Source organism: Cheilinus undulatus, linkage group 2 (genome assembly GCF_018320785.1).
Source record: "Cheilinus undulatus linkage group 2, ASM1832078v1, whole genome shotgun sequence".
NCBI classification, from domain to species: domain Eukaryota; kingdom Metazoa; phylum Chordata; class Actinopteri; order Labriformes; family Labridae; genus Cheilinus; species Cheilinus undulatus.
In genome coordinates, this window is record NC_054866.1 from 17,991,707 (window position 1) to 18,135,885 (window position 144,179).

General features: G+C 39.3%; 3 protein-coding genes and 1 pseudogene across 3 annotated transcripts in view; 2 read left to right on the forward strand and 2 right to left on the reverse strand.

Annotated features, from left to right (window-relative positions):
• Nucleotides 1-2,206, forward strand: part of atf5b (activating transcription factor 5b) — a 4,548-nt gene extending 2,342 nt beyond the window's left edge. Inside the window, exons 3-4 of the mRNA XM_041809219.1 lie at nucleotides 1-324; nucleotides 977-2,206. The exon at nucleotides 1-324 is cut by the window's left edge and continues 865 nt beyond it. Coding sequence (XP_041665153.1) covers nucleotides 1-324; nucleotides 977-1,163 — 511 coding nt within the window. The 3' untranslated portion in view covers nucleotides 1,164-2,206. The remainder of the gene's footprint in view (nucleotides 325-976) is intronic.
• Nucleotides 2,207-27,383: 25,177 nt separating this feature from the next.
• Nucleotides 27,384-47,116, reverse strand: zgc:113279 (uncharacterized protein LOC553749 homolog). Its single transcript, XM_041806859.1, has 11 exons — nucleotides 46,951-47,116; nucleotides 46,347-46,468; nucleotides 46,028-46,052; nucleotides 45,506-45,552; nucleotides 45,215-45,362; nucleotides 44,491-44,797; nucleotides 41,912-42,017; nucleotides 41,231-41,377; nucleotides 35,430-35,490; nucleotides 33,684-33,847; nucleotides 27,384-27,458 (listed from the first exon to the last, which is right to left on the reverse strand). Exons 1-11 carry the CDS (start codon nucleotides 47,114-47,116, stop codon nucleotides 27,426-27,428), a joined length of 1,326 nt encoding a protein of 441 aa, XP_041662793.1. The 3' UTR covers nucleotides 27,384-27,425.
• Nucleotides 47,117-54,845: 7,729 nt separating this feature from the next.
• Nucleotides 54,846-60,444, reverse strand: LOC121522460 (annotated as a pseudogene).
• A 29,361-nt stretch (nucleotides 60,445-89,805) lies between these two features.
• Nucleotides 89,806-120,273, forward strand: LOC121525428 (POU domain class 2-associating factor 1). Its single transcript, XM_041811434.1, has 5 exons — nucleotides 89,806-89,940; nucleotides 103,705-103,832; nucleotides 117,945-117,984; nucleotides 118,079-118,383; nucleotides 119,716-120,273. Exons 1-5 carry the CDS (start codon nucleotides 89,916-89,918, stop codon nucleotides 120,130-120,132), a joined length of 915 nt encoding a protein of 304 aa, XP_041667368.1. The 5' UTR covers nucleotides 89,806-89,915; the 3' UTR covers nucleotides 120,133-120,273.
• The last annotated feature ends 23,906 nt before the right edge of the window (nucleotides 120,274-144,179 follow it).

The following is a 144,179-nucleotide window of genomic DNA, read 5'->3' on the forward strand; positions in this document are numbered from 1 at the left end:
CTACTTCCACCAGTCGATGGCCGGCTCGGATCCTTACCATAGCTTTATTGGAGACCTCGATCAGCCGACACAAGCACAGGCTGTAGAGCCCCAACATGGCCACTACCTCTATCCAGAATGCCTTGCAGACCAGAGTTACGAATGTCTGTCCAGAGGGGAGGCAGAGGGGACACTTCTAGGTGCCCCTATCCACCGCCCCACCCAGAGGCTAAAGGACGAGCACTGCTCCGTCAAACCGGCTCTGGTGATGGGTGCCTCTCTAGAAACCGGCTCTGGAGAGAGAAAGCAGAAGAAGAGAGACCAGAACAAAACTGCTGCTCACAGGTAAACAGTGAACTTTTATTATTATTTGACATTATCATTATTATTATTGTTATTTCCTCCTTTTTTAAACATGCATTTTCTTTCATCAACATGCAAAAAAAATCTGTTTTATGGTCAGAAATGTGGCATACAAATCTGGGTTATCACTATAAAAAATATTAAGAATTGCAGCCAAGAAAGGTTGTTTTTTTAAATCTTTAAATTGTAAGGAATAATACTGAATCCTATCCTTGATTTCAGACTTGTCAGTGAGCTCATATTTAGCTTTTTAACATAACCAGTGCTGGAGTGTTACATAAAGCAGCCCCCCCAGTGCTTTAAATGTCCTGCAGAGTGTAGGAGGGAAGTGGAAAGTCCCTCACTGCCTGCCAAATTCAGCCCCACCTAGTCTCTATATGTCAGTGTCTTTTCTGTATTCTCATCCAATGGTGTAAAAACAGCAAAATTGAAGGAAATAAAAAGTCAGAAAAATTTAAAATGAATCAGAGATGCAGGCGTTGAAATAAACATGTAATCTCATGGGAGGGATGTGTGATTCATGTGAGTAATCCACCCAATGTAGCTCATAGGTCACCCTCGCTTTGACTTAATGAAGATGCAAGGCAGTGAAAATCTGCAAACCTGAACCAAACCCGCTCCTTTTTTATCACAGGTACAGGCTGCGTAAGAGGGCGGAGCTGGACTCTCTGGAGGAGGAGCTGCACGGCCTCGAGGGACAGAACCGGGAGCTTCGTGACAAGGCGGAGTCGGTGGAGCGAGAAATCCAGTACGTCAAAGATTTACTGATTGAGGTGTACAAGGCTCGCAGTCAGCGGCTCAAACAGGACGGCAGTGCCTAACAAAAGAAACAAAAAATGCCCACCTCCAAAACTGAGAGCACCAAGAGAAACATCAAGTCAAGAACACCATCTGGTTTTTGTCTTGCGAAAATGAAATGGTAGTTGCATGATTTTGGTAGTTCTTTTCTAAAAAAAAACAGAAAATATATAAATTCCAAGAGGATGACCGAACAAAAACAAACCTTTCCTCCTGATCAAAAACAATGGTGACTAAACTCTAACCAGCCTTAGCGAGGTGGCTTCCAGAGGAGATGCTGAACTTGTCCGTGACCACTGTGATCCGAACTGCACTCACAGCCTTGTGATGACTGCGCTTGCGACGATTGATCGTTTACAAAATGCTCTTTGAATTAGTAGTAGTGATTGAATTTTTGCTTGTGGTTTTTGTGACACACACACTTCGGCAGCATTGAGGCAGATCCATCACTAAATATATATTTTATTTTGTATTTTATTTTTACTTAATATATTCATTTATTATCATTTTGCTTAAAACAATCAAATAAAGGGATTGCTGGAAAAAAGTGTGTAACATGCTCTATGAGATATTCATTATCAGACACATTTAAAGATTTGTATTGCTAAAAATGTTGAGTATTTACACTTCTTTACCCCCACTGAGATACCCAATGCATGTTTGATTTTGGAAAAAGCATGTGCGAGTGTTATTTGAAGGCAATATTCTGTTAAATGCATGGCTTCAAGATTTCCACCGAGTTATTCTTCTCATCAGCCGGCGGCCTTTCTTCCCCCTTGTCGCCGGTGAGACTCATGCTCAGGATTTGGTTTTCTTCTCTGACAAACAGAAACATTGCTTCTTTTCTTCCTCTTCTCTCTCGGCTGTATTTTTGCGATCAAACAATCACCTGTTGACACAACAATAAATCGTTGTTGGGTAACGGTACGACTTCATGGCAATTTTGTTTTCAACTGATCAATTGATGTATCTGAAATTCAGGTTATTTTGGGAATGGATGTCAATGTCAGGAAATTCTACGTCAGGTAAATTACAGCCAAATAAAACACTAATGTAGAATCATTCATCTCTGCCTTTTGGACTGTTTTTCACTGCATGGTTCCCTTTTGAAAAAGCCTTTTGCACCGAATTTCATGAGCTGCCGTCAGAGCAGCACACCCGCAGAATAAGAAGAGGCTGGGATTAAGAGATAAAGAGGGATGAAGAATCTGCCCCTCCTTTCTTTTCTGCGCCCAACCCCGTAACTGCTCCATCGTCCAGCCCAATTTTTTGGCTGCAATGCAGTCAAGAGTCCGGAGTTATTTCCCAGGTTTCACTACAGGACGGCAGGCTTTGATTGACACCTGTGCAATTAAAATATCAACCTTTTTCCCTTTAAGATATGAACCTGAAATTAGCCAACATCCGCCACACAAAAAGGCAAACCGTTTAGAAAAGCTCTAATTGGTACATCTTGTTATTTTTCACATTTTCTTCCTGCTTCATGTCCGATCCTCGGGGGCTCAAAGTGCAGTGATATCAAGCTCCAGCAGTCAACAACACACAACACAAGTTGACTATCTCATCTCTCAGCTTGTGCATGCGCCTGTGTTGGCGTGTGTGGATGTGTGTGTGTGTGTGTGCGTGTGTGAAATCTCTTGGTATCTCTCCTAGCAGTTGTAGGCCTTTCAAGTGCATGAGGCAATATCACACAATACTTGCAGGAGGAGGAGGAGGAGAGAGAGATGCAAGTGAACTATCAGAATAAAAAAGTAGCTGGTTGACATGAGCATGCTGTTAAGTTTATTGATTCAGTTTGTTGTTTGTTTTGATACAAATGTGATGAAAAACTGGATTGTAATGCCATAATATGATTTATAACCTGATTTTGCAGTGTGTTCAATAAAATGCTCGCTTGTAGCATAATTTATCAGATATTTTCATATGATAGGAATGTAATTCATCAGTGTTTGTGGCTTATATTGACCAGTAACTGATAAAAGAATAACACACACTAAAAAAGGTTTAAGTGACAATTAAAACGGCAAATGAATACACAAAGCACAACAACACAAATTAAACTAGATATAATTAAACAAATATGTAATGTTTTTTTTTCCAAAAGCATACATATTATGTGAAAACAACTTTATAAGACCTGATAATGACATTTTTATTAGTGTAGCACAAACTGCAATATGAGTACAAATTAATTTAAAAACCCAAATAATGTGAAAAGTATGATTATTATGTCACAGATGTCCAGGCTAATAAATGGATAACAGTATACAATATAGCTATACGGCTTAAAATACATGTACTTAATCTTCAGTATGTTTACTATGGGCATACTAGCAAATTGCAAATTAGCATTATCCTCACATTAAAGGCTCTGCAGAGGATCATAAAACCAATATCTTCATTGGGAGGTTAATCCATGTCTTATACTAGTGCAGGTCAATTCATCCTGATTTACTGTGCATGGAGCTGCTTCACCACCAGGTGTCTCTCTAAGCCCAGGAACAGACAGCAGGGACACACGCTTGTCTTTTTTAATCTGCCTGTGAGTGACAGTACAGCATAGATGCACTACGCTACACTACTCTACAGGTCAGATGGTGGGCAGGGCAAACACTGTGTGCTCTCTGAGGGATCAGACAAATAAAGCTGCTCAGCATAAGAGGAGATCAATTTCAATAATCCTAGGGGACTGAAATTGTACATGAGAAAAACATGATGTGATTCAAAATGATAGTGGTGGATTCACAGGAGGGCAGGGGGTGACCTGATGTTAAAAAAATGTAGCTAAAGTGCCACTATGGTATAATAAAGCATGATGACATGCTCTCCAGAGGGGCCCTTTCAATGGACAATATGGTCAAGCAACCATATTCCATAGACCCCCCCAACACACACACACCTCTATCCAGGAAAGCTAAGCCCCTACAGGACCCACCTGGAAAAAAAAATTATATTTTTTTTATTGACAATATCACAATATAATAGGTCTACATACACGTGTTTTTGACAAAATATCAATTATATAAAAAAAATTGGTTATTACAGCATTCTATCAGGACCACTCTCAAAAGTATAATTATAAGAAGCTGTTTATTTTCAAGAAAAAAAACAGTTTTTTTTTTATTTTAAAAGTCATAAATGTACATGAGCCAAAACTTTGAATTTTTGCACATATAAACTTAAAATCCAACTTCAGTTTTGAGTTTGGTTTCTTCAGCATTTTTGACATAACACTGTTGTAAGCCAGTCAGAATCTTATATATTTATATTTTTTTTATATTTTTTCCCCCAAATTTAGACTTTTTGCGAATAACTTGGCAGATTCTCTCTTTTTCATCTTTAATTGGCCCTAATTCAACCAAAACCATTTCTCCCAGAAATTGTTGCAATTACACCATCATCATTTTTTTTTCTAATCAAGATTTTTAAAAAATATATACATATAATTTTAAAACCTGACAGCAGATGGGGTCCCACACAGTGCCCCCTAGGTGGTCTTACCAGTGGACAAAACTAAAAAGTGCCCTTAGTGGTTCCAAAAGTGGGGGTCGGGACTCCTTGGGTTGTCTTGAGACACTAATGGGGGTTCACTTACAAAAAAACATTGAAATTCAAAATGATTCAGCGTAGTATATTTTATCCATTATTGTTAAAAATATCTTTAAATAAGTTCAATTTTAAATGAAACCATAGCTAGTAATGGAGATTTGTACTTTAATGTAAGTAATGTGTAAAAAACCCTTTAAATGTAAATTTGTACATGAAGCTATATGCATCATATGCCTTCACTGCTTCTGGGAGAGGTGGGGGTTGCTGGCCCTTTTAGGGGTCACAGGCTGAAAAGTTTTGGCACCCCTGCTCTAAGGTGCCCTGCTAGAAGACAATAAGTCATAAAGTGCCCCCTACAGGATGCCTTTTCAGTGAAGGAAACATGACAAAGTTTAGACGTGTTTTACTGGGGACAAATTTGATAAAGTGCCCTTTAGGCAGGGGTAATTATTTGCCCAAGTTACTGTAATTAAGTAAGATTTCATGGTGGTACTTGTACTTTCTTGTTCTTTTTCCACCTCTGTTGACTACACAGTAGTGCATGGAGAGAGAATGATTCCACATCACATCCCAAAACAGCAAAACTTAAGTGTTGTTATCTTAAGGTTAATCATTTTTAGTTGATCTGAACTTCCAAAATGTGATTCTAACTCCATTCTGAGTGAAATGGTTTTCATTGTTGGAGTTAGTTGACAGTGCTGATCCCCCGGTGTTAGTTCAACTCTGTAAATATTCAGTTAATCCAAGTTCTGCCCACTGTGATTTCAAAGCTGGTGGATGTGTGGTCAGAATTCACCATCATGCCTTATTTTCCTAGACAACTCCTCAGTAGCTACTCAATACTTGAAGTAAACTTTAAATATATATTGCTTTTACTTGAGTAGACTTTTCAATCAGTACTTTTACTCTCCTTAATAAAATTTAATGTAACTGTACTTCTACATGCGTACAATAGTCTTGTACTTTTTTCCACTTCTGCCTTTAAGGCATCCTAAAAATGATGACAAAACTTGAAAAAAAAAATGCCATCAGGGACACCCCCTCACTGGACAATGTGATGAAGGACCTTCCATACCCTTAGTAAGCTGCTCAAAATTCTGTATATGCTACAATACCAGTGACAGCTGTTTTAGTAGAGTGTTCATGCCTTAAGCTGAAGTCGAGCCCTGGATCAATAGTCTATTTGGATAGGAGTCAGTCAGCACAGCCTCTCTCTCTTGCCCACTCTTCCTTGTTAATGAGCTCAGAATCTGTTAGACTTCCTGTGCAAAGTCTTTTTGAGGTCAGCCCACAGATTTTTCTGCAGGATTTAGGTCTAGGTCCAGGCTGGGCCTGTCTAAAACTTTTATCATCTTGCAGTGAGGCAATTCTTGTAGATCTGGATATATGCTGTGGGTCACTGTTATGCCGAAAGGTAAACTAAATCTGTATCTTTCTAGCAGATGCCTGAAGGTTTTTACCTTTTCAACTCTTCATAAGTCCCTTCACAAACCAAAGCCCCAGTTCTAGTTGAGGAAAAACAGCCCCAAACCATGATGCTGCCCCCTCCATGCCTTACCGTGGGCTGGCTGCTCTCCTGGTGATGTGCATGGTTGTTTTTGTGTTAAACAAACCTTTTAGAATGTTGGTGAAAAGGTTCAACTTTGGGCCATAACACACTTTCCCAAATGCTTTAGGGAGATAATGTTTTTGCAAAATTTAGCCAGGCATAGGTGTTGTTCCAAGCTCTTGCCGCCCTATATAAAAGTCAGGTGAAAACAAGGTGGAAAAAAGTCCCCATACCCACAGTCAAGGTTTGTAGACTTTTCATATCCACTGTCGAGGTAAAATAGAAAACACAATGACAAAAGCACAACCCACACAGCCTGAAGAATCTGTTTAAATAAAGGAGTAGATGACTAAGGGCTTAGGAAATGCCTTTTTCAAATTCTGGAGGTCAACTAATTATGGGCATTCATTCTCATAAGTACTAAGCAAATTAGATTCTGCCACAGCCTCAGTTGCCCATTTATCATGCACCTGTTATATTTGAAATCTGTCATCCTTCTTTCAGCTAGTGTGGATGCTGCAACCCTCCTCCACCCCAGCTACCACCATTAAGTTCATCAGCATCTTGTCCAGATCCTCACAGGTCTTCTGCTCATCTCATCCTGTATACCTCAGTCTCCTCCTTCAAGCCGCCTCATTTGTGTCCTGGTCCAGATTCTCAGAAGTCTACTCCTAAACTGATTCTGCGTCCCTCATCAACACAAGCACCAGTGTCTAGACTGCATAAGGGGATATCCTATTCCTGCCATCGGCCTAAAGTACCCCTTCAAGTACATGACGTCATGATGGAGTCTAAGTGCAAAAGACATTTCACATTTCTCTTTCATCAAAATTTGTTAAATAAATGTTGTCAAACTCATAGTAAGTCTCTCCTGAATGACACATTTTTATTGCATCATGGTACATGAGACTTAGATCACATGAATACAGCATCATAAGTATTGATTTTTTGCCAAGCCAGTAGCCAGCCTGATTGAGGGGGCTCTTTTTTGGTTTTTAGTTTCTTTGCTCTTTAAAAAAAGAAGAAGAAGAATGTCAAGTGCCATGCAGCTGCACCATTTATTTGTTGTGACTCATAAAAATTCCCAACACCATCATTAAGAGAGGAAGCATGGCAGTAGTGGTGCTTTAAACAAGATTAGGGCTTCTGACATTATTTGAAAGGGGACACATTTATTTATCAAGAAATTTCTTGAACTTCAGTCTTTGGCTGTGGCTAGCACTGTCACCTCACAGGAAGTGAGATTCTAGTTTTCAGCCAGCATAGACAAGGCATGCATCAGATCTCCAGGTACTCTGGCTTCTTCCACAATCCAAAAAAATATGCTCTTTAGGATAATTGTTGGCTCTAAATATACTGTAGGTGTGGGTGAGATAGGTTGTTTGTCTCTACTTGTGATTGGAAGTACTCTGCCTTTTGTGTAAATGGCAGCAGTGATTGGCTCCAGCCCCATGTGACCCAAAGGAAGACAAGCAGCATAGATAAAGGATGGCTGAGTAGAGGATTTCATTGAGCAGATCTTTGAGGGCTGCTGCTGCTTTAATTAAGCTATTTTGACTTAATAAAAAGAAATAGAACCCGAATTTCAAAAAAGTTGGGGCACTGTGTAAAATTTGAATAAAAGCAGAATGCAATGATTGTCAAATCTCCTAAATGAATATTTCATTCACAGTAAAACATATCAGACGCTGGAACTGAGACTTTTTACCATTTCACAAAAAACATTAGCTCATTTTGAATTTCATAGCAGCAACAGATCTAAAAAAGTAGAGACAGGGCCATGTTTACCAACATCCCCTCGTCTTTTGACAACAGTCTGTAAATTTCAGCGAAGTGAAGATGCTAGTTGCTTTAGGTTTGTGAGAGGAATGCTGACCCATTTGTGTCTGATGTACAGTCATGGACAAAAGTATTGGCACCCCTGGAATTTTTCCAGAAAATACAAAAAACTTTTCTCCCAGAAATTGTTGCAATCACAAATGGTTTTGGTATACATGTCTATTGCCTTTATGTGCATTGGAACAACAAAAAATCTGAAGAAAAAAGACAAAATTGACATAATTTTACATAAAACTCAAAAAATGGGCCGGACAAAATGATTGGCACCCTTTTAAAACTGTGGGTAAATCATTTTATTTTAAGAATGTGATGCTCATTTAAACTCACCTGTGGCAGTAACAGGTGCTGGCAATCTAGAAATCACACCTGAAGCCAGTTAGAATGTATAAAAGTGGACTGAACCTTTGTGTTGTGTGCCTGTGTGTGTCACACCAAGCATGGAAAAGAAAAAGATGAGCTGAGAATTGTCTGAGGACTTAAGAAGCTAAATTGTAGAAAAATATGAACAATCTCAAGGTTACAAGACCATCTCCAGAGATCTTGAAATTCCTTTGTCCACTGTGTATAATATAATCAAGAAGTTTATAACCCATGGAACTGTGGCTAATCTCCCTGGATGTGGACAGAAGAGAAAAATAGACAAAAGAATGCAACACAGGATAGTTAGAATGGTGGATAAACATCCTCAGTCAACTTCCACACAAATTCAGGCTGTCCTGCAGACTCAGGGTGCAAAAGTGTCAGCTCGGACCATACATGGTAATCTGAATGAGATGAAGCGCTATGGCAGGAGACCGAGAAGAACCCCACTGCTGACAAAGAGACATAAAAAAACCAGACTGGAGTTTGCAAAAATGTACCTGAGTAAGCCTCAATTCGTCTGGGAGAACATTTTGAGGACAGATGAGACTAAGGTAGAGCTTTTTGGAAAAGCACGTCATTCTACTGTTTACAGAAAATGGAATGAGGCCTACAAAGAAAGGAACACATTACCTACAGTCAAATATGGTGGAGGTCCAAAGATGTCTTGGGGTTATTTTGCTGCCTCTGGCACTGGGTGCCTTGACTGTGTGCAAGGAATCGTAAATCTGGAGACTATCAAAAGATTTTTGGTCCACAATGTAGGGGCTAGTGTCAGAAAGCTGGGTCTGTGTCAGAGGTCATGGGTGTTCCAGCAGGACAATGACCTGAAAGAAACCTCAAAAAACACCAAGAAATGGTTGGAGACAAAGTGCTGGAGAGTTCTGAAGTGCCCAGCAATGGGTCCAGATCAAAATCCCAAATCCCAACACTTAGGGAGAAATCTCAAAATTTGTAGGATTCTAACTGTTCAAGAGTTATGGTCCTCTTTGATGGATTTTTCATTTTATGATGCCGCAAATGTTTTATATTGGTGAAATGTATGGACTGCAGGCAGGCCAGTTCAGTGTCCAAACTCTCCTACTGTGAAGCCATGCTTTTGTGATGGATGATGTATGCATTTTAGCATTTTCTTACTGAAATAGTCGACCTACCCTGAAAGTGGCATTTGCTGGATGGGAGCATATGTTGCTTTAAAACCTCTATCTACCTTTTAGCATTGATAGTGCCTTGCCAGATGTGTTAGCTGCCCACGCCATAGGCACTTATCCAACTGAAATTTTGATTTGACCATAGAACAGTTTTCCATTTTGCCTCAGTCCATTGTATGTGAGCTTTGGCCCTGAGAAGACAAGGGCATTTCTAGATCCTGTTTATATTTGGCTTCTTTTGTGCATGATACATTTTTAAATTGCATTTGTGGATGTATGGCCAACTGTGTGGCCAGACAGTGATCCTGAGCCCATGTAGTGATTTACAGTTACAATCATGTTTTGCACCTGAGAGCCTGTATATCACAAATATCCAATACTGACCTTCATCCTTGCACCTTTTTCACAGAGATTTCTTGAAACATTTCGATGATATACTGTAGCTGGTAGGTAGTCCTTGCAATTTTATTATCTATAAGACAAAATTAAAGAATAAAGTCATGAAAGAATTTAAAAGAAGCTAAACATGTGGCCTGTCTCATTGGGATTTTAGACTTCAAAACAAACAGATTTGAGTTTGCAATTCTGCTTTCATACGCACCAGTTTTGTTGGCTAGAACCAGTACTGTTTCAAAAAGATATCCTGCAATAAAAAACATTCATGCACACACTGTTTATCAATTATAAACCAATAAAGATAATAGTCTTTTATTCAAAAGCATAGTGTTTCAGTAGAGACTTGTGTAAATGTTTTGTCTCTGTGCTTGTGTACCCATCTGAGCCTCTTTTGGAGATGCTCCTGTTGTCCTAAGACGACTCTGGGTGTTCATACAGCATCCGTTACGGAATGAATGAGGTGTGTCCCACATTGTTAAATATCATGAGAGGTAATGTATAAGTTGTCAACAGTTGCATCGAGTTCAGCCTGCGTGATGCTACACATAGGGAAGGCAGGGACTATCATAGTTCTATGAGAGTAGAATGAGCTAGTTAAGGGATGAATGCTAATTTCTGAAGCTAACTGAAGCACCCAAATCTTTTTTTGGGTTCAATGACTGGGTGGATTTAACCATCACACCTTCTAAGGAGTGGGTGGGGGGTTAAGTAGAGCTCTGGACTATGCTCAACATAGACAACCAAATCATTAGTGTTTATTTAACTCCAGTGGTATTAAATTTAACACATTTTCTGAGTGTATATGATTTACCAGGATACTGAGTTAATTTTACATATTTGGAAGCGTTAATTTCTTAACTATAATAGAATTTAATCTAAACAGTCACAGTGTTATTTTATTACACATAGAAGCCTTTTTACAAAAAAATTAGGTCCTTTTGCTCTCCACGATACTTTGAGGTATTTACAGCATGTATTATGAACACATTGCAGTGCACTTTCCATACATTATTGACTTTGCTACCTTATTTAAAACACCTGTTATAAAGGGGATGTCCTCAGGAAAGGACAAGGACGTTCAAGACCAGACTAAAGTCAGGTACTGATTATCTTTAAAGAGGCTACATTCAACAGGTTAAGTCAGTGAACAACTTCGTTCATGTTGCAAAAGCATCAAACATCAAAATCAACAATGGAAAGAATCCCAACAGTGATCACTGTACAACAGGCGACATTTAAACACTTTTAAATGCATGTAAAAATATCCAAACACTCTGCCCAAGGGCATGGTGGGTAAACTCTGCCCATATCTCTATCAGATTTGAAATGGCAAAAATTACTAAAATATTTTACACTGAGATTTCAATATTCTAGTTTTTTGCTGTGCAGAGCTGAACTGTGAGCCGTGTATGCCATGTTTGAACGAAACATGTACCAAAAAAATATATAATTGTTTTAAATTTTCATTTTTAGAAGCTCCCTGTTCAGAAGACAGTGCTGATTAAAAAAAAAAAAAAAAAACACTGAGCACATGGATCAGCAAAAACAACTAAAACCACTATAGTGTTCATGCAAGGCTACTAATTAACAGTATGACTTTGTACCGAAACAACACTTGCATGTGCACATACTCTGCCTTCTACAGAGCACTGAGGTTTAAACATACAAAAATGGGTAACACAGTAATGTTTGTGTTAATAGACGCTGAGGAGGGGATGGTACTCTAGGTGGCCAATGCCATAAAGCAAGTACATTTCAAGAAAATGTTGACTAGGAGTGAGCAGCACAAACAGAACTTACCAGTAGCCCTTTCTTACTGTAGTCCAAATACCAAACATGTACACCATATAGAAAAAAATATTTGGCCACACACCTTTTAATCAGACCCGTTGCCACAGGTGTACAAATTCAAGCACCTAGCCATACTCTACAGAATGAATGGGCTCAAATTCCAACAGAAACACTCCAAATTCTTGTGGAAAGCCTTCCATGAAGAGTGGCGGAAAATTTGGTTGTCAAGGATCTTCTTTAACACAGTACAGCTATTAAATATACAGAATAGCAAAAAACAAACTGTATGATAAAAATATGAAATTTAAATAAGTAAATCCATACATCTAAAAGAGCAGTGGGGAAAGGAAAAAGAAATGTGCAAAGTGTGTGAAACACAAGCCTTTTACAACTAAAGAGCAGGCTGTACAAATTAAGTTAGCTATATTGAGCAGTAGAGATTTTTCTTGGAGTATTGCATGGGCATACAGTGTGACTAATTCCAGGGCCAGACAGAATGTGTAATATTCTACTTCATACCACAAAAACAGGTCTGATCCATAATGTCACAGAGAACTATTTTTAAAGCAATAGAATTAATATACTGTTTTGGACTAAATTAAAATGATGCAATTTCCGCACAGATGCATGTAAATGTAAAAGTAACCTTCAAATAAGGCTTTTTAAATGGTGAGAGGAGAAGTGTAAATACAGCCAGACAGTTCTTTGCTGACCTTGTAAACAGCAGGTGGTTAAACAGTCTCCACTCAAGGTCTAGGCAACTCTCTTGATAGAGCACAACTCCGTGGAGCGCTGCCTTCATCGGTGGAGGAGGAGACTGATACGATTCTAAGGAACTGTAGCTGTTTAAAATTTACATTGTTTGCAGGATAAAATTCCCTAAAAGTCTGGAGACTGAGTGTTTAATGACCTGTGACAGCACTTAACAAAAGAGTCACATCTACCAGCCCCAATCTTTGTTTCTTTTCTAGGTCCCCATTATGTCAGCTGACAACAGTCATGTCATGGTAGAAAATTGATTTATTACAGAAAGTCTGTATAATACGTACACTGCAATTCAATTTATAGTGGTTGTGCACTCACTCTTGAAGTGTAATGAACCAGGCATAGACTTTTAGCATCAACATGAAACTTATTTTGATAACAACAGAAGCATATCAGGTCTGTCACAGCCACTCTTATGGTAATGAGCTCCAAGAATGTACAGGGGCAGTATATTAGACTGGCAACCAGTGACAGACTGGCCATCTGGAATTTGGGCAAATGCCAGAAGGGTTGCCCAACCAGGGGCTGCTTGGGCCAATCAGAATGGGTCATCATTCCACTGATTAATGCTTCATTAATACTAATTTACACAAATTCGAATTGCTTTGATTTTAAAAAAGGCTACTGATGAAGCCAAAGAAGTACTGTATGTGTATCTCTAGGTCGTCGCATATTCATTTCTGAAATGGAAAATAGATAATAAAAGACAAATAACTATTTGTTTTTTGTTCTGAAATACAATAATAAATTTTGAAATACAAGATGAGTTAGAATAGAAAAATTTAGAATAGATGAAAAAAGATCCCTGTTGAGCTTGGATGTTGTCATTAGGGCAGGAGCTCTGAATGAAATGCAGCATTACAAGCTCTGATCTTTGAGATAGGAAGGGAGAAGCTACTTGGTAAGAGGAATCTGCTTTTGGTTGTTTCAGTTGGAAACAGGTTGTTGGCAGTTTTGCTTAGGCTGAACGTGTTAGTTTCACTCTCTCTGCAACAATAGGTGAGGCAGTTGACGCGTGTGGCTCCCTCTATTGATTGCTAAAGTGTAAACTGCCGGGGCGGAGTTTCACTGTAGTCCAAGCTTTAAGAGAGTTTGAATCTAAATTTGTCAGCTGGGGCGGTTAGCGGCTGTGCACAATCAACTCAATTGTGCACATCTGTGGCATATCTCTCTATATAAGTACACAGACTGCGCTGAAGCGTCAGCCCTTGTGGAAGCCCAATTGTGTGAAGACCACATTGGGTAAAGACCAGCGAGTCTACCTGTGCGAGTCCACCGAGCAAGGCCACCGACAGGCAGCACTGCCTCATAACAGTCTAACGCACCCCAGCAGACTAACGCAACATGTGCAACCAAAAAATACAAGTCATATATGGGAACAGAAAGAAGCACAATAGTTACAGAAAACGAAACCTGCATAATCTATCCACTTTGCAGAATGCCTCTTTTCCACAACCTTTTATCACAGTTGGCCTCTGGAACTGCCAGTCTGCAGTTAACAAAGCAGAATTCATCAATTCCCTCACTAAACTGTCTAACATTCAGGTCCTAGCCCTGACAGAAACTTGTCCGTCCTGAGAACACTGTAACACCAACTGCTCTATCAGTTGATGCAGTGTTCTCTCATACACCTCGCTCTTCTGGCCGAGGAGGTGGCACAGGCATTATTCTTTCTCATAGCTGGAACTTCAGCCAGTTCAAACCTTTGGACAATAACACCTCATTTGAATATCATGCAGTACAGGTCACTGCCCCAATAAAGGCTTACATGGTTGTGGTATACCGCCCACCTGGGGGTCACCTGGACAACTTTATTGTGGAACTGGACATGTTACTCTCAGACATCCCTGATGATGGCACACCATTGGTTGTCATGGGTGACATGAACATCCACTTGGATAGAGCCCAGGCTACTGATTTTATTTCACTACTGTCCTCCTTTGACTTGAAACTGGTTCAAACGCCTCCTACACACAAGGCTGGTAATACACTGGATTTGATTCTAACTCGCAATTGCTCCACGGCTAATTTGAGTGTAACACCACTTCACCTCTCTGACCACTACTTCATTCAGTTCTCACTTGGCTTACCTGAACTTCAACAATCTACTACTCAATTAAGATCATACTGCAGAAACCTTCAGTCACTTGACCCAACACAGCTGTCTGACGAGGTCTCAGCTGCACTAGCCTCATGTAACGAGTCCTTCACACTCACTGTTAACGAGGCCACAGACACATTCTGCTCCTCACTGACCTCCTCTCTGGACAAACTCTGCCCTCTGGTGTCTAAGCCTATTCGAAATACTCCACCTTGTCCCTGGCTCACTGAGGTCATCAGAACCCAAAGGGCAGGGCTCAGAGCGGCAGAGAGAAAATGGCGTAAATCCAAACAAACCACTGACTTGAGTGCCTATCAGCAAAAACTGTCCTGTTTTACCTCTGCTCTAAAATCTGCTAAGAAGGTGTTCTATCAATCAAAGATCTGTGCTGCCACTGATGCACGCAAACTCTTCTCTGCTTTTAACTCGCTCCTCTCTCCTTCAAACCCACAACCCTCCAGTATGTTGACTCCAGACATGTTCGCCTCCTACTTCACTGACAAGGTTTCTACCATCAGCAACCAATTCTCTGAGCCTGTCCAACTCAGTTTTCTGCCACCAGCTAGTGATGCATCACTTAGCTCATTCTCTCCACTAAGTGAGAGCGAGGTCACCAGGCTTCTGCTTGACTCTAAGCCCACAACCTGTCCCCTCGATCCGATACCATCACATCTCTTGCAGGCGATTGAGCCCACAATCAGCCCTGCTGTGAGTTGTATCATTAACTCCTCTCTGTCCACAGGTGTTTTCCCAGCTGCTTTCAAGCAAGCGGGTTACACCACTGCTCAAAACCCACTCTCAACCCAGCCCTGGTTGAAAATTACAGGCCGGTCTCACTTCTCCCATTCCTATCAAAAATACTGGAGCGCACAGTCTTCAACCAGCTCTCAGAACACTTGCAGAACAATGATCTACTTGATCAGAATCAGTCTGGCTTTAGGCAGGGCCACTCTACTGAAACTGCACTTTGTCGGTAACGGAATCACTTCGCTTGGCCAGAGCAGCTGGTCAGTCCTCAGTTCTCTTACTGCTGGATCTGTCTGCTGCCTTTGACACAGTAAACCACCAAATCCTCCTCTCCACACTCTCTTCACTTGGTATCTCAGGATCTGCCCTACAGTGGTTTAAGTCCTACCTCACAGGGAGATCTTTTAGAGTATCATGGAAGGGAGGAGTGTCTAAACTGCATGGCTTATCAACAGGGGTGCCTCAAGGGTCTGTGCTTGGTCCCCTACTTTTCTCAATATACACCACCTCACTTGGTGCAATCATCCGCTCCCATGGCTTTTCTTATCACTGCTATGCAGACGACACAGCTATTCCTGTCCTTTCCACCAGATGACACAACTGTCTCAGCTCGGATCTCATCCTGCCTTGCTGATATTTCTAAATGGATGAGGGAACGTCACCTTCAGCTCAACCTGCCCAAAACGGAGCTCATTATCATCCCAGCCAGTCCCACTATGGAACCGCAGATCAATATCCAGCTTGGATCAAATAATCTCTTGCCCACTAAGTCAGCCCGGAATCTGGGTGTCATGATTGATGACCAGCTAACCTTCAAGCTCCATGTGGCCTCGATTGCTCGATCCTGCCGTTCGCCTCTACAACATCAAGAGGATCAGACCCTACTTGACAGAGCATGCTACACAACTCCTGGTACAGGCTCTTATAATATCACGTATTGACTACTGTAACTCATTACTGGCAGGCCTACCTGCATGCACAGTTATACCTCTGCAGTTGATCCAGAACGCAGCAGCACGTCTGGTCTTCAACCAACCCAAGAGAGCTCATGTCACGCCTCTTTTAATCTCTCTACACTGGCTTCCAGTTGCAGCTCGCATTAAATTCAAAACTCTAATCATTGCTTACAAAGCAGTAACTAAAACTGCTCCTGTTTACCTGGAGTCCCTCATCCAGGTCTACACCCCTTCTCGCCCACTACGCTCAGCCAGCGAAAGGCGCCTGGTACTTCCAGCACATCATGCTCCTAAGTCACTAGCTCGACTCTTCTCCTCTGTTGTCCCTAAATGGTGGAATGAATTACCCAACTCCATTCGATCTACAGACTCCCTGTCTACTTTCAAGAGAAGGCTAAAGACCCAGCTCTTCAGAGAACACTTTGCACTTAGCTAGGCAATTCTCTACTGTTGTCCCCAGTAGTAGAGTCAGTCTCAGCCAGACTATTCTCCACTGCTGCCCCCAGTGGTTGAATGAGTTTCCCAACTATAGTTAGCTCGCACTGTCCTGCTCTACTTCTGGGATTTCTTTGCCCAGCTCTTTGGGAATGATCCAGCACTTGGTACTTGGTAAATAGTTGTTGTGAAGTCTAATGAATGGTGATTAGTGATCCCACATTTTCCTTGATTCATTGTTGCTGTCTAATAACAAAAAAAAAAAACATAAAAACAACAACAACAAAAAAAAAAAAACAAAACTACATAAACAACGTATATTTTAGGTACTCTGCCTTAAACTCTACACGGCAGCACTTGCGTCCAATTGGACCTGAAGCACTTGATGGCACTTACTGATGTTGTTTCTTCTTGTCTAGATCATTGCTTGTGTTGTTCTTGCTCTCAAATGTACGTCGCTTTGGAGAAAAGCGTCTGCTAAATGACATTGTAACATTGTAACTTTTCAAAGTAAAGGGTCAAAGAGGCTTTGAACATAAATATAACTATTTAAAAATGTTATTTTTAATCAAATAATGATTCTTTTTTCATTTTTAAAATGAATCAGAGCACAATATCTGTTAAACAATTAATTCATTTAACAAACAGGAGCTAGTGTGTGGAAGAACCATACACAGCCTGTGAGGGAGCTGGAAAGCACCCCCCTCACTGAGGGGAAAAAGGTCACACTAAACTGGGGAGACTGTCAAGTTCAGTTAATTAATGCAGAATGTTATTTTATTTTGTAAACCCTCCTTTGAGGTTCATTTCCTGTTGGCTGTGTCTTCATGGAGTGCACACATGGGAATGCAGTAAACAAGCCACAGCAGCTGCCAATCACCTTGTTAAGCCAGGTTTGATCAGGGAAGAGAGAAAGAGGAGGAGGGAGGGGGAAGTTTTTATTTGCCTTTAGTTTACAATGTTTGGGGTTATTTAGTTATTTAGACTACTCTGTATTTACTGAGGTTGAGTGCAGAGCAGATAAAAAACAACATACTAGAATAAACATCTTGAAAACTGTGTAACAGCACAAGCTAATGTCTAATTATGTTCCATTCAAAGATGAAGACATGACAAATAACCCACTATCAATGGCAACATCAGCTTTGTACTGACATTTTCAATTAGACACTGGCTATAGAAATAAGAGAAAAGAGGGAAGCAACACAGGAGCATATCGGAGCCAGAAAGAGAGGACGATGTGGGAGAGGTATGATGCAAGAAGGGGGGAGGTGAAGGGGGAGGTAGGAGGGTGGTTGAGGGACCGCAGTGAGACTCCACTGATGTTGGAGAGCAGATGAAGAGCTGGAGCTGAGTGTTGCAGAATGGCCTGCAGCTCCGTTTCAGGCTGTGTGTACAAACCAGCGAGAAGCTTTTAAATTCATTATGAGCAGTTGTTAGGTGAGTCGGGAGGAGAAATGGGAGGAGGAATGGGGGTCTCAGAAGGCTAGGCTGGATGGAGATGCAGAAGACCCCACAAAAAACATTGATCTATGATTTCCAGGATTATTTTAATCTTTTATTGTTTATTAATGCGCAGACCGGGGGTCGTTTAAATCAAAAGAGTTTATTTCTCATTTCTAATGTAATACTTTGATATCTTGTGGATAAAGGTGGTATTTTGTCCTGAGGGCAGCAAGCAGGAAGAGGTGGTGAAAACATGTAGCATCGGGGTAAATACATTCAGTGGTTCAAAAGTATGCACAGATTTTTGTGGAAGTCATTGCCAAGTAGTTTTGAGTATGTTCACTTTTTGGGTTCTTTGATACATTTTAGGTTTTAATTGATCTTGGAAATTAGTTTTCATACATGTACACAATCAATTAGAATCTCAGGATCATTATAGGTGTGGTTTTTATAAAATGTTCATTACTGACAGTGAGGAAGACTTCATGCACATAGGTGCACTCCGCTCTCTTGTCCTAATGTGACTAATCAGCCCAGTCCATACCTTTGACTAGTTCTCGTATAGTCAGTCTTAAAGAATGTGAAATGTTTTTGCCTTGTAAATCAAAGCTTCTTCCCCTGAGAGGGCCACAAAGAGCTGCTGTCCAGATAACAAGCAACTCTCATCCTTCATGTGCAAAGGACTGTCTGCCAAATACGCAGACAAGGTATGTGTGTACCAGGGTTAATCCCAACAGATTTAACCTTTCTTATTGTAACATTATGATGCCAAAGTAACATTAACAGAATTTATGTATATATGATTTATTTTCATGTCAGCAAAGAAGTGAAATTGCCCTTGACCACCAATGGGATGAGCAGTGTGGAAAATGAATTGAAGGGTGGAGAAGTGAAATTGATTTATATGTTTGAACCGGACATTGTTTATAGATCCTGTGACGTATTTTCCTTCAACTCTCATCAAGTGATAAAAATTGCTCTTGTTATGATAAAAATGTCTTTTTAACAGAACATTTAACCCTGATCTTGACTCAGGCTGTCCTATGACATTAGAGGTCTGCTTGTTTGGTTGAGGAGCAGTGGTTAAAGGCTCCAAAATTAAGTACGGAGGTGGCCCAGTTTATTGCGCAGGCAGAGATGTCAGTGGGATTCAGAGAGAAAAGACACAAAGAAAAAAATTGACTGTCAGGGCTTATTCTAGTTCAAAAGTTGAGGTTTTACTCAGCAGGAGAAGAGCGGGAACTCTACAAGCTGATTGGGCAGCAGAGTAGCATAAGGGTGAGGGATAGACCCTATAGTGAAACTCTCCTCACTAGATTCTGTCCTGTTAATGCCTGAACCAAGGTCAGGTGAAACAACCTGGTGTCAAATCTGACATTGTACATATTGTGGTTGTTGTTACAGCCTTAAATAGAAATAAAATAACAAATAATTGTGATGTATCGATTCATAATCAATGGATGCTAAAAATGTTAAAATCTGTAAAAAACAAAACAACAACAACAAAAAAAAGTTCTTTGTGACATGATACCAGGGAAGCAGAGTATTATTATTTGAATTGCACCCATTGACTGGTAGATGTGTTAAACACTGAATAATAATTTAAAGTCATAAATAATTCAGCAGCCTATGTATCTATGCTCCTCAACATAGAGTTGCGAGGAATTTTGAGATTTTACCAACTACCGTCCTTAATATCATCAAAAGATTCAGAGAATCTGGGGAAATCTCTCTAAAGATTGTCAGTTTTGACTTTAAATGTCTTGTCTTTGTGCTGTATCCAGTTAAATTCAGGTTGAAAATGATTTTCAAATCACTACATTCTGTTTTAATCATGATACACAACGTCCCAACTTTTTTGGAATTGAGGTATGTGCATTTTACAGTGGTAGGTCTGACAGTCATAAAGATGTAACATAGAAATGATCAGTTTCCAATATTTTATTATTCTTAGTTCAGCTGGATTTGGTTTTAGTATCATCTCAGCTTGAACTTGTTTTTTTTTCTGCCTTATGCTTATATCATGAGAGCTCTACTTCTCATGCAGCGGCACCTTTCATCAAAGTGAAATATAGAACCAGTCTGATGAGACTAAAACTATTTTCCCCTCAGGTGAACACTAGCGATACTTTCTGGCCCTTCTGCTGTCTCTGTCTTTCATTGAACATGCGGTAAAACATGTAAGGACACGTGCAAACTCCTTCAACCTGAGTGAGATGTACTGGAGGGATTTGTTTGTATAGGTCACTCCTTGGTCTTTGTTATGCAATGTTATCCACCTTCTTTGTTTGCTAACATCCTAGTGTGCATCCCAGTAAATCCTACTTCAGTTTTATCCATATGCATGATGGGAGAGTTGGTTTCACTGCACTTTATCCTTTTTTCAGGGTAAACTGTATTTCCCATCAAAACCTGAGCATCAAGAAAAAAAAACTGCCCACAGCTCTAAGTTTTAGGGCCCACTCTGGTCCTGCAAGTCCCAACAAATCCAGCAGATCCTTTCAAAAACATGAAAGAGGCTTCAGGAGAGTGCTGTTAAACTGCTGTAGAGGCAGTTATTTAGGTTGAAAAGATTAGCACTTTAAACCACCACTTACATTCCCATGTCCTGTCAGTGTTAAACATCCACAAATTCTGGTTACATATTTGTATTATTTTATAGTATTTATATTGTACTTTAACAAATGTAAGGAATTTACAATAACATTATAATTGTAGACTGCATTCAGTCAGTAATATTATAGCTGACTGAAAGCAGTCTCTGTACATCTGCATGAAGTATGCAGAAAATCTCAGGAAATTTGTCCCAGAAGGGTTAAAAAATTGTCAAAAAAATCTTAAAGCAAAATGCATTAAGATCCTTGTTCTGATCATGAAATTATTAAATCATAGCTGTGAGTCATAATGAAGAGAAGTGATTCTGATAGCCAGTTAAATGTGTTTATTTACTTCTCTGATATGAACAAAGAGTGAATATTTGTGTAAAAAAGTGGATAAAGTGTACATGGAATAAAAAAGGAGTAACTTGCAGTATGCTTTTTTGTGTCAGGGACACTGGAAGTCTGTTTCAGTTTAAGATACTGACAGGATTCCTTCATGTTGAAATAATGATTAGTGAAAGGGGCCAAATTGGTTAAAAGTGGATTGAAAGTGGCAAAATGGAGGGAAATGGTGGTGAAAAGGGGTTCAAATGGTAAGAAAGGGGTTAACTGTTAAAACTGTTTAACAGTGGCAAAAAAATGTGCTGTAAGTGGCAACAATGTTCAGGAAAAGTGGTGAAAATGGGTTGAACAGTTGCAAAATTGGTTAAATGTGGGTTGAAATGACAAAAATGGATGGAAATGCATGCTAGCACTAATGCTAGTGATCAAATATACAGTACACAGGTATTGATATCATCAATAAATCCCACTTGGGGAGGGCCCAGTCACTGAGTTTTTCAGTGGCTCAGATAATTCTGTTGGCAGGGCTGTCTATTAATTAATGAACAGAAATAAGATTATCTAAGAAAATTAAAAGCAGCTCATCACACTTCAATAGATCTCACAAAGACAACACAAGTAAATATAAAATACAGTTCTAAATGATGATTTTTTTTTTATTTTTATTTTTTCAATTTAACAACTGAAATCAAGCTTTTGTGGTAACTGGTGATGTGATCGCATTACTGTGGAGGAATTTTGGCCCACTCTTATTCACAGACTTGTTTTAACTCAGCCATATTGGAGGGTTTTCCAGCATGAACTGCCTGTTTAAGGTCACACCACGGCATCTCAATTAGAAGTTAGTCTGGACTTTGACTTGGCTACTCCAAAACCTTCATTTTGTGTTTTTTTCTTAGTCATTCAGAGGTGGACTTGCTGGTATGTTTCGGGTCGTTGTCCTGCTGCATAACCCAAGAGTGCTTAAGCTTGAGGGCACAAACTGATGGCTGGACGTTCACCTTCAGGATTTTCTGGTAGACAGCAGAATTCATTGTTCCATCAATCACAGAAAGTGGTCCAGGTAATGAAGAAGCAAAACAGCCTCTGACCATCACACTGCCACCACCATGTTTGACTGTTTGTCATGATCTCTGTTCTGATCTCTAGTGTTTTTCCTGTGTTTATTCTGTGTAGTTCAGTTTATTTAGTGTTTAGTTACTCCCTGTGCTTCATGTTTAGTTGATTCCCTGTGTTTCATGTTTAGTGTTACTCCCTGTGTTTGTATTTGCTTCCTTGCTCCCTCCTAGTGTCTCATATTTGATTCTCCTCCTGGTCCAGTGTTCTTGTGTATTGTGAAGTGTTCCATGTTTCCTGTTTTATTTTGTAGTTGCCTTCCCCTGTGTTTGATTCCAGTTTTGCTTCCTGCTCCTGTTTCCCTCCTCTGTGATTACCCTCACTAGTATCACCTGAGTCTCGTTATCCACACCTGTCTCTCCTTGTCTAATCACTCCCTTTGTTTTTAGGTTCTGTGTTTCTCCCAGTCCTTTGTCAGTTCGTCAGATGTCAGTCCCCGTGTTTCTCCTCATGCTGCTCCCGTGTCTTTTGCTTTGTTTCATGGACTTTGATTTTTGGTTTCCAGTCTTTTTACTTTTCAGTAAGTTCTTTTGTTTAATTAAATCAGTCATTTGAGTTATCTGCAATTTGGGTCCTTCGCCTTTTTATTGGGGGGATTTTTGCCACTGTGACACTGTTTGCATGATGTTCTTTTTATCAAATGCTGTGTTATTTTTACACCAGTTGTACCAGGCCACTCACCTTCCAAAAAGTTCAACTTTTGTCTCGTCAGTCCACAGAATATTTCTCCAAAACTCTTGGGGATCATCAAGATGTTTCTTGGCAAATGTGAAACAAGCCTTTGTGCTCTTTTTTTTTTGTGTGTCAACAGTGGTTCTGGCCTTAGAACTCTCCCATGGATGCCATTTTTGCTCAGTGTCTTTCTGATGGTTGAATCATGAACTCTGACCTTAATTGAGGCCATTGAGTTCTTTGGATATTGTTCTGGGTTCTTTTGTAACCTCCTGGATGAGTCTTTGTTACACTCTTGGGAGTATTTTGGTTGGCCAACGACCCCTGGGAACGTTCACCACTGTTCCCAGTTTTCTCCATTTGTGGATAATGGCTCTGACTGTGGTTCGCTGGAGTCCCAAAGCCTTGGAAATGGCTTTGTAATCTTTTCCAGGCTGATAGATTCCAATCATGTTGTTCTTCATTTGTTCTTGAATTTCTTTGGATAGTGGCAAGATGTGTTTGTTTTTTAGATCTTGTAGCCTACTTCCCTTTGTCTGACAAGTTCTATTTAAATGATTTCATGATTCAACAAATCTGGTGGTAATCAGGCCTGGGTGTGGCCAGTGAAAAGGAACTCAGCTTTCCAAGAACTGTGCATCACAGTTAACTCAAAATTTAACAAAGGGGGGCAATTACTTTTTCCCCATAAGGCTAGATAGGTTTGGATTTTGGAATTCGTTTGATGATCCAGAACATGTAGGTGCGATAAATATGCAAAAATATCAGGAATAAGAAAGGAGGCAAATACTTTTTCGCAGCACTGTAATCAACTGAGCAGTGAGGGTGACGAGCAGATATGTAGATATCAATGTGCACTCATTGCACACTAGAGCTGTTTGGGTTCCCAAACTTTGCAGCCATGACCCCCAAATTAACCTTGCAAAGCAGATGGATTGTCCAGATTCCACATCTGTCATCAGGCTAATCCGTTTTCTAAGCTCCAATCTGAAATGACTGTGCCAGGTCTGAAAACAGACCTCATACAATTGAGTATAGTACAATGAGCAGTTTTATCAGAACTGGACCACATTTCTTTATGAAATAAAGAGCATGGAACAGCACTAAAAACATACTTCCTCTCTTCTCCCAACTGGCCTCTGCATGATTTTTATTCACCAACAAGCTCCCATGATTATAAACTACAACAGCGCACATCTGTTGAGCTCAGGTTGCTACCAGAGCTGTGCATGTCCACCCACTGTCTGAGAATTTTTCTGTAAAATCACTACCCTTCCCAAACACGTTGTATGGGAGGTGCAGCAGTCCTAGACCTCCTCTTCCAGTTTCAATACTTTGTTTTGAAAAAGTCTGACGTTATTCAAGTTCACTTTATTAACTTTTTATTGTTTTTTTTAACCTGTATATCAAAACCAAGTTCAAAGAATGTCACTGTTTTACTTACTCATATCACTGTTTGGTGAGCACACATTTATATTAATTCCCTGATAAGTTAAATGACACGGATACAGAAGGATCACACATGATACTGATAACCAGCAGCCACCACCAATGTACATAGATTATCATGCGTTATAAATACTACAGTTGAGCCAAACCTGCTAGATGAAAATTAATGATAACACTGCAATAAGCTTGTGGAATCATTGTCATCATCTATATTAGCATCATATCATTTTAATGTAATGCAGCACAGTGAGTTAACTTTGAATACTTAAGAGTAAAGCAGAAAAATCAGAATTATGAGTATGACCAAAGAATGCAAACCCAGGGATATTTTGACAAGCAAAAGTAAAGTAATTATGAGTTTCAAGCCTACATCTATGTTATTAACAATTTTGCTGTTAACCAAATAATTGAAAAAGACAAAACGGTCTTGTATCTAAACATGCATCACATTTCTGTTATTTTCCTACTTCAGCAAGGAAAATAAAAAAAGGTACTGTTCACCTCCTTTGCAAATCCACAAACTTTTCCAGAACATGTGAAAAGAACAGCATTCACAGACCCCACTGCATTGCATTGCTTGGCAGAGTAAAATTACAGTTGTAGATTAGTCCAAAACTTGTCAATACACTGAGAAGCACAGCATAACACAATTCAATAATGCACATTATAAGCTAAAACTTTGTCTTTACTTCCCATTACCATACAATGCTGAATAAACATTTTTATGTCCACATGTTTCAAAGTCCTTAAAGAGATCTTTATATGAAAATCCTTTGACTCTAAATCCACCGAAGGGAGGAAAAGATCTTGTTCTTTCTGGGAAATAATTATTTACAGATCTTGATAGACACAGCATTTTGAAATTAGATTCAGGGCTTCTCCAGACATAGGCAGGTATTTCTAAAAAAATCAGTTTTTCCTCCACTGTTTTAAAAAAACGTCATGCTTTATTGCCATACATCTCCATCCGAATGAAAAATGCTAAAGTTGTTTCTCTGCAATGACCATTTGATTTTTTCAGGGTTGTACCATCAACCCAAACTGGATCCAAAACTGCGGACATGTTTGTGCCTTCAGTTCTGTACAAAGCAGCAGTAAGCACTATAGTCTACTCAGGCATCTCTGTTCATCAACATAGTGGAAGAATAACTGTTTGTGGGAAAAGTCCAGTTCAGTCAGTCAACTCACATGCAAATTTTGATTCAAAGTGCAGAAATGAGGAGGTGATGAGATAAAATCTTCAACCCCCTGTTAGAGCATACAGGTGGATGCTGGGGTGGAGGTGGGTTGAAAGCAAGAGTTCAGTACTGATTCAGGATTGAGTTGATAACTACAGAGCAGAGAAAGAGGCCGGAAATATTGCGGCTGCAATAGACAGCTGAATTTGGAGGATGTGAGTCATGTGATTTGATTATGATGCATGTCAGGTGTGACATTGTCATGCTCTAATTGATTACCTGAACTAGCTTGCAGGAGTAGTTTCGGGGACCAAAGAATTCCGTCTCTGCTGTTTGATGATGTGGTTCTGTTGGTTTTCACAGCTGGAGACCCCCAGCAAGGACAGGGTGCAAAGTGATCGGGATGAGAGTCGGCATCTCTAAGTCCGAGGCCACGTTTCTCTGCCAGAAAATGGATTCCTCCCTTCGGGTGGCGAGTGAGTCTCTTCCTCAGGTGAAGGAGTTCAAGTATCTCCAGTTCTTGTTCACTAGTGACTGTAAAAGGGAGCGTGAGATTGACAGGCAGATTGATGCAGCGTCAGCAGTACTGCTGGTGTTGTGCTGAACTGTTGTGGTGAATAGGGAGCTGAGCCCAAAGGCAAAGCTTTCAATTTGTCGATCTACCTCCCAACCTTCAATTATGGTTATGAACTCTGGGTGATGACCGAAAGAATGAGATCACAGATACAAGCAGCTGAAATGAGTTTTTGCCGGAGTTGTGCCTGGGCTCAGCCTTAGAGATAAGGGGAGGATTTCAAGACTTCCAGAAGGAACTTGGAGACGCTGCTCCGTTGCATTGAAAGGAGCCAGTTGATATGATCATCTGATCATGATGCCATGTGGGCGCCACCCTTTGGAAGTCTTCCAGGCAAGTCCAGCTGAGAGGAGACCTCGTAGAAGACCCAAAATGCACTGGAGAGATTATATATCCTGTCTTGTCTGGGAATCCCTCAGGATCCTTCGAAAGGAGATGGAAAGTGTCGCTGGAGAGAAAGATTTCTGAGTTGACTTGCCCAGCCTGCTGCCCCTGTGACCCAGCCCCAGATAAAAGGAAGATGGATGGATGGATGGATGAATGGATTTTGGCTTGACGGATGGATCACATTGATCCATCAAGCCAAAATTGCTGCTTTACTTATCTACATATAAACACTGTAAATATGTTTATAAATTGCTTCACCCTAGAAAGAATTTTCCAAAAGGTATGTTTTCAGTAACCTAAAATGCTGACTATATGAAAGACCAAAGCGCACAGAAAAACCTCTGATTTCAAAAATACCTGCCTAAACGTGGACTTGGCCTGATTCACTAGTGTTTTTGTTCACTGTTGGCTTCATGTTACAATCGCTTTGCTTATTACTTTCCTCCAAGTTGGATAGACTCTTTTGAGGTTCAGGCTTTTAAAATCCAAACTGGACTCTTCAAGTCTGTCATTAATGAACCAACAGTGTCTTTAAACATGTCAAGACTAACATCACAGGACTACATATCAAGATCTCCACAGACACACTGACTGAGGACAACTTGTTACAGTTATGTAACAAACAATTGAAGTTTCACAGAAACCAAAGAAAAAGCACCTGATGTTTCTGTGCAGGATACAAAAGTGGTCTGATTGAAAGTCAGACCACTTTCACCACACACAGAGCTTCAGATGCATTACGTAACAGGCCTTGAGTCATTTTAAGAGAAACAGATACTTTGCTAATGATGGTCTCTGCCTCTGACAAGCTCCAGCCTGAACAAACTCAGAACATTACTGTCGGGTTCCAGAAAGCCCTGCCGGGCCAACACGCCACAAGTGTCAGGCGGACCTGGGCTGCATAGTGCCACTCCCCTGAGAAAGAGAACAGAACAGTGAGTTAGTCATCAAAGGTCTGTTGGAAAAGTAGGATTATATTTTTATGTTCTATTAAAAGACATCATTATTTCATTAGAAATTCAGAGTATACATGTAGAATTGAGTAGATAAGATATTCATATTCAGACAGACAAAGATAACAAAATGATAGCCTTGCTGAAACAGTTTGATGCTGGTGACACTCTTTGTGGAGCAACAACTGACAGACATACAACGTCAGCCTCAAGGAGTGACAGAGGAGAGACTTTGACCGATAGAGTCTTGTTTGGTTTTCAAAACTTTCAAGAAATACTCAAAGCAGGTCTGCGCAGCATGAGAAAAACAAGTTCAACATGAGGTGTGACAAACAAACAAATATTAAAGAGAGCATATTAGCTATAACTCAATCTCTGTCTTAAAGACAGCAAACGCCTCTGGGATCTGACATGAATTTCTACATAATTCAAGTGAATCTGAAGATTAGCACTGAACAACTTCATGGCTAAAACTTCAATTCCTTTCAATGTTGTGTTTACATCTTCAACATAAATGCTGCCTATTTTTGATCCATAACTTCACAAAGGAACGCCAATTCATCTGCCTCAATTCAGCAGCAGAATGTAAGTTACAGTATATGGTGGTTTTACTCAGGCTCATTTCAGTGGTATGAGCCTGAAAAAAGAAACAAATGTTTATGTGATTTATTCACCACTAACTGACATTAAATTTACTGAAATAACATCATGATGCAGATATGATGAAGAAAAGAAAACTTCTGAACTGTGTGTTTATTGGAGGTCTGTCTGATCTGTTTCAGATAGTGAATCTAAAAGTTGACTATTTTTATACACAGCGTTAAGCAGATTTGTTGCTCATGTTAAAATATTGATCTATAATGGATAATCAGCTGCACTTGCTTGCAACTATCTGTAACAGAGACAAATAAATCCTAATAACAATACAGTAAATGTCCACATGAACCTTGTAATTAATTACACCAAAGCCTACTGATACAGGATAGCTAAATACAGCTTGGACCTGAGTATGGATTCTATATAGAGCATAAGCTATTAAACATGGTTTGAAAGCATGGAAAAAGCCCTTGCATGCACTTTTTGTGCAAATAATTTGCATGTAATTATTATTTTGAGTATGGAGTGGGTCAATGCAAGGTTTCACACCAGCCTCAGTTTTTTTTTTGACCAAAGTCGATTTCTCCAAAGTTTTGTTCGAAACGATCACACATCTGACCAAGCCTAGACCCTCTTAGACAGAAGGGTAGACATATTCTCCTCTCCATAACATTGCATGTTGTCTGTACCATTTTCATGTGCATATTTGTCTTGTGCTAAGTTGTTTAAGTCTTTAATCTGACATTATGTAACATAGTGAGAGAATGGGACAGACAGCAACCAGTGTGACACAAAATATGGCATTTTTGCCCATAATATCTTGATTTTTGTCAACACCATCTGACACAATAAAATGTATTTAATTCTTATTTTTTTTTATTTGAAGGTGGATGTCAAGTTTCTGGAAATTTAATACTGGTATTCAGCTATGATTTTGTAACTTTTTCTCCAACATTAACCATATAAACTAATCTTTTAAAATAAATCAGGTATCATTGCATATAGATTAGCTGGTATTTTAACAAATAGAATAAAATGAGCAGACAATAATGCATTTTTTTTTAAAGGAACCAAACCATCATCTGACAGAGTTGACAAACATTCAACAAAGTTGAAAGTGATGGCTCAAACTAACTTTTCAACCCAAACAATTATCTCAATTTTCTATAGATTAAAAAACAATGTAATTTAAAGACCCTGCAAAGTGAAACCCAAAGTTTTTGTTTCAACATGCTGGATATGTTGAACAGGGGTGCAACAATACATGTATCTGTATTGAACTGTTCAATACAGTTTGGACCAAACCGAGACCACTGAATCAAACAATACGCAATTTTATATCTATTTTATCAACTTCTGACGAGGTGCTCTGTGCTGAAAGCGCTCAGTTCTGCACAGCAGAACATGTATCAGGTATAGCTGCACCAGATACATTTAATTTTTCATTTAATGTTTTTTTTAAATATTCTTATAGAATTGTACACCATAGTACAGTGGTTCTAAAATTGTTTTCATGTCAGGGATTGGGTGTGTTTGTTTTATATTCTGCCAAAAATAGAAAATACACCATTAGGGACCCCCAAATGATACAGTACTGTATTTGGTTGATACTGTGTTGTTAGAATGTTTCAAATGTTTCAACAAATATTTAGGGAGCAATTTATTTGTAATATATAATCTGCTGCTAAGAATGCACCACATAAGGTGGGTGATTTCTCCATCAGATAAATATTTTTTTTTATTATTATTCTTCTTTTTACATGGTGCTGTTTTTGTTTTACATGGTGCTGAGTATGCACAGCAGAACATGTGTCAGGTATAGCATCACCAGATACATTTAATTTTCAATAAACAAGTAAAAAAAGGCATGGAAATTTCTCTCTTTTTGTATTGAAAAAGTATCGAATAGTGACAAAAACGTATCGAACCAAACCATGAATTTTGTTGTACCCCTAATGTTGAAATATAGTTGCTGTAAACATGTGAAAACACTGAGATCTACATGTGACTGAATTCTAGATTTGGACCGTTAGAAAGTTTTTTACCTCTTTCCTGGCTGGGTTTCATGTGGGCGGGGCAAATATGTGGGCTCATGATGTCACGAGCCCACAGTGGGGAATGACCCGCCCCTCTAACACTGATATAAAATAACAGAGCAGTTCATCTCAGTACAGTCTGCTGTTAGCTGATGTCACTGCCTTTATTTAAAGCCTGTGTTTTTCTGTTCATTGTGAGGTAAATTTACCAAATCCATCGGCTGCAGTGGTCTATGGATCATTTAAAGCATCATAACTGAGATTTGAGCCAGAAAACTGACTTTGTCTCTTCTCTGGCAAAGAACCAGGCAGCTGTGCTCTGATCATAAGGTCAACATTCAGATTGTAACATTTCTTTTCAGTCTGAGAGGATCGTATTTCTCCTGAGTGGGCGTGGCTTCAAACCATTCAACAGACACGCCCACACCACCCTGGAGCAGATTTCACTGCCTCATTTTTCAAGATTTTTAAGCTTCATTTCATAAACCTTGAGATGTTTTATTGGACTGAAATTTGATTTAGGGGTTCATAACACAATGACCTGTCATAGAACAAACCTAAATACAGATTCATTTTCACTTAACAGGGTCTTTAAAGTTGAAACCAAGCCCTCTGAATGCTCTGATTAATATATATTTTTGTAACTACTGGATTCACACCCTCAGGTGTGGATTGAGGCTTATTCAAAAGTTTTTTTCAACAATTTGGCTCTTTGGTTGAGCAAAGTTAAGTAACACTGATCTAATACATAGGATGAATGAAAAGTTGGTCCCTCCTTCCACACAGTTTTGCTGAAGAAGGAGCACTGCTGATCATGAGACAGTGAAATAAAACTTCCTAACCTCCTGTCTGTGGGTGACGGTGCAGTTATGCACGGATCAGGAGGAGAGAGAGTCAAAAATCTAATTTTATTGTCTGACCTACTGTATGATACTTTTTTTTTTTTTTTTAATTTTTATATTTTAATCAAAAAATCACATCACTCCTGCTGTGAACAGAACGGTGCGCCAAAATTTACCTTAAAATTTTTCCCATTTCATGCTGTTTATTCATGTTGCCTTTGGTGTGCACATATCAGCTCTGGCCTTTATTCTGTCGCTAAACCATACAAATACTGGGTCAAAATTAGACCTGAAGCTAAGCTTGTGAGTGACACGGCTCTGATGTTAAACCTTTTGCATCAACTCATCTTCATTTTGAAGGACTGGACAGCACATTTAGCTCTTTAGCTCTGACAATTCAAAAGCAAACCAGCGTATTTGACAGCCGCCTCTTCTTTTCTTCAGCTAACACTAGAGAACAGGCAGATCTTAACCCAACAGGTTGTTAAGCACAGTGGGAACATGTTTGTTTACTAAGATCTCAGTTAACAGTGACACATTTTATGTTCAGGATCTTCTTCAGGAACAAGCTAAACTGGAAATAAGCGGTTTGACTACTTTGACATTGTTTACATGTACCTGGGCTACTAAAGCAGGTAAAAGCCTTGATATTAAATGGCTGTGTCTCTACAATGTGACTTTCTCTGGAGCTGCTCAGTTCAATGATTTATCTGCAAGTTGATAAAAAGGGAAAAAGACAATAGTTGTTTAACCCTTCAAGCTACTTTTTATCCATTGTGTCTCACTTGGACTCATTGTCTTAAAAAGCTTGTAAAACATCAAACCCTGTGGAGCACAGTCAAGCTTTAAACATCCCCTTCCTCAGGACAACCTCGGCTTAAAGAATATGGGTCCTTCAGTAATGTCACTTAAATTACATTTTTTATTGCACTGTAAAGACATGAGACTATAACAGAAATCAAAACTCAAAGATTTTCATGTGTAACACAGTAAATAATGACTGAATCTTTTCTTGCACAAGCCTGTTCTCTTATCTCTTAGGGACCAAAAAAACCCCCAAAACAAAATCTTTCTGTGACAACAGTCTTCAAAATATTCAAATTTACAAAAAAAGTCCTTGTACCTCTTTGTATTGCCTCTATTTTCCTTTATTCAAAGCAGTTCCTGTCTGCAGTGACAAAGACGGCCATATCACAATCTCTCTGCCTCTTTTGATCTCCATTAAGCCGGGTAGACACTGTTCGATTTTCCTGCAATTCAGCCATGAATTTGGAGTCACACGACTCCAAAAGGAGTCATGCAACTCTCAGTTGGATCGGGCGTTGTTTCTCGTACTGTGTACAGGGGCATACGATGGCCGACCACAGCCCGTCGTGCGACCGCATGACCTGCTCCTGACTGATCGTGAGGATTTCTGGCATGTTTGATATTTTGGTCACACGACTCCTGACACTTCACAGTCAGAGCAGAAACGTGAACAGAATAAACAACTTTGGGGGATTGTTTTCTTTTGTAAATGGTCAGACAACGTCCTAAATTACCATGACAACAGCTGGAATCGCTTTCTGATGCACCCCGCTATGATAAAGTAAATAAACGAGAAGGAAATATTCCCATCTGTAGCTCACAGACAGACATGGACGGTGATGATGTTTGTGTGTGTGGGATAGAGAGAGGGAGAGATGGGGGGAGAAAATGAATAGAGACACTTCACCCTGAGTGTGCATCTTTTTAAAAAGGAAACTTTGTGGGTTTCTGTCACAGTTCGTCACGATTTCAGTCGCACAGTGTGAGCACTCAGGTCGTGCACAACTGTCGGATTGTACAATGTGAGCACACAACTCGTGCGCGATGGTCGTGCGATGTAAACGATTCAGTCGCACAGTGTGAGATGACATTCTGCCATCATGGTCGTATGTTCGGCTTGAAATCGCACAGTGTATACCCAGCTTTAGGAGCTAGTCAGGCCGTCTCTAACATGATCTGCACAACATAGGTGCTCGACAGAACAACCTGCCAGTGGTTGCCACAGCCAAAGCATGCAAGGTGAGCGGCAGAAACAATCGAAAATTGATTAAAAATGGATTGAAAGATGTTCAATAACGGACGCACTGGTGTGGATTTAATCTTTAAATACCCTGAAAGTCACCATTTCCAGGATTGCTGGAAAATTGTGCTAAAATATATGGTTCAAAAGTTACTTAACTTTTAATAACCTGTGTCTCAGAGGGCTAATGTGAAGAATAATAAATGAAAAATGTATGATTTTTGCGCCATTGGTTTAACAAAGTGAGCAGTTCTAAGTAAACAAACAAACAACAAAACAACAAAACATTTTAAAGAAGTTAATTTATAAATTAATTTAAATAAATTAAAAGTAGGAATAAATGGAAGGCTGTTAATGAATAAAATCTATAGTTGCAGCATTACTCTAACTGCAAACTAAGGTTAATCTGTATAAGATGATCTAAGATTCTCAAGTAATGTTTGGTTTGCTGCTAGTATACTCTGTGGTGTAGTGGTGTGTGTAGAAGTAGCTATACTCTTACTCTTTATTTGAGATACTTCTTATTAAGAAGTCAAAAAAGAAAACAAAATAACTGTGTATACTCCATATACCAGTGTATACCCTGCACAACACCACTTATTATACTGTAAAGTTAGTAATGACATGGAAATTAAAGACATTACAGAATATATTTTGGGCCATACCATGGTATGAAGGTAGCTGCCCATCTGCAGCAGACACCCCAGCGTCTCCATCATCTGCTCCTGGTGCAGGGTGTGCAGTCGGGTGTAGTTTGGAGATGCACTGGTTTCCAGCTCACGCACTGTGGCCTTCAAAGCCAGTGAAGTGCACTGAAGGACACTCATTCCTGAAAATACGTAAAACCATTTGGATAAGTAGATGTTGTGTCAGAAACTAACCAAAGTTTGACCAGACTGTGACATGTAACTTATGAGGCTTAAAAAGTCCATTAAATCTGATAGCTATTTACAACCTGTATCTCAAATCTGCCTACATAACCTGTAAATATTTGCCCTACAAACTAATAAGTTAGTTGAGTTATAGGCTGGACCAACAGACCTACTTCAGCAGAAGTGTTTTTCTTCAATCATTATCATTCCTTACGCTATAGAATGTCTTTTAAGGACAGAAATTTGTCAGTAGGTTCATCCTAAAAACTTTAAATTGTGTGTGTTAGCAAATTAAGTTTTATGTTTGAACATTTAAATATCAAAATCAGTATCAGTATTGGCTAAAATTATTTGTAAATATTTGCATATCAGATGTTGGCAAAAATTCAATATTGTGCATCTGTAGTTTAAGGTGCTGGGTGTCATTTTGTAGAGACACTCCTTCTTTTAGACGTAGTTCTAATCACATGTGATGCTTCAGATTTGCCACTGATTATGATGGAGTGCTTGCTGGAGTTTATCCTTCACTTTCTTGCATTATTATTACAAATGTGAAGTGAAAGGAATGTTTTCCTTTTCTTAAATTTTGCTGATTTTTATGCAGATAAAACACTGGTTTTCTTACAATGTCACTCAAACTGGGACACTCAAACCAAACTGAAATCCAACGGGGACTCTTCTAGGTCAACAATTAGCCAGCATGGCGCCTTCGTATTGTAATTTGGCGCAAACTAATTGGATAAAGTATGGCTTTTTCTGTCAGTCAAAATTATTTCACTAATTCTTGCATCATGGCCTCTATATTCAATTTAACTAAATAAATGATGCATCCATTTATTGACTAAAAGGACAAAGGTATTTTGGCACACCTGTTAACTATTGAATTCAGGTGTTTGAATTGGACTGATTATAAAATCAAGCATCAAGCCATGTAGTCTCCATTTGTGACATTTACGATGCAAAAAGAGCTCAGTGATTTCAAGTGTGGTACAGTGATAGATGCAACCTTTTCATGGTCAACTGTAAGTGACTATAGGAGCTACACAAACCAAGCCATGGAGTAGAAGACCATGTAAAACCACAGAACAGGGTCAACGACTGCTAAGCCGCATGGTGCTTTAAAGTCGCCAACACTGCTGATTTCAGCTGAGGAGTGCCAAACTTCAACCGACATTAATGTAAGCACAAACACCGTGCAGTAGGAGCTTCATGGAATGGGTTTCCATGGCCAAGCAGCTGCATGCAAACTTCACATCATCAAGTCCAATGCCAAGTAGTTGGAGTGGTGTAAAGCACACCGACACCAGACAGTGGAGTAGTGGAAATGTGTTCTTCAGAGTAAGGAATCATGGGGCTGTTTTTTAGGGATCTGGCTAGGCCCCTCATCTCCAGTGAGGGGCAATCTTTATGGACAAGGCTTTTGGACAATGCTATGCTTCCACCTTTGCAACAGTTTCATCCATCTGACGGGTCAGGTCAACAGAGCCCCAAAACACAGTAGATCCTCAACAAAGAGGTTGGAAACTTCCCAGTACTCACCAGAGTTATCAGTGGCTTCAACATCAACGTACACACCATCCATCATTGCTTGTTTCAGAACCTTCAGAAAAACAAAAAAACAAACAAACAAATAAGAAGGTTAAAATCAAATACAGTCCATAAACCTTTTTAATGTTTTTAAGACCCACTGATGCTAAATCTTCAAGACTGGAATATTTATTATAATTATACATTCAGCATGACTGTTTATGGCTTTAAAATGGCAACCTGTTCACAAAATCTGATCTGGTCCTTATTTGACCTGTCCTGGGATAAGGTGACAGAGTCCAGAGAGGAGATGAGTGAGAGAGAGAGAGAGAGAGAGATAGAGAGAGAGAGAGAGAGAGGGAGAGAGGGAGAGAGGGAGAGAGAGAGAGGGAGGAGGATCCTGCTGAGATTTATTCCAGAATGCTGCGCTATTACTGCTCAAACTGCGACAAACCCTCACATGCTGATTGAAAACTTGACTTAAAAGCACGTCTGAGCCCCAACAGTCGATCTTCTGCATGTCTATTCTCTCTGAATCTCCCTGACTTCCATGAACGCGTCATGAACGGTTCCATCTTCATGCGTAAATTTGATGCCTTTTAGTGCTGCACCAAGACTATAAATGCCGACCACTCATGTCATAGGACAGCCTGTGTCCATATTAGGATTAAATGTTTAGTTATAAAGAATCTGTTAATGAGAGGAATTTTCACCATTTGACAAGACCTGGAGTTAAATATGTTACAGGATTTATAAACGATGTCCCGCTTTAACGATCAAGACCATAACTGCACTTGTTGACATAAAATTAAATTGTATGTAAGCAAATTTAGTTTATATCAGTTTGGCCTCACACATTTGCAGCTGTGCACGCTGGTTATGTTCTTCATCTTAATAGATAAATAAATGAATAAATAAATAAAAAGACAATATAAATCCTCCCCCTTCAGTCTCAAAAAACATGCAGTCTGTATCAGTGTCTCTTTCGGACAGTGTGTGTGTGGAGCTGAGATGAAGCAGGTGTGTTGCCATATGCTCTGCTGTGCGCTCTGCCATGCATCTTTTTTTATGTTCCTCTCTGCTCTAAAGAGAGTAAAACGTACTATATTTACTCATTTATTGCATCATATTATGATCTTTTTTGTTTCTATATTATAGATAGATCATGAAAAATGAGTGAAAATTTTATTTCAAACACCTAAGTAAGTAAATATTTAAAATATCTAAAAAAAATGTACATCTTTTATCCCTTAATGTCTCACGGGCTGTATGGCACCTGCTGGCAGGCTGGAAATGGCCTGCGGGCTGCAAGTTTGACACCCTTGCTCTACAGCCTACATAAAACTTTATTTCCATGTATTACTTAGAAAAACGCTCATACTGTGCTGTTTCTGCTACACACTAACTGCTAAACTTCTCATATTTAGATCTGATGAAGTGCCAGGGAAAGCTCAGGCAGGAAGGCAGCAGCTAAAAACTGAAGATACAGTGGCTTCTAGTGGTGGGAGGATCATTACTTTTCAAAAGAGTATCATAGACGGGGATTTCAAGCCTGTGTTTATAAGAAAATAAAGGTAACTAGTTTAACCGACCTGTAAATCTCATGCCAGCTAATTTTGAAAAACAAATTTAACTGTTTAACCGTGCACATCCTTGGGTTTACAGCCTGGTAAAAACACCATTCATGCTTGAGTTCCCTACAGGTACTCCAGCCTCCTGTCACAGCCCAAAGACATGCTCATTATGTTTACTGGTGATGCATAATTGCCTGCAGGTGAGAGTGTGAGTCTGCCTGGTTATCTAGCTGTATGTCAGTCCTGTGATTGACTGGTGACCAGTCCAGGATGAACTCTGCCTCTCACCCAGTGACAGCTGGGACTGGCTCCAGCACTCTGCAACTCTGAACAAGATAAGTGTTTGAGATAATGGATGGATGGATAATTAGGGGGAACATTTCTTTGACTGACAGATAAGTGCTTCAAATGGTCTCTTTGGGGTCCTTCAAGCCAGAGCTTTGCCATGCCAAGGACCCCCCATACAACATCTCTCTGGGGACTCCCCTCTTGCAGATTTTTCTTCTATGCCTTGTGCATCATGTTGGCAAATATAAAAAAATCAACTCCGTTATACAGCATTTCCCCATTTGTTTAAAGATTAATCATTCCTTTATTTGTTTATTTTTTATTTATTGATACTATTCATTAAAATAACAGACATTGTGTCATTTTAAGGCATGGGGTATGAAAAAGTATAAAAATATCAAACATCTGACATCCTTGGAGAGATTCTAGTTCAGAATAGAATAACAGAGGCAGTCCTCAGGTAGTATCGTGATGTAGATGATCCCTGCAAGAAACACACTCCTAAAGACTTCTTACTGTGAACTATGTTAACCGTGTTATAACATCCCGGACAAGTGCCTCTAATTTGATAAACACAAACTAGACACACTGTGCAGCTTTTACAGTCAATAGTTTGTGTGGCTGCACAGAATGTTAACAGAGTTACACCCACTTCATGTTGAGTACTGCTTTTGCAATGAAAGGAATTCATAGCACCTACACCAGCTGCCTTCAGGTGGCTAGAAGTTGACAGCTGGAAGGGTGCTCCTAATGTGCACTCAGATTTGTGTACGGGATAAGAAATGATCAAACTTTGGTCAAACAAATAGTGGAAGGGTTTGACAGATCAGCAATTTATCAGAATTGTATGTAAATGAACTATTGTCTTTAAAAGTCATGTCTTCAAAAGGTCCATGGATCTGATGTTTGTCTTTTGTTGTTAACACTAAATGTTTGGAAACTAAGTCACAGAAAACAAACTTAAATATTAACATTTTCAATGGGACAAGAGGAATAATGAATCTGTCATTTCTGCTTTCTTTGTCATTTCTTTGAATGTCACTAAATGTTTACAGAGTGAGGAAATCTACAGAGATATAGCCTCTGCAAAGAGCTTATATAAGGCATAAGACATTGCAAGGATAAAAATGTATAAAAAAAATATTTAAAAAAAACACCTCTGGCTGACTGGTATTGTTGGCAATGGCCCTGATTAAGAACTGAGTAGGTTGCAACCGATCACCTATTTTTAAATAGATTTTTCCATGTAAAGTAGAAGCATTTTAATTCTAAAAAATAAGAGAGATTGATTTTTTTAAATATTTTATTCTGATTTCACTCCTCCCCAATAAAATCTTCACAAGATAATTTGGGATGAGCAATGTTAAAAAACTGACATCCTGATATGAAAGAAGTTACTGAGAATACAAGTGGTGAGGTTTTTAAAGGCTGCAATACAGGCAACAAATATATAAAACTTTAAATCAGAATGTAATAATTCTGGGCTTAAAGTCAATCTTTACATTAGGCCTTATGACTAAAATGTGGTCAGAGTAAAAGGTCAAAGTCCTAATCCAGGGTTAAATTATGTATAGACCTGTTTTAGCAGAAGTTACACAAATGGTGGCTTGCTTTAGCTTCATTAGCTTAGGATAAAGCTGGCTATGTAATCAATGTTACTACATAAATCAATGTAGCTAAGTTCGCTTTCTCAAATGTGAGCATTAGCAAAAGTTGCTAAACACACTTAACTATGATGTTATGTATCTTACATAGCTGATTTGTTAGATTAGCCTTAGCTACATTGGCTGCTATCAGAGCCCGGTAAGCAACAATGGCTGCATAACAATGTTTTCATGAATAATGAGCCTTTTTACAGTATGCAGAGGGTTTACTCTGCTTTCTATAATGTTTTGCGGTTCAGGTTTTTAACTTTTAACTTTTGGTATTAATTATCATCTTAACTTTTACCCCAAGCCTAAACAGAAGTTCAATCCAATTTTATTTTGAAAGTTTTAGCGTGTACTTGCGTTCTGAAACAGCGACTAAGACAAGCCGTCATTGAGAGTGGCTGTTAGACCCTCTCGATAAATCAAGTGTTTTTTAATACTAAATTCTCAAAAATGACTCAGAAGTTAGATAATAGCCAGTTCAAGTTTAATATGATTGTATGAAAGTGGTGAGAGAGCATGTAAATGTTTACATGCTGAGTGAGAGAGATGCATTTTATGATGTTTACTGCAAAAGCTCATACTGTAACAAAGGGAAAATTGCAATTTATTCTGCTGTTTATATTACTGTAAACACTTCACGAGATTCTTGAATCTCTCTTTTCCATTTTCTCTGAGATAGAACTCTGTTTGCAGTTTAAAATGCTTGTAGGCTAAAACCACAGTGGAAAAAGTCTGAAAATGTTGTTTCTTTTCTTTCTCTCTTTCCGGTAACATCTTTCTTGCTTCACACTCTCTCAGGAACTTGACCACAAAACTTGTTTTCTGGTGTTTTTATTGCCCCTTTTGGTTGGAAATCTGAATGCAGTTGAACCAGGTAGCCCAGTTAGTAGACCGCAAGCCCAGTGAGCACAGACTGAAGTCCTTGAATCAGTGACCTAGGATCCGGTTCCTCTGCTTTGAACTGCACATCATCCTAACCCTCTCTTACTTGTTCATCTTGTTTAAAACTAAAATTTAACCAAAGCACTAATGAGTAAAAAATGTCAAGAAAAAGCAGGATCACTGCAGCTGTGGTATGAAATATGGTTAAATGCACAAAGTACAGCAGTTTCCTGAGTACATGCTCTTAAAAAGTTCAAAGGCAGATGGTGCAAAAATCTTTTAGACTTTTCTGAAAGTGCACCGCTCGATTAACCTTTAATGTCCTCTTTTTGTGCTTCTACTCCACTGTGACACATGGAGAATCCCAAAAACACACATATGGTAAGACACCCTGCTGTGACCTCATGGCTTTAGTGCTTTAAGGAACACAGTCTGTGTGTTCTGACCTTCCTTAGTTTCTTGATAAACTCCAGAAAAACATCTCAGAAATGTGGACATCTGCTGCACGCGTTCAAGCTGAACTACAAAAACAACAACAGAAAACTTGGAAGCACTGGTTATACAAGTTGCTATTAAGTTTAACCTGTGAAAATTTGGTACAACTGCTTTGTTTCTGCACAACTGGACTGCAGGAAGATCTAAAAAATCAGGGCAGTACATCCCATCTCATGAACCAGTTTGTTCTCATAGTCTCTCAGTCATCAACCAAAGAAATTAAATCATTTAAGTAGATCAGTGACTGCTTGACACTGTGGAAATAGTTTTCATTCAGAACATTCTACATAACCACAGCATGACATGAAACAACACTGTGCCACTTAACAAACCTGCTGCAGGGGTTTTGTAAAAGCTTTTTATATGGGTGTTTTGCAATTGAATAACCTTTTGAATCAAACAAAACTGTGTTAGTGGAGAAAGATATCTTGATACGAATGGTGTCATCTATACAAAATGTGAGCTTCTAAAAAAAAAAAAATCTCTACGAGATGAAAAAAAGTAGTAGGTGGACAGGTTTTAACAGACAAATCTTATGATTTAGTCAGTTTCCTATGAGAACATTTTAAATTCTGCCTCACCCTTTCCAATCCTTCTGCCAAACCAGCACACCAAGCCTTCTTTTCTGTCTCTTCTTTAGAAAAGGAGGCTTGGTGGCAACTGTAGACATGTCAGTGCACAATTTTTGTCATTTTTGAAAAGAAAACAACTCACTGCTGTTCTTTTTTCTCCTTCGAAAAAATGTCTCTTCTTCTGGCTATCTGCTTTTTTCATTTTCTCTTTCAGCAGTACATCAAGTCATAAGATATAAGATATCACAAAAATTGAAATGGACCCAACCAAAATACCATATGTACTATCAACCAACAGAAACAGCTTTTGCAGCTTTAGAGGTAAAAAAACAACAAAAAATGCTTCTGACCTCCAGGACTCTGACGTAGCCTTTCTCAGCGCTGAGGTGGAGGCACGACTTTCCTGAGTTGTTTTTCGCATTGACATTTGCCCCCAATCGGATCAGATCTGCTACCATCAGGTGGTGGTTATGCTTTGCAGCATGGAGGAGGGCTGTCTGCAAAGAGAGTCATGTGAACATGAATCACTGGGGCTGTCCTATAGGGACACTACATGCAAGCTAAAAACAGAACTTTTAAGACTTTGCAGGATCTATATGTTTTCTCAAAAACCTGATAAGATTATTGTATCATATTTGTGTGATTGCACCAATGCTGAAGAGCTTAAAATAAGATTTGAGTTTGGGATCACAACTAAAACCAACTTGTTTGAAATGTAATTAAAACTGCTATAACTATTCATTTGGATATTTTAGCATACAACTAATAGGGAAACTTTTGTTCTTTTATCATCAAATAAGTCAAATTTAGACTGCAATGTTTGGACTAAATTAAATTTATTATACAAATATTAAAAATAATGTCCACCTTTGATCTACTTCATTAGAATATTTTAATGTCATCCTCAGTCTTAAATACATCTCAAAAGCAAACTTTGTAAAAAAGACGTGCATCACATTCCTCTTAAACCATCACAGAATATGGGTATATAAATAAAATAGATTTTTCAAAACTAGAAAATGAATACAAACCATTCCTTCAGAGTCTTTGAGGTCCAGGCTGTTGATCGCACCCATCCTTCGAGCGATGGCGTATCCAAGTGCCCTCTTTCCAACACATACAACTTTATGGAGAGCTCTGGAGGAATAACAACAACCTGTTATTTTTTAGGCAACTAAAAACCTCAAAATTAACATGTTTGCTAATATTTTTGTGAAATATTACAGGTTTGAACTGGTGTTTCTTTTACTTTACAGTTTTACTGTTTTCGCTGCATGAGGAGAAGCTGAAGCAGTTCAGACAGATTTTGCTTTTGACATTTTATTTATATAATGAATGCAAAAGGAACATAAAGAGACTGTCAACGGCCACGTAGCATTGTTGGTCATGTGTAGGCACTTTGTTTGACGAGAAAGAAAAAAGTGGGTGAAAAACCCTTAAATAAACCCGTAAGCTGCCCAACATAATCAGTGTTAAAAGTGAAATGCTAAATCGGTAAAACACTCTCCAAAGTAAAGCTGAATTTAATAGGAATCAGAGTGTAATTGTACATCTGTACAACATACATAAAGTTGTTACCTGCCTCTCATAGACAATATGTATCAATTCATAACCTTAAGCTCAAGCACACTTGGGTTATGCAGCATGACAGGGTTAGTCCACCTCTGATGTTTTAAAAGAAAACAACAGTAAGTTTTTGCTGTGGACTAGTCAAAGTGGACTTAAATCTAATTGAGATGCTGTGGCATGACCTTAACCCTTAAGGGTCCATGATCACCCCGGCATGATTTCATCACCTGCTATTTTTGTCACATGATCGCATAAAAAGAAAGCGACTCTTTTGCATAGCAATCACTTAGTGTGGGAAATGTGATTTTTATGCTCTCTTTCAGTTTTTGTTTTATGTCAATAGGCCAAGTAAAACAAAAACTAAATTTACACATGGGGGACAGTGAACCACACTGTACAGGACTGGTTCTAGTATGTTTTTTCACTTCCACTAATTTCTGTTAAAAAAAATGACAATATATTGTTGTAATTGTCCACTTAAAAAAAAAAATCTTTTGGGGGGGGCAATAGGTTAAATTTAACAAAAATAGTTTTTATTTCATAAAGTTGCAGAAAAAATGATAAAAATGATTATGGTATAAATTTTCTGATTGGTTTAGAAAAGTATTGACAAAAAGGCAAAATGAATGTGGATCTCTAAGGCTCAAAAACCCTCAAATGTGCAATGTGGCTAAATTAAAACAATACTGCTCAGTAACCTGACATGTCGGATGGACCTTCGATATACAGTGTTTGGGAAAGGGCAGAGCCTTTGAAAAAAAAAATCAGAGGGTGATTGGATGAACGTTCTGTCTGTTACATCTTTACAGACCAATCAGAGCAACAAAACACATGACGTCTTCGCTGCTGCCGAGGTGGGCGTGCACAGCTACTAGGAAATAAACTCAATATAGAACCACATAGACATGTCAGTACACAACTTTTGTCATTTTTGAAAAGAAAATAACTCACTGCTGTTCTTTTTTCTCCTTTTAACGAAGAAATGTCCTGATAAAACTGGTGTTTTAGCAGCATCCACACTAATGTGTGGCCATATCGGCACCGGCCTTTTGTTGCTGCTCTCGTCGCTGATTGGTCCTGTCACTTTCTAACTGGGCCCAAACGGTTCAAACGGGAGCATTGCAAGATGGATTCGCCAGTGAGGAACACAGAAATGGTCGTATCCATCTGCTTTGCAAAGTTAATTGCTCAGAAGAGTTGGCCAAAATTTCCCCACAGCAAACACTTGCAGTTGTTGCTGCCATGGGTGGCACAACCAGTTATTAGGTTTAGGGGGCAAGTACTTTTTCACATAAGGCCAGATAGGTTTGGATTGCTTTTTTCCCATGACATATGGATCATCATTTAAAAACTGCTTTCTGTTATTACTTGAGTTATCTTTTTTACCAATATTAAAATTTGTTTGACAATCTGAAACATTAAAGAGTGACAAATATGCAAAAAAAAAAAAAAAAAGAAAAAAAGAAAAGGAAATCTGGAAAGGGTGAACACTTGGCACTGTAACTGGGAAAAGTGGTTATAACAAGACTGGGTTACTGGTTTACTGGACTGGTTTTGTGTTTATATGTGCTGTACAATTTTGCTGCCATCCTATGATGAGGATGATGAGAGAGATTTAGCTATGAATCCCCCTCATACAACTAAAATCCCTTTAAACTGAGTGACTGTGAGTGTCATTGCAGTCACTGCGGTGTGAAGTGGTAAGCTTTGAGAATTTAGAGTGGGAATCTTTGGTCTGAACCGGGCTTAAGGGCTTCTTTTTAACTAAATCCTGGTGTGTGAAATGGTGCTATAAAGTTGTATGAAGGAGACCAGGGCACACTGTAGAAATGGAGGAGACGCCATACTCAGTAGGTGGTCTCAGTGCCAAAGTTGGAAACTTTCTCTAAGGTTATGATAACAGCAGCTAATTCATCATCAAGCAGAGGCAGAAGTCTGGTAGGTTCTCCTTCTGGAGAAGCACTTCAAGGTGCTAAATAATAGAGTTTCCATTAATGAAGAATCACTCACACATACAAACTGATGTTTGCACCAGACTTACGTTCTGCCCTGATCATCAGTGGACAGCAGCGCAGAGTCAGTGATTTGTCTGAGCTGGCTCTCCTCTCTCTGCAGCTGGGTGAGAAAGAAAACAGAGCCATCCATGTTCCAGTCCTGGTTCGGGGCATCAAACCAGTCTTCTCCACCTCTCCCATCTCTTCCCATGTGACAGATGTTAGTAGGCTGGAGGCTGGTGTGCACGAAGGCCAGAGGAGACAGGGCTTGCTGGTGCTCTGCTGAGCTGGGACAGCAGTTCATATAGGAGTGGGGGCTGAGGATCATTTCATCAGACTCGTCACTGTTGTACCCTGCACCTTAGTAAGAAAATATAGCATGTCAGGAGTGGTACAACCTGCTGTTGGCATGTTTATCAAGGTTATGCTTTAACAGAGGAGTTCATTATCAAACTGACTGACAAACTGGAATAAAGATAGTGTCTATAATTTCAATACTTCCTTCTTCACTCTGTAAAACTAGAAGCTATTCTTAACAGTCTGACAAACGTAACACTGTGCACAGAAACAGCTTAGAAATGTCCCACAGAGGGCTACTTTTTACTAGAGTCTTTGATTTTAACTTTAACTTTAGAAGACAAGTTGAAACACACTTTAACCAGTTACTATTTCATAAGTACTAGTTTCAAGTAAAGAATGTGCTGACTTTATCCATCTCTGTTTTTTAAAAACCCTATATAAGTAGATTAGTAATCAGCATGAATTAATTACCAGTTGGAGACCACTCAGGGGACACAGCAGAGCTGGGGGTGGAAATGGACTGAGGAGATGAGCAGTAGGTATTTCCAGTCCTGAGGTCCTCCTCCAGAACCTCCACTATAATGGCCAACTCCTCCAGGCTTTTTGTGGGGCGCTTTTTCTGAAAGCCAAAGACAGCCGCGGTATGTACAGTTATTTGAAAGCTCCTCATAACTGATGTGCAATTTACAGGGCTCTGTAAAGCTGCAAAGAGCTTGCTAAAGCTTTTTGGAAGGACCTGGGGGTCTGTTTTGAGAAACTCACCTTGGCAGTTCGGTGTCCTTTGCGAGTTTTGACTCGTTTCTTTTCTCCTGTGACAAACAATGTCAAGTTTAAGATGGAGAGTATAGTACAGCATGTTTGACCTCAGTGTAAAACAATGCTAACTGCATGGTAGTGTTTTGCTGGTGTCTGATCTATCCTGGTGATTTGTAAGTCTTGCTAGATAGTTAAAACAAGGGCTGCACTGGACTACAAATTTGTCTGTCCATTTGGATTAGGGAAGTCAATATGAAGTGTTAATGGCTGACTACTGTTTGTTTTAGAGATGCAGAAGCCTCTGCAGATTATTCAGTTCATCAATTCAAACTATTTGGTACTGGTGAGCTGGTCCTAATGAGACCATTATTGTACATAAGGCAATTAAAATTGTTGCCTTTGAGCTGGTAATGCTTAAATTCTATCAGATGGCCCAAATAAAATCATAACTACCTTTAGAGGAAGGAACAGAACTCAACATCACAAACAGCAAAACCCAATTTTCAGTTTAAATCCAATAATACAAACCTACGGCTGTGTTGCTGCACATCCCCTGTTAAAAGGAAAAAAAAAAAAGAGAAGAACATCAGTTATACCAGTGTTACTTGTACCTATTATCCTGCACAATTTTCAGACAAACATAAATGAGCTAAGACAATAGAAGATTATTGAGGTCATATTTTAGGTGATTAATAAAACTTGTACTTGTACCAAAGAATTAATTCAAAACAAAAGTATTTCCACAGTTAAATGCACTTTTTCGTCACATACTTAGTGGATTTATGTTGTACAGTGGAACTATTCTGACAAAACCGTGTTGGTGCCAAGAAAAACATTGAATTTTTACCTGAAGATCTTGAGGGTCAATGCCTTGGGCTAAGCGGATGTTTCTTAGAAGATCCCTCACTGGCATTTTAACACGGACTCCCAAGTAGACCTTGTCACCATCATAAATGGAACACCTGGTACCTGGTGAAGGAGCACAGGGTTATATAGACAGATTCAGACAATTTCATTCATCCCCAATTTCATTCATTTCACAACTATCCTGGGTCATAAATTAAACTGTAATTTGTGACAAAACAAACAGCCAGGAAATTGATTAATTTTCCAGTGAGTTACCAGCATTTTACCAGTGGATAGACCTTCCGCTCTCATTCATTATCAGTCGTGACTGCACCTATGACGTCTGAGTGACGCACCCTCTCAAATGAACGTCAGCGGCTCAGACGGTATCTACGTGTATTTGTCTACAAAACGAGCATGCCAATGCCATGGTGGTTGACGAAGTTACAACAGTTGTTTAAAACGAGTCGTGAAAAATGCTTCTTTCTTAGCTTTTGTTTTTGATTATGTCAAATAATACCTGGTACCCACGCACCTATTCACAACACTGGCACAACTAACCAAACCTGCCAAGGACCGATTAGAATCGGAACATGTTGTCCTACCTTGTTGGCTTCCGCCTACATCCTGGAGAGCTGAAACCGAAACAGGTGTGCGTGTCTCGGCCAAGTCCGACCCGGTTTCCCCTGTAAGAGGACAGAGCCCGGCAGCCCCAAAGTCTGTTGTTTCTCCTCCTCCCCTTGAGTCTTTTCGTTTGAACCGTCCTCTCATTTTGTACACTGAAAGTAACTGTGACAGACAATGCTAAAATGAGCAAAAGGGAAGCTTAAAACTCCGTTAAGTAGGCTATGAAAAACGTAATAACACCGACCCAAATACCTGTGGCAGGGTGTGGGTGAGCGTGGCTCTGCTCCGGGGCTGAGTCGCAGCACCTGTCCGGTAGTTCAGGTGTTACCGACAGCTCAGTCTGTGCTCTATATTTGAGTAACATGACACTAACTGTACCAAAGATTAACTCTACCACGCCTATTGCTCCAGGGGGTGTTCAGTCAACGAGTACAGTGTTGAAGAAAACATGTCCATGTTACTGCCTCAGTCCCTTTTGATCCATAGGGTAATTATGATACTTTTTATGTAGCTACAGAAACATAAAACTAGCATCATCATCCTGCAGAAACAACCAGAAGAAAATGGAGATTTCATATGATGATTATAAAAACATCATGATAATAATTTAAACTGCATTACACAATAGTTCAGGTCAAAACTATCAAAGTGGCCCCACATATAGATGGTTCAGGGCAAGGGAATAGACTCTAAAATTACGGTAAGTTAATGCTTATCAGGTATATAAAACTATATATATATATATACAGTGCTTAACAAATTTAGTAGACCAACCTAACCCTAACCAAAGTAAGGTTTATGCCACAGCTGCCCTAAATTAACAGCATGGGTAATTACCAAAATTATTTTTTATGTTTCTGCAATGGTTAATACACCAATATGTAGAAGCTCTTTAACCCAAATGATATTTTTAATGCTAAAATGTAATTATTATTATGAATTTTCAAATGTACCGATTTACAAAAAAAGAAAAAATAGTAAAGCACATTAATATTTCTTGATTAATATGTCAAATTATAGTTATTTACTTGCATTTCTGAACAGAAAAATTAGCTTAGTGGTTGAATGTTATGCTTGATTAATTTCTGACTTCTCAGAGAAGCCCAGTGAGCCGGCTCAAATTTGGGTATAAAAAGGTGAATTCAGTATGAAATTCCTCATTCCTGTTCAAAATGGTAAAATGTGGAGAGCTCACTGAAAATGAAAGAGTCCGCATTAAAGGACTTCATGATGCTAGATTGTCTCTGAGACAAATAGGGAAAGACATAAAGTGTTCTCACAGTGTGGTCAAGTATGCTTTGGAGTCAACTGCTGAGACTGGTACTCACAAAATGCACCAAGGAAGAGGCAGGAAACCAAAGTTAACTGAAGCAGATGTCAGACACCTCAAGATTTGAAGTACTAGAGACAGAAGGAAGACCACTGCTGATCTTCAGGCAGAGATGAATGCTTCTAGATTAGAGTCTGAGAAAGTCTCCAGAATAACTGACAGAACAAGGCTTAAAGGGAAGAATAGCTGCTAAGAAGCCATTATTGAAGCCTGCAAACATCCAGAAACGCCTCAGATTTGCCAGGGAGCACAAACACTGGACTGTTGATGACTGGAAGAAGGTACTCTGGACGGACGAGTCCAAGTTTGAACTCTTCAGCCAGCATCGTCATGTTTATGTCTGCAGAAAAGCTGGAGAACGTTTTGATGCCAGATGCATTGCACCCACAGTGAAACACGGTGGAGATTCCATTATGGTATGGGGTTCCATTTGTGGATACGGCGTGGGCAAATTAGTGAAAATCGACGGTATCATGAACAAGAATGTCTACCACAACATCTTAGTGCATCATGGAATCCCCTCTGGACTGAATCTGATTGGTCATGGGTTCATATACCAACAAGTCAGGATTTGAATCCTATTGAACAAATTTGGGATTTAGTAGATTCAAAGATTGATCGCACAAAAGTTTCCAGCTAGAAACTATTTGGAACTCAATAACAAAAGAGACTGTGGAAAAGTACATAAAAACAATGGCAGCAAGAATGCAAGCTGTCAACAAGGCCAAAGGAGGCCATACAAAATATGAAGTTTTTTTGTTATTATGTGTGGAAAAAGGACTATTTAGCTGTTTCAGTTTGTTATTTGCCAAATAAATAACAATGACATTTTTAGTTTTTCAAAAGATTTCTAAAATATTTATGTTTTCTTGTTTTTATGACAAGCACTACAGTGCTTAACAAATTTATTAGACCACCTGTCATATTTGTCTCAGAGACCATCCAGCATCATGAAGTGCTTTAATGCGGACTCTTTCATTTTCAGTGAGCGCTCCACGTTTTACCATTTTGAACAGGAATGAGGAATTTCAAACTGAATTCAACCAAATTTGAGCCGGCTCACTGGGCTTCTCTGAGAAGTCAGAAATGAATCAAGCATAACATTCAACCACCCACCATAATTTGACATATTAATCAAGAAATATTAATGTGCTTTACTATTTTTTCAGTTTTTTTTTAAATCAGTAAATTTGAAAATTCATGGATAACAATAATAATTATATTTTAGCATTAAAAATATCATTTGGGTTAAAGAGCTTCTACATATTGGTGTATTAACCATTGCAGAAACATAAAAAATAATTTTGGTAATTACCCATGCTGTTAATTTAGGGCAGCTGTGGCATAAACCTTACTTTGGTTAGGGTTAGGGTGGTCTGATAAATTTGTTAAGCACTGTATATTCCTACTCCCATGACACTTTTAGGTTATTCTTCTTTTGAAATTCCTTTGCAAGTTTGTGTTTTTTTTTCTACTGTATCGTTTTGGTTTACCGGACTGTTCTGGATATTTTTTGCCACCAGGAACTGATTGCTTATAAAAAGTGTCACACCTACATATGTTGTTGAAATCCTGCTGAAGGCCTCAGGCTGAAACGCATCAGGTTCTGTTTGCTGCCTCTATTATCTTTTGTTATAAAGAAGTCTAGAACTTTATGACATGTCCCAATTTGTTTGTCTTTTGTTAAATTGTGCTTTTAAAGCCAGCAGTCTTATTTCTGGATTTTGTTGAGTTGAGCTCACCTAGTTAAAACTGTTCAGCTGCCTGATTATTAAACCAATGTAATGACATTGTATTCAAACACATGTACTTTAATATAGAGTTGGCTCCCCTTCTGCAGCTTTAAAAGTCTACACTCCTCTTGGAAGGCTTTTCACATGACTTTGGAGTGTTTCTGAGGGAATTTGTGCCACTTCATTTTACCAAGCATTTACTAGGTCAGGCACTATTGTTGGTCAAGAAGGCCTAGCTCGCAATTCCAGTTCATCCCAAGCAAGACTGTAATGGTTAACTATAGCCAACTAAATAACTAAAACTAAAATGTAGAAATGATTTTAGTTAACTGAAAGTAAATAAAAACAAAGCTTTGCAAATAAAATGAAAACTAAAACTGTGCTGTGTGCTTGCAAAATGAACTAGAATGAAATTAGGGACAAAATCTCCTTAGTTTTAGTCTTTGACACTAGTATACTGACTGGCATGAACACCCAGGCATGGCGAGAGTAAAATCATCTGATTTGATTGAAGATAACTTCACACAATGGTAATATTAAGTCTTGAGTTGTATACAAACATTAAATTTGAAAAATTAAAGTAAAAGGGAGGAGACCGTTTGAGCTTCGACCCTGACAGGTATCCCACATTGCCGACAAAACTAAAACTAACACTAAAACTAATAAAACCTAAACTAAAACGAAGGATTTTTGCACAATTAAAACTAAACTTAACTAAAAAAAACAACAGTTAAAACTAATGAAAACAAACTGTGAAAATTGAAACAAAAGGTGAAAACAAAATAAAAAAATAAAACTTAAAGAAGTAAAAAAACAATGCACCAGTTTTGTGATTTTTTGTGGTCTTCAGCATTGTGTTGCTGTTGTCCCTAAAGTCTTCCATTTTCTAATAATATCACATATAGTTGACTGTGGAATATCCAGAAGGGAGGAAACCTCACAAACTGTCTTATTGCAAAGTTGGCATCCATCACAGTACCACGCTGAAGTCACTATCCTTTCACAATGACCCATTTTGTATCATAAATGATTGCAAATGTAGACTGCATGGCTAGAAGGTTGACTGCAGCAACAGGTGTGACTGAAACACCTGAATTAAATCACTAACAGGTTTGGCAAAATACTTTTGTCCATTCAATGCACCAGCGTGAAACGCAGACACACCCTGCCATTACCTAGAAGGTAGCTGTCTCTGTGAGCAAAGAGGCTTTCTGCTAAGATGACATTTCACTCACTTAACATGAAAGTTTTCTTTGTTTTATCATATATATAATTTATATATACAGCAAAAAAGTAAGGAAATTTGTGTTTGGTACATTATTTCTTTGTTGTAACAACGCTTCTTGGCAATAAATTATGCTGTTGGAAAGCCTGTTTATTTCACTTTTAAATGGTGCCACATTTGTAAGGAACATGCATTTGTGGGATGGGCAGCAGAGCTGAGTATGTGGGTTGTGCCCATGAAAAATTTGCCAAATCTTCTCTGCCAATGCCAAACAGCTGATTCTGCCATCGACTCTTGTTTGGTGTTTGGTGGGTTGGATTATTGAAGTTTGAAGAAACAAGACATATTGGCAATTTAACATTTTTTTCATTTAACAAACAGGATCCTCAGTAGTGTGTGAAAGAGCCATACACAGCCCCAACAGCCTGGCACCCATGCTGGTCACCAGCCTGGTCACACACTGCTGTGGGATGGCGTCCCATTCTTCATCCAGCATTTGTCACAAGTCAGCCAGCGTGGTTGTGTTGGTCACTCTGACATGAACAGCATGCCCAACCTGATCCCACAAGTGTTCAATGGGGTTAAGGTCAGGACTGCTGGCAGGCCATTCCAGCCTTTCAATCCCAAATTCTGGAGGTAGTCTCTGATAAACCCCACTCTGTGGGGGCAAGCGTTGTCATGTTGGAGGATAGAGTTCGGTCCCAGACTGTGGAGATATGGGATTGCCACTGGTTGCAGACTCTCATCTCGATAGTTCTCTGCATTGGGATTGACTCCAATGATGACAAGCCTTGTTTTTCCAGTGAGGGAGATGCTGCCCCACACCACTGCCGCCACTAAAAGATGTTACTCTATTGGTGCAGCAATCAGCAAAGCATTCTCTGTGTCTTCTTCACACTTTTACCTTACGATCCAACTGCCGTAGGCAGAATCTGGAGTCATCGCTGAACATAATGTTCCTCCACATGTTCAGGTTCCAGTGCACATGTTGCCAACACCAGCGTGAACGGGCCTGATGGTGAAGGGTAGTCATGGCCAGCCTCCTGGCAGCCCTATAAGACCAGAGATTACCTGCGTGCAGTCTGTTCTGATTTGTCTGGGCAGAGAGCCGTCGGCCATATCGTCCTGCTGACCTTGACTGCAAATCTGTAGAAGACAGCCTACGGTACCTAAGTGCTAACAGGGTGAGGAAACTTCAAGAACGTCTTCTTGGGGTGTCGCATCTGGGGGTACCAGAGGCTCAAAACAAGAGTCAATAGCAACAGCAAAATAAGCTGTTTGGCATTAGCAGAGAAGATTTGGCAAATTTTTCATGGGCGCAACCCACATACTCAGCTCTGCTGCTCATTCCACAAATGCTAATCCTTACAAAGGTGGCACCATTTTAAAGGGAAATAAACAGACTTTCCAATGGTATATGATTTATTGCCAACAAGCATTGTTACAACAAAGAAATCTACCAAACACAAATTTGACGTTCTTGTTTGAGTGGTTCTTTTTTAAATGCTTTGATTGGTCTGCTGGACGACGTGCTGTCAGCGTTACTGCTGAATAATGTAGGAGCTACTGTTGTTGTCTTTGTCCACTGTTGCATTTCACTGGGAAACAAAGTGTTCCTAAACAGGACACTTTAATCTGGGAATATTCAGGCTGTTGCTGTCATTTGCTGTGGTTGTGTGATTGCCAGGACAGTGTGACAGTGAGTTGTTCTCTGGTTTTATGTCTGTATGTGAGCTTCGTTCCACATGTATCCATCTGGTACACGTCTGTACCGTACTGAAATACCCGTACTGAATGGGTACAGTACAAATACAGGTACACGTATCTTTACACCCCTATTATAGATAGATAGATAGATAGAGAGTAAGAGAGAGAGAGGGAGAGAGAGAGAGAGAGAGAGAGAGAGAGAGAGAGAGAGAGAGAGAGATACTCTTGTGTTTTTTAAGCTGCAGTTCATCAAGGGTCCAGTTGATTCTGATTTACAAGAGAAAAGAAGAGCCAACCTAACCATCCTGTGATTTTAGAGCAGATATAAACAGGTTTACAGCTTTGTCACTGTAGAGAATTTCTTTATTCCATAAGAATAAAGAGAGAGAGAGAAATTTACAGCTTTGGTTTACTTGACCTCAATCAAAGACACACAAAGATTGTTTGTTCTTCTTGTTATTGTTTGGAACAGGATTGAAGGATGACAAACTAGATGAGCTTGTTTCAGCAACCAAGATTGTCTTGGTCTGCCTGAACTCCACCTCTCACCAATGGGTGCCATCACACAATGATAGCCAAACGTCCATAAAAAGCTGGATCACATTAAAACTGCAAGATATCTTTAATTTTTTTATACTAATAAATCAAATAATATTTACATGAAGATAAAAATACAAATTGAGGCTGCCATATTAAGACCTTAATAAAAGCAGTTCTTGATTTTTTTTGTGTAATAAACAGCATGAATATTTTATCTTTCACTTCTTTTAACTCTTCCTAAAACATTCAGTCAAAAATACTTACTGTAACTGTATATGGATCTCATTTAACAATTTTCACTGGATTTTTTTTCTCCAAGTTTTCCATCCATTTAATTTCTTATGAACCTTAATGTGGAGACAAGTGTTGGTTGATTGAAATAAAGTTAAACAAATCTGAAGGATATCTGGCTGAGCACCATGCTTCTGATCATCACATTTCTCCATCTTATACTTTGTCGTACTTCTCTCTCCATTTGAACAGCCGAAGAGAATTCAGTGCATTGGATACATCATTCGCCGACATGATCCCCCTGGTAAGAGTCCTGAAACGTTTTTACACATGGTGGCAGCCACTGATGATGGTATTAAAACAGGAAAAATACTAGCCTTCTTTATTAGAGTCTGATCCACTTTTCTGTATTGCCACCTTATTAGATCCCTGGTACAAAGACCAAGATTAGCATCAACTTGCTGGCGAAATGGGGCATTCATTTGATACCTTTGGCTGAGATGTGGCATGGCAAAATGTATGTAGGCCAAACAGTAACCACATATGCTTTGTCAAACCTTCAAACTTGGAGGGAGTTTCTCCCCTGGGAAACTTGTAGTGTAGTGTAGTGTTGTTGAAGCTCTTGGCCCATATATTAGTTTTGACATTTGGGCCACATGTGGTTTATACGTGGTATTGGTGAAATGCCTGAACATAAGAGGGCCATGTCTGAACCACGTGTTTGCCACACATTAAAAACTGTGTTACATTATTAGTGAAGAGACAGAGGCCATGAATACTTAGCCACTGCCCGCTCAGCCTCCCCATTTGCCTGTGGGTACCTTGGACTACTGGTTACATGGGTAAATCCATACTCCGTGGCAAAGTCTTTGAAGACGTCACAGCTGTATTGGGGCCCGTTGTCAGACACAACTGTGTCTGGTATTCCATGATGGCTGAATGCCTCCTTCAGAGCAGCAATGACAGTGTGGGAGGTGGCTACGTTAAGGTGAGCTACTTCAATGTAGCGGGAGAAGTAATCCACTACAAGAAGGTAAGTCTTTTTCTCCCAGAAGAATAGGTCTGTACGCAACCTTTGCCAGGGCCTCTCCTGGACTGGTGTGGACATCAGTGGCTCTCTATGTTCAGCCTTGTGTTGAGAACAGGTGTTACAGCTCTCAACCAGCTGTTTGATGTGTATTGACAGTCCTGGCCACCAGACAGACTGGCGGGCTTTTGCTCTGCATTGACAATACCTTGGTGACCATTATGAAGGTTATGGAGCACCTCCTGTCTCATGCAGCAGGGTATCATGATTCTTTGACCTCTGAGAAGCAGTTGTCCTGCCACTGTGAGGGTCTCTTTCTCAGGCCAGTATGGTCCGTGTTCTGGAGGAAGGGCATGCTTCTCTGGCCACACAGTCTTATAATACTTGATCAGTTTTCCACAGACGTCAGTCATCAGTCGCAGGCGGGACCTCAGTATTCTTGGAGGGAGCTCATTCAGAGCTTTAGTGCTTAGAAGTGGCACCAGAGGCTTGTGATCCATCTCCAACTTAAACTTTAGTCCAACGAGGTAGGACGACAGGCGCTCACATGCCCATGTTGCAGCCAAAGCCTCCTTCTCAATCTGTGCGTAATGTTTTTCTGCCTCAGATAGGCCTCTTAAGATGAACACAGTCAGTCTCCGTGTTCCATCCTTCTGTTGTTGGCTCAGGACACCTCCAAAACCAAACGACGAGGCATCTGCAGACACACACACATCTCTGCTGTGGGCTGTGGGCTAACACTCGTGGTGAACTCAGTTCCAGTTTTAGTCCCTGGAACACTTCCTTCTATGGAGCACCCCAGCACAACTCGTTTCTCTCACTGAGCAGGTCTTTAAGCAGACGGGTGTATGATGCAAGGTGAGGTTAAAACTTTCCCAAATAGTTGGCCATTCCCATAACTCTTCTCACCCCTTCAGCTCCGTCCGGTTCAGGCATCTCCATGATGGCCCTGATCTTATCTGGACCTGGTGTCAACCCCCCATTCAGTTATGCGGTGGCCCACAAACATGATAGTCTTTAGCAAACTCGCATTTGTTGTTCAGTGTCAGGCCCTCTTCCTGTAGCCTCTTCAGGACCCTATGCAGTCGCTGGTCATGTTGTTTCATATCCTTTCCACCACAATGTCATCCGCATGGGACACTACGGCATCACATCCCTCCAACATCTGTGACATGCATCGTTGGAAATGCTCTGGGGTGGATGAAATCCCGAATGGCAGGCGAATGAATGCATATTGCCCAAATGGAGTGATGAATGTCGTGAGGAGTGAGCTCTCGTCTGACAGCGGGATTTGCCAGAAGCCGGAGGTTGCATCCAGCTTTGTGAGCACCTTTGCCTCTGCTAGCATAGCTTGTGTGTGGTCAACTGCTGAGAGGATATGTCTCTCTCACCTTACCCACTTGTTCAGATGTGTCAAATGCACACACAGTTGTATCTTTTCTGAATGAGCTTTGGGTGCCACAACTATTTCTGCGCACCATGGTGTAGGTTGGGCCACTTTAGAAATCACCCCCATCTCTTCCATATGCTGTAGCTCTGCTCTCACTTTTTCTTGCATCGGAAGGGGCACGCGTCGTGGGGATGACAGGGCATACAGGACAGCGCCTGGCTCCAACTCTATCTTGCATGGCTAAGCTTTCCTAGACCAGAAAATTCTGCAGGGTATTGAGCTTTGAAATCTGTCTGCTGGGCTTCAACTGTGTGCACCCACTCTATCAGTGTTAGGACTTTGATTGCAGGGAGACCCAGCAGTGGTTTAGACAGTCCCACAACAACATAAACATCTTGTTCTGCTGTTCTTTTTCCACAACTCAGTTTACCTTTAAACTGTCCCCTGACATCCAGTTTGTGGTTTCCTGGTCCATACAACACTTTGAGGGCTGGCTGCGCAGTCCTGTGATTTTTCAGTCAATAAGTGCTGCTTGGTATCGCTGTGACTGTTGCTCCTTTGTCCAGCTTGAAAACAGTCTTCTCTCCGTTCAAGCACAACATCTCATTCCACTCCTCTGTTCAGTCAGAACACATCTCACCAAGGAAGGCAAAATCCTCCTCGTTATAGTCTATTGGTGCCTCTGTAACATCATGCACAACCACAAGCAGACCTACATTTCTTTGCAAACTGTCCCTTTTTGTGGCATTTTCTGCACTCCGCATCACATGCAGGGCAGTCTTTCCAAAGGTGCTTCCTCGTGTGTCCACATCTACCACATTCAGATGAGTGTCCTCCAGCTTTATCTTTGTTGGCTTTCTGCCCTCTAGTGACCTTTTTGTGTATGGCCTTAACCTGTCCGGCTGCCTGCTCAGCTCCTCTTAGCACAGGCTGTTGCTTTTTAATCGCTGCACTCGGTCTCACCTTGGTTATGGCCTTTTCTAGTGTCAAATCAGCATCCAGCTGTAAGCTCTATGACAGTTTAGCATCCCTTATGCACACCACAATTCGGTCCTGAATTACCAGTTTTGGCCAGCATGTCCACCACCGTTATGAAGGACTTGATTTCGGCTGTTGAAATGTGCTCTCTCGTATATGACATTCCTCTTGTTAACACAGTGTGCGGTGAATGCCTTGGTGACAGCTTCGTATGACTTTTTCTGCTCCTCTGTTAAAGGTAATGCACTTAAAATATCCCCGGTGTCATTGCCGGCAGCATACATAAAAGCATTCACCTGGAACTCTTGAGATCGTTTGTCCATGCCTGACGCTATCCTGTAACGTTCGAAGCGCTTCATCCATCTTGGCCATTCACTTGTACTGCTGGAGTCGACCTTGCCTGGCGGCGCCAGTTATGGCGCAGTGCCGCACTTTCCGTCCCCCCTCTCTAATGTGCGTGACACCATAGGCAGGTTTAGTTCGCCATAAATACTTTGCAGTCGTGTTTACTGTGAACTCCGTATACAGTAAATGCCGTCGGCCTAACAACATACCTGACATTAGTTCTGCTTTACAAGACAAACTGGAGGGCAGCAATAGTTTAGCTCAGGGGTGTCCAACTCATTTTCGCCGAGGGCCACATCAAGACCATGAATGACCTCAAAGGGCTGCTTGTGGCAGAATGTATCAATAAAACTACTTATTAACAAACATTTAAAAATACTGATAAATAGCTGTCTCTGCATTAGATTAGTACTTTTTAAAATGTACACAATATTGAACATCTTTTTACATTAATACAAAAATATATTTTAGCACAGTGCTGTGTTATAACATAAAGACTTTTTATTTATCAGGTCAAGAAACCTAAATTAGTTCATAATGTTCGTAAATGTGGGCAGCTGAGGACGTGTGACAGGTATGAATCGAGTGGCCCAAACATCTGACTTAAATGCATCTAATGAAAAATGAATCAGATTACATTTGGCCGTGTGAACACATCCACTTGTAAACACTGAAAATCTGACACACATATAGAGCAGATCTTGTCATTAACTCAAAATGTCTATAAAGGCTGTCTGAGTTCACAGCTGTACTGCTCAAACTTGAGTTCTGTGTGAAATAACTGAGATGATGCTGCTTGGTCTTGAATATGATCCTTTCTCACTCTACCACCACATCATGCATCAACCTCGTCCATAAATCACATCCTGTAAACACCACAAAACACAAGGCAAGCTCAGCCATTAAATTGCGCACACAGCACACGTTTCTTATTCATGGTAGAAGACATATTTTTAATTCATTTTTTAAGATACTTGCCTATTTGCTTTCTGGCCTGATGTCTGACAGCGCTTTCCAGCTTTATGTCTTGTGCAGTGGCAATCCTTAAAACGGCGTGAAGATAGTCATCTGTAAAGCATGATCTGTGCTTGTTCTTGTTAAGGTTCATGACTGAAAACATCTGTTCACACAGGTAAGTGCTCTCAAACATGGCCAGGACACAGACAGCCTGAAGTCAGAGCTGTGGCATCAAAGCAGCGGGGAATACTAGTAGACGAAAAAGTCCTGGATTTCAGCTTCATGGAACTTTGGTCTGAGGTCACTACGACTTTGGAGATCCATTACTTCCATTTGAAGGACATGGGGTGCACTGTAGACATCCACAGTGAAAGGATTGGAGAAGATACCAAAGACTGAGTGCTGTTTTCTGAAGTTGGAGAAGCGTCGGTCAAACTCATTGATTAACCAGGTCAGTTTGGTGGCCAGATGAGCGCATGAAAAGGCACCTGGAAATGAGGCTGAGATGCTCTTAGAGACAGGGGAGTGGACAAGATTTTTCTCTTCCATTTGGGATTTCCACAGGTGCAGTTTATACTGAAAAGCAGTATTCAGGTCATACATCTATGTGATGACTTGTCTGTGCCCCTGCAGCCTCTGATTCAGCTGGGTGAGATGCTCCATTATGTCACACAACATGGCAAAATCACACAGCCAGTTTGGATCACACATTTCATGAGGTTTCCTTTATTTTGCATAAAAAGAGCAATTTCTTCTCTAAGCTCAAAAAATCACTTGAGGACCGTGCTCTTACTCAGCCATCTTATTTCTGTATGGTACGGCACATCTCTGTGCTCCGCGCACACTTCCTTTAAAAACAGCTGGAACTGGCGGTGATTTAAGCCACGTGCCCGAATTACGTTAACAGTTTTCATGACCGTTGCCGTCACGTTGTCTAGCTCCAAAACCTTCCTGCACAGAGACTCTTGGTGGATAATATAATGGGTTATCAGAGGTGTGAGGCAGTTACTTTTTTTCAGTTTCTCCTTTATCAGTCCAACCAAGCCCGCTTTTTCTCCACACATCGCGGGTGCGCCATCGGTAGTCAGCCCCACTAACCTTTCCCAGGATAAACTGATTTTACTCACAGACCTCTCCACCGCTTCAAAAATGTCTCTCCCTGTCGTTGTCCCATGCAATGCAGTTATAACCAAGAGCTCCTCACTGACAGTCAGGTTTTCCTTCACACTTCGTATGAAAATGGATAACTGTGCTGTGTCTGTGTTATTGGTGCTTTCATCAACAGCTAATGAAAAGGCCAGGTAACTGTCTCTTCGCCCAGTTGTGCTTTCAGAATGCCGGCAAGTTCCTTCACTCATTCTGCAATGGTGTTTCTTGTCAAACTGATGCTGTAAAAAGCTTGCATTTGGGGGCGCAGGTGGCTGAGTGGTTAAGGCGCGTGCCCCATGTATGCGGACGGCCCAGGTTCAAATCCAGCCTGAGGCCCCTTACCGCATGTCTCTCCCCTGCTCTCATCCCTGTTTCCAACTCTATCCACTATCCTCCTCGATCAAATAAAGGCACAAAAATGCCCAAAATAAACCTTAAAAAGAAAAAAAAAAAAAAAGCTTGCATTTGGTCAGGACACACCTTAAGCATGCACCACTTCAAAAATGCACCCTCTGCAAAACACTTTGCAGCTTTGGCGATTTCCTCAGCAACAATAATGCTGGCTTTCATCGCTGCATCACTTCTGGCTCCGGCTTTTGTAAACATATTTTACTGGGATTGCAGTCTATCTTTTAATTCTTGGGCAAGCTGATGTTTTTCCTTGCGGCTAACAGTAGCATACTTAGCTCCGTGTTTTGTGTCGAAGTGCCGGCGTAAGTTGCTCTCCTTCATTACTAACACAGCCTCATAAACACACAAGACACACCGGTCTTTCTCCTTGAAGCCCAAAATAGGTATTCAGCTTCCCACCTTTTGTTAAATTTTCTCCCCTCTGTGTCAGTTATTCTCTTCTTGGACATGTTGGGATAACTTGTATATATTTTTTCATATTCATATTTTCAACTTTCAACTTCATCACTTGCTGAAAACAGGCTTTAGTTAAATGTAAATATGGCAACACTGCACTCTAGCGACAGGATGTCGTCATTGCGCGGATTGTGTTGTGCATTGTAGAAAGTGAACTTCAGCATGCTAGAGAGCAGCTGCTTTGATTTTAAACAATTAATCTCTGGAGGGCCACATAAATAGTTATGGCAGGCCGGATTTGGGCCGCGGGCCTTGAGTTTGACACGTTGTTTAGCATGATGAGGTAGAAGCGTTGACTGAGTGGTTTTATCTGGTGACAGAGATGATGGGCAAAAAATATGCTTAAGCTGAACCAGACTTTAAATTGAGTTGAACACAAATGGACACAAAATCTGACTTTTCCCCTCCTAGATTTACTTTCCTCTGTGATTTAGGCTTAAAAATTAGATAAATATCCAGAAATATGCAGTCCCAATGATTTGATTTGCAGTGAAAATGTGTAGCAATGAGTGGGACTGGCAAAAAGTGAAAAAGTGACTCTGATCTTAAAACAATGCCTCTAGCCTCCTCTACAAGGACAAAGACTTATGTCTTGGAAAAGTTATCAACTATAAATTAGATCTTCAGCTAAATATTTGAACAACATCAGAGAGAATAACACAAGTAAGATTCTCGAATTGCTTTTAAAAAGAACATTTCCTTTACCCCAGTGTGAGCTGGTACCCAACAAAATTGCACATTAATCCCACTTCTCTGTAGTCTTAACAGTATCATGAACATTTTAATTTCTATGTCCTCTATAGCCATTCCTTTTGAGTTTAGACTTAGACTAGCTGCTGGTCTCACCTCTTCTGTCTGCTGCAGTTCAAAAATAATATCAGTTAGTTCTGCTGTGAACACAGACAAGCTGTTATCGATTCTTTTGCACAAAAAATGTGCTGAATTGTGGTCTGAATAATCCAGTTTCTACACGTCCACTCTCTGGATCTTTGGATCCTCAGTAAACACTGGTATAAAGTTATAGAAATTATTATACAGGTATAATAATACAGTTCTTGATTGATTGATTCTTTTACCAAATGTCTGTGATGTTAGCTATATCACTTTTCATCCATTCATGCTTTAATTCTATAAGCTTTAAATCTACATCTGGTATTGAAGGTATCCAGGGAGGAACGTTACCCCATACAACATTTGGTCCGTACTTCATTTCTGCTTCTGAATTTATCTGCCAACCAAATCCTTTATTTTTACTTTGTTTAAGAATATTCCCAGCAGTCTTGTAACACATTGCTGCTAATATATGGTTCATGAAGAGTTAGTCTAATAAAATATTTAACTGAAGAAATTGAGTTATTCTTTTTGTAGTAAAATAAACATTTATTTTTAAAAAAATCTTAAAATGAACACTGAACGTTAATAAATAATTTAAGCTTTGGGCCAGATTTGTTCCATCATTCTCACTTTTGAATTTGGGAAAAATGAAATGTTTGGTATAGATGTGGTTAGGTTCTGGTGATGGTATGGAGTTTGGTCTGTCAGTCACATGTAGGCCATATGGTGTAGTCCTGGATGAGGTCTGGCTTTGCTATGGTTCAGATACTTTTGTCACGCACTATGGCCATATCAGGACCGTCATTCAGGTCCCAAATGTGGGTCACATCTTTGCTATTAATGAGGTCCAATTCTAGGCAGAGTTTTGCGGTCAGGGATGCGCCTGAATGGCACACTTGGCGCTTGTGCTGGGCTGCTTCTCAAATCCTGGATGAGAAGAGAAACAGATGGAGCTGCAACAAGGCAGAAATGCTTATCTTTGTAGAGAAAACATGTCTGCCAAGGAGGTTATGTGATCGGGTGGGTTTGTTCGTTTCTTAGTTTTTTAGTTTGTTTGTTTGTTAGTTTTTTAGCAACATGACTTAAAAAGTCATGGATAGATTTTCATGAAATTTTCAGGAAATGTCAGAAATGGCATAAGGAAGAACTGATTAGATTTTGGGACTGATCCGGATCACCGTCTTGATCCAGGAACTTTTTAAAGGATTCTGTACTATTTGGAGATAGGGCTAATGGCAGAGGTCTGCACTGTTACCACTTTACACCAGGAGATGGCGGACATGAGTAACTTATTCAAAGTTTTTTAGTGTATAGACTTTGTAAGACACACACTCGGTCAAGGAGGCAAGTCGGAGCGTAACACAGAGAAAGACAGTTAATTGAAGCAACAATACTCACAATGCTGGGAGGAATAGAGGAATATTCACCATCTGCCATGACTTTAAGTCGTCCGGTGAAACCATTGGTGCTTCCGCCATGACAGTCCACACATAGCAAAGTCAATGCTTTGCCTCACCATCCAACCCACCGGGGAGGGCGTAAACGGTAAATTAGATTTTGGGAGTCATCAGGATCACCGTCTGAATCCAGGAATGTTTTTAAAGGATTCTTCACTACTGGGAGATTATGCTGATGGTGGGGGGCTGCGCTCTCTGAGTGCTTTTCTAGTTGTTGTTGTTTTTGTTATCATTACTTTATCATGCTATTAATTTTGTTCCTTCTTTTTTTTCCGTTCCCTCTACTACTTCTTTCATTCCTTTAGTTTCCCTTGTTTACACTCCCTTTTAACCCCCCCCCAAAAAAAAACAAGAAAAAATTAAAGTCTTCTCTAAAATTCTATTAATAATCCTTTTTTAGTTAATCAAGCCACAGAACTTCAATTTAATCAATCTCCAAGCTGTTCTCTGTTGACAGATCTCATTTGAGGCCCATCATCCTGCATGAAACGACGTCTCCACTGGCTGTCTGAATCAAACTTTCAGCCTCACTTGCATCATCTCCTTTTTATGCTCTTTTTCAAGAGATGTTTGGCATTTGAGAGAAGTTTGCTGTAGTTCATCAATGGTACTTTGGCGCCATCTAGTGTGTGGGGATCTATCTACAAGTTTTATTGAAATGACTTGTAGTTATGAGTAGTGACCACAGGGTGGTAGTAGTGTATTAGAGTGAAACTTCACAGCTGGAAATAGCTTTTCTTTTTTCCTTGTGGAGAAAGTAAAGCCTATATTATCAAACATTCTTTTATTCTGCATTCTGCAACATCCTACTAACACAAACAAACAATCAAATAATCAAGTCATGACAAACAAATATATTTATATGCCTTGAGGCACATTGTGTGCTTTAATGATAAGGTATCACCACAGTCAGAGAGCATATGTAGAATTAAGTCAGGGTTCACTGTTTCCTACTGTAGAAACTGTACATGCCCTCACTTGTGCTGAGGTGCAGTCAGGGTTCATTAAATGAGTTTCTGTGGAGCTGATAAATACTTTCAATGCGTCTGAGTCACACGCACATAAAATAAAAAGTTACCAAATGCAAGGGAGGAGAATTCACAGACCACTGATACATTCTTTTAACAGGATCATGTTGCTGATACCTCACACATGAATAAAAGCAAGAATTTAGTTGTGATAAAGCTGATACACAATTTTTAAGCTTTAACACAGAACAAATCCTCTATAACAGCATCAAGTTAGAAAGTTAAGCTGGAAAAACACTGACAGGGTCTACTTGTATTTTTTTTTTTTACATTAATGTAAAAAAGATAAAAAAGTATTCGTTTCTGTAGTGTTACGTGTGGTATGAAATGATAATATACAGAATACACAGGATTTAAGATGAGGATCAGTTTATCAATACGAAAGCATGTCCAGACTCTTCATACAAATCCTAAACTACCCACCATTAGATTATGAGTCACTCTTACAAAGAATCCTAAATGATTTTGTGCACAGCTTGTTCTAACTAGATGCATCTCTGATCCATTCCTGTGTTTCTACATGAAAAAAACAAAACATGAACCCTAGCCCAACTGATGTGACCTGGCCTGTAAATCATTAACTTTTTTGTCTAAATACTCCCCCTTTATTCATTTCCCTCTAAAAATAAAAAAAGCAGGGCATGCTTATGTAGTGTTAGGACAGCCTGTCTGCCCTGTTCATGTGAGTGAAGCTGATGTTTAACTAAGATAAACTGTAAAAGCACCTGGCACAGTTTCCAGAGTAGTCCTGCTCAGAAACAAAAAAGGGAAGTTCCACAACTTCCTGGTTATGGCTGCAACACTGAAGGAAATATCCTCAGAATGTGGCGCCAGCAGTTGTGATCTGCTCTTTTAGCTTATTCTGGCTTCAGTCTGACATGTCCTTCTGATTCTGTAGCTTTTTGAGGCAGCTTAGACACTTGCTACAGACACTGATGCCTGCTGATGTCACTGCTCCTTTATGTCTCATTAAACTTAAAAAAAAACAACAAAAAAAACAAAAAAAAACAAAAAACTCACAGACAGCAGAAAAAAATAACAGTCTGCACCAGAGATCATCAACTACATTTGATGGGCCGGCTTTTGTCTTGAAAGGCGATGTGGGAGCCAAACTTTGCAATAAACTTAACTTATAAAAACATTTTGCTTTTGCTTTAATTAACACATTACTGAATAGGTATTTGTGGTATTATTGTGGTATATTACAGCCACCAATCTAGGCTGCATACCTGGGGCTGTCATATTGTCCATCACTGTGTTTGATACTAACATGCTGTTTTCGTGATTGGTTAAAAACAAATGCAGGAAACAAGCCTTTTGTTTTGATTCTCAGGCAGGAAAAAAAGCATTTTAAGTGGAAAGCTGGAACAGAAAAGTGCATATTTAATCAGATGTTACTTTTTTGGTGGTTGATTTAATAGCTGTGGAGATTTAAAGACAAAAGAAACCCTAAAAACCACAAAATCTTTTATTTTTCACATATTTTCTGAATTTAGTCATTTTTGGGGTCCCAAATGGGAAGCTAAGGGGTCCTCATATTGGGGTCCCAGTTGATGATCACTGGTCTACACGTTTAGGGTGGCATACGAGGATATGGCAAGCATGATAAGCATGGCCTAGGGCAGTGTTTCCTAACCTTTTTTCTTTAGAACCCTGCAAACACTTGTACCTAAGAAACAATGAGCGCCCCCCAAGACCCACATCAAAGAAAATGATACATAGCTGATTTTATTAGTTTCATTGATAAAACCCTTAGGAAGGGCGGTAGGGTTGCCAGGAGCCCCTGGTTATGCTCTGGATGTTCCAGGAACCAGAAAAATGCTGGTGGTCTTTGGATGTATCACAGAACAAAAGAAATGCTGTTGGACTTGACCTTGGCTGTTGAGTGACAGATGTGTATGTTGACATGTTTTAAGCTTGACTCCACTCTCTCCAGCGCCAGGTTGTGGCACATCAGGCCTGTGATGAATACTTAGTACCCTACATGCCTAAAACTTATGCACATGATCACATGTCATAAACCTATACTGTAACTTTACTAATATTTATAAAATGAAAACCAATTTATATTTCTAAACAAGTTTTTTAAAACCTGAAGTGTTATGATCCGGAGATCGTGATTTTAATGTTGGACCCAAAATGCAGAACCGGACACAGTTGAAGCAGTAAAATGAATTTATTGTGGGGAAACTAGAGAGGAGGGAAACCAGGGTCCAGGGTGTGAGGGGGAATCCACGAGAACATGAGGGCTGAAGGCGTGAGGCTTTGAGGGGAGAGGCTGGTGAGTGAATCCAGGGAGAGAGTGAGGCAGCGTGGCAGAGATTGGGTTTAGCACTGGCAGCTTGTGGAGGCACTGGAAGAGACGGAGGGAGAGCAGGGTTAGTCACAGGTAGATACACGTAGTAGAAATCTCAAGTAATGACTCAAAGTAGCAACAAAGCACTAGGAGTTGGCTGATACCACAGGAGATGCAGAAATAATCTGGCTCTGGTGAGAGCTCAGAGAAGAGCTAAGAAGCTGGTGGTGATTACTGTGATGAGGATCAGGTGTGCAAGTGCCAGGAGAACCAGTGCAGGGGAAGGCGCCCAATCTCTGTGAAGAGAGAAACAGAACTCCATGCAGGAAGTAGTCACACCGAAAGTTGTCAGAATAAAAGCAAAATACAGCGATCACCACGTGAAGCCTGTCATGATTTCATTATGGGTATTATGGGTTTTTTATGTTCAAGTGTTAATCTTTCATATTAGTTTTGTTTTTATTGATGATTTGATGTATAAAAGGGCGGTGTAATAAAAGGATTGACACCTTGACACCCTGAAGAAACTAACAATAAAACTAACCAATCTATTCTGCTGATGACAGTACCATACTGAGAGACCTTTGGCATTTTTTTGCTAAGTTTAATGTGTGCCACAGGTAGCTGAATATTGAATATTGCATACTTATCTATTTCAATGAACAGTCTATGTATAGGAGTCATCTCAAATGTATAGTATCTCATTTCAGGAATGTCTTGACCAGTGATTGATATAGCTGCATGTATGTAATTGCATTATTCATGGTTATGTTACTAAAATGCCCAAGTGGTGTGAGTACAGATAATCTCCTTAATTTGTTTTAGAAGAAAAAAAAGAGCGATTAAAAGGCAGTTTCCATCATTCACATAGAAGAGGCAACACGTGGAGTTGGCTCATACTCAACCGACAAACTGTTATGTGGATCATAGGTAATGTTGAGTAACAGGATCTAAGGACACATCCTGCAAAAAGGCAGCCTTATTCATCAAAACTGGTGAAGTAGTCAAAAATTATGCAAATTCCTTTCATATGATGAACATAATGCTGACGTTGGGCCAAAACCTCCCATCTTCAAAATCATCACTTTTCAGGGAATTGAATAAACTCTTTTAAAAATGATTTAACACTGAATGGTCATAATCAGCATCTTTTTGAAACTTCGTATTGCTTTAAATATGTTAAAACCTACAGCCAGATGTAAATGCTGACCGATAGCACTGATTTATAAAAGAAAAAAAAATTAAATAAAATGGAGGAACAAGGTTTTAGACTGACACAAGCTCTGAGTATTTTTATGTATGCATACCAAACCTACACTACAATATATTTGACAACCATTTAGTACTCTAGAGCCCTGTGCAGGACTCCATTACTTCCGCAGTTATAAAGAAAAAACAGACTCATGAACGGGGTGTAGTCTCTGTCTTTCTATCATGTGTTTGAGAGCAAAGGCCATTTCCTCTTTGGCATGGTGGTTTAGTGATGGGGCATCCCATTTAGTCTTGGACCTCAGAAATTCCAAGCCGCCAGTTGGATGGGTCATCAAAAATGCACCCTGAACTTGGAATTCTAACTTGGAAAGTCAGAGCAACTCCCAGTACCCCCAGTTATGAACTCCTAGTAAATGGAAGGCATTCAACTCTGGTGGGAAGCCATTCCCAAATCCGACATCCAAAATCCAAGGTACAGGGGAAGTGACGACATGTTGACAGGGAGGGGTGAAAGCGGAAGTGAATGGCACAACAATTTTGTATTTGATTGAAAATCAAATAAAGCCAAACAAATCACAAAGCATCTCAATAGTCAAGGGAGAGCTTAAAGACGTGAAGTTCTGCATTGGTGATGACCCCATACCAACAATGTCAGGACAGCCTGTCAAAAGCCTGGGGAGATGGTACAACGCAAATCTCAGCAACAAAAAATCAAGTGCAGCAATTAAGACAGGACATCGCCAACGGTCTCAAGAACATCAGCAAGACCCTACTGCAGGGGGAAACTTAAGCTCTGGTGCCTGCAATTCGGTATCCTCCCCCGGATAATGTGTCCACTCACCATCTACGAGGTCCCAATAACAACTGTGGAGAAGATGGAGCGAACCATGACTTCATACGTGAAGAAATGGCTTGGAGTCCCACGATGTCTTTCCAACATCAGCCTTTATGGTAAAGGGGTCCTTGAACTACCTCTCGCAAGCCTAACTGAAGAGCACAAGGGCTCCAAAGTCTGATTCCGATGACGTTGAAGGACTCCAGAGATCAGACCATCAGTAATGCTGCACCACCCCTGGTAACAGGGCATAAATGGACACCATCCAACGCAGTGCAGCAAGCTACAGCAGCCCTGAGGCACAAAGACATTGTGGGGCATGTACAGCTGGGAAGAGGAGGCTTTGGCCTGGTGGCGAGCAAACCAATTTGGCATAAGGCTTCAGCATCAGAGAGGAGGAAGCTGGTGGTGGAGGAGGTACGCCGACAAGAGGAAACTTGAGATCAGAAGAAGTACAGCCCACTCCCTGCCCCTGAGAGCAAACAGTACCATCAAGGCACCAGCATTCGTCAAGGAGGGACAGGAAAAGCCCAAACATCCTGCCACCAAGCCAGAAAATGGACAACTAGCCATGGCTCATGACTGGAAGATGCTTGTGGACATTGGCCAACAGTTAGTATTTCCACCTGAGATTGCATCCACCACCCTTAGGCCAGACATGGTCCTCTGGTCCCCTTCAATCAAGTTTGTGTACATCATAGAACTCACAGTACCATGGGAGGACTCGGTTGAAAAGGCCTATGAGCGGAAAAAACTGCGTGAAACTGTGTTTCATGATTCTGTATTTAAATTTAAGATTTTTATGGCACCAGTTTCGAACCAGTACACCCTAGAAATCTTCTGAGAGGTGTCAAGAACAATTGGAGCAACGATGTGGCTGGCAAATCGAGGCAGACAGAAAGACAGACAGGCCACCAATTATAGTAGTAAGGTAAGAAATGTATCACAGCATAATCAACCTTAAGTTAATTATTTATTTTCTACAGTTTCTTTGTTATGATGTGCTGCTTCTTGTCATCCTGCACAAAATCCAGAAAAAGACCTACAGTCCATGAGTGGTTTAAAGACTCTCAATATAACGTTAGTTATCACTTTTCTACACAAACAGCACACGTTTAACTGTCCATGTGAAGGAGATGTCAATGAAAAACAACACTGAAGGGACTTTCCAGCTGTTCCATAATTCATTCTTTACACGGTATTAAGAGCAGCAAATATGAACTGCTTTCCTTTTATGCGTACTCATGTGAACTTACAAGTTTGCACTTCCACACTCCGCATGTGTACAGAATGCTAACACAGGCTGATGGGGTTTCTCTCTCTGTTTGTACATTTATTCAGCAGGAGCAGCTATGTAAGCACTCTGCAGCTTTTCCCTCTCCATCTGTTTGAATCAGACCCTCTAAGCTCAGGTCTGGATCCTCTGCACAGTCGAAGGGTCAAGGTGTAACAGCTTACATTAACCTACCACCAAACTTTACCTCAGGGTATATTTGGGGCTCGCCCATACTGTAGTCCTGATTATATCCCTTTTTGTTTTTCATTGATACATCTGTGTTTTAATATCCAGACTTTTACCATCCGGATTTCTTTATTTTGAGCTATTTCAGATTACCTCTCCTGTCCAGACTGTTCTTCCTTGTGTTTTTCATAAATAAGGTGGCTCTTATTACCAGGTTAAATAATAGATAGACAACATAACAAATTAGGGAAATGACATTGAGAAATAGCAACTACAGCATTATCAGAGTTGACCTTAAGATAACAAAACAGAAAAGAAAAAATGACAGACTTCAGGAAAGTGTAGCTGTAATTCAAACAAGCTTCAGAAAAGCAAATGTGATAGTTTTAATAACATGGCTAGGAGTGAGATTTGGGGATTAGGGCTACTTATTTTAGCTGATAGGATTAAATTTCATCAGCAATTATGAGAAATAAAATCTAAATTTAATATGTGAGTGATTTTTATACCCCAGGGAAAGTTTGACTAGCCCAGACTCTCCAGTAATTAAACAGGTTGGCCCACTGTAACCTCCAGTGTAGTATGGGGAGGAGTAAGGATGTGCACGGTTAGCCTGCTAAATGATCAAAATCAGCAACATAGACATTTATCGATGCATGTCTGCAATCCGGGTCAAACAAGCCATTTAAACTGTAATGCAGACACTTGCCACTAGCAGCCACTATAGCTCCAGTTAATGAACACTGCCATGCTAATATAACGCTTTAAGCCAGTGGTTTTCACCCGGTCTAGCCTCAGGGCCCATCGCCACCTCCATAATGACAAACTGATCCAAATCTAAGAACAACTCCAAAAGAATGATGCACTTTGGACCTAAGATAGTATAAGACATCACTGTCTTCTCAGTGGCTTCACTCCTCACATGAACCTACATTTACATCACTCTTTGCTAAAGTGCAACCATAAAATCAGTCTCTGCATGTATACTTCCTTTGTCTTTGACAACAAGCATAAACTACCACCACCTCCCTAATGCTCCCAAAATACAACTGCAACACTGTCTTTTGCCCCAATCTTTCAGTTTCCCATGCACACATCCGTGACCCACTGGAAAAGGCTCTGGGACCCACTCTTGGGCCCCAGGCAGCAAGTTGAGAGCTGTGGCTTTAGGCTTCAACTCAAACTGATAGCACTGATAACATCTCATTGGTGTAACATGGACTGGCAGTATTCTGATCTAGTAAATGGAGATAAAGTTGTAAGTTTGCTGTGTCAGGGTCAACTTGTTATTAGCTTCTGACTGGAGCGATTTGCATCCTCATTCACCACAGGCTTTTAGACAGTAACATGCAGAGAGCATTAAAATTGGACTAGCAAAGCGAACATTAGCCACATGGAGCCTACCCATTCTAGATTGCTCTGTCTGGAAAACCGGTTACTGCATAGGAACAACGAGGAGCGCTAGTGACATCACAGTACCAGTGTGGACCAAAACATGGTGGCCTTCTGGTGAGTTTATAAGCTCAATTTTATTCAAAATGCAGATATCGAGGAAATCTAGTGAGTTTATTTTTTAGTTTAATATACATATGAGACAAATATCTATCCAACAAGATGAACTTTTCTGATCATTCAGGGTTCCTTTAAAGGCCTCTTTGGGCCTAACATTAAGGTGAGTAAGCCAGCATGAGGGCACTGTTGAGCAAGAGGGAGGATTGACATAACTCTGGTCATGCTCTGGATGTCCTTGCATGTTTCAGGGGCATGAGAAAATAATCTGTTGAAAAAAAGAAATATCAAAGTCCACACCTATAGAGCAGAGTCAGGGGTGGATGTGGCAAGTGAGCATACCCAAAGGTACTGTCTGGGTGGGTAGTAGGTTTTCCACAAGCCCCTGGTTGTGCTGCGGATGTCCCGGTGGCCTGGAAATTGCAAGTGGTCTCTAGGTGTAACATCAGGGGTGATAATTATTTAAATGTCACTTATAAACTAAACAACATTAGTAAAGCATTCCTAATCTTGACCCTTACCTCAACTCTAACTGTACCCCTTTGCTAATGCCTTCCTTTGCATCACTAAAGCATTTACAGCTGATTATAAATGACATATAAAAAGTAATTAATGCTTTATAAATGATGAGTAAAATATTTACCAATGCATTACTAATGCTTAACAAGTAACATGTAGTGCTTCCAAAAATTGCAAACATACTTGCCAACATATTTCTACAATTTAGACACAGTACAGGAGTTTGATATCTTTGATGGTTTAATTCCTCTCCTAAGGGCCTTTCTTATGAACTACATGTAACTTTTGGCATTAAATTGTATTGTTTATCAACATGGAACAACCTTACTGTCCTCCCAGCTAATAGCCTGACATACAGCATACACGTGATATGTGTTTGTGAAAAACAGTGAGAGTCAGTGAGTGAAAGGTGAAAGTGTAGCCACAGTCCCCCCTGAGCAGATTTATTTGGTCTGCAGGTTGAGGCGTGTTTCAGACCCTTTAAGGCTCAACATGTACACACAGGTCAAGACTAATCAGTGCTGAAGTCTAACACACACTTTGGCAAACACCCACACAATGCTTTACCCTCAGTCATTTCACTTTCACCTCCTCTGGCAGGCAATTAGAATTGCTACAGATATCTAATATCACATTCTTTCATTTGGAATAAACTGTGCTTGAATCACAAATTTCCACTGAAATTCAAATACACAAAAAACACGCACAGGAGCACGCTACAGGACTCCCAGGTGCTGTGTGAGGGGTCAGACAAGTCAAAGCAACAAGGAAAAGCACAGAGGTCATGAGTTCAAGTCGCCTTACCTCGGAGAAAGCACAGAAGAGGCTACTGCTGCCATGCACATTATAAATAATAATAGTTCAAAAACATATCAAACAGTAACTTGATTAAGCTCACTTCAATTCAGATAAGACTTAATATCTCTAATAACCTCTTAATGCATTGGATTTGGAGCAGCCTGTATCTCACAGACGTCACAAGAGTGTTTTAGAGTGTTTTAGTGCAGGGGCCACTGAACTGGATATTGGGGTTAAGTGCAGCACTATAGTCACTTTTGCTCAATCTTAACCCCATGCCGAAAGACACTGAGATACATTCCTTCTGATCATGTGGGTGCTAAGTTTTGTCTCACTGTCAAATGGTCTCAAGTGTAAGCACTCTGACCAGCTTTATAAAAAAGGTTACACAGTTACTATGAGTCTGAAATTCTCAATTCAACTCAACTAAACTTTTGCACCCCATTTGTACAATGCTTTGACAGGGATTTTTATCCAATAGGGGCATTTGGATACCAAAATGAAAATTCTTAATGCTTAGTTTGGATGAATCCCAGTGCTCACTGAAAACAGTTTGATATCTGATAGTTAAGACTGATGCGGAGGTGGTTATGGATGCTTTTATCCACACTGGATTGCTTGGGTAGACACAACAGGTGGAGCACCTACAAGTAATCATTAATGATCCCCCATCAACTGATTAGATCTGCTAGTAAACAAAAGGTAAAACGCATGTCTGTCAAGCCTTCCTCAGAATGATCGGAACTACAGCTGTTTTTAGAGACCCGCACTTTGGGCTCAGCTCAGTAAAAAGAGGCTGTGTTTCGGTTTCCAAACAGCCCCTCCTTCGGCACCATACTGACTTTTTTATGTCTTTAAAATGACAAAAAGTAGAATAAAGAAAATTGCATTTCTTATGAAAGCCGGCTCTCATGGTTCACAAACAAACCAGCTCTCAGAACTGACTTAACTGTGAACGGAACACCTCAGCTGCCTCGTAACTTGTCATCTTGAACTGATTTCATTGTACAAGACATGGTGAGGTTTTTTTAGATTCAGACCTCTTTTAGAGGCCAGACATGACTAGCTTCAGAATACTGTATTAGTTATTGTGGTACCATCAGTTTAATGTAAGTATTCCAACAGGACAGCTATAATAATATCAAATATTGAATAACTAGGTGGATTTTTGTAGTGATGAGACTCACATTAAAAGACCTGATTAGTGTATTTCTAATATAATACAAATATTACACAGATATAAAACTGACTGAAATCACATATATACCACTATTTATACCACTTCTTTTTCTTTCAAAAATTATGAAAATGTCACAAATGTAAGATTTCTAAATTAATTAAAGAAGGGATAAGGCTATAAAAAATAAAAACTGATATAAAGCACAGAAGCATGATAAGACTGTTATAAGGTTATAAAACTGACCAATTATCACACCTATTTTACTACTACCTTGAAAATGTCTAAATTAGTCAAATTACCTCTGGATCACTTTCCATTTTTTGTATTAATTTGTGGCAACATAAAACTACACTATAGAGTATTTTCGGCCTACGTTAAAAGAAGTTATTTGGCAAGAAAATACCTTTAGTATGGCTTGATAGATGAGTTGGCCATATGCCTTAATATAGACAACAATTAATACCCCTAAATTGACATATGTCCAATTATTGTTCCCCCATTTTTCAATATACAATTTAGGTATTTGCTGGAATCCTCAGAAAACAACACCAATCTTGACATTTTGTATGTTTAATCATCTTACTATGGTCAGTTATGATTTTAGAGCTACTTATGTGTGACCAAAAAAGACGTAAAACTGCGTTTTTGGAGTTCTGGAGGAAACAGGAAGTTTGAGACGCTCTGGGCCACTGCTGATTGGTCAGATGCTGTGTTGTCACATTTTGAGATGTTGACTGATCTCCAGTGATTGGTTGAGAAAGATCATTCTGGTTCAACTAACTGTCTTACAGAGAAATGGGAGGAGGCCATGAAGGAAGTAAACTGAAATGACCATATATTGTTCCTTACCACATAAAGGGTTAGTCTGGCAATGTTACTAGAAGCGAATTTAACAAACCCAACAAACGATAGTTCAAATTATGTTACAAAGGTATGTTGAAGATATATGATCATATAGAAGAGTATTTTATCCACTTAATTCTAGGAAAAACATGATTTGTTTGTTATCACAGTCAACAGCAAGGACATTGGCATGACAAAGTGCGTCCTCTACTTGAGCATATGTCATCGTTTTGCACATAGGTGGCTCATGGTTTATTGTCATTGTATAAAAATACAATGAAATTTGCAGTGCCACTCCTGTTTTGCATTTCATTTAAACATAAAACCATAAAAAACATAGACACAGGACAATAAATAGAATAATATAAAGATATATGAATCTAGTAAAAAAATAAAAGTATGATCAACTTTTCAAAGTGCAGAACGTGCAATAAAATGCTTGACAGATATTGTTCCAAGACGTTCTAAAGACATTTTGTATTATTCTAGATTCACCTCAGAGGAAACTCTGGGTTTAATTGCTCTTTAATTTCAGATCTCCAAAAAAATTAAACCAGAGTTCAAAACTTTTCTGAGACTTTTTTTCTCAAACTTTGTCTTTTCTAAATTGTAAGATAGAAGGATCAACTGTGTTGGGGGTTCTCAGGGTCTTACATGAGGTTCAGACAGTTATCAGTGTGTTTGTCTTGGTCTCTGCTGGAGCTTTTGATGGAGTGAAGTGATACGGTCAGAGCTGTGACTGGGCCCACAGGCTGAAACTGACAAATGAGACTCAGAGTGAGAAATGACTCAGCTACTCTCAGGGACAAATGGCTTCATCTTTCTCTTTCACTCACATATTTTTGGACTTTTCTTTTTTTTCTCTTCTCTCAAGGCTGAGGCAACAAATTGAAAATATGTTATTACTGTACTTAAAGCTCATGTGTGGAGTTCTTAGCTGGGCCTGCAACTAATTCACTTACGCTGACATTTATTCTGATGCTTCTTCTTGAGGTGATTGATTAAACACCCTTTTCACATATGAATACATTTTCATATTTTCTTGACAATTTCAGAATGTCCAGCCCCTGATATTTCTGGACCTTGCTTTTCATACATGTATTTCTCAGAGAAATACATTTCAATGTCACTGAAGATTGTCAATGTCAGATGTAGTCACACAGCTCAAAGCAGCTATGCCCTGGACAGGTCAGTAGTTATTCACAGTGCTGACACTTAGGGTGTGTCTCAAGTCTTGTGAATGATAGACCTTCGGTCTTTTGACCCACCACCTTTAAAGCCCTGAAACACTTGCAGGACAGAGGCGAGAGGAGGGAGACCAGAGGACTGATGAGTGAGGATACACAAGAGTAGGCTTTCTGGAAGGCTTTTCAGCTCCCTTATTGCTATCACCTACCAAGTGGATTCCGCAGCACCATGTAGTTTAATAACATTTCACATCAGTAGAATCACTTCAATAGTTTAAGGAAGCCCTCTTCCTTTTCCAAAATGACTCTGCTCCAGTGCACAAAGCAAGAACAATAAAGACATGGTCTGATGATTTCAGAGTGAAAGAGCTGTCCCCCAGATCCCTGACCTCAACCCCATTGGGCACCTTTGGGTTAAAAGGATGGGTTGGGTTTGATAATGATCCCATGTGTATAATTGCATGCATAGAAAACATACTTGTATCATCTGTATTTTGCTTTAATTAATACAGTGCAATTTTCTGTAGAAAAAAAAACAACTATTAAAGCAAACTTACAGCGTATTGATAGCCTGCTGATGCTGCTATAACAAATCTAAGGTATCCTTGTGTGTCATTTCAGAGGAAAGGATATCTAGCATACAGTATTTCCTCAGCCCTCTCTTCTCTGCATCATTTCCTCACTTCTCTGGTAGAAGAGGCCAAGACAGAAAGAAAAGACTCAAGTAAGACATGCATGGATGCAATATAAGAGTTGAACCCATCACAGAAACTGTTGTTGCTACTGCTAATTAGCCTGGTGTTGTTTGTCAATGAAGATTGGTGTTGCACTAGTGTTTTACCTTGTTTTTTTCACAGCTTGCAACTCCTGACTTCCTTTTGTTTGGAGACACAAGAAATAATCCAGTATGTCTGCTTTTATCCTGCTGGTTGTAGATAAACACTATGATCCATGTTACTTGAATGAGTAGCACATTGTTGCGCTGCATCATACAGTTTTATGACTGCTGCCATCTGTTTGCTTTTTTGTTAACTGCACCATGGGGAATGTATATCTAAGACTGCCATCACAGCATTTACAGCCATCAATTATGTGACGTCCGTATCAATACGTGAATCAGCAAGGAGCATGTGATGATACAGGCTGAGTGTTTTAGGAGTTTGACATTTTTTGAAATGACAAAAAATTGTACAGTTTATTATAGACCCAATAAATAAATTGAAATTAGAATTTGTATATATTTTTATAATTTTATTTAGTGATGCAGGGTGGTACAAAACATGCGATGTGATGTGTATATGAGAAAAAGAAAATAAGGAGAAATATGATGTGAGGAAGAATTTCTAAATTTATCAAGGAAAGAAACGTCTCACAAAACATCCTTTGATTTGCTGTCCCACATCCAAATGACTGCAAAAAAGTGAATGAAGGACTTATTTGGACAAAAATGCCCATAAAAATACCAGAGGGTTAGAAGTTTCAAGGTATGAAATATATAATATTATGATATAATATATGGTAAAAAGTTGTTTTTCTTTTACATCTAGTATATTTAAATGTATAACTCAGCATCATACGAAGACAGGGTCACGAGAAAAAGGCCAGTTTTCCCCAAATCTCCCTCATTTTCACATCCTAATGTTTGTGGGTAAGCTCTCCCCTCTTTGCATAAGGAATCTACAATCATTCATGCTTTGCATCACTCACTACTCACATTCAAAATCTACCAGCACACTAAAGACTGAATACAAACAGAATTTTAATGAGTTTTGGAGCAGTCATGGGGTCCCCTTTGACGATGAAAGTTTGGATTTTTTTTCTCTGTTTTTCGCTCCTTTTCATTTCAGTTAATCTCATTTTGATCCACTATCATGAAGTGGGGATGGCCCAGCAGAGACTTTACATCTCAGGCTCTCTGAAACTGGCCCATCTCCCACAACACCTGCTGACTATTAATTATTTTTTACTGGACTTTTATTTTTAATCAAGTTTTCATTAGGGGCACAGCAGAGGACTGGATGGATTAACTGCAGGTGGTGAAGGTGATCGCTCAAATCACTGAGACCATACTAGCACCCCTCAGTGACATTTTCACTGACCAGCTCTGCAGGAGACCAGAGCAAAGACTGTCTGTTCTCTCCCCTCTTTCTCTGGATGAAGATACCGGAGCTATAAGAAAAGACTGCATTTCAACAGATGGTAAAAAAGCTGCAGTGTTTTAGATTTATTGTTGTGTTCTTAGGTTTGGTTTTTCATCTCAGTATCAGTACAACTGCTTCAACGCCTTTTGCTTTTTTAATAACAGTGACAACAAATATTCTTATTGACTAAGAAAAATCATGTATTTCCGCAGTGAAACATGCGGACGTGTCTGAGTCTCTGCTTGTACTCTGCTGGTCAGTGATCCTTGACATACATGCAGGTGTTTCCTCCTGCGCCTCCACAGAGACCAACACAGGACAGTTTCAGGCTCAGAATTTCTGCAAAGATTATGTTGATGTGCAGAATTTCTTTGACCTAACGTGTGTTACATTCCCTAAAGATGTTAAGGGGACAAGGGGAATGACAACAATACAAAACCCAGGGAAAAGAAGAAACTTAAGAATGAGATTTATGTTAAACTAATAAAAAACATCTGGAAATAGGACATGCAAAAACAGAAGACAATCTTTAAGAAAGAATCAAACTCAGTATACTCAACACAGTGTTTCTCCTAGGATGGAGTTTCAGCAGCGGAGGTGAAGTGCGTGTGCCAGAAAATAAATGTGAGCCTCCAAAGCGTGCACTGCCAGGAAGAGCTCTTGGGACCTACAGTACATACAGTACTTGTGTGCACAGTAATGGGCAGGGGAAATGTCTAGTGTACGTATGAGGTGTCTCAAAATTTGAGAAAATACGCTTTTACTGAACATCAATAGTCTTTAAAAAAAATAACACTTAACTTTTTTGGAACAAAAATATATATGAGCATATGTTACTCAGTAAAATAATAAAACCTAAATTTGATAAAATAGTGGTTCAAACTTCCCATCACTTATGTTGCAGCTATTTGACCTCTGCTGTCAGTAGCAAATCTGTATGACTCCTCTAAACACATTTTTGCATCTACACTTCAACAAGGTGTGCTATCAACCTGGTTGGGCACTCATATTCTTGTCAGAGGTTGCGTTGGACTTTTTTTATTCTCTGTCATTTTGACAGACAGGGTCGTAAAAATTCCGTAATGCCATTTTACAATCTGTCATTGTAATTTCCTCTTTAATATCTGTAATACGATATAATTCAATATGATTTTATTAGCAGTGTTTAATTAATGAAGCATTATTTCTAAACTTATTCTCAAAAAACAATCTTTGAGGTTCTGCATTTTAATGGCACTGAGAGAAAGATGAACACAGCAGCACAGCGTTCACTCCTCGTCATTTTTATGGTGAGTGAGCGAGACAGAATAAAGCAACAGGCGCTGATCTGAATCATCATTCACCCATCTATCTGTTATATTTCCATGGTTGATATCCACATGATAAATGAGCAAACTTTGGTGTTTAAAGTGAGGTATTGGTGGTGAGCAAGCGCTGTGGATGCAACAGGAACTGTTTTGAATCATCAGTCACCTTGGACACATACGAAATTACACATTAATATGGAACCTGTTCCAAAAAAAAAAAGAAAAAAACGGGAAATAAAATTACGATTTCGGCATCAATGTGCAGACATGATTAGAACAACATGAAATGGGCTCATTGCGCAAAGGCCTTAAAACTCTGCATGTTTACTGAGACACCTGCAGCAGCCTCTCAGTGCACTGTCAGCACAGAGACCGACACGCTTTCATTAATCTACGATGTCGAGGTCAGTAAGAGAGCCCACTGGCTACAAGATTTTTTAACAGAATAAATAACCTCATTCATAGTCCATGTGTGCAAAATGGAAAAGGTCTGTGCATCTTTCTGTGTGTGCGCTGAAATGCAGGGTCATCCTCATCATTCCAGCCTGTCAAAATGACGGACAGCCTTCAAAATTCTCCGTCATCCATCCACTGTCCATTTAAGTGTCTTATTCTCCCGCTCACTTCCGTGTATACATAAACGCTTTTGTGCCGCGAGTGTCTGAAGCTGTCATCTTTCTCTCCCACTTTCTTTTGTAAAAAGAAGACCTGCCTTACTCGACCTCTGATTGGTTTGATGTTTTAGCTGACCAATCCAACCAACAAATGCAACACATATTAGTCAATCAGTGGCAGAGTAAGACGTGACGACAATACGGAACAAATTGGGCCCCGTATTGACTCAAAACAGGACGCTGCATTTAAATGCAGCAGTGGCAGTCAAATTCCAGCAGCGGTTGCATGCATATAGGGGAAACACTGCAACATGAGGAGTGGGAGGTACACTCCTTCCATTTACCACTTCCTACCTGTGTGACAATGGTATATTGATATGTGTATCTTTGTTGATGTGTATGGTGAGGGGTGGGGGCTAAAAAACATTTTTGTCTGCCAAAGGGGGGCAGAGCAGAAAAGGTCTGGCAACTGCTGAGAATGTTGAAGTGCTAACTCCATACAACAAAGACAGATGTAAATTACCCTCAAACTGCACATACTCTGTCTGCAGATGGGCATTTCCACCCTGCTCCATTCAAGATACACAGCAAGTCTATTTTCAGCCAAGGCCGCTGCCATGACATTGACAAACCATGTAGAGCAGATCTACCCAAACAGAAATGACAATGCACAAAGATCAACTCAAAATACAGCACAATGCATGGACTCCTGTCTTCATCACTGTATCAACATGAGATCATAACTGGAGGCACAGGCCATCAGTTGGTTAGTGCAGTGTTTTCCAAGCTTTTGGGACCCACTTTAAAGGTAAAACCATCATAACCAAACAACTTTGTTTTCCATTCAGTATTTCTTATAAAGTTTGCTTTCTGCACCATCCTTAGTTGTCTGGTTGAGCTGATGGCTGGTACTAGCTTGGATAATGTTAATTTTGGGCTCAATCTGGTTCTGAAATGCACTTTTCATTTTATGAGCCTAGGAGGGACCAGTTTAATGCTTTAATTATAGGCTGGTTTTTTTGTTTGTTTGTTTTTTGCTTGGCCTCTTGGGCCCTCAGTGGCTGTCTATTCAGGAACAATGTGTTTCTTTTTTACTAACCATGGAGTCTCGACTGCAACTTTATTTGCCATCCAGTAGTAAATATAGACAAATCGTCGTTAACTCGTCTGCTCAGGTCTGCACTTGATTTGAGCAACACATCCTGTGGACAAGGGTGAAAGTGAGCAGCCATTGGTAGGAGTAAAATTGTTGAATGCAAGGAGACACAACATATGTGGAAACTGGGGGTAAAAGAGAGTTGCAACAAAAACTGTACAATGCAGACTTCATTGAACTAAATGGAATTTGTCACACAGGTAGGTAGTTCAAACCTGCTTCAATGTAGTTCAATGTGTAACACTCATAGATGGAAAAATAGAGGAGAATTTAAGACCTAGCTCTAGAGTCAACAAAAGACACACAGTATCTGTGTATTTTTGGCATATAAAGCATTTTGTTGTTTCTTCATTATGGTAAAGCAGTATTTTTATATATATAGTTTGATTACTATATTATTTATTACTTTATTTCTTTTTAATTCATGTGTTTTTCTTTATTGCTTGTTTTGCAAAGTGTTAAAAGTGTCTAGATGTGATGCAGATGTTGTTAAAACAATGATGTTAATGGACAGTAATGGTGTTAACATAAATGTGATGTCAACACGATCAAAATACAGTGACTGCAGTAATGATTTTTACCTTAATCAAGCAGCCCTGGTATTTTATTTTATTTGTGTTGATCTAAACATTAATCTCTCACATGGCTGTAATAAGTAACAGGCTGTGGTTGAGTAACTCATCATTCAAGGTGTAAGATATTATCACAGACTATCCTGCAGTTTGTTAAAATCGGAAGGGTTTTTTTTTTGCCATGGGGGCTTTTGAAAGGAAACAATGCAGGGGGGTTTAAAAACAGTCACTGTTTTCCAAGGAATTAATCATAATAGGCTGCTTTGGGGGTGGGTACTTGAAGAGGTTATCTTGAAGAGGTTTAAGAGTAACACATTAATCCAACAGTAAAAATAATAAAATGAGAACAGGATTTTTCTGTACTGCACAAAGTTGAAGTATTTTTATGGTGGAAAGGCAGATTGTAGTGTTAAAGAAGGGCTGGCCTGGATGAGGCTTGCTTGAAATAAGGGGAATGTCTGTTAGTGGAAATACAAAATCCTGTATTATTTTGTGTTTGATGGTTTTGAGAATGTTTTATTTCTCTTTTTTTCTGGCTGCCTCTCCTCTGTGTGGCATAATAGATTTTTTTGTCTTCTGACAACCACTCACTCAAAGCAAAGGATTTTTTTTAACAGCAAACCTCCAACAAATTGATGACAATGCAATATATACTCCCACCATAAAAAAAAAACAAAATAGGATTGCATTAGTTTTGCAAGGTTAGCAAAATTGTCCTCCTGGGTGCCCTTCCAGAGGACAAAACATGACAAAGTACCCTGTAAGATGCCCTCTCAGTTGATGAATCCTGATGAAATGCCTCCTACAGGACACATTTCCAGAATTGGAGAAGATGAAACCAAGCACCATAAACTCTTAAGATAAGATATTCTTTTATTAGTCCCACAAGGGGAAATTCCAGTTTACAGCAGCAAAAAGTATTAGACAAAGCAGGACAAAACAGGCCATTTGGTGACAGAAACACAATAGAAATAGAGTACAAATAAAAGAAGTATGTAAGTATGTAGTTCATTTCCACTGTTAATTAAAAAAATCCTCGTTTGTTGTAGTTGCAGTATTGTACTGTGCTCCTCTGTCAATGAATGCATAAAAAGCCAGAAAATAAATCTTAAAAAGAAAAAAAAACAAACACTCTAAGAATAATATCAGCTTTGAAATGTTAAAAACTGAGAAATCAACACTCCAGCTTTTACTGTTCATTTTTTTTCTTTGACCAGCATTTGAACCTGCACAAGAAGTCATCAAGCCTTTTTTTCCAGCTGAGATATTACGCTGAATTTAATCCTGTTTTCCCTTATTAGGATGGTCTCATCATGCACCACAAACACAGCAAGCTGGATTAATTCTCTCCTCACATGCCTAAACAAGTTGTAGCTGGCAAACCCTCTTGTTTAAAATGCCACAGCCTGGTATGACAGCCAGGCAGATCTAGGATAAAGGTTTATTTAATTCCCATTTCAGCTCCTACTTGCTGGTGAGATTTTAGAATTTTTCCTTTAAGGGTTGTTTCAGTGCTGAACAAGCATCAAGACATCTTAACAGACACTTTGAACAAATATTTTAAGTGGGTTATGGTGGAAGCTGCACCTTAGTTGGTAACTTGTAAGTTTACACTAGAACCTTTATGTAAAGGCTGAGAAATGTGACAAAAAAAATATATATATAGAAAAATACTTGGTTGTAAATACAGTTTAAACCAGACATTTACATAGCTACACTATTAAAAAAAACATATTTATTTCTCACTGTCTGTAATGAAATCAGACTAAACTTTTCCCTTTTTTAGGTCAGTTAGGATTACCAAAATTATTTCTATTTGTTAAATGCCTGAATAATGAGAGAGAGAATTTTTTATTACTTTCTCAGTTAGAAGTTAACATACATTTCTTTACTATTTGGCAGTGTTGCCTTTAAACTGTATGACTTGGGTCAAACATGTTGGTTATCCTTCCACAAGCTCCTCACAGAGTTTTCTGGAATTCTCACCCATTCCTCCTGGCAGAACTGATGTAACTGAGTCAGGTTTACACACGCCTCTCCAGCTCTGCCCACATTTTTTTCTCTAGGATTGAGATCAGGGCTTTGTAATGGCTGTTCTTAAACATTGACTTTGTCATCCTTAAGCCACTTTGTAACTAATTTGGTGGTATGCTTAAGGTTATTGTCTATTTTGAAGACCCGTTGAGCCCAAGCTTTGACTCCAAGCTTTGGCTGATGTCTTGAAATGTTGCTTCAGTGTTTCTGCATAATGTTCTTTCTTCATGATGCCATGTATTTTGTGAAATGCACTGGTCCCTCCTTCAACAAAACACCCCCACAACATGATGCTGCCAAACCCGTACTTCACGGTTGGGACAGTGTTCTCAGGCTTGCAAGCTTCCATCTTTTCCCTCCAAATGTTACAGTGGTCATTATGGCCAAAGAGTTCAATTTATGTTTCATCAGACCACAGAACATGTCTCCAAAAATAAAGGTCTTTGTCCCTGTGTGCATTTACAAACTATAATCTGGCTTTCTAATGTTGCTTTTGGAGTGATGGCCTTTTAGTCCATGTCGTTGCAGGACTTGTTTCACTGTGGATGTTGGCAATCTCTTACCAGCTTCAGCCAAGATCTTTACAAGGTCTTTTGCTTTTGTTCTAATGTTGATAGACACATTTCCTACAAAAAATGGTTATCTCTGGGACACAGAACCCATCTCCTTCCTGAATGGTATGATGGTGTTTGTGTGTAATTGTTGAACAGATGAACGTGGCACCTTCAAGCATTTGGAAATTGTAACCAAGGATGAACCAGACTTGTGAAGTTCCACAGTTCTCTTCCTGATATCTTGACTGATTTCTTTGGAGTTGTCACAAAAGGAAGCAGTGTGTTTGAGTTGTGCCTTAAAATGCATCCTGATTAACTCAAATGTTGTCAATTAGCTTCTGAATTTGAAGAGAGTAATAAAAAATTATCTAAGAATAACACTCTCTGAGCTGAGCCTGGGACCTTCTCAGGGTTCTGTGGCTATACCACTAATTTATTAAACTATTTAAAGATAATGAAACCCCTCAGTGCATTCACTGCTGGTTATTTGTTACTGTAAAAAACACACTAGTCCTAAGGTGAACACAGAGAGTTACTGCAGTCCAGAAGACATGGTTGGTGACAGGTGGATATCTGACAGCAAGTTGCATCTGAAACTGTCATTGATAAGTTGACAAGAGATATAGTCCTTAGCTTCACTGAGCCAAATCTGCTTTATGTCCTGAACACAGACGCAGCAATTGTTGGGTTAGCCAGATAGCCAGGACAATGATGAGTCATAGCCAATGCAAGCTGTGGCTTATCACAGGGTGGAAGCAGGTGTCCAGCCCACAAAGTAGAGCTCCTTCTCTTTAACAGGCAGTAACAGAAAAATCCCAACATTACTCAAAGGGTAGTCACTTCCTTGTTACATGCAGCAACACATTGCTAAACTCACTAAACTCTTACCTCTAGCGGACTTGGCACTCAGGGCTGCCCACAGTATTTGCTTGGCCCTGATAAACCCAGTGAATGGGCCCCCCCTAGTTGTGATAAAATGATGTTATCAATGCATGTGTTAGATGAGTAGCATTTGTGCTAGCATCCTGGCTAACAGTTACTGAAAGTAAGTCAAGCCATTATTGGGTTCTAATGTTCAAATTATTTATCACTCCACTTTTTAACACTTTTTCATCACTGTTCTGTTTCCACTTATTTTGCCACATTTAATTCCACATTAAACCTATTTTTGCCACTTTTAACCAGTGTTTGCTACTGTTAATCCTTTGCACTACTTTAGCTGCAACTTTGTAACTCTTTTTCGCCGTGTTACTGCCCACTTTTGCCACTTTTAGCCATTTTTTTTTGCCATTTTAAACCTAAAGTTGCACTTTTACAACTTTTCACTATTTCAACCAACCATTTTAACCCACTTTTCCCTTTATTAACCAGTATTTAATACTTAAGTATTTTTTGCCTCTTTTAACCTATTTTTCACTTTTAACCAAATTTTTGCCACTGTAACCACTTTTCACCATTTATTGTTGCCGATTTTTGCCATTTTTCAAGCCCTTTTTTCCAGTCTTGAAGCACTTCATCTCTTATTTCTGCCAACATTTTACCCATTTTTGTGATTATTTCACCTGTATTGTGCAATGATTTCATTATTTTTCTCTGAAAGTTATTTCAGTTTCTTCTACTTAATTCCCTGGTATCCTGACATTTGAATGCACCGTGGCTTAGCTATATAGTCTGACAGTACTTTCCATATGGTGCAACAAGGTGCCCATCTATATTGTTAACATAACAAAACAAACAGCTAATTCTGTTTTAAGAAAGTAGATTTACCTGCCATATTTTTTCTTCAGCATAAATTAAAAGAATTCATTGTTTGCTAATTTGGTACCAGTAGTTATAATTTAGGTTATATATAAAATATTATTTTCACAGATTAACTTTACAGTGGATCATGATTTAGCTGGCCTCTATGGGCCCCCTATTTGGCTTGGCCCCAGGAAGCTCTGGCCTTTCTCCCCCTATGGGCAGCCTTGCTGATACTACAAGCTATCATTTGCTCACTGCTTTGCCATCATTTGATTTTCAGCAGCATTCAGAGAGGAAAGCTGAGCCAATTGGCAGACATCTAATTATAAGACCACACAGACGGACATCACAGAAGGAGAAAAAGATGGAGTGAAGATGGTTCACTTGAAAACACTTGTCTAAACCTGAAAACTCAAATGTGATAACAGAAAACATTTAGTCTATTATGCTGTTAACAATTAATCTGTAAAGTCTAGTCTGAAAAAAATCTGTCTGAAACCACCTTGATTGTGTCTCCTGCTTATCACTCAGGAGCTTTAAGACAATGACCAGCTTGTTGGTTTATTATCCCCCACTTCATAGCAGTTGTGTTGTAAGAGAAACAAAGAGCTGATAACAGCATCAGAAGTCATTCACCAGACTGAGTCTGGGGAAGAACATCCACCAACTGTGTGAAGAGAGCTCCCACAGCTTTGTCTGCTCTGTATTGAAGTGGAACAGGTTCGAGCTACTGAGCTGCATTTTATACCGAAAGCTTCAAGAGGGCCCTCTGTATTCTTAGTACTCCTACAATAAAGTGACCCTTTACAACTTCTGTGAGGGTGACAGCGTAGATTACTAGCCTTATCAGTCTTTCACCAACCAGGATCACATTCCAGGTTTTTCCAGAACTTAAAAGCTTACAATTTCCTGTTGAAAAAGAAAAAAGCCGAACGCAGAGAAATCCCCTTGGTCCCTTAGGAGAAGAGTTCCAGTCTTAAATGTCCACCTCAGAGAAAACATAAATTAGCTGACAGGTGGGAGTTAGATGTTTATGTTGTCCTGAAGCATTGTGCAGACGTTGCAGGATATGTTGTGAGACCTGAAGCTGGACAGGGTCCACAGAGAACTTTTAACCTTGACCTGTAGCTACCATTAGGAGGTCCTCCTTTGACCCAAGATGAAAATGAAAGTGATAAATCAACCGCAAAACTGCTAAAACTTTGCAACACCCAGAGACTGACACTTCAGATAAAGTGGATGAAAATGAACCCTAATATGATCCTGGAGAAAATGAAATAATTTCAGTTCTAAGAAGTTACAAGTAGAAACCTCAGATTTTACTCCACCACAAAATCGACTGACCTGTTTGTAGAGACACCAGCTTACCTGGTCTTTAACAAGTCAACCTATGTGCTCCTAAAGATGACGGTCAAGCTGTGGGAGGAGACCCTGAACCCTTACCTGGAAAAGATCTGAACAATGTCTTTCCTCCTGTTTTGAAATATTTAGTGAGGAATGACAGATATTGCAGACCAAAATGGAACTCTTACCAACAAAATCCACAAACCCGCTGGAAGCGTTCCTGGAATGCGAGCAGCTCTGAGCAGCTGGAGATTCGAGATCACTAGGTCATTGGAGAACTCCGAGTTCATGTGGGAAAAATGTAGACAAAAGATGATTTTGCCTTTCTGGTGCTGATTTGTCATTCATTTTGACATGATTCCATGATTTTTTTGCTTCCAACATAGGTGACATTAGAAAGTTAAAAGGTTTATTTTGCTATAAAGGTTGTGCGGATTCATGTAAAATTTTTTCACCTCAAAAGTTAACTTTACTTTATCATTGGAGCCTTAATAGCTCTGTGGCCCACTGACCCAACAATAACCTGTTGCCTGTGCCACGGGATGAGACATAACGTTGATATAGTGATGATTTACTATCAGGAGTCCATGCATTGTCCATTTTTCCAGCTGTTTGGATCAACATGATCTATGTAGATTGATGCTTTTTGGTAGTTACCTGTGCTGATAATAGACCTGATGTTTATCAAAAACAAATAAATGGTTGTCATAAATAAAAATGACATATGAGAAGAGCACATGAAATTTATTCTTCCCTTTTCTTACTGCCCTTTGTATCGATGACGCCTACAGCTTGTGCTATGAAACAGGATTTCTGGTGAAACACCTGTCTGAAATACCTGCCAACTGACTAATCATCTCTTTACCCTGAAGTTCTGGGGGCTGATCATCAGGGGGGAGGCAGATATGATCACATTCTAGTCGCAGGCGTAGTCTTTTTTCCTATAGCCGACAGTTGAAGAGACCACATTCTAGTTTAATGTGATGCACAACACTAATGTGCTTTTAGTTTACTTTCTCCTTGCAAGAACAGATACACATTTTTACACTGGTTGTATCTTAAAATGATGTTAGGTCTCAGAGCCTGTGAGACTATATAGCAGTATTGATAAGTGTTAGTGAGAAAATATTGTGTTTTATTTTGGAATGATGTAACAAGTTAAGTTTGGCTTAGTTGGCAGCCTACCAGAAATAATGGTCAAGGAATGTACTTTTATGGAACTGAAGTGGTCACATGGGGTGACTCCCTGGATCGGGCGTCAAGTGTATAAATGACTGTCAATGTGTGCATTCTTTGTCTTTGGCCTGTGCAGCTGCTGAAAGTAAATTCTGAGAGAGAACCCCAGACTTGTCTCTGTGAAGTTTCTGACTCTTCCTCTCGTGCCAATACATTTATTTCCACAAAACAATAAGCTAAAAGGTTATTGGTTTTATAATATTTGAAAAATGCAGAGCCAGGTCTATACGGACCCAGGTTTCAATCCCCATCCCTAAGGCGGGATGTTCAACGCCTTCACAATTTAACATTTAGCAACATTTTTCTGAAATTGTTCCACAATTTAAAGACCCAGTTTTTTGCAGATTGGTGAAACGCTGCCCATCTTGAGAGACTAGGCTACTACAAAACCTCTGCCACCCTAAAAGGCTCCTTTTATACCCATTCATGTTACTTACCTTTAATCAGTTACAAAATACTCCTCTAGATGTTTTTATAAATACCACTTATTTTTTCAGCCTCTTACTGTCCCGTCCCTACTTTATTGAGATGTGTTGTTGCCAAAATGAGCCAAAAAAAAAAAAAAAAAAAAAAAAAATTCAGGATATGGTAAAATGTCTTAGTTTCAACATCTGATATGCTGTCTATGCTGTCTAAATCATTGCATCTGTTTTTATCTACATTTTACTCAGCACCGTAACTTTTTAGATTTGTAGCTGCATCTTATGTTATGTTCATGTTCTTTTTCATTTGCCTCATACTCTATACCATCTGGCCTGCAGCTGAAATATGGTGTCCTAAGCTCTCAGACCCTCCACACTTGAGAAAAATAAATGAAAAATGAGATTTATAAATTAGATCAATTTGCACTGGTGATGCTAGTGATTTTAAGAGCCTAAGGTAATACATTTACACTTAGCCATTGCTTTGTCTTCTCAATTTGAATATGTATTATTTATTTTGAATGTGTATTATTTATTATGACGTATGCTGCTGACCTCTTGGCAAAGGACACCCTTGTGAGATCTCAGTGGGTTTTATCTGGTTAAATAAATAAATAAATAAATACACTTGTATTTGCAGCTGTGCTTTTGAAAGACTTAGGCTTATATTAAGCATCACGTTTTTCTCTTTTTTCTTTAATATTGTGGTTTTTGCTGACTTTATAAAATTTACGCCCAATGATCACTTTATTAGGTACACCTTTTCAGCCAATCATTAACACAAATGTTCTAATCATCCAATCACATAGCAGCAAACAATGCATTCAGGCATGTAGACATGGCCAAAACTATGTCCTGGAAGGTGGTCATTACTGAAAATAATAATGGGCAGAAAAAGTGGCTTATCTGAATGTACCATGATTGTTGGTGGTCTGACAAATATGAAACCGAACCCAGCTGTGTCGTTGATTATTTTAGTTTTACAGAAAGTAACTCATTCAGTGTTTATCTCTTAATTGTTAAGCAGTACTTGCTCTGAAACTAGCAGCAGGAGGGAGATTTGTGGTTAGAGAAGCTGTGACATCTCAGGGGGATAGTTAGTCGTCTTCAGGCTGTTATAAAGAACATCACACAGCCCGCCACTTTGATTTTCTTTACTTTGACTATATGATACGATCCAAATGAGAAATATGCACTGGGAGAAATGTAAGTACTACTCATCTTTTGTTTACATAATGAGCTTAACCCTTAAATCAATTGGGGCAGAATGTCTTGTCAAAGGAGGATTGTCTATTTGAGTAATTATTTCATGTATTTCTATTTTTACTGATGGCAAAAAAAAAACAGCAGAGAGGTCTGACAGTTAAAAAAATCTATAGTTTTTAGGTGTTTTAACCACTGTTTACATCATTTTTGTCACCAAGGGGATGACAAAACATAATGTGACTAGCTCAAATTAATGGATTTTAATAAAATTGTAAAGCAATACAAGTTAGTTAATGTATTTATTTGTCATTTAAATGATAGTAGTATTTCACGTTAGTTGCTCTTTTCACCAAGACAGCTTAAATTGTGACAAACGGGAACCAGTTTCAAACATGAAAAAACAGAAATTAAGCATTTAAGATGTAAAAACAAATGTAAAACTAAGAGTCTGATCAGTTAACAGTAGTGTAACAACAAGATAACTTAAACTAAAATCACCTTTTAACTAATCTTGTTCTACATTTAAAGGCCTATTGGTATGAAAAATCACTCCTGTTTGAATCTCATCTCTTTTCTGATGCCTTTTTTTTGTTTCTCAGTAGATGTTTGGTCATCAGTTTGGTTAAAACTAATAACTGAATGTCAGCAAAGTTTACAGAACTGTAGGAGAATCTTCCATGGAAACATGAAAACTTTTTCCCATTTTGATGTTTGTCAGAGTCTTTGCTGAAACTGTTGAGACTCTTTTGGAAAGAGGAAGGTGGTCTTTTGGAAGTTGGCTGCACTCTGCGATTGGGCCATAATCTCGATATGCAAACTGGATAGAGGCCTTTGCCACAGTAAAACCCTGCACAGCTGGGCTGCTTCCTCTTTTTTCTCTTGGTTAATGCTGATTGTTTGTCTATCTGTGTGTGCTCATGTGTGATTGCTTACAAAAACATCTGCAGTTCAATCCAGTTTCAGTTCAAAGATGGGGGTTTCGTTTCGCTCTTATTTCTCCAGAAATGGTGAACTAATGGTCATTTATTAACAAACTAGAGGTCGACTTGTTGTTTGATCCTCATTTGATCAAGGGTAAATTGCCGGTTAATGAGGGGTAAACTTTCAATAAACTTTGCTGAACAAGTAGAAAATGACAGTTATTACTGATGTTTGGGACTTCATTTCATACTATTTGATTCCTAGGAACTACCGAAACTGTAAACTGATGGGAAAAGTAGTGAAAATAATGATAAACTTGTGGTTTACAAATGGTAAACTAGTGATGAATTAATGGTTAACTTATTGTAACACATAGCAATATATGTTAAACTTATGGTACCCAGTGGAAAGTAATGGTAAACTTAAAATATCTAAAAGCACAATTGTGGTAAACCAAAAGTAACTAATAGTAGTTTGACAGTAGTTTGCCATTAGTTACTGCTGGTGACCAGTACTTATTTTGGTTAATAGTTAGCCTTTACTCCCTATAAGTGTGCCATAAGTTACCAAGACTTTCTCACAAGTTACTTTAAGTTTTCTTTTAGTTACTTTTCAGTATTGGTACCCTAATTGCAAAGTAATAAAAAACTAATATTTAACTATTTGTAACTAATAGTGAACTTATAGTTAACTAAAAGTATCTAACGGTAAACTAGTGGGAAATAGAGGTAAAATCATGCTGAACAAGTTGCACCTACAGTACTCTTAATAGTAAACTAGATAAACTTACAGTGACTAATGGTGAACTAATAGTAAACTTGTGAACTAATGTTAACTAATGGTCAACCTGTAGCAGGCAAGTGGAAAAAATAGTTTACTAGCAGTAATGCTAAACTAGTAGCTACTTATAGTTGACTAATAGTACTGATGGAGAGCAATGGTAACTTACAGTAAATGTATATTAACTTTTGGTAAACCAGTGGTTGAATACTTGTAAACGTATGTAACTAAATGCTACTCACCTCAGTCAAGAAAATAACTGATCACCTTAAACCTACAGCCTGCCCCTCCAATAAGCACCCCTTTGCAGTGCTTTCACTACAGCCCCCTGCCCCCCCACCTGCCGATCTGTGTACTTAAGAAATTTTTTCATCATTTATCTCTACTTGTACAAATATCATCAATACGGTTGCACCCATAAAACTCAAAAAAACAAAACCAAAATCAGCCCTGGCTCAATGACAACACCCGTGCTTTTGGAAAAAAACTGCAGAAAGGCAGAAAGAAAATGGAAAAAGGATAAACTTCAAATCTCCTACGACCTGCTATAAAACTCTAAAAATCTTTAAAAACCCCAATAGACTAAAAGTTCTTTTCAGTACCATAAACTCTGTGATCAATCCAGTAGACAACAACTGTAACTGTAATTCTTCTTCATTAACCTCGGAGAACTTTTTACAGTTTTTCATAGATAAAATATCTGATATAAAAAACAAATCACACCATCCCCTTCAGAACCTCCTGACGCTCCCTCAGCTATCCCTGCTTTTAATCAATTTTCCCCAGTCTGTCTCTCCATCCTGCAGGATATAGTCCTTCCTTTAAAGCCCACCACCTGCCCTTCTGACTGTATTCCTGCTCAGCTGCTCAAAGAGGTGTTTCATACCATCGGCCCCAGTATTCTCTCCATCATGAACAGTTCCTTTTCCTCAGTTTGCTTCCCTCCCCATTTTAAACATGCAATGATTCAGCCCCTTCTTAAAAGGACAAACCTTGACCCAAATAATTTATCCAACTTTAGACCTATCTCCAAACTTCCATTTTTATCAAAACTTTAGAACAAGCTATCAACAATTATCTTATTTCTTAAAAGACAATAATTTAGTTGAAACACTCCAATCTGTTTTTTTTTAAGGAAAATCATAGCACTGAGACAGCTCTTTTAAAGGTTCTTAATGATTTGTTTTTAGCAGCAGACAATGGAGACTGTGCCATTTTAATCCTTTTAGACTTAGGCACCGCCTTCGACACAGTCGATCACAAGCTGCTCTTTGATAGACACTAAGGCTCGGTTGGGATACAGGGGATGGCTCTTAACTTTTTTAGATCTTATCTGAACAACAGAAGTTTTAATGTGACCTGGAAAAACAACTTTTCCTCCACAGCCCCCCTTACTGAGGCATCCCCCAAGGCTCAGTTTTAGCTCCTCTTTTATTTTCGCTTTACATGTTGCCTCTGTGTAGCATTGTAAAGAAACACAACGTCTCATTCCACTGTTTTGCTGATGATACACAAATATATCTCCCCCTGAAACCTCACAGCCCTCAGTCCCTACAGCCACTCCTCAACTGTTTCCAGGAAATCAATGATTGGATGGTACAAAATTTCTTAACAAAAAACAGAAATACTTCTCTTTGGCCCCCCTGCCCTCACCACCCAAATTCAAAATCACCTTGGCCCTCTGTCAGCCTGTGTCAAACCCTCTGCTAGGAACCTGGGTGTGATTTTTGATTCTTCTTTTACTTTTGACAAACAAATAAACTCAGTGGTGAGAGGCTGTTTCTTTCAACTAAGAACCCTAGCCAAAGTAAAGCCATTTTTAAGTTTTAAGGACACTGAGACAGTGATTCATGCTTTTATATCATCATGATTAGACTATTGCAACTCACTCTACATGGGAGTCAGCCAGTCCTCCTTAAAACAGTATGTCCAGAACGCTGCTGCCAGATTTTTAATATTTACCAAAAACCGTTAACACATCTCCCCCGTGCTCTCCTCCCTCCACTGGCTCCCTGTCCATTGTAGAAACCATTTTAAAATTTTATTGCTTGTTTTTAAATCACTTCATGGTTCAGCTCCTCTCTATCTATCTGACCTTTCAACCCCCTACACTCCAACACAATCACTCCAGTCCCCCAATCAGTCTCTCCTGGTCCTTCCGCAGACTTTAAGGAAACTCAGAGGTAATCGTTCTTTTTCTGTTGCAGGCCCTCATCTATGGAATCAATTGCCCCCTCACATTAGATCTGCCAACTCGCTGTGTTCCTTCAAATCACAGCTAAAAACAGACTCAAATTAGACCGCTCCCTCTTATCCCTTTTCTGTTAAACCAACACTCCTGGTATTAACGTCTCTTCACTCTTTGTGTTATTTGTCTATTGTTCTTTGCTGTTTTGTATATATTGTTATTTGTATCTTGGTCAGCTCATGCTGTTTTTAAATGTGCTACAAATAAATTTGCCTTGACTTGACTTGACTCTGCCTTTTGCAAATGTTTTTGAGACCATTGGTTGTCACAGTCTGGCCATTATAAACAGTAGCCTTGCCTCTGGTGAAGTCCCTTCTAGTTTGGATAATCCAGGCTTATCTAATTCTAAACTCAGTTTCCTCTGTAAAAAATCTTGGCAAAGTTGTATTAAGTCAATTACAAGTGTTTTTTTTGGCAAATATGGCATCCTTGTGATGTTCCAATCAGGTTTTCAAGCGCCACACAGCACTGATACTGCACTTGTAAAGCTTTTCAACAATATTTTATTAATGACTGATTCTTGGGGTTTGGCTCTTCTTATGCTTCTTTATCTCACAGCTGCTTTTGACACTGTAAACCACAAAATTTTAATCCTATGTCTGCTGCATGGGGTGAAGACTAAGGGTACTGAACTGAAGTGGTTTAGGTCTTACCTGACTGACAGGATGTAATCTTGGTGATTTCACTTCCTCCTCAGCCCTGCTGCCATGTGGAGTTCCTGAGCGCTCCATAATTGGGCCTATTTTATTTTCTTTGTACATGCTCCTCCTGGGATACGTTTTATTGGAATACATTTCTATGAAGATGCTATGCAGGTTTATTTGTCTTAGGGCAAAAATCTGATAAACCAAAGGTCATCTGTTCTACATACAGTTTTCTTTCATTTCATGGCATTTATTTTGAGTTCACTTTTTTTTTTTGCATTTCTTGTGTTAGGTATGGAGCACCTTCCAAACAAGCACAGTGACATAAATTCATTATAGAAGATATAACTACAACATTTTTTCTTTGAAGTTTAGGCAATAAGTCTCTGTAACATCAATTTTGTTAAAGAACAAATGTGTATCCAGGGTGAAGAAGATACAAACCTGGCTGTCAGTTTAATGATTATTTATAAATTAGGAAGGAAGCTCATTTAAAGGCAGCAGCGGTGTTCTTCATTATTGCTGTTATAAATCATTTGGAGTGAAAGCGCCACACCTGTGTTTGCAGCAAGCACACGCCTCACACTTCCTCACATCTTTGCCAGGAATCTTTATAAACCTTTTGTTCCTGTATACCGTGTTACAGCCTTACTGACCTCTTGCAACACTGGAGCTGTTCTGTTTAATGTTGGAAGTTGAAATTGACAATCCCTTTCCTGTTTCGCAACCATGCAAACATAGTGTAAGATTTGAATGCTTTAAACCTGTTGGAAATAATGAAAAATGTTAGAAATGCGATAAAGTGTCAAAGAAGTAAGGAATCGAAAGCTGCATCTGAACTTTTAAGCGTGGTGCCACAAATATAGGACAAAAACTTCTTTGACAGCTGCAATACATGACTTGCTCTATAGTTTTAAACACTGCAGTCACATCTCAAGCAGTCTAAAACCTGAAAATGCAGTCTGCTTTTATTTACAATTATACCAGCAGATATTACTTTTAAGTTGCAGGGATCAGTGTGTTCTTTTTGACAAATGTCAGAAACATGCAATCAAAGTAGTTGCAGTGACTTTTAATTCATTAGCTTGTTCTAGTGCATTGTGCTCTCTAACTATGCGCACCCGAGATTTATGAATGGGATGGGTCTGTGTAAAGTTTTTTTTTTTTTTTTTTTTATTGGGTGCGCTTTAGAAACAAATATTTATAGGGCATATAGAATTGTAACCCTCTGGCCTGAGTCTGGCCTTGGGGGTGGCACTTATCAAACTGTCATCTGCTTCCAGTCCACATTGCTGTTTAGTGTCACAGACTTCAGTTCAGTTAGTCTGGAGAGGGACACTTAGCCTGTCTGACCTTTAGGAACAAATCAATCAGCTGCAGATACAAATCTGGATGACTTACTGTCAGGACACCCTCAGCTAACAACAGAGGTTAAGTGGAGGGCAGGAGCAGTAGCAGTGTGGACCACAAAGCTCCCTCCTCTCCACTTTATGGTTTAAAAGCAGACTGGTCCTGAAAGGAGGTCATTGTGATGAGAGTGGTGGAGCCCCTCCTGGTTCAGCTGAAAATTACTTTAAGAATAACTTCAAGTATAGATATTTCCTCAAAAATCAACCCTGCCTGATTGTTAGGGATACCAGATTTGGTTCACAATACATTTTCTTATTCTTACCAGGACCCCTTAGTATTTTCAAGCAGCACATAATTTGTGGCATAAGCAAACTAACCAAATATTTTTAAGAATCTTATTGTGTCCAGAAGTCATTGGAGTCATTTTGGAATGTTTCCATGGGACTTTGTGCCCATTCATTCTCCCAGCACTGACACTGGACGAGAAGGCCCAGCTAGCAACCTCCTTTTTAGTTCATCTTAGAGGTGCTCAATGGAGCTAAGGTCAAGGCTCTGGGCAGACCAGTCAGGGTCTTCCTCACTGAACTCATCAAACCATGTCTTTGAAGTCCTTGCTTCGTGCATGCATATTGGTCTAGCAAAAGGCCTTCCCCAAAATGTCTTGGTATGCTGGAGTATTGAGACTGACTTTCACTGGAGATAAGGGGCCTAGCCCAAACCCTGAAAAACAGCTCCATACCTATCACTCCTCCAGCAAACTTCACAGGTGGCACAATGAAGTCAGGCATGTTCCTCTGGCATCCGCCAAACCCAGACCTGCACATCTGACTGCCAAAGAAAAATTCCTCACTCCACAGAACATTTTTCCACTGCTCCACAGTCCAGTATCAGTGTACTTTACACCACTCTGTTGGATGCCTGGCATTGAACTTGGTAATGCGAGGCTTGCATACAGCTGCTTGACCATGGGGGAACCCATTCCTCGAAGCTCCAGCTGCACAGTTTGTGTGCATACATCATGGAAATTCAGAGCTTTTCAGCAATGTAATCAACAGAGTGTAGGCGACTTTTATGCACCCACAGCCTTACCAGTCGTTGACCCCACTGTGATTTTAAGTGGTCTTCTGCTTTGTGGCTGAGCTGCTGTTGTTCCTAAATGCTTCCACTTTCTAATAATATCACTTACAGTTGGCTGTGGATTATCCAGCAGGGATGAAATGTCATTTCAGCAAAAAACAATAGAAATGGTAGGCCCCCTAGTGAAATTTCAAGATATTATTTTTTTTGCAAATGATCTTTCTGTAAATGTGATATGTCAGTCTGTTTTTTAATTATATTTTTCTTTTTTCTTTTTTTTTTTTTTTTTTTTTTTTTTTTTTACCTCCACCAAGGAGGTTATGTGATCAGCAGGGTTTGTTTGTTAGTTTGTTTGTTAGCAACATAACTCAAAAAGTTGTGGACGGATTTTGATGACATTTTCAGGAAATGTCAGAAATGGCATAAGGAAGAACTCATTAGATTTTGGGAGTGATCCGGATCACCGTCTGGTTTCAGGAATTTTTTAAAGGATTCTGTACTATTGGGAGATAGAGCTAATGGTGGAGGTCTGCGCTCTCCGAGTGCTTTTCTAGTTGTTTTAATGTTGCCATGATGGAGTACTGAGTGTAGATTCATGATAATAAAAATGATTTTTCTGACTATTGTATCAGACTGTAACATAACAGAATTTTAAAAAGTGAAGGGGTTCTGAATACTTTTTGAAAGCACAGATAAAAACTCACAGAAGTCAGGTATTTTAAAATTCACCCTCATCAGCACTCTGACCAGAACACATATTTGTACCACATTGTAAATGTTTTTAATTCTATTTAATAAATCAAGACGTTTTTCTCCAGAGAGATACTAAAACCAATGCTTTTATTCACCTTAATCTTGCAGATACTCAAATCCCTTCAATCCTTCCTTGACAGTTTGTTGACAGAAGTTCATGTTGTGATAAGTTAATCACATTTGGCATAATCCTTACAGGATGTTAGGGATAGCATACCCATGTACAAACACATTTCCAAGCTTGTTGCATTATGTTTTGCTTATGTGTCAGTAATGGCAGATACTTCCCACCTTTAATCCATCAAACATTAAGGCCCTTTGAGATGACTGGACACTTTGCTCTATGCTAGTCTGATATGAGCTTTGGACTATCCTGCTGCTAACAGGAAAAAAATTAATAATATTTTTTTTTTCAGCTCTTCAGATCAGCAGCAGAGGAATTAAAATACCAGAGGGAGCCCTGTGCAGATGAATGAAAGAGTGCCACTGCAGTCTAAACTCTTCACCTTCATTATTATATACTCTGTCACTTTTAGATTGATGCATATGTTTGGCATCATTGGGACAACATGCTGCGACACTAGAGGATTCCTTTCCCTCTGAAGTCATTCCCAGTGAAGTGACAGCTGATATCTTAGCCTGTTATTAAGGAAACTTAATGTGTTTTACACTGCTCATAGAAGGAACTGAGTAAACTTATTGTTAATGACTCAAATGATACTGCAACTATAATATACACTCCTGATCAAAATTTTACGACCAGTTGAAAATTGCAAGAATTTACACTTTTCACTGTTGGATCTTAAGAAGGTTCTCAGTAGAGCTTCAAAATGCAAATAAAAAGAAGAAATGGGAGTGAGACAAAAAAAATTGAGTAAGTTATTTTATTGAAAACAACAATAAAAATGAAATAGGCTGTTCATTTTTTTCTACAGTTTGTATCATTTTTACACCTCAGAATAAAGGAATGATCTTTAAACTGTTCAGCCACCAGCACACCGTCCACATTCTAGCAAAACACACTTTCTGTGCAAAGTGGTTCTGTTCTTGGAAATATGTTCTGGTTTAATTAGATTAGAAGTTTCAGTGAAATCAATGCACCAGCATTAGTCATGGATCAAAATATGCTAAATTCAGCTGATTGTATTATACCCTAATCAGTAACAGATGAATCCACTGGCTCTTATTTCTGTGCTGAGCCACATGATCCAGATCCAGAACCACTAAAAAGAGCTGACAAACTAGCTGAATATTTGTTCATTTACCTGATACAGTAGTTGTGTTCTGGTGAAGCCAGACATTTTGGGAGATAACTAGAGAACTGTTCAGTTATTTATTTATTCACTATTATACATCTTTCCTCATCCTCTGTCTGTTAGACTTTTCAGGGGAAAACTTCACTGCCATTTCTCACAGTCCCCCCTGACTTTCACAGTTTGAGCACTCAGGTCTTGCACAACCATCGCATCATGTTCTCACAATCTATGTGGGAACAAAAACTGTGTCAGTTGATGTGCATCATAAATGATCCTGACATTCTAACAAAGTTGTTTCAGAACCGGGCTTGAAATTGCATGGTGTGAATCCAGCTTAAGGCTAGAGCCTAATCAGTTTATTTGTGTTTCTCAGCCTCTCATATAATTGTATAGGTTTGCTTGTGACTGTGTATCTGACACTGTTCAGTGTGATTATTTAATTCTGGGTCGTAGAGTATCATGGCAGCATGGTAGTAGCCATAAACCAGTTTGAAGTGGCTACCAAGGGCAGGCAGCTGCATCACAGTTAATACAGAGCAGTTGACCAGGATTGATATGACTCATAAAGTGTTTAACCAACAAATATTCTGGTGCCAACTTCCAAGAGATCTAACTGGAATTATTCAGCTAACTTCACACATTAAAAACTAGAAAAGCACTCAGAGAGCACAGACCTCCACCATTAGCCCTATCTCCCAATAGTACAGAATCCTTTTAAAAATTCCTGGATCCAGACAGTGATCCGGATCATTCCCAAAATCTAATTAGTTCTTCCCTATGCCATTTCTGACATTTCCTGAAAATGTCATGAAAATCCATCCATGACTTTTTGTTTTATGTTGCAAACAAACTAACTAACAAACAAACTAACAAACAAACCCTGCTGATCACATAACCTCCTTGGTGGAGATGATTAAAACTTAAGAGCACTGGCAGTTAAATGAGATCACAGTAAAATAGAAAGCAGGTTGACTCATTTTCAGCCCTTGAGTTTCATGGCTCAGACCAGCCCACTTTGATTCACAAGCTTAAACTAGAGTTTCTCAATTGTGGATTAGAAAAAGAATTTATAAAAGCATAAAGGACCAGTTTTAGTAGTTTGATAATTTGCACAGGTTCACACACTGGGATAACAGCTCATTGCTGCCTTGTGTGTTGTAGAACAGTTGAACTGGGCATCCTGCTACTGACACAAAAATTAAGTCTCAAAATTATTACTATTGCATAATTATTACCTATCATAGGATAATTATTTTTCATTATTGTTTGCAGTTTTACAGCTGTTGCTTCTTATGTTTTTCTCCCATTAATCATTAAGCTAAGTGAGATTTATGTGTACATCAGTGAATCATTAAGTCTTTTCAAGTAGAGCTTACACTTTATAATATTGACACGAACTGAATCCTACGCCACTCTCATGTCTGTACTTGGCAGTGTTGGTCTTCCTCACTCTCACTCTGAGCAGCAAACTTGGTGAGGGGCTGCCGCTGTTCTAAGAGGGTTCATGGCAATGATTTGCATTCAGTTGTAGCTGTAACATTGCTGCTATTTGCATAGTACTTATCCTTATATTTTAACAGATAAGACTACACAAATTACTTCATCATTTATAAACATGCTGGTAGATTACATGCTAAAACCCCACATAGACAGTTGTGCTATGGGCGGGGTTTACTTGTACTGAAAGCCCTCTAATGGCTACCTCTACTTCTCTAAATACTCAGCTATAGCTTTAGCATGGCCTCTGTTTAACCAGAACTGGGCCACATTTCTGTATGACAAAGAATAAAACAACCCTAGAAGCTTTTTATGCTGGGAAAGATTTTTTCACTCCTCTGCTGACCTGCTTTGGCATGACTATGTGATAGTTGAGGGGGAAATAGTACCTTCTTGGGTGATGGCTTGTATACAATGGCTGCTTGGAGCGATTAGCTCTGAATTGGTCACAGCAGCACTTAGTCAAAACTGGACATTTCTGCATTAAAACAAGTGAAGACAGCAATGCTAAAAGCCTTCTATAACAGAAAGGGTGTTTTTGCTCTTCTGCCAACCTACTTCAGCATAAGTGTGTGATAGTTAAGGGGAAAAGGGTTACTTGTTGTTCTTATATACAACAGCTGCTAGCGGAGCGGTTAGCTTGGCCTTAGCCAGACCAGCTTTTTAGACAGAAATGTCCAGCGTTCATTGCAGTTAGCACCGAGAGCAACATAGAAAGCTTTCTGCAACAGAAAAGGATGTTGTCACTCATCTGTCGCCCCGCTTTGGCAAGAACATGTGATAGTTACAGGGAAAGGTTTAATTGTTGTTTACAGCCAAAGAGTTGTTGTGTCCCGGCTAATGGCTGTCATCAGCTGGGACTGCCGCAGCGGTGCTTTTGTCTGAATTGGACAACATGTCTAAATCCAAACAAACGCAGAGAGCAACACAGAAAAATGTTCTCGCTCTACTCCCGGTCTGTTTCAGCATTGCTTTCCGATCATGGCTTTGGGCCTGTCCCGTAGTGTCCGCTGTTAGCTGTTAGCTTGGATGTCGCTGTAGGACTGCTGCAGTTTACTCCGAACTGGGTCGCTGTTCTTGTTAAAACCAGAGCAGAGCGCCACACTGACAGCTTGTCTTGTGCAGAGAGAAGCACAGATTAAAGGGACAATATTTTCTCCTCACAGACCTCTAACTGCAGAGGGGAGGGGGATGAAGCTGCTCAGGGCTTCATCACACACACAGATGGAGACAGACAGAGAGAGGGTAACGTAGTGTTTTACATTTAAGTAACCACCTATAATGACTTTGGCTCAAAATAATCAATAACAATCATGACAAGATCACTCTGCCAGAACACACATTTCAGTCAGGCATTACAACAGGCATCCCAGATAGCTGCGGTCAGCCATATACTAGCTTAGTCTTGTTTTAGAAACAAAGGTAATTATGGAACCAGTTAAGCTCAAGTTTCCAGTCTGACGGGCATGGACAGACCTCCAAGCGTAGTGATTGGCTGATATCAGAACATTGCTGTCTGGAGATGCCAAAAGACACTCTGGGTCTGTTTGACTTATGATTTGTTAGAAATGGCACTGCAAATATCTTCCATGACAAATAACTCTTCTCTTACAACACTTTCATACATCACCTCCTCACATTTACTGGATCAGTGATTCTCAAGTGGTGGGTTGGGATCCAAAAGTGGGTCTCAGAGACATGTTTAGTGGTTCGCAAAGGTGCTCCTAGGAAAACATTTGCCAAAACGTCTATGCAACTCTTTTAAACATGCTTTTCTGTCCCGTCTCTTTGATTTTTGTTTTGTACTGTCTGAGATACAAACTACTGTATTTCACAACATAGATCTGATTGGAGGAACAACATCAGAAGTTTGGGTCACAATGATGAGTTGTTGGTGGGTCCTGAGGCTTGCCCAGATAAGAAACGTTGTTCTAGATTATTTCAAGACTTTCAGGTCCTGATATACACACATGAACCTGAGAGAAGGGGATTATCTGTGATAGATGTACTCTTAAAACCTGAAATACTGGATTTGGTTGATGGTTGGTGAAGGGGGAATCCCAGGAGGTGTTCTTAGGCATCGGTCAGTGAAATGTTTCAGCATGGAGGTGTGATACAGAAGGGCAAGTAAAGGGCCAGTCATTTCCCAGCTTGGCTTTGTGCTTGGTAGTATGTGGGTATACATATCTTAACCCATTCTTTCAGATCAAGGGTGGTATATAGAGCCCATTACTGATTAAAAATGTAATGTACTGAGTCGGATTTGGGAACTGCTTAGACAGTGGTGTGCAGAGCTTTATTATCTCCATTTCTGCATTTTGGAGCAGCATATTGGGCTGAGAGTTTTACACAATCAGGCAGAATAAAGGGGCTTTCTAAAATGTCAGAGTGTTTGCTGTTGTGTTTTATGCACACACATCCCCATCTTTCTGCAGGGAGCTTACAGTGCCCCATCATTCTTTTCAATTTTGCAGCCTTGGTTTTTTTGACACTTGGCTGCAGCTTCACATGTACAGTACTGCTGCATCCACTTTATGCAGAAGGGGCCCTCACAGTCAGATCAGATTTCTCCTCATGCTGATACTTGCAGAACTTGACTTGTTGTCAACACCTGGACATGCTGTGAGACCATTTAGTCAAAAAGTCTGTCAGGAAACTGTAACAACATGTTTACATATGTGTTGTGAGTCTGTTTTGGGGGGTCTCTACATTGTAGAACGCTTACAGCTGAAGTGTAATCCTTGCTTTCCCATCATTATGATAAAACATAAAGTCAGTGTGACTCCTGAGTTTGATTAGGCTGAGTTCCACTGCTTGAGGACATAATGCTGAATAAGATAATTTTTTCAACTGCATACTGAAAACCCTGTTTTTTGTTTTTTGTTGTTGTTTTTTTTTTTTTTTTTTTTTTTTTACTTGCACATCATACTTATAGTTGAGAATTAACGCATAACAACACACTATAAAGTGCTTTGAAACATCTTGTAAATACTCAAGTGCAACTTATGGCATTTCTATATAAATTACTACTGTACCAATAGACACATATTTTTTTTTATTTTTTAGCACCATGCCTTATTTTGATTTTTTTGTCTGTGTTTTACATCAAAACACATTAACCTGCCCAGCCACCGTACATGAACCCTGTGAACTCATCATGTCAATCAAAGAAAACGGCTTCAGGATAGCTAAAAGGAAATGAAGTTCACCTCTTTCTCTCTGTTTTTGTCCTCTGTAGCACCACCAGCAGCACTGCCTCGGTCCAGGCCATACCAGGGAGTTAGAGTCAGAGACCCGGTCAAAGAGCTGCTAAGGAGGAAGAGAAGTCTGGAGCCACACGGCACCAAGACAGCACCCCCTACTGTGGTAAAGATATATGTCACATATCTTAAACATGATGAAAATTACTGAGAAATTTGGATGACTCATGCATTTGTCATCAGTTGCTCTTTCAAACACACATTTACATAGTGGTATATTTTGGAAACCGCTTCTCACATCTTTTCTGAAGAAACACTGGCCCTCCACCCTTTCCATAAAATAGTCCCATAAAGTCCTGCCAACACTGGCCTTATTCTTCCTCTTAACACAGTGTCATTAATCATTTAACAAATTAAAAGCAGAGGATTTGGCAGCAGTATGGAAGAATGCTCAGGATTATGTGATGTGGGACTCATCAAACATCTTAAATGTACTGTAAACTAAAACGATAGAGTTGAAATTTTAGAGCAAGAGGGCAAAATATTTCTCTTTATTAGATAAGTTATTAGGGCTAACTGTCACTGAACTCTGTTCAGGACAGAAGGTTGGGGGGATTTCCATGTTGCATGAAAAAAGCATGAACCTGTTTGTCTTTGATGTTCTGCAGGGTACATTAACACATGCTTAATTGTGCTCGAATGATTTATCAGCTCTAGACTGCAGGCTGACGTCCTTCACTCATCAAATATGTGGAATAGCAGGATGGAATCAATGATCTTTATGATATCAACAGCAGGGAGGCCTCTGCAGAGATCAAAAGAAACACACTGTACAACCTCTACGCACGCAGTGATGATGTTTGAGATGACACATTAACACTGAGCCAACTGGGAAATTATTCATGAAATTATAGATGGCATTTTAAGAGCTGAAAGAAAACGCTGCTGTGGGGCCATCAGGATGTGAACAGTCGGGGCCCAGGGCCTATCCCAGAGCCATTAGGGGGATTTTGTCCTTATATAATCCAGGTGTTTTTCCATGACAGTTACAGCCATTCTGTGCATGGCTCCAGGGCTGGGCACACAGCCCTATGCAAAAGAGCATGCAGCTTTGCCAAAGAACCTCCCACTCGCTATTTATGAACGCCTACGAGGGCAGGAGAGGAGACTCACAGCACGTGCATGCACAAAAACTGATGAAAGAGCTCTGAAACTCACACAGATACCAGTGAAGGTTTAAGTGACCTTCAGTGTGTACTTGTGCACATTGACTGTGCCATGTTAGACACACATTTCTAACACTTTCATATGTATACGCACTATGCATATAATACAAAAAAATAGTCAAACAAGCAGAAAGTAAGTTTTTTTAACACTAAGGTCTACTTAGGAGGATAATCATACAGGAACTTTATTTTTTTGGGTGTTGCCAGAAGCCTCTCCACTGTGGTGACCAGGCCCAGCCCAAGCTTACTTGGGGCCCTAAGCGTAACTTTTTGGGGGGCCGCCGACCACCAACCACTGTTACTGATGCAATCAATGCCAGATAATCAGCCATATACAGCTAATCTAAATACCAGCAGGGAAAATGAGGTAACAGAACTTGAGTTTTTCTTCATTTTATTTCAAACTGTTATGAAACATGCAACTGAGAGAAATTCAACACAGTGATTGGACTTATGCGATTGTCTCAGTTGATTCTTTAAATCAGTTAAACTAGACTCATGTATTTGACCAGTGTGTATAGACGTCTTTTATTCTGCTTATGCACATTCCCATACGTAATGGTAGTGACTGTTGGATTCACACTCTGAGCTTACTGGCAGTAAATTCAGCTGTGAGCTGGACTGTTGTGGTTCTGGAAAGGACTGTGATTGTTTCTGGGAGATCAGGTAGTCCTCCACACCTCTGTCTCTGATGGGATGTAAGAGGTTTTACCTTTATGCGCACGAATGGAAGAAAGGCTCCTGTCTACCTTCTCTTTTCTGGACTGTGTTGTTAGTAGAAGACTGTGTTGAAGGCCCAAAATCCTCTGAAGTTTGTAGGAGTGGACATTTGTGAAGGAGATAGGATTCTTCCCCTTTTCCTTGTCTGTCTCATCATTGGAGACCCACCTCATCAGCAAGCTTCTAAACTGGAAAAATAGAATGAAAAATATATTTGTTTTTAATTTGTTAATGGTAATAACTTAAAAATGTACTAAACATACAGAAATACACCTCCTGACGTCAACCCCCCTCCCTTTAAAAATACCACCAATATTACATTTTTAGATGTATTTAGATACATAAAACACAATACAGAAGACTAGTTCATTATTTTACATGCTTTTTTACTTCAATCATAAACCCTATTACAGTGAAAGTCAGTTTATTTTTTATATGAAGCATTTACTTTACAGCTCCTTCATGATCAGTATTAACATCAAAATCCATCCTAATGATATATTAGACATAGACTGCTGCATTGATGCAAGATTCATTTTCTTCCATAATCACAAAAAAAAAAAAAAAAAAGTTACAGATCTACAAAGCCACATCATTAGTCTATAATTATGTTAATCTTAATCTGGATAATTTCATGTAAATGTGTCTTACCTGTGGTCGTATTTCTCTATACCTGTAGTCTGCAGATGCTGTGTGCATGGGGGCATGCCAACAAGTCTGCTGACTTTAACCTACTTCATATCCTTTCTCCTGGTCCGTACAAAAACAATAAGGCCCTACACAGCTCAGCTTCCCACTGAGAAGAGCAAAACTGTGAATAAAGTAATTTGGTAACAGGAACTTAAGAAGACCCTGAGTTTAACGGGACTCTAGTGTTTAGCATACCTGTAGCACCGCTATGGTCCAGAGACTGTAGTGATAGGTGGTTTGTGAAGAGCTGGCTCTTTTATGTGAACGATAAGAGCTGGATCTTGTTTAAGAGCCGTTTTGTTTCATTATTACTATCACTGTTATTATAATTACATATTGTGTGTCTGTGTGTTATTTAATTGATTCATAGGGATGAACCTTTTTCCACACTGCTCTACTACAGTCACACCACTCATTAGGGACTCATGCTTGATGGTGTGACATTAATGTTTAATATCAGCACTTTAAGCCAGGGAGCAGATTTCATTTGACCTGCAAGGTGTTTTGGGGAGACTGTACATTTTGAAAATAATTACATGATATTTTCTTTAATTAAAAAAAAAATGACCACAGTTGGGGCAAAATACCTGTCCAAATATCAATCATTTGTCATGACATTGATAAATTTGGCAGGTCGGGTGAAGCCAAGCTGGTACCCAAATAAAGAGCCATAAAGAGTCAGCTCTTTTTGCTTAGCCAAGCCAAATGATCTGGATTACTGAAAAGAGCCATAATTACCATCACTGTTTGACTTTTGTGTGTTGCATTAAAAACAAAAAAAACAACCTTAAACAGCGTTATATGAATCTCCCGATTTAAAACAATAACTAAAACTGATAAATCTGAGGTGGGGCACTGTTTCTTCCTGAATTTTACTCCAGGCACATCATTCCCATTGTTAACAGCGTGGCTGATCTCACAGGTTTGCTTCTAAACTGCTTGTGAACATTTACTTTCTCACTCTTGGGGCCCCCCTGGTTGTGACAGGGCCCTAAGCAGCCTCTGATGTTGCTTATGCCTCCAGTCGGCTCTGGTGGTGACAAAACTCCTGAAAGTCACTGGCCTGAAGGGAATAGCTCCCTTACATAATCCCCTCTAACAATCTAGTTTGTTGTTTATACTACTGGATTAAAAACAACAACAATGTCAAACAGATCATTAAGTGAGATTAAGGTATGTTGTTAAATGTTTTTAGCTCTGCAAAGCTGATAAATACAGGAGTATTGATGTTCCCTGCTCGTTCCAGTATGAAAGCAAAATATACAGTAACAACATGCATTAAAGTGTGGAACTGTCTTTTATTTGGCAAAGTAACTGATTCCTCTTCACCTCTGGCAACATGAAACCAAGCAGATTTCTTTGATTTCATTGCCCCAGGTTAGTATTAAACGTGTTTGACTGTGTAATCACACACCTCACTTTTATCTGGAACACCAGGACACTCTTGTCAGGGATGTACAATCTGAAGTTTTACACACAATATTTTATGCACTGCCACTACATTACAATTATGTTAGGAAATATCTGCAGGAAATATCAGTGCGATGTCTTTCTGGACAGTGAGGTTTCACTCAGAGACACTCAAATAGTTTGTCAGCAGCTTCATGCATGACTATGTTGGTAACACTTAATTCTGCTGTTCTAATGTCATCATTGACTTTCTATAAGAAGCACAAACTGTCTGCTAGGTGTAAAGGTTTGCAGTCTCAAATAGTTTGTGCAAAAATGGGGGAAAACTGTACAATTTCAATTTCAAAATCACAGTGTTGATTTCCTAAAAAATCTGTCTTCTTTGTAAGCCATGTAACCAATGTTCAGTAGATATCAGTAGATATCAGTAGCAGTAACACATGCATCCTGTACACTGCAGCACCAGCACTAAGCTAGTCCATGAAGATGTCAGGGTGCAATCTAAGATTGCAGATTTTCTCATCAGTGACTTTTCAAGCCTAGATTGACTTTTTGACCATCTGAGACCAGCGTTTTCTTAAATAACAAGAAGATTATAAAGACTTGCACTATAAACTATAGCCTTACTGTTTTCCTTCTTGATGCCTGCCATTGTGCCGTTCCAGTGACAATATCCATGCCTTTAAATTCCTTATGGAAGCTTTTCTAGCTAGCCTTGAACTTAACCACAATTTCCACATGGCTGCACCGTGCTCCGCAGTGCCATGATTTTGCTCTGACCTGAGGCAAGCGACCTCGCCCACTAAGTGTGTCTAGAGCCTTGTGCCATAGCGCACAGGCCTAATCAGAGGGCAAAGATCAAGGGAGAACTGTGAATTCACACAGGAATAGTTTGTTAACCATGGACTATTTTACCTTTGGGGATTAATTTATCATTCATTCCAGCATGAGTCCATGATATTATTGCTTCTGCTATTGGGTGACTACATTAGGAAGTTAAAAGGTTAATGTTTGCTTAAAAGTTCTGTGGTTTCATGTAATATTATTTGGCTAAATGTTCTCTAAAGTTAACTTTTCCTTGTCAATGGTGCCATTGCAGCCCTTTGACCCACTGACCTCCTGGTGACCCTTTGCTCTTGCTGCAGGATGAGACAGAATGTTGATATAGTGATGATTTAAAATCAGAAGTCCGTGCATTGTGTTTTATTGAAAAGAGTACTGGATATCCTACACTTCTGACTTACTGCTTGGAGCTTTCTGATTGACCAGAATTGCCACAGTTCGGCAAGGGCCAGTGCTGAAAATAGACCTGCAGTGTATCCCCGAAGTGCAGCAGAGTGGCGAATCAGGGGCATGCCGGTGCCAGACTGGAGCCTGGGCAGTGGAACTGTTCTGATTTACTAGAGAGGGAACGATAATCTCTGCAATACAATTCACCAGAGGATCGTGGCACAGCCACTGTATGTGGAAACAATAGGTTAGGGTCTTCAAAGATTTATCCACAGCAGTAAATCTGATATTGAACTTCTTATTATCCATTTTAATCCATTTTTGATCATTTCTGCTGCTAGCAGCTAATGCTAAACACCACTTTGTATCCCACAATGCTTTGTGGCAGACTATGACAATCAATGGTAGGCTGTTCCATCGTCACATCATGATAAGCCAAATTGTGTATGTCTCAACTCTTAAATCCTGAAGGAGATGGTCTGAACAGCTCATAATGGAGAGAAAGACAGACAGAGAGGCTGTGACATGTCTGTCACTGTCTGTGTCACTGCAGACAGGAGCACCTTTGAATAATGGCACAAATAGAACCAATACAATAAGAATTGTAGGTCATGTACTGTCGTTTCAATAGTTTTGTGATGCATTCAGGTTAGTTCAGTCACTGACAGGATGGTACTTATTAAAAATATCATCTTATTTCTTTACTAACTAAATGTTTTGGTGCTGAATCATAATCAAACCAGAACTCTAATAAAAGACACAGTTTCAGTGACTTCTGCATTTCAGAAACTGTATGTGAAATGTTGCTCTTTTTTTTTCCAAGGCTGTATTGTTTTCTTTTTTAACATAAATACTTATCATTTATTATTTCTCTGACATAAACACTAAAAATGAAATCTATAACTTTGTAGTTTGGAGCACAAAGGGCTCTGACTCTGAGCTTCCATATCAGAAAGTAATTTGCTAACAACTTTTTTTTGTCTAATTTTAAGTCAAAAATATATCACGTTGTAAAATTATGACCTTCCCAGATAAATACCACATTTCAAGATAATGGAGCTTTTAGATTTTAAAATGAGATGTTTATCTTAACTTGTGGGGTAAATGTAACTTAGATCACTTTGGTTAAGTGTAATTTGTGTCATTTTGAACCAGATATTGGACATTTTCCCCTGGAAAACTTTGAGTTTTTGCCTTGTTGCAAGTTGAAGTGAAACAGCTTGGTTTGGATTTTTACCATGAAAGAAATGTTTATTTTATTCTTTCAGATTGACTGAGCCTGATGTGAAGTGCAGCTGGCTAATATAGAGCACAATGGATTATTGTTTAAACAGGGAGCTTTGGCATCCTCGTATTTGCACAGTTCTTTGTTGAAGAGCACTCACTTTACAGTTAAACACACCCAGTCAAAACTTAGCAGAGCAGCACAATCGGAGAAAGCTTTGTTGATACTATTAAGACCAAACCTTCCCTCTGCAGCCTCAGGCAGCAGAAGTTACTCACTGTCCTCTATTCAGCCAAGACTGTTGGAAAGAAAGGGATATGTTTTAAGGAAAAAATTATGTTCATGTACAACATTTGCCCCAGGGTTATCTAAGTCTCCTAGTGTCATACATGTGATGAGGAAATAACTTTGTATACTCTAAACCTTCATTTAAAAAAAATGTAAATAATAATGAAAAGCATTTTCTTGAATGTAAATGACTCAATGGGATACTCATTACCATGTACAGTTATTTTAATCAGTGTTAAAAGAGTTAAACATATTTTAATTATTTGCAAGGAAACTGACTTTTTTCCAGCACTGTGCTCCATCAAAATTTGCAAATCATTTTTTTTTTATTGTTCTCATACAGTTTTGTTTTAGAAATAGGGATTGAAGCATTGAACATGGTGTTAGCCTAGGTCAAAGTGTCTGTTCAAGCTAAAAGGTTTGAGTTTTCACCGTCACCGTCTTGTTTCTTTGGAACAAAAAGTGGCATTTTACCACAAGATTGCCAGCACTAAAAAATATTCTATTTCTTCATCTATTTCCCCAATTATACTGAGATTATAATTAAGCTACATAAAGTCAATGCCCTGTTGGATGCAAATAATTTAAAGAAAAGATTGAAAGCATAAACTCAGGAAAACATAATAAAAAGTAGGTTAAAGGGATAATTCAGTGTTTTCAGAGTTGGATCACCTTGCAATATATAGTAGTGGCATTAGCCTCCAGTGATTTCAGTGAGTTTTGCTCCTTTAAGACATCTCTGGTTGTTCCATAACAGATGGGTGCAGAACTCTGCTTAATTTAGAGAGTTTTACACAAAAATGTATGCTATAATAACATATATCAAGTGTTTTATATCCACCCAGAAAGCCACTGTGTTTGGCACTATTTTGCAACGCAAGCTACGGCTACATGCTCTTCTACGTCAGAGTATCGTCATCTCTTGATCAGCAACAAAATAAACTAGAACTAGCTATTTCAGCTCAGTTTTCCACTTCAACAACGGATGTAATGGTTTCACAAGGTAAACAAAGCTTGTCTAATTCTCAGCCTTTTGAAGAATGGATGGTCTCCAGAAAGTTTAAGAAGGCCCATAAAAAGGCAACTTTCATAATGGCAGGGAACTCTGGATGGGGAGTGATGCAGGCTGCAGGCATCTGAGAGATGCTATCTTTGATTAGAAATGTCCTAAAGAAGTGTTGTGAAGTCCAACTGAAGACAGCAGCAGCTCTCTGGCTTTATTGGGCTCACAGTTTACACACTTGCACCATCTGACCATTATTTGTTGGTGAAGACAATTTAATGGATGGCGATGATGAGAGGTCTTCTCATATTGATGATTTGTTGGTTCACTGCTGATGTTTAGCATTTAAAAATTTAAAAATTAAAACAGATAAAGCTTCTGTACATCATGTGCATCATCTCTAACTCTCTCACTAAATCAGCACGTCGTCACCTGACAAATGGAGGCAGTGGTAACAGACATCAAAAATCACACACCAGAGGGGCAAAGCTTTTTCCTAATGACTTTTGCATTTTTAGTTCATAGGCATCAGCTTTAGTCTGTTTCCTAACCAGGTAAAAACCCCTCAGGATGCTTTATACATCACAAAACATGAGGTCAAATGGTTGTGTTATTTATAGATGTGCAGCCAGTACTACCTTAAAACCCTTAGATGCTCTTCATCACTGCACTCATATTAATTTCTGGTAACAGCTATGGAAGTAACCTTAATCGCACATTTATCTCTCACCCTTTCTGTCTTTAAATGAGTGTATCCCTAACACAGGTTCTCAGTCATGACTCATTTATAGTTTCACAGATTTTTTAAAATCTGTCTTAATTCTCTAGTCACATCTGAAATCTTTAATTCAGAGCTCAAAGCAGAACTTCATTTTCTCATGTGAATGCTTTCATACGCTTTTAGGCAACTCTGCAATAAATGAAGATATTAATGAGAAACTTGACAGGATCCTGGTCAGTCCAAAGACATTACAGAACATGTACTTTCTTCATGCTTGTACACATCAGCACATGTAAAGGTAGGGTGTGTTTTTCTAGCAGTCTCCTCACCCTCAGCCTTCAAGTTAAAGTGACATTAGAGGAGTTTCATAATCTTTCTTTGAAGCTGTGACCGAGCGCTTTAACACTCCACCTGCTGTCAGAGCTGTAACATTAACCAGCTCCTCACTGTCTCTGCACTCATCCAGGCGTGTGACAGCTCTGCTGCCTCTCAGACATAGAAACATGGTAGTTAGCAGTCATTTTTTTTCATGGATTTTATTTATGATGTGGCTCAAGGATATCTACACTAAAAATTAGCTCAGGCTATAAAGGCTGTAGTGTGTGGCATTGGTTTACTTGCTTCATTTTAGTTCTTATATGAATAAATATTAAATAAATAGATAAATTCATTGAACTGAAGATGGAAACTGCCTCCCTGAAACGGTCTCAGTGAAGAAAGTTTGCCTCCAACTAGTCTACTTGAGATAAGTGATAAGTCTTATTTTCTCTAAAGCCAAAAAAGTAACAACAATCCTGACTATTTAGACATAAAGAAATCAATGTATGACAAACACTGATAGGCTAACAAGGTACGTTAGCTTTAAAAGTAACTTATTGTTTCAAGATCCCTGCCATTAAAAACAGTTTATGCTATCACACACATAGGAAAGTAATGTGTGGGGATACTTTAGAGTCTCCAAAAACTAAAACCTTTTTGCAACTGGTTATACAAATCCCTGCTTTTCTCCCCCCAGGGTTTTATCTGTAAATGTAGTGAAGCTGTGTTTAGGTTAATTGGGTTAATTTCTAAACAGGATGTCACATTCATACTTCAAGTATGGGATCTGTCCATACTGACCACCTCTTGATACATTGGGACAAGTCCATAAATGTCCGAGGACCTGTGAACACACACACAATCGCAGAGGCAGTGGTGATGTCAGCATATGTTGAGCAGCCAGGATAACTCTTGTGTTGTGGCCAGGCTGTCAGCCAAGACCTGACAAGAGTTTTGTTGCATAGTCTGACATGGGGCCGTTGTGAACAGCCAGAAAAATCATGTAGTCTCAGTTGGCCATAAGACAATAGTTACTTTCAAAGACTAATGCCTCTATTAATAATGTAAATAAGTGGTAAAGAGTGAATAAAATCACATGATCATGGATGCTAGTATTCCATGGTCATAGTTTGTGCTTTGTATTGCACCATACATTTTCAGTGGGAGACTGACCAGTCCATCGCCTGCCTTACTGCAAAGCTGCTCTGCTGTAACTCATGCAGAATGTGGCTTGGCATTGCTCTTGCTGCAACAATCAGGGACAATCCCTGAACAGGATGTCATCTGGATGGAAGCACATGTTGCTCCAAAACCTGTATGTACCTCTCTGTATTAATGATGCCTTCACAGATGTGCAAGTTACCCATGCCATGGCACTGATACACCCCACACCATTACAGATGTTTACCCCTACAATAATAACAATATAGATGGACCTCTTCTTCCCTGATTTGACAGCCATTATTTCCAAAACAACTTGTCAGACAAAGCAAACATTAACACTTTAGATCAGTCCATTTTGGATGAGCTTGGTCCCAGAGAAGTTAGCACTACTTCTGGACGTTGCTGATGTATGGCTTTTGCTTTTTGTGGTTTTTCATGACTGACTGTGTTTTTTAAGTTAAGTTAAGCTTGGAATTATGCTAGTTTTTCACAAGCAAGGACCACACTATCAACCATTGTTGTTGTTTGTTTCACTGATATTGGATTTTTCTTTTTGAATCAGGGTTTATACAGTAGACAAAGATTATGTTTTAGCTTCTTAGATGGTCTGTTGTTCTCATTTGTTAACTTGTTTGTGATGTGATGTCATTTCTTTCTATCTGTGGCTTAAATGGGAATCATCCACTTTTGAATGCAGCCTCATGTGCTCATTTGTGGCCTCACAGTGACTCTGAGTGTATCCTGCAGGACGCTGCCCTTCATTTCTGCTTGTGTGTAGAGGAACCCGAGCGCTGACAGGAGCTGTCAGTACTGTTGCCAATGCTGCATACTCTGTCATTCCTCCTGATGGTCTTTCACTACAGATTCTGTACAGTATAGTGCTTATCATACACTTACCCTTATAGGATCTCTCCAAAGTAAATATGTTTTTGTCTTTGTGCACACATAAATCTTTCAAAAGAGATTAAATACATGTAGTTTTTCAAAGTTGCCTTGGGGGTGTGCACATTCAGCCTATAGCGAGTTGACACGGGACATAGGGAGGAGATGTGTGCAGAGCTAATGGACATGTCATTTATTTTCCTCTTCTTTAGGATCAGGGAATACAAATTTATGCAGGATAATTCCTCAGAGTTTGAAACAAAAACATAACCACTGTCAAACTTGTGGCCCAGCCTCAGATGGATTATGTTTTATGTTACATGACATGTTTTGGTACAAGACTTCAGATTAATGTATAGACTTACAATACTCAATATCTTTAAACAATGCTCATGTGACCTTATGCTTGTTGGAAAGATTCATGGTTGCTTGAAATCCATTCGTGCAAACTCTCTTCAAACACAACATCACAAAGCTAGCACTACAAGTGAAGGTGTGACAGAATCCATGGGGATTGAATCCAGATATTTTGGATGCATAACATCCCGCTTTAGCAAACATACTCAGACACATAACCATACATTGTCAGATTTAGTTTAATTTGTGAAATACCTTGTCAGAGGCAGTGTTTGCACCCTGAGTTGCAGCAAGATACATTGAGAAAAACAAGGAATGGAGCTCTTAAATATGGAAAACTAAAAGTTTCTCATTAAAGTAATTCTGTCTCCTGGTTCTAGGTTCAGTAATTTTCTTTGCAGCCAGCATTGTAAATTGGATTAACTTTTTTGCTAAGGCAAGACTCTTAAAAACTCAGATGTTTGAATTGAAAAATGGGCTATTTAACTTCACATAACATGGAAACTACAGACTTGCTGCTTTGTACAGTTTCTGTGCACTGTAGTGTGACCTCAGAGCCTGAATCACAAAGAACGAATTGAGCAACATTTTCTCCCAATTAAACAGTGTGGTTCAGTGTGGTATTGCACATGGTTGGAGAGTGACCCGGCTACAGACCATTCATCTCTTCATCTCTGACGACCACTCTTACAGACCGTCCATCTAAGACACTGCATACATCAGCAAGGAAGTGCCATCATTTGCTAGAACAATGTATTTCTAGTTTTACAGTTTTTTGAAGAATTCACCTTTTTTCATAAACAAAGTCTGGTACTTACATTCATGAAATATCCTGCAAACCTTCACAGACCACAATTAAAATACAACAAAAAAATATATAACAAAACAGAAAAAGGTCAGAGGTGTAATCCAGGATTTAATTATTCATAGATCCATTTTAGAAGTAGTTACACGAATGGTGGCTTGCTATGCTAGCTACAAAAATAACATTACATGAGCCAATGTATCTAAGTAAGCTTCAGCAACGTGAGCTTTAGCAAACATAGCTAAAGCTAACATAGCTAGGTAATGTACCTATGTAGTTTATAAAGCTGCTCTGTGAGCTTAGATGAAGGTGCATTTGCTACATAGCTACATTAGCTATGTAGCACCATTATATATAACTAAGCTAGCTTTAGCAACATGAGCCCTAGCAAACGTACTGAAAGATAACTTAGCTACACAGATAATGCAGAAACTTAGCTTACGTAGCTGTTCTGTGAGCTTAGCTTTTGCTCTGTTAACTACGTAGCTATGTAGTTTACACAGCTATGGAAGCTAAGCTGTTTCATGTTGGACAAGCTTTATTTTTTATAAGCAGACTGTTTACTCAGCTTAATTAAACATTTTGTTATGATGTTTTGCAGGTCAGGTTTTTGACTTTTAACTTTTGGTATCCTAACCCTTATTTAGAAGTTTTAGCATGTATTTCTGTTCAGAGTATATATGGAATCTTAGATGAACGGTTGTAAGAATGGTGAACAGGCTGCTGCTAAGACTGTCTTACATGGTTGTCACCTTTGTTTATGAATAAGATACTTAATTGCTATGGGGCTTATTTTTATGGACACAGGTCAATTTTTCCCCAGATGGCTTCATGACAGCTTATTGAAATATGCAAACAGCACTGACACAGAGTGCAGTAAGGTGTGCATTCAACTCTTTGTGTATGAATTGTGATAGTGCCTTTTTGTTAACATACACACAATCACGGGGATTGTGTTGATGTCAGCATATGATAAGCAGTCAGGTTAGCTCTTGTGTTGTGGCCAGGTTGTCAGCCAAGACCCGTCAAGAGTTTTGTATATAGTCTGACATGGGGCCATGGTGAACAGCCCTAAAATTTGAATAAGATACTTTTTTGTTATCAGGCTTATTTTCATGGACACAGGTCAATTTTTCCCCTAATGGCTTCATGACAGCTTATTGAAATATGCAAATAGCACTGACACAGAGTGTGGTAAGGTGTGCATTCAACTCTTTGTGTATGAATATGTATGAACATACACACAATCGCAGAGATAGTGTTTGATAATACATTTTTAGCTGGAGCAAAAATTTTCCGAGTTATGAGATCCTCAGTGTCTTGCAACTTCCAAAAAAGTTTGGACAGGATTTCACGAAAAATATTTGCTCATATTAAATTTGATGGCAGCAAAACACCTGATAAAAGTAGGGACAGGGCCATGTTTCACATCATGTAGCATCTCTTCTTCTTTAAACAGCAGTCTGTAAGCGTCTTGGAAGTGCAGAGACCAGTTGATGGAGCATTAATGCGACCCTATACAATCAAAGATGAAGACTTGAATGTTGCACTGATAACCACCAGGGTAGTCCCTCTTCTCTATAGTCCCCAGGCATCTGTGGTTACCAAAAAGAATCTCAAATTTTGATTCATCTGACCACAGAACAGTTTTCCATTTTTCCTCAGGCCATCTTTTCTCCTGAGAAACTTTGAAAATGCTCTGGATGTTGAACTGAACCCATGGTTTAGACAAGCAGAGTTTGTTTAGTTTTTAAATGTGCATTTAAGATTAAATCAAATATAAACAGGCAGTCTTAATCCTTCAGGCCGCACAAATCAGTTTTTGATATCTTTATTTTGAGTGGGGAAAAAAATACACAAAAACGGGATTTTACATCTTTGAATGCAACTAAACCTTTTTTACTCTAGTTATTTGGGAATTAGTCACAAATGCTGAATGTGTAAGAGGCAGACATAACAATAAAAATATTACCTTTATGCAACAACTAATTTTATATCCCTAGGACACACAGATAAACACATACACAAACATACAGGCACACATATAAAAACAGACAAACTCTAATAATCATCTCCTCTCAGCAGCTGTTAACACCTGGGCACAACTGGTTCAAGTGTACATACTTCATATTTATATATAAACATCACAGTGTTAGCATCAACATGTGATTATGATTTAACTGCAAATTGCTGACATGCTGAACAAATGTCTTTAATGTTGTAATGTGTTTTCTTTCAGAATGTGGTCGCACACAACAACCAGTCATCGTACACACAAGGTACATGTTCATTCCTGACTGCTACGTTCAAGTGTTACCAGAAAACTGATTCCTGAAAGTAAAACCTTTGTCTCTGCCTGTCTTTAAAATTCAGGTGTCTTCAGCTCTGACGCTGCTGGTGGCTCTCCATCTGAGTTATCGCCTGCAGTCAGCGATGGAGGGCAGCAGTGCGGGGGATGGAAAGCTGCAGCTCCTACAACTGCCAGCAGCAGCGGCGGTCTGCAGGCAGCTGTGACACCATGGGCTTTAGCTGACTACAACCAGCAGGATCGCTCAGCAGCTCAGACTCTGGCCTACACCACCACCCCCACCCTCCCTGCTGATGTGTACATGCAGACTCTATGCCCCAGCTACACCATGCTGACCTACACACACACACCGCTGCTCACTAACTTTGGGGTGAGTGGGAAAGAACAGAGCAAGAGGGAAAAGTTTAAGTGTAACAAGTGCAACACTGGTGTCAGACTCTTTTCATGACTCATGAAAAGGTGGCATTTCATTGCACAAAGCCAGTGAAATTATCATATTTACTGTCTCTACACTCCAACACATTTTTATTGCGCTTCAATTAACAGAAAAATGTTGTCATAAAATCTTATTAGCTTGATTCTTGAATCACTCAAAAATAATCCAGTCTGTCCAGTGTGACAATTTACTGTATCTAAAAATTTGCATGCAAACTCTTGTCCACTATCTAACTTACAAAATATATTTATAGGCAATATTGAAATATTGTCAGATGGAATGGATGATATAATTATTATTTTGCTTTTTGTTTTTTAGGGGAGTTAAAGTTGGCAGAAAGTAGGCTGTAGCAAACAGTCTATTTCAGTCAGAAAGTTATTGACTATAGGGATGCCTTTTACCATTAATTGAATTTTTTGGCAGCAGGATGAGATGTTTTACAGTGACAGGATAATGCTTAGCAATAGGTTGAGGTTTCCTAATTTGATTGATCTAATCAGACATTGTTACAGTGGACAGATATCTTAATATACCTTGTAGAGAAATCAAGCATCTGTGCTCATATGCATACCATATCTCTGCACACATTCAGCTTTTTAATTTTTTTTATTTTGGGGTAATGTCCAGAACAGTGAGTGCTGAGATTCATTAAATGTTTGTGTATCAGGGACCTAGCAGTGCAGCCCTCATCAGCTTAAGACAAGAGGGCAGGGCTCATGGAGGAACTGTAAATTCATGCTGGAATAGCCAATTATTTAGCCTTTTTGGGGTTGACCTGCCATTCATTTAGACATGACCCCATGATATTATTGCTTCTACCATGTGTGAGTATATGATGAAGGTTGATTTTTGCTACAAAGGATGTGTAGTTTATCTTAACCTTCTGTAGTTTTTCACTTCAAAAGTTAACTTTTCTTTGTCTGACTTCCCGTTGATATTTTGCTGATCAGGTCAAGTTATAAACCAGTGAGGTTTATGTCTGTTAAAAAGATTTTTTTGTTGTCACTGTAATTTTGGAAAATGTTTGTTAATGCTTTATTCATGGTGGATTTGTTGAGGTTGTTTAGATAAAGAGTACAGTCCAGACTTTATCTTTTAGGCAAGTGTTTGGAGAGAATATTTATCATGAACTGACATACAGAGACACGTGCTGATCTTTGATATGAAGAAGGGCTAGTTTGAAGACAACTGCAGTTTCACAGTTAAATGTCTGTCTGTCTTGTAGGTTTTCTTCAACATAAATGTTTAATGATGTTTTTGTTTCAGACCATCCCTGTGGCCCCAGCACCAGCCTCCCTCCCCCAGATGGAACTCCAAGACTCAGGGTTGGCCTACCTGCCTTGGGCCCCGCCCCTCACCACCATCTCCACCATACCCAACACGGGGGTCCAGTTTGCATCTGGTCCTGCAGCCCTACCTGGGTCTCCTCTAGTCCACATGCCTATGTCCATGTCTCTGACTACCATGATCCCTCAGAATGTAGACCCTCAGCCACAGGAACCTGACCCTGAGCAGTGTGAGGACCCCCTTGACCCTGACTCACAACATCAGTGTCTGGATGAAGATCCAGATGTGGAGTCTGAACCTCCGAGCCTTCTTGATAAACTTCTAGAGGAGCAAAAGAATGATGGTGAAGAGGGCAAACACCGATATGATAGCTCATTCTTTGTGTCTGATGATTGAAGCAGGGCAACAGTACTTTGTCTCATTAAAGTTGTTGTCTTATTCTGTAGTTACAGCCTATATTTCATTTTGACAGCAGTGTACTCACAAATTACATCACTGAGTAATGCTCTTGCTTTGGCTTTATCATTAAATGCTTTGTTGTGGCAAAAATGTATGTGTATAGCACACTTATTGCTTTCTGTGTGATTACAGAAGTCCTGAAAGTCAGTGACAGTTCTGGTGACCATACTTGAAACATGGTGTAGCTTCATAAATAAATCGATAAGCCTAGACCAAAAAAAAAAAAGAAAAGGATTTTCCCCAAAGTTAAAAGTATTAACTTTTGAGATATTCAAAATCATATTGGAGTAGTGGATGGATGATTTAATAGCTGGATAAAAAGGAAAGCAGTGCCTTGATTGTTGTTTAATATCATTATCATTTTATTTCTCAGAGACTCTGAATGCCACACATTTAAAAGAAAAAAAAAGAAAAAAAAAAAAAGGAAACGTACAAACAAAAGTTGATGTAAGCCATGTGTTTGCCATACATGAGCAATTATGGATTTTATTTGAAGACTTATCCAGGCAACACACCAAGTAATCCACCATAAGTGGAATTGTTTTTTGCCTACTGTAACAAAGTTCCACATTCAGACACCTACATTTATGGTTATAGCCACTAAATATACTGTAGTATAAATGCCCAAACAGTAGGTGGCAGTGTGACTGAAATAACATGCATATGTGCCCTATAGGTTGATTGGCTGCTAGCCAAAGGGGCGTAGCATTCCAAGGAGCTGCCTAGCAGGTAGCTAGTATAGGCTATTTGTGTCGCCTGGAAGCTAAGCGCTAACTGTGACTACAGTTCCTACCATGTTTCCATGTTTTTGCTGCCTTGAAGTCAGCTAGGCTCTATATGATAAGTTGCATCCTAAAAGGCATCTCTATGCCTGTCAAATAAATAATCTTCTGATAATGTGCTATGGAGAGTCAACTGGGTTGACTTTGTTAGCTTGTTTGTTTTAATCTATGACATCGTTAAGATGTGACCTAGGGCTGTCGCGGTATACCGGTATTGATGATAACCGTGGTATTAAAAAATAAAATTTCAATATCGTGTTAAAAATGTGCATATGATAATATCGTGTAAATGATCCAGTGCCACTCCAGCGCCATCACGAGCCCTGAACATTTTCTTCAAACAGCCATCCCTCTCTCTCACCTTAACGCACAACATGCGTGTCCAGTTCGGTCTAAAGTCTGACCCTCCACGTAATGCACAGAATGACAGAAGCTGTGTTCAGGTTAAGAAATTATAATACTGCGTTCACTTAAGCACTGCCCTTGACAAATAAGGTTTTTTCACTGTTCTAAACCAAGTTTTCTCGCTGAATGAAGCACGAAAGAAAAGTCTCACATCCTCGTCAGCTATAACGCTCCAAAAACATCGGCAGCTGGACCAATTGATAAGAGTAACATCAGGGTGATATTTACAGACTACATCCTTTGTTTTTTAAGCCGTAGGTGGAATTACTTGCCTTATCATTGTCGAGTGCCAAAGAGCGCAGCACTCCGTCAGCTCTCTCTGAGAGTTCGTTTTTACTCTGTTTGCCTCTCTCTGTTCCTGTCCTTGTCCGTAAATTAAACGCTTCATGAAAAGAGGCCAATTTTTATGGATAGAAGGAATTTCCCCTCAAATAACAGAATGTTGGCTCAGACTCTCTGTGCCAGTGTCCCTTCCTGTGCGTCATGACGCGCATCAGAGCAGTGGAGACGCTGACACTGTCTGCAGCGCTATGAGGAGCGTTAAAGCTTCTGTGCGCATTTAAAGAAATTAGACTGTGCCTTGTTTACTAACTTAAACAGTTTTAGTGCAAAAATTACATTCAGACCTGATCCCAACGCAGCCATTTAACTTTGTTCTTTTAGTAGAGCGAACAGGATCATTCTGGTTAAAATCTGCTGCAGGTGCTCTTGAAATATGTCTGTAATTAATTATTTCCTAAAGTGTTTATAACCCTACATTTCTGACACTGTTTTTGGCATTATGACAATGTAAATCCTGTGTGGTGGATAAGTTTATCAGTCAGAGGTGGAGCCATGGGGTGGCTTGTGGGGTCTGTGCCCCTAATGTTAACTCAAAAGCCCTGAATCTTTACCTCTGGTGAAAGTGTGTTATCTCTGATAACTGATGAACAGATTGACCCTGCTGATCACAACATGGGAATTTCACTCTTGTTGCCAAACTGAAAAAACCCAAATCAGATTTTTTGTTTTTTACTTTGATGGCTTAAAAGCACATGCTACAGAATAAATTAAAACCTTACATTAATATTTCTGCATTTTTTAAGAAGTATGACCCTCCACAATGACACAACAGCTGCAGTACTTTCTTAGATAGGTATTTTGAGTGTAATTCATCTGCCAAAAGAGGGAACACAACATAAATAAAGTTAAAGACAAATTTGATTAATTGCCCCATTATTATTTATATTTTTATCGATATCGTGATAATATCATTATCGTGACATTTTTGCCCACGATAATCGTGAAGTGAAAATCTGATATCGTGACAGCCCTAATGTGACCTAAGGTAGCTAATATACAAAATATAGAAGCTAGCAAGCAAGCTAGCATAGTTGCTTGCAAACTTTCTCAATTGATCAGATGGTGACTGGTGATTGGATGAGAGGTTGAACTCATGACTTCCCCTGATTGGAAGGCAGTTGGAGGGTGGAACATGCCTCACAGGCAGCCGCTGCCTTACAGGCAAAATAGAGGGCACAAAACACCACTAAGCATAGATTTACCTCCTCCACATGTAGGTGAGGTGCAAATGTACAAAAATGGCTAACGTTGTTGTGACAGAAATTGGTTTGCTACCCCAAGTGACTCCAAACAGCATGAGTTTGTTTCACTATCTGTGCCCAGTAATGGTAAGCAGCAGTAGTCAAGTAGCAGCCACAGTAGTGACTTCACTCCAGATCTGCGCATGCTCACTACATCATATGCTTCATCGTTCTGATTGACCCATCATGTACATGTATTGTGGCTCAGTAATTAAAGTCAGGCATTGCAATCGGAGGGTGGTGGGTTTGAATCTCAGCTCCTGCAATCAAATGTTGATGTGTCCTTGGGCAAGACATTTAACTCCAGTTTTCAAGCGTAAACCTATTTCTGCAGGCACCACTACCTCACTGCCTTGGAGGTCTCTTTTCAAGTCATTGAAATGAGTTTTAAATGAACACAATGAAGTAAGATCTCTCTTTAGAAATGCACTTGTATAAATATAATCAATAGATGACACTGATTTTTCTTTACCCACAGCAAATTGCAGAAAATTGACTTTACAGTTCATTCGGACTCAAGTAAGATGTGTGTAAATTGGGTTTTTGATAAGAAGAAACAATCAAATTGAAAAAAGACATTCCATTTTTAGTTACCTCTGTGCTCTGAACCTTCTGACTTTGTGGGATGTGGGACAAGGACTTTGCCCCGGCTCTCGTGCTTCCTCTTGGCAGCAAGGGCCCTCTGAGTCCTAGGGGTTTTCCCCCAGGGTTAAACTGACACCTTGAAAGGGGCTTTAACTCATCTGTCACATCCACACACCTGGAAACACCTGAGATCATGTCAGAGGGGGTGAAAACGTGCCATGGAAACATGTGAACAGAAGTTAACTTTGGCTCTGTTTTTCAGGAAAAGTTGAGAAAGCAAAACAGAAGTGAGGAACTTTTCTGATCTTTAAGTGGGCAGCTGAAGAATAGTCTGGATGTTTCTTTGAAGATTTCAAAATGCACAGTCTGAATGTGACCTTTACTTCTGTCACTGAAGAGGAGGGTTTGACAGACTTGTGATACAAAAGTGTCAGTGCTTGAGAAAGGTGCATACTACTGCCCTCTGGAGGCTGAAATTGTGCAGCTTTTCTTTCAGATTATGTGAAGGCAGGTGAATTATGTTGGGCCAGATGTCATTACCATAGACATCAACTGTGGCGACCTCTTTTCCCACAGCTCTGGTTCTGGGAGTTAATTCTCTAATTCAAATACTTCCATTAAATTATAGAAAATCCTTATTTTGATATTTTTATTCCAACCAGCTGTCTGAATACCCATGGCATTCATACATTTTTATCTATCTCAGGTCAAAACTAAGATGTTGCATAAACCTTTGAATATGTAGTTAAAGTTAAAAGGACATTTTGTCATGCCCTTGTTTGGAGTAGAACCATAAATGGAGCTTTTAGGGTTGCATAGGGCCTCTTAAAAATTCCTGCTGCCCAATGTGGCCACAGGCAACTGTGGCACTGTGTAGAATTCAAATCCTCCAGGGATGCATTGTTGGGTATTCAGGGAAAACCTCTCATCCTCACTGGCCCCTCCATGTCCTCAGTGTAGACTGTCTCAGTGCCCTTCACACACATTCAGTTCAGGAATGCCATGGTTGTAGCCTTAAAGGCAGTGGTTCCCAACCTTTTTTCTTCAGGACCCCCACTACTCGTATCCAAGAGAAGCTAAACCCCCAAGGGCCCACTTGGAAAAATTAATATTAATTTCATTTTTTTAATTGAGAAGATCCCAACATTATATGCCTACATACACTTATTCAGGTCAAATGTTCTACTGTATGTATGAACTATCCATTATTATGGCAGAATATCAGGGACAGCCTAAGAAAATAAATAAATAAATGAAGAGGACCTTCTGATTTCCAAACAAGACCGTGAAATTCTCAAATTTAAAAGAGTATTAATTTCTGTGTTAAAAATCTTTTCTTTTTTTTTTTTAAAAAAGTCATCATTGTACATGTACCAACGCTTTGATTTTTTTTAGATTATAAAGTCAAGAAGTTAATACCCAACAAATGTTTACAGTTTAGTTCTTTGTACATTTTTGATTTTACACTGTTGTAAATTATTGATGCAAAGAAATTTACATTTTTGAGTTTCTAATGTCAAAACTGACAACTTTTAAGTTCTGAAATTCTGAGTTTTTTAGTTTTTGTAAATATACAACTTTCTATTCTCAAAAATAACAAATTCCCCCCTAAATTTCAGCCTCAAAATAACCTGTTTAACTTTATTTTTATTTTTTTTATCTTTAGTATAGCCCTAATACACCATAATACATTATGTTATCATGATTTTTACAGTTAAGTTGCTGTGTATTTGGTTATCTACATAAAAGAAGAAAAAAGTAGATGATTAAGTGTATATTTATAGACCAGATCTTTGAATTAGTATAAGTAGCTTTTCCCTAGTTTTATGTAAATGCATCTTTGAATACTGACATCATTGTCTTCTGTAGAGACATAGAAAATAATCACTGATACTGTCAAGAAAGTACATTATTATCAATAAATAACAGGGGGAAAAACCAGATAAGTTGGTCCCCAGTATCATATGTCAATGACCATGTCTCTGTCCACAAGCCTCCCAAACATGTTGTAAATTGTGCAGATAATTATCTGGTCTTTTATTTATTTGTCCGTCCAAGAATGCTAACATCTTCCGGCGTAGTCAACACATGATCAACAGCTGAAGCATCATGTAAATTATCTTTGGATAAAGTCAAGAATGGCTCAAAGCAAAATGCAGGTTTTATAAACGACAATCTAAAAAGCAGGATAATGCAATAAGTCTATCAGCAATTAATAATCATTGGAATAAAGTATAAAAGTAAAGTAAAAGTAAAGTACTCATGTAGATCATAATTTACATTAATGAAGATAAATTATTCAGAAAGCCTAAATTGTATTGTGTTTCATTGTTGAGTTGATTGGCAGCACTAATTACAATGAAAAATGTTTTTAAGAAAACAGTTTAAAAACAATGAAGTAAATACCCCTCAACAACAAATCTTATACAAGGTAACTTTCTGGGGTGATTAATACTTGGTCTGCAGTAGTGTATTTTTTTTAGTATTTACTCACCCTTTATTTAACCATCTTCAGTACAGAATATCATGAAGAAAATAAACGAATCTGGAGAAATCTCTAAGGACAAGGCTGAAGGTCGATATTGGATGTTTGTGATCTTGGGGCTCTTATGTGGCACTGCATTAAAAAACAGACATGAATCTAGTCTGGAAATCACTCTCATGGCTCAGGAACACTTCTAAAAATCATTCTGTCATCTTGGTAGGCTGTCATCCACAAATGCAAGTTACAGCTGTATCATGCAAAGTATAACCCATATGTGAACAGGATCCAGATACACTGCTGTCTCCTTTGGGAAGAAGCTCATTTAAAATGGACAGAGGCAAAATGGAAAACTGTTCTGTGGCCAGATCAATCAAAATTGGAAATTCTTTTTGGAAAACGTGGATGCTGTGTCTGAGATCACAGTGGAGAAGGACTATCTAGCTTGTTATCAGCGTACAGTTGGGTTGCATTAGTGCCTATGGCGTGGGCAGCTTACACTACAGACACTATCAATGCTGAAAAGTAGAGAATTCAGAGCAACCTATTCTCCCATCCATCTTTTTCAGGGAAGACCTTGACTATTTTTGCAAAAAAAATGCTAACCCACATACTGCTTCCATCACAACAAAATGGCTTCACAGTAGAGGAGTCCTGGTGATGAACTGGCCTGCCTGCAGTCAATACTTTTAACCTTTTCCAAACTGGTAAATCTCTACCCATCTTTACCACTAAGAGACCCTACCTCTCTAAAATGTAACTTTTATATTCAGTGATTACTTATCTGTTGCCAAAATTCTGCTGCACCCAAGAGCACAGTGGCCCCCATGATTCTTAAATGGAAGACATTTGGTGGAGATTGGACAAAGTTCCAGAGGGACAGACATCACTGCAGCCCTCCATTGATCTGGGCTTAGTGCACAGTGGCTAGACAGGAGTCTCTCATATGTGCAAAATGCAAAAATGCATGACAACCCACTTGAAGTTGACAAAAATCTCTACATGAAAGCCAAAGGTTTTTTCATGCATAGCACTTATTCTTTTCACAATCTTTCTTAGATTTGCCCTGCCTCCTGACCCCAATCTGGCAGAACATGTCTCTGACTTCAAGGAACATGTATGAACAGGCAAGCCTAGAGGATTTCAGCATTTAGGTTCTGGAGTGCATGTATTTAAAAGTCTATGATGCATTGTGCTGAGTTTTTGCACATTCAGATGTTTTCATCTGTCATCATGCTCCTCTGTTATATTATTTGGCAAGTTATCTTTCTGATGATTCATTCAGCTAACGGGTATTTTAAAGTCTTTTTTATCAGTTCATCGAAACTGAACTGAAGCTCCCCGGTGGATCAAAGACGGGCAGTTGGTTCTCTGCTGTCTTGCTGACACAGCTTACATATCCTTAGGGTGCCTCAGAAAGATAAACAGCACTGAAAGGTAATGTCACGTGTGACACTTTGCTGTGAGTTGCCTTCAGCTTCTCGCTCTGCTCTTTCAATACATCAGCCTAACAGTTTATTTTACCTCACAGGCACGCTCAGGGGGAGGGCTGCATGTGGTGAATCAGTGAAAGTCTCTTTAAATTGCTCCATCTTTGCACCAAGAAACACTGCAGAAACATGCCTGAGCAGCACCTTGGATAGCGGGCAAGGGCGGGACACATGAAAATAATTGGGGCTTATCAGGGAAGGTGTCAGAAACCTGGCACCCCAAAGACGCTGCAATACACATCTGAAAATGAGTATCAATTAGAGCCTTTTAAATTCATTCTGCTGACGTAGAGGAATGCTGCTATCACAGACCTTCATCTCTGAACCACGTCTTAACGATCAGTTCTATTTAGAGAGCTTGTTAGTACAATTAACAGCTGTTTTCATCACGTTTCATGACATGAAGAAACGGATTTGATATTCCGATCAAGAACAACAGTTAAAAACATCAGCCAAAACACTTTTATCTCTAGTAGGTCCAAACCTTCCCTCCTTTTTCTATTTACAGTGGCTTGCAAAAGTATTCATACCCCTTGAACTTTTCCACATTTCTTCATGTTTCAACCATAAATGTAAAATGTTTTATTAGGATTTCATGTGATAGATCAACATAAAGTGGTGCATAAATGTGAAGTGAAAATAAAATTATACATGGCTTTCAAATATTTTTACAAATAAAAATTTGAAAAGTGTGGTGTGCAAAGTATGCAATTCTTTGTAGAGCCACCTTTTGCTGCAGTAACAGCTGCAAGTGTTTTGGGGTATGTCTCTACCGACTGCACATCTAGAGACTGAAATTTGACTCAGAATGAAGCAATGACACATAATGTACAATGACTCAGAATGTATCAATAATGCATGACATAACCACGACTCAGAATGTAACATTGACGCACAACGTAGTAATGACTCAGAATGTAAAAAGGACTCAGAATGTATATATGACACATAATGTAACACTGACGCATAATGTAACATTGGCTCAGAATATAACACTGATGCATAACATAACAGTGACTCAGAATGTAAAATAGAATGAAACATTGATGCATGATGTAAGGACACAGCATAATTTAACAATGAATCAGAATGTATCAATGACGCATAATGTAACAAAGACTCAGATTGTAACATTGATGTATAACATAACAATGACTCAGAATGTAACAATGACACAGAGTACAACAATGACACATAATGTAACAACTCAGAATGTGACAGTGACTCAGAATGTAACAATGACATAGCATTTAACATTTACGCATAGTGTTACAATGATTCAGAATGTATCAATGACACATAATGTTACATAAACTCAGAGTGTAACAACGACCCATTACATAACTATAACTCAGAATGTAACTCTGATGCATAACATAACAAGGACTCAGAATATAACACTGACGCATTTCATAACAATAACTCAGAATGTAACACTGACCCATAACGTAACAGTGACTCAGAATGTTACACTGACCCATAAGGTAACAATAACTCAGAATAAAACACTGATGCATAACATAACAATAACTCAGTATGAAACACTGATGCATAATTTAACAATGACTCAGAATGTAACATTCGTGCATGACAGAACAGTAATCAGAATGTAACACTGACGCATAACATAACAATAACTCAGAATTTGACATTGACGCATAAAGTAACATTGGCTCAGAATGTAACACTGACGCATAATGTTACAATGACTCAGAATGTAACACAGGTGCATAACATAACAGTAGCTCATATTGTAACACTGACACATAATATAACAATAACTCAGAATTTAACACTGACGCATAACGTAACACTGGCTCAGAATGTAACACTGATGCATAACGTAACAATGACTCAGAATGTAACACTGGCACATGACGTAACAATGACTCAGAATGTAACACTGACCCATATTGTAACATTCACACAGAATGAAACACTGATGCATAACGTAACATGAACTCAGAATGTAACACTGGCACATGATGTAACAATGACTCAGAATGTAACACTGACCCAAAATGTAACACTGACTTAGAATGTAACACTGACGCATTACATAACAATAACTCAGAATGTAACACTGGCACATAACATAACACTGACTCAGAATAAAACACTGATGCAAAACGTAACTAGAAAAGCACTTAGAGAGCGCAGACCTCCGCCATTAGCCCTATCTCCCAATAGTGAAGAATCCTTCAAAAAGTTTATGGATCTGTCCCCATGTGCCCCCCACCATGGCATTTGCTGGTGGGGTGGAAACACAGTGAGGCAAAGCATTTTCTTGGCTACAGGTGGACTGTCATGGCGGAAGCATTGCCTGCTGGTGCCAACAGATGCACTGACAGTCTCACCCAAGGTCTCACTGGACGACTGAAAGTCATGGCAGAGGGTGAATATTCCTCTATTCCTCCCAGCATTGTGAGTATTCTTGCTACAATTCGCTGTCTTTCTCTCTGTTATGCTCCAACTCATCAACTCGGCCGGGCGTGTGTCTTTCAAACTCTATAAACTCCAAAACTTTGAGGAAAACACAGCCAAAGTGCTGCTGGAATTGAAGTTACTCATGTCTGCCATCTCCTGGTGTAAAGTGGTAATAGTGCAGAGTGCTGCCATAAGCCCTATCTCCCAATAGAACAGAATCCTTAAAAAATTCCTGGATCCAGATGGTGATCCAGATCACTCCCAAAATCTAATGAGTTCTTCCTTATGCCATTTCTGACATTCCCTGTAAATTTCATCAAAATCCGTCCACAACTTTTTGAGTTATGTTGCTAACAAACAAACAAGCGGACCCGATCATATAGCCTCCTTGGTGGAGGTAACAATGACTCAGAATGTATCAACGATGCATAATGAAACCAAGACTCTGAATGCAACATTGACTGAGCACAGTACATAAGCTTTTTGCACATATTTCAATAACTAACAATAACAATAATAACTTACATTTTGCATCTATTATTACATCACAAAGCAAAACAATATTTTTTCTTCTAATAGTGTTAAAATTTTATCACATTATGGAGTTAGTCAATAATCTTCAGATTAATAGTAATTGCTTCATGATAGAGTGGTGTCTGCACTAAAAGCACTCTTTCAATAGTTTTTACTTTTAATTAAGACGTGAAATGTTCAGAAGCCATCCACACTTATTAATTTCCACATTTATTCATAACGGAATTGTATCGTGTGAATAGAGCTGAAGGTCTTGTTTACTACAGCCTTTTCTGAAAGCAAGGATGGAGGCTGGGGGATTGGTGGGCTTCAAAGTTCTACACATCTTGATCACCTTCAACTTCAACTTTATTGTCTCCTGAGGGAAATCTGTTTTGCAGGCAGGTAAAAACATAAAACATGAGAAACACAATCATACAAATTTAGACACAACACTGAAATGGATAATTAAACAAATACCTTGAAGGACAACTGAAGGCATAACCATCATTACATTGTAGTGAAAATAGAATGCATCATAACTGTTCATTTTTAAAATCCAAATTTAGTTGTGTAATGGCTTGAGTTATAAATGAATTTTTCAACTTGTTGGTTTCACACAGACATTCATCCTCCTGTCAGTCGCTACATGAGCAGCACCTAAACGCCCCTGAATCCCAACTAATCCCACCTGGTTTCATTATTGCTTTATGTGTCATGCACATTAAATATATCTCATTTTTTCATCAGTTGATAAAAACAGTCATCTGCAGGAGGTACAACATAAACAGCAGAAGTGTTAGTGGAGCCTGTGCATTGCATGCTGGGGCCTGTTCTTCTTGCTCAGCACTCACAGAACACTCAATGTGAAGGTTGTTATGTACATGATAAGACGCCACCAATCAAGATATCAGACCCGAATAAAAAGGAGAAGGAGGTCTAAAGCAGCCTGTGTGCTTTTGTTCTTTATCTCACAATGGGATTACTTTACCTTCATATCTCTACAGTTATCTTATTATAGGGAAACACAGGCTCAGTGTTAGTGCCAGGAATGTTGTGGTAAAAATAAAGAAGGGCTAAGCCATTATCTCCAACTAGATTTATCATCTACATCACTTCATAACTTAAAGACTTGCGTTTATGTGCCCTCATATTGCCTTTTTATATTGACCCTCATTATCTCCATCTTTTTGACAATAGTCTTCTCTTATTTTCTATCTTCTGACCATCTTTGATTTGATTTTATAGCTTCTATTTTTTCATTACTTTTGTTTCATACCTTTTCATATTTGGTGTATTGCTGTTCATGTTTTTTTTTTTATTCTCTTTCTTGACACAAGGCAAGGAATCAGTTTTCCTGCCATGTACAGTCATGTGCACAACTGTCAGGCATGTAGGGCACTAAGGATTCATCATGGGGCTCAATGTGCCACAACCCGGGGCTGGACAAGGTGCAGAGTCAAGCTTAACACATGTTGACACACGTGTGTCGCTCTGCAGCCAAGGTCAAGCTCGACAGCATTTCTTTTGTCTAGAAATTTTCACCCCTGGTAAAATGCAGAGAGACCACCTATGGTTTCCTGGCCCTTAGGACATTCACATCATTACCAGGAGCTTTTGACAACCCTACCCATCCCAGACAGTACCTTATGCAATGATTACTTGCCACACTTAAACTTAACTCCATCCTAAAAGTATGGACTTTGTTATTTTTTCCAACAGATTATTTTGACATGACCCTGGTAATATGCAAAGACTTCCACAGTAAGCCTAGGGTTGTATCATTCTCCTTCCCACATGATAGTGCTCTCAGGTGGGCTTACTCGCCATTACATGCCTTACTTCAGCCTCAATTTTTGGGGCAAACATGCCTAAAAATATCGCACAGTAGGCTAGTGTATTTGTTCTTGATTTCAAAGCTGAGGAAGCACACACATAACCCCGTTCAGTCAGTGATGGATAGGAATTTTAGTCATCTTAGAATCTTAGTCAGATTGCAGGGATCCAGTGGTTGCCAATGATACTCAGAAACAATGTTTTTTGAAGAGATAGAAGATGTTATGAATTGCCCATTCAACTTTATTCACTTAGTAATCTACTCAAATATGGTTGCATTCACTTCTCACACTAATGGGGCTCAAGTACACATGAATTGTCTTTGAGATTACCCCCCTTGCAAGGCATGCAAGGGCGGTGGCGCCCTTATCTGATATGCTTTTGTTATTAATGTTACAGCACTTGGTACTAGTGGTCTGGCAGTTAACCTGTATTAATACTGTCACTAGTAGAATATCTTCTGCAGAATGGATTTCATGGCTTTAAACACATGTGTTGTGTTGTTGCGCCCACACGAGGGGTAACCCCAGTTAGAATTGAAGAGTGATATGTGACAAACAGCAGCTCAGTCTGTGTCCGGTCATCAGCATGTTTCTCTCCAACACCAATGAGCAGCCAGGCAAACTTCACGTGCTTTTCTCTCCAAATTTAATGTGTCGTGTGCTCGCTTTGCACAGCGCCTCTTTTAGCTTGTTTGTGTCAAGCTGCAATGGACTGACTCAGTTCATCTTGAGGCAAGTCCTATAAAAACAGCCTTATTAACTGTTTAAAGATGTGTTTTTATTTCATGGCTTACTAGTTTTAAGTGCATGATGACTCAAAGAAGCAGACTATGGCATTAAACGTGCTTTTAATGTGAATGACCACATCAGGAAGTGTGATGTTGTTAGTAGAAGCCGTAGCAAGAGAGAAATGAAACTCACGACTACAGGTGCAGTAAAAAAGAAGTGAGCATAGACAGACTTATCACATCATTTTTCTGTTGTAGTTGTAGCATCTGAATTTGCATTTAAGTGCATTTTATTTTTTAATTTTGTAATATTGTAAAGTAGAATTATTAAGGCAAAACACCTAACTAAATATAAAAATAATAACTTTATATTAGGGCTGTCGCGGTATACCGGTATTGACGATAACTGTGGTAAAAAATAAAATTTCAATATGGTGTTAAAAAATGTGCATATGATAATATCGTGTAAATGATCCAGTGCCACTCCAGCGCCATCACGAGCCCTGAACATTTTTAATAAGCCCATCAATGTGACAGATCTTCAACTCCTGCTCTCCTCTAACCTCTGCGCCCCTCATTCTGAAACCGTCCAGCCTCACTTCGCCGCTCTCTCTCTCTCTCTCTCTCTCTCTCTCCATGCGCACCCCCAGCATGCGCACACTGTGAGCCGAGCAAGACGTTTAGAGAACACACGTTTTCTTTTTCCTTGTTCACACAGCTCTTAACGGACAGGATGTAGAGACAGAGCCCTGCGTCGGACAGCTAACACTCTACCTGCCCATTCCCCCTGATTTTCTGATCATTAACACCTGCTGGTGCGGTGTGTGCCATCCCTCTCTCTCACCTTAACGCACAACATGCGTGTCCAGTTCGGTCTAAAGTCTGACCCTCCACGTAATGCACAGAATGACAGAAGCTGTGTTCAGGTTAAGGAATTATAATACTGCATTCACTTAAGCACTGCCCTTGACAAATAAGGTTTTTTCACTGTTCTAAACCAAGTTTTCTCGCTGAATGAAGCACGAAAGAAAAGTCTCACATCCTCGTCAGCTATAACGCTCCAAAAACATCGGCAGCTGGACCAATTGATAAGAGTAACATCAGGGTGATATTTACGGACTACATCCTTTGTTTTTTAAGCCGTAGGTGGAATTACTTACCTTATCATTGTTCGTGAGTGCCAAAGAGCGCAGCACTCCGTCAGCTCTCTCTGAGAGTTCGTTTTTACTCTGTTTGCCTCTCTCTGTTCCTGTCCTTGTCCGTAAATTAAACGCTTCATGAAAAGAGGCCAATTTTTATGGATAGAAGGAATTTCCCCTCAAATAACAGAATGTTGGCTCAGACTCTCTGTGCCAGTGTCCCTTCCTGTGCGTCATGACGCGCATCAGAGCAGTGGAGACGCTGACACTGTCTGCAGCGCTATGAGGAGCGTTAAAGCTTCTGTGCGCGTTTAAAGAAATTAGACTGTGCCTTCTTTACTAACTTAAACAGTTTTAGTACAAAAATTACATTCAGACCTGATCCCAACGCAGCCATTTAACTTTGATCTTTTAGTAGAGCGAACAGGATCATTCTGGTTAAAAACTGCTGCAGGTGTTTTTGAAATATGTCTGTAATTAATTATTTCCTAAAGTGTTTATAACCCTACGTTTCTGACACTGTTTTGGCATTATGACAATGTAAATCCTGTTTGGTGGATAAGTTTATCAGTCGGAGGTGGAGCCATGGGGTGGCTTGTGGGGTCTGTGCCCCTAATGTTAACTCAAAAGCCCTGAATCTTTACCTCTGGTGAAAGTGTGTTATCTCTGATAACTGATGAATGTAAAAAGAACTATCTTGGATTCTGATGAACAGATTGACTCCCATTGCCTCATTGGGTTTCCACAGAAATATTTGTTTTGCTACAGCTATCAACTTACACTTAAAATTCCTGTAAACCTTAACATAAAAAAGTCCCCTCATGTGGAGTTTCATTCCATGGAAAAGCTTCCTGACAGTAAAGAACAGCACAAACTGACTGCTCATTTTGAATGTAGCCTTTTATTTACATGAAAACTGCAGTTATAACAGTGATTAAGCTGCTGTATGACCTGCATGAGCCTCCACTGAGTGTCTGTTTGATGTGTAAATACTCTCCTGTCACTCTCTCTCTCTGCAGGCCTCTGTTTGTGTGTCTCTTATCAGGTCTTGTGCAGAAAAAATACATGCGTGTGCACAGCCTTTGATTTACTCAACAAGTAAACAGCCTCAGATATGAAGAGAAGTGAAAGGCTCACTTATCTGTTGTTGTGAAATAAAGTTGTTTTTCACACTTCTTGTCATCCAGCTTTACTCCAGGTCTGATAATGCTTCATTTATGTTGCCTTAGTTTAATATTACACTGACAATATGATGTTTTTTTCTACCCCTTGCAACAATAGAAAAGCATTCATCATGCTTAAACATTAACAGGAACAAATGTAGCACAGCGTCCTGACACAAAGAGCTGTATTCAAAAACGCTGGTCATAAAAGTTCAAAGGAGCTGATATCATTTCAAACATTTGTTCAGTGGGTCATTACTGTACCTTCTATGGGTGTATACTTTCTCTACAAAGCTGTGTGATTAGCTTCTTTATAGATCAGTCTGATCTAGATCTTCAGCTTAAGTCATCTTCCTCTCTGATGCACAAAATGCACAAAGTATCCAGTGAACACTAGCCAAGATGTTACCGCTGAAATTTGGCTGAAATGAGCTTTGAATGTCTCAGACTTAACTTCAACCTCGTTTCAACCAGCAGTTTTTGGTGACATCATCATTTCATTAAAACACAACTCAAATCTCTTCTACTTTTTTATGTGTCTCAGGATCATATTTCCCTTCTGGCCAAGAAACCCCTCAGGATCTCCCAGGAGATCTCAGTGTAAAATATCACTGGAGAGAGGGATCTGGGTCAGCTTGCTTGACAAGAAAATTGATGGGTGGATGGATGTTTCCATGACTGTTGAAAGGAGGTTGGAGATAACATTAAGAGCTCATTTGGCGGGACTTTAAACAAAGTGGGGTTTCCATTGTCTTGTTTTGTGCTTTATAATGCACCACTTATTTTCAATGAGAGATGGGTCAGAATTGCATGAAGGCCAGTCTAGTACCCTCACACTTTTACTACAAAGCAATGCTGGTGCACCGTAGTAGATTGTGTTTTGGCACTGTCTTGCAAAAATTAGCGTCCCTCAAGGATGTAAGCACAAGTTGCTTAAAAACCTGCCTGTACCCCAGAGTATTAAATGTACATTCAAAGATGTACAACTTACCTATTCATGGTCACCAATACAGCCCCACATCATCTGAAATGCTGGCCTTTTGAAATAGTTCTCTTTAGCCCACAGGACTCACCAGCCATTATTTCCAGAACAATTTGTAATGTGGACTCGCCAGACCAGTGCTTTAAGTGGACTAAAAGTGCTGGTACTCTCTTCTCACACAATCCCAAAACTAATTTGGATGGTATGGAGCAAAAAACATTTCTTTGTAGTAATTTAGCTGAATGGAAATACATGATTTACATTTGAATATTTTTAATCTACAAAGTCAAATAAGTCAAATTTACATGGATCAAATGTCCCGCTGTCACTTTTATTAACAGCAAGCTAATCATTGTCAACATGGACATGGAAAATTACATTAAAATAAAGTACATGTTTGTGGGGAAGAAAACATTATTAAACAATAAAGCTCCTTAAATAAAACAAGAGAAATGAAATGCTTTTTCCCCACTAGACCCAGCATTTGAAATACATTATTTTGTGGTCAGTAAGCCTATTACTGTTAGTCATACATAGTTCCTGACTTTCTCTTTATAATTCCCTACACCATCCAGGACCTTCAGCCGATATTGATTGTGAATGACTGAGCCTTTCAGGAGTGCTCCTTTTATACCAAATCATACTATTACCAGTAAAGCTGCTTACCTGTGGAAACTTCCAGGTGGTTTTGAGCACTGCACCACTGTCCTAGTTTTCTCTTGCCCTTGTCCCACCTTATTTATTTATTTATTTATTTATTTGTTTTTGGAAAGTGTTGCAGGCATCAGCCCCACAATTTTAGTATTTTCTCCCCAAAACAATTTAGCATGAGTCGTCCCCTCTAAAGCAGTTAAAATCACCCAGTAAGAACTAGGGGTTTAATGTCAATTCAGAATGTTTGAAATGTAATTTTACCATGTCACATTTTATTAAAGCCAACTGAAGTCTATACTAATTTTGTTGGCTTGTTTATGTGACTGTCAAAAGGAGGATGGAGATGACATTTTTAACATTTTCTCTCATCATTTAGCAGTGGGGGTAACATCTGGCTTATGCAAAGATAGGAATACCCAGTATTTTCATTTTTATTATAAATTCATTAATACAGCAGTTGTGTAGACCCCATGCTTGAGGACTGAGCTTAAGAGCTCCTTTGGCAGGACTTAAAACAAACTGTGATGGTGCTGACCCGCTGCTGACTTCAGCCTGTCACTGATAATCCTGTTTTATGTTTGTGTGTGAGGAACTGCATGATCTTGATTCTGTTTTCCAACTGTCCTTTCTTGCCAGTTGTCTTCCTGTAGGAGACTTGTCAGGGTGCTGAAGCATAAGAGGAACATAAATCCACACACACTCTCATTCATTTATATTTTGTCCTTTTAGACCTCTGACCTCTGACACAGACTGTGAGAGGTTTCATATACTCACACACAACTCACTCAATTTATTTACTTACTCACTGTTGAACTTGGACAGTGATTTTTAATTTGAACTTTTGTTTGTTCATGATATTTGTCTTACATGTAATGTGGCTGTGATATGAGAGTTGATGGGCTTGTATTCTAAGACTAATTTCCAGAGGTGGAAAGAGTAAACAGCAATTGTACTCAAGACAGTTACTCTGTTTAAAACCCAAATAAAAGTAAAAAGTATTTAATTTAAATTTTACCTGAAGTACTGGGTACTGGGTAGCTACTGAGAAATTGCACAGTAAAATATGATCTTTGCTTATTGGCAATAACTACGAGAGAATAGATCTCTAACCAGGTTGTTAAGGTATGTCACACCTCTATAATAAAGTAAAATACACAGCAAAATTGACAGTATTAATTTAACTCATATAGAGTTAAATTTAACACTTTGAAAGTGACTCTATTAGCCCATGCTAAATACAGTTAAACTACAAGTTTAAAAATTTAAATATTTGACATATGACAGAGGTGCAGTGACTCTTAAAAATGTGTGGCAACCAGCTGGAAACAAGCAGGGAGTGAACCTCAATGCAAGGCAATACATGCTGATGAAGAACAAGCACCCACAGCCGGGAACTCTCACTAACTCAGTGGATAACTTCGTGCATGGTGCAAATGTGTCTCACATCAAAAAACAACAATCCATTAGACACATGACTGAAAGAGCCCCAGCAGGGATCACAGTACAACAGGCAACATTCAAACACAACAAGGTTAGACCCTAAGCTATCAACACTCAAGTTTTTGCTGTGTTCAACAGCTGTTTAAGGATAGGATGTGGAATCACTCTCTCTCTCTGTACTCAAGTAAGTACTCAAGTAAAAGTACAATTACTCTTTTAAAACTTACTCAAGTAGAAATAAAAGTACTGAGTTCAAAATGTACTCAAACAAATAAAAGTACTTGGAAAAGAACTAAATTACAGTATTTGAGTTAATTGTATTAGTTCCTTTCCATCCTTGTTAATTTCCATGCAAATGGACAATAACGATGAAATCCATCCTTCTCTTACAGATGCTTTATTTTTTTGGAGACACTAGCATTGACCCTCTCACCTTGTGATCTGACCTCTTTTCCTGCTCGTGGCACAGAGGGGAAAGGTGCCAGGATAGAAAGCATTAATGGCTTGGGGAGTTCACTAGATCTGATAGACTCTCCATCAGACTGTTTTGCTTTCTCCCAAAACTCATTCTGGCGATTTCTACCATCATCATTCTACCATAAATCAACAGATTTTTCTAAATCTGTTTATTTTTAATGTATGAGGGCTGTAATTTCTTGATAGGGAGATAGTTTTGTCATGGGGTGAAACTAACGTAAATGAACCAGTAGTAAAGGCTGTTTGCTGGCTTTCAGGAAAAACAAGACTCTTAATCAAAATTGTGATCATATAACATCACTAAATGAGGTATTTGTTGCTGCCATTTGCCTCAGTGAAGTAATATGTAAATTTGTTTCTTCCAATCAGCAATTTGTGTTTGCTTGTTTTAGTATGACTTTGCATGCCAATATTTCCATCTTCTAAGTCTATTCATTGCCTGGTACTTTTTGAGGGAAGCTAACTCTCCTGGAGCTCTTTGGAAAACTCGGACTTTCTTTTTTAGTGTGACAGCTGGTCTCCTGGACATCAGGAAGCAGATCCTGTCATTTTGCTTGCCTAGCAGAAGATGCACATTGATTTACACATGTAAAGACAAATCAGTATTGAGTTTTGACTCAAGGCACAGCCTTAGCTGTAGCATTGAGTGACATACGTAGGTATAAAAGTATTCACTCCCTTGGGTGTATTACCCTTTTAATTATTTCATAGATCAATCATGGTCTATATTATTTGTCGAAGTGAACACAGATTTGTGAGCTAGTTGTCATTCCCCCTGTTGAAAGTGGATGTCCTGTTAGACGGACTTTTAAACTTCTATTTGAGGTGGAAAAGCTACATATTGTTGCTTTAAAGTTTCTGTCTTTGATAATGTTTGGGTATGATCCAGACCTAAATTTGAAAATAAAGACTGATAGATGAATTGTTCATGATGTTGATTTTAAAGGGATGGGTTCAAGTGTGAAGCATCTATGTTATTCTTGATCTTTTATTTTATTTTTGAGGCAATAAAAACTTTCATTTTGACTTAATCTCCCACCTTTATCACATGTTGACAAGTTGTAGTACACTGTGTCTGTTGATCTTTGCCAGTTTCAAATCCTACAGATCCACAAATGAACAGCCAATTTCCCCTCCATAAATGAATGAATATGCTCAACAAACGAGAAAGAAAGAAACAGGAGGAAAGAAAATACAAGAAAAAACTTGTCTTTGTGCAGCAATATGAGCAAATAAAAGCTGAAGAGGAGCTCTCTGTGGGCGTATCTGCTCACTGATCAGGTGCTGCAGGCCGAGTCTCTGCAAGGGGATTTCCACCAGTGATGCTTCATCGGGAGCATGAGCCAACTCACAAACAGGATCTGTGGGTTACACTTTGCACACATGCACAAACACACCTTTACTGTTTAACCTCATCCAACTTTCAGGAAGACTGGTGATGTTTTTGAGGAACAAGAGCCCACATTCACATTTCTGTTTCTGTTTTTCTGCTATGTCCTAACTTGACATATTTTGCTGTTACCTGGGTTGAACACAAACAAAACCTGTTGAATATCTGGACTGTCTTTGGCACACCTGAGCTACTTTGGCACCGATGGTCAAGTACTGAACAGCTTGGTACTTCAAATATGTCAGGCTTCAGTTTCATGACTTGATCCAACCTGCTGTTTCAATGATGAAAGGCACCAAGGGAAAATATTTATAATACTTAATCTATCTGATAATAAGTTATGGTTTTAAAAAGCCCAAGGCCAAGTTCAAGAGTAAAACATGCCCAGATTGATGGAAAATAAAGCAGTGACTAGAACTGAATTTGGATCAAAACCCCAAAACCTCAGAAACAGACACAGACTTTGCTAAAGTGAAACTTAGGTAGCAGCTTAAATCCTTGAGAATATCTTTTGTAATGGATTTAAAGTCTATTATTTACTTCTTGTTGTTTTCCCATGCTGTATTGGACTGAAATTTTCACAAAAATTGTATTAGCATTGATAAATATACAATCAACTGTTTAAAAGAAGCGAAACTAGCTTCATGAAATCACACATGTATGTTAACTTTCTGTTTGAAGGTTTAAGTTTGGCGGTTTAGCCAAATGCCTCCAAAAATCAGAAGTGGCCATCTTGTTTTGGCCGAAGGATAAGGATAAGGATAAACTTTATTGTCCCCGGAGGGAAATTTGTCATGGACATAAGTGCAGTGCTGCTCACAATCAATACATTCATCATAAAAAGCTCATTAAATAATGACAAAGGCAAAATGGAAAGCGGTTCTGTAGTCAGATGAGTCAAAAACTGAAATTCTTTGTGGGAACCACAGATGCTTCATCCTGCAAAATAAAGAGGAGAGGGATCACCCAGCTTGTTATCAGTGAGGACACACATTAAAGCTGGCTAGTTATGACAGATACTGATGAAAGATCCCTGTGTGTGTGATGTGCAAATTAAACAACAGAAACAGACTGCTGCTAGAGTGTCAGAATCAAAAGACAGCTTTTCATTATGTTGTTCATGGAGGAGACTAACTGTAGGTGGGACTATTGACAGTTTAAAAAAAGTCAAAATGAACACAAGATATAGCTTAAAAATCTCTCTCATGAAACTTTCCCTGTGATAATCGTTGATAAAAATGCCGTGCACAAGCTTTGGTTACCACGGCTCTACTTCTAAGACAAGAACCTTTCTCTCACCCTCCCAAAATCAATGACATTGTTTTGATCAGACCGGTGTAGTTTGCTAATCCCTGGTGGAATAGCCCCCAGCTCTGAGAGATAACAGCTATGGAGACGCCTGGTGTTTTGATAAACGAGAACAAACTCCACACCAGACTGAGCCACTAATTCTTCACTTTCTCATCAGAGACTGTGAGATATCAAACACCTGAAGGAATGAAGCGTGTAAACAAAACCATATGCAGACACACTCCTCCCCCCTCGTTCAGCCTTGTTTAACCACCTTCCATCAGAGATCAGTATAAGGAGGAGGGGATGGATCAGGTTCACAAGCCCCAATCCTTTCACTTAAACGCCTGAGAGCTCTAACCTCATCCCTGTCTGCGGCAGCTTCGCCTCAGAGGCGATTACAGGTCTGACGCTGAGCCTTCGGTCAGACTTGGGGGGGGGGCATGTTAAAAGAAGCTGTTGTTGGCAGTTAAGGTGGCTTAAGTCAGGTATGAGACCACATAAAGACACTCTCAGTCAGGTTTAGACAGAGATGTTTAAGTTTCAGCCTGGATAAGGATCATGTTTTCACACCCAGGTAAACCTCGAATGGTGATAAGCATCGGAGGCCTCATTCAGGCAAAAAACTGTGAGTGCTCAGCTTAAAATAGGCCTAGAAACAACTATGAGCCATAAACAAAATCTTAAATGAATGATAGGAAGTTAAACAAGTACATTAATGACTATCACTTCAACTTCTTCCATTTCCTCCATTTACTTTTGGCCTGTCATGCTTTTATTTTGAAAGGGCCATAAATAATGTTGGAAACTGCAGGGAGAGAATGGCAAATAATATGTAGGAAATGAGCCACGGGCCGAAAATGAACCTGAGCTGCATGTTTGGAGGTCTATAGCCTTTGTACATGAGGCAAACCCAAACTGCAAGGCCACCAGCCCCTGGACCCATTCAGTTTATCATAGCTATATATCTCTGCTTTCTCTTTCTCAGATGATCAAAACAGACAAGACGTCAACCTAGGAGATATAACATTATTGGCATATTTCTTGCTTTGCATCTGAAATTTCTAACTTTCTACTCAATGAAAACTTTCACAATCAGTTCAAAGGAGCAGATTGATGACTGATAACAATATATTGCATTTTTTTTTCTCGTTTGACTTTCATTTCTTCATAAAAGACACTTTGGTAGTGCTTTTATTTAGCATTCTAGCCAAGACAGCACACTGAATTAAGATCAACTGTCGTTCGTAAACCTGCTGTTGAAGAATAGGTCTCTCATGCTCCATGGCAAACTTTCCCCACAATTGTTGCCAAGTTGAGCAAAAGGTGTGGATTGCAGCCACACTGTGTGTGTGTGTGGGTGTGTGTGTGTGTGGTGGTGGTGGGGGTGGGGGGGGGGGGGGTCTGTTTGTCCTCTGCCTTCTCCCTGACCATTTCATTGGCCCTAGGGAAGTGTGACATCAGCTTTATTTAGCTTTGGCGCTCTGGGTTAAAGCACTCTCATGACTTTCTCACACATGCACTCATGAAAATTTCCAGAAATTTTAGGTCAGGTTGCCTTTTCGGTCTTGTAGATTTGCATGTTTACCCCTGAACTGAAGTCTGTCACTGTCAGATGTGATGAGGGTCGGTTTTTGAAAGCAGTGGTGTGCACAGGAGGGTGGCGGGGGGGCGGTCGCCCCCCCTCGTGGCCCAATTGTTGAAAAATGCACGCCCTCTTGGAAGCGAAAATGCATGTTAAAGTGTCCTCTTGGCAGGCAAAACACACTCTAAAGTGCCCTCTTGAGAGCCAAAATGTACTAAAGTGCCCTCGAGGGCCAAAACGCATGCTAAAATGCCCTCTTGGGCACCAAAACGCGTGCTAAAGTGCCCTCGAGAGCCAAAACATGTGCTAAAGTGCCCTCTTTGGAGCCAAAACACATGCTAAAGTGCCCTCTTGAGTGCCAAAACGCATGTTAACATGCCCTTCTGGTTGGCAAAACACACTAAGCTGCCCTCTTGGGTGGAAAAAATACTAAACTGCCCCCTTGGCTGGTTAAAACATGATAAACTGCCCACTTGGGTGGCAAAGTACCCTCCTAATTGGCAAAACACACTAAACTGCCCTCTTGGGTGAAAAATAAAAACTCCAGAAGACCATTTGGACCAAGAAATAATATGAAACATTACTGTTGCAATGACTTTTATTTTGGGTCATTTTTGTGATCTACAGTGATCCAGAACTATATCTCACAGAGCCAGTTTGGATTATCTGGTGCTAATATGGTGTGAAAATGCACTAGAATACAGGAAATGGCATCTACTTAATTGAAAATGTTCTGGGGAAGACTGTAAACATGTCAAAACACTGAGATCTATGTGTGACTGAATCTTTGATTTACACCTTTAGAGAATTTTTCATCTCTTTCCTGGTTTGGTTTTATTTGAGCGGGACAAATATCTGAGCTATAATATAAAATCACCGATCATTATGAGCAGTGTGAGAAATACCCGGCCTTAATCGGGGGGTCCACCCTAACTAGTGCTCCAGTATCAGGCTGAAGTCTCACACAACATGCAGTATACAGGACCACAAGTAATGCATACACACACAATAAACACACATCACCCAGTCTA

Excerpts from the sequence above, each read along its gene's own strand:
- zgc:113279 (XM_041806859.1), bottom strand. The coding sequence starts at position 47,116 with ATGAGAGGACGGTTCAAACGAAAAGACTCAAGGGGAGGAGGAGAAACA. Across the intron at positions 45,553-46,027 it reads GTGCAGCAACACAGCCGTAG|GAGAAAAGAAACGAGTCAAA; the intron begins GTTTGTATTATT and ends TGTTTGTCACAG. Across the intron at positions 35,491-41,230 it reads GCTACGTCAGAGTCCTGGAG|GTTCTGAAACAAGCAATGAT; the intron begins GTCAGAAGCATT and ends GTTTTTCTGAAG.
- LOC121525428 (XM_041811434.1), top strand. The coding sequence starts at position 89,916 with ATGAGAAATATGCACTGGGAGAAAT. Across the intron at positions 89,941-103,704 it reads AAATATGCACTGGGAGAAAT|CACCACCAGCAGCACTGCCT; the intron begins GTAAGTACTACT and ends TGTCCTCTGTAG. Across the intron at positions 117,985-118,078 it reads CCAGTCATCGTACACACAAG|GTGTCTTCAGCTCTGACGCT; the intron begins GTACATGTTCAT and ends TTTAAAATTCAG.